The sequence below is a fragment of the Carassius gibelio genome, chromosome A18 (assembly GCF_023724105.1).
Source record: "Carassius gibelio isolate Cgi1373 ecotype wild population from Czech Republic chromosome A18, carGib1.2-hapl.c, whole genome shotgun sequence".
NCBI classification, from domain to species: Eukaryota; Metazoa; Chordata; class Actinopteri; order Cypriniformes; family Cyprinidae; genus Carassius; species Carassius gibelio.
This window is the reverse complement of record NC_068388.1, coordinates 21,467,197-21,611,375: the sequence shown is the minus strand read 5'-3', so window position 1 is coordinate 21,611,375 and position 144,179 is coordinate 21,467,197. Positions and strand designations below refer to the sequence as shown.

At 37.7% G+C, this 144,179-nt stretch overlaps 1 protein-coding gene across 1 annotated transcript; it reads right to left on the bottom strand.

The window, feature by feature from the left end:
- Positions 1–38,515: 38,515 nt before the first annotated feature.
- On the bottom strand, positions 38,516–133,404 carry LOC127933852 (nectin-1). Its single transcript, XM_052530877.1, has 6 exons — positions 132,657–133,404; positions 76,150–76,524; positions 73,752–74,051; positions 72,039–72,156; positions 65,131–65,282; positions 38,516–42,530 (listed from the first exon to the last, which is right to left on the bottom strand). The coding sequence occupies exons 1-6, from the start codon at positions 132,709–132,711 to the stop codon at positions 42,025–42,027; spliced, it is 1,506 nt and encodes a 501-aa protein (XP_052386837.1). The 5' UTR covers positions 132,712–133,404; the 3' UTR covers positions 38,516–42,024.
- Between the last annotated feature and the right edge of the window lie 10,775 nt (positions 133,405–144,179).

The window sequence follows — 144,179 nt, the reverse complement described above, 5'->3', positions numbered from 1 at the left end:
GTGTCTCACCTGCTTGACCATTGACGGCAACATAGCCCAGCAACATGGCTCAAAAAGTTGACCCGTGTATCATCACATTAACAATCTGCCACCATGACTGGCATGCTAATACTAGTCTTAAATGGAAACAGGTTCCTTCAGCTACTGATTCTCTCACTAGCAAATTCTCATTGTTGTCCATGTATCCAAGTTTTCTTGAAAATGTTGAAAAAAGGTTAATTAATTCACCCTTTATCTGAACAGATTTAGCATTGCATCACTTGCTCACCAATGGATCCTCTGCAGTGAATGGGTGCCATTAGACAGCTCATAAAAACAGCTCATAAAAAACATCACAATCTAAACAACTTGAGTGTATCAGTCAACGTCTTGTGAAAAGCTGTGTTTCTAAGAAACAAATCCATCAAGACGTTTTCAACATCAAACAGCTGCTTCTGGATAAAATAGTTAAATAGTATAAAGTCCTCTATACTTAATGTTGCTCTCTCCGGTGAAAAAGAAGTCTTGTCTGAATCAGGATAAAAACATATGCAGATCCAGCACCCTTTAAAAGTAAAAACCATTCAAAATATTTCTTAACAAATATGCTGGTGGATTTTGATGAAAGAAGAGGATGGTATTTTTTCAGTGGGAGAAATCATTATTATGCGTTATGGACTGGTATTTTGTCCAGAAGTGACGATATAAAGTTAAAATGTCTTCAATGTTTGATTTGTTTCTTAAAATCAAGAAGCTTTTCAATTCAAAATATGTTAACCGATGGACTGGAGTTGTGTGGATTACTTCTGGATTATTGAAATGCTTGTAACAGTTGTTTGGATGCTCATTTTTACGTCACCCATTCACTGAAGAAATCCATTAGTGAGCAAATGATAATAATGCTTAATTTCTCCAAGTCTCTTCCAAAGAAAGAAACAAACTCATCTACATATTGGATGGCCTGAGGGTGAATACATTTTCATTGTTGAGTAAACTATTAAGCATTGTTTCGGTCTTCAGATCATTTGAATTTCAGATGCAAATGTACAAATGCAAAATAAGAACAGACTTCACTCTTTTTCTGGCTCTTTTCAATGGATGCACAATCAAATAGCAGGATGCATCTGAAAATGTACTCTACTTGTAGACACACATGCTTCCATCTGCATTTATATGGTGCACATTAGACAAAACAGCTTTTAAAAGATTTTAATACTGCACTATGCACGTCTCAGACAAAGATTACTCTGGCCTGAATTGTTTTCCAATAGCTGAACCTAATGTTTGTCTCCATTTCTTACCACAAAAAACTGAAATAATGGCTTCTCCATACATCACTCCAGAATTCCTAGGCCTTTTTTAAGAGAACAGACTGAAAGTTGAGAAACTTACTCATGCCATCATGGCAATGAAAATAGAATACATCTGCCAATTATAGCCACCTGTTCCTTCCAAAGACTACAGTGATGTGTATGTTATTACAAACTCACACTCCTGGTGCCAAGACACTGATACAACTCCATCAGAAACAGAACCGTTTCAAGAGAGAAAATCATCTGGGTACGGAGAAGACCTGCAAGCAATTTATGCAGAGTAGCATTGCTCCTTTCCTATTTTCCCCTTGTTTTTTTTTTTTGTTTTGTTCTTGTTGTTGGTTTTTTTTTTGCTTTTTTACATGTGGGCCAAATACCACAGGCCCCAATAAGGAAACAGAAATGTGGTTTAATGAAGTTCATAAATCTGTGTTATTTGCTGCCAACTCCAAGCGCCACTTAAAGCGTCTGGAGATCCTTCCCTCCTCGTTCACCCCACTCCCGCCAACCCCATGCTAAATCCACACTCTCATTAAAGTTACATGTTTTCAAGCCTGTCTCCTTCAGAACCACAAGATATTGATGTCATCCTGTTTTCCACTGCCGTTTTCCCACTAGCACTCCATGCAGTAAGACATTCTGACCGTGTCATGCCTCTGACCCTTTCGGTCTCAGCCCTACACACTGCCTCCTGGGAGAGCACCTCTGATTGCCTCTGATAGTTGTTCTTCACTAGTCTGTAGAGGGTAACACTTTATTAAGAACAAATTGCCAACACCTGGTATGTGTTTATTAAGACACACATTATTGGCTTCTGAATCCTCTGGTACGAGAGGAGAAGCACCTGAGGCCATTCAGCCTCTTTGCGGCCCATAAACAAATAAATCTCAATAAATGAATCACCCAGCTGTTATACCTTGTTAAGAGGCAGTAGGGCTTCTAATAATGTCGGAAATGTTTCTTTTACAAGATATTTTTATATGAAGGCATTTATACAGCCTTCTTCTTGTTCCAGTCACACACTGTACAAAGACACACAATAGCAGCGTGTTTCCAATGGTGCTTTGGGGCTTTCTGTTCACAATGAGTAATGCTTTTTTTCCCTACTTTTTTTTTATTTTTTTATTTTTTATTAAATCTGTAATTTAACCTCAAATGCTAATGAAAATCCCATTCCTTTCCACAAAACAGAGGTAGATAAATAATTAGCAGTTGCATGACCACTATAATGTGGGCACACAATCAAAAATAGACCATTATGTCCATTGTTTCCTGTCAGTCCAGTAAGGTCCAGCAGGAGATCTCTGTCTAAAGGTAATCATCCTTCAAATATAATAGATCATTAAAATACCACAAACCGGGCAACCCAAGGCTTTCCAGAAGGCTGGGTACAACTAACTATCTCAAGATGTGTGTACTATTTAAGCCTTAGCATGATGTCCTGGAGAGGAATACCAAGAATGGTTGTACTCTTTATAAAGCCGAGAGTACACAATTTCTTGGTCCTTTGCAATCGGTGATTGAGAGATTATACGGTTGTCCGTTATTATGGCATGTCATGCATTCAAGCCAGGCTTGCCATTAGTGAGTGACCAAGAGGAGTATTATGATTAGCTCTAGTGAACTGAAAAGGACTATTAAAAAGGAGTTGACTTCCTTTGATTGAATCATTTTCAAATTCTTGATACCCATTGCTTTGAAATCAAGAAATCTATTCTTTTTTGAATCAGTTCTCAGCCCTTATTCATTTTCACCATTTGCTACCCACTTGCTTTCTGCTCACCAATCTTTATAGACTATAGATCTATTACATTAAATTATACTTTTTCAACGTCACAAATTGCAACTAGTAATCTGAGTTTCCTACTTGTAAATATGACTTTGCTTGGACATTCAAATTCTCAGGATTCGTAATTATGATATTTCTGACTTGAGGGGCACATATAACAGAATGAGATCATGGGAACGATGGAAGACTGTTGAATGTTGACTGTGTTTTTTAAATCTGCAGAGACATGAAATTGAAAAAAAAAGTTATTGCAAAAAGCAAGCTCTTGCGATAATTTTGCTTATGTTTTACCTTTGAAAAGAATATTTCTTATACTTTCAAATCAACCCAAGATTCATTGCAAAGGTAATTAATTGGTTGGTTTTGAGAATTACACACTAAACAGTCAAAGCTGTGGCAAAATTTATATGCAGTGTGCACATGAACAACTTTTTGTCTGGTCATGAGGATATAAGCAAACCCTGCATTTGTCAGCACATCTAAATTATCACTTTGTGAGGCTGGCGATGGCTGGTTAGATGTCCCTTCTGTGACAGCTGAAATCACACATACATTTCACTCTAATTAAACAGCCGGAGAACATAAAGAACTGTCATGTAGTCAGCTGGAATGAATGTAAATCAATGCATTAAGAATAAACTTTCAGCTTTGAGTTTATTGGGCACAAGAATATTATTAAGAGTTATTAACATATCTACACACATGCTAATTCTGATGAGCATCCCAAAGACTCTCTTTGTGTAGAACTACTTTATCCACTATTAATGCAATGACACCAATGAAAATATTTTCCAAAAAGTCAAAGTAGTTCTGCAATGCAGAAAATCTGTGACATTTACGGTAAAATACCGGAAGCTGCGGTTGCCATAACTTCACCGTTGAAAATATGGTAGCAACATTTTAGGTTTTACAGACTGAACTTAAATTCACAATAAAATACCATATTTCATTAACTGATGTAATATTAATAAACCAGCATATTAAAGTACTAATATCTGTTTTGAACCATTGTAATACTATAGATAGATACTACATATATATATATATATAGATAGATAGATAGATAGATAGATAGATAGATACACAGTGCTATTCACAAAAACACTAAACACCATCATGGTAACACACATGATTAAAATTATTAAAAAAAAAAAAGTAGTGTCATGCAGGGAATTCTGGGAGTGTCAATTTACATTATTTTTTTATTTTACAAATACATTTTCTTTTTCACTTCCAAGAACCGTGATTTTAATAGTATTCTACTGTAAAATGACATTATATGTAGTCAGTTATTCACCATATATACTATGGAAACTTACTGATAACCAATTAACAGGTTTTTACTGTAGCATTTTTACAGTCTTTTACTGTTAAAATCACAATCATTTTTTACAGTTTAGTGTTGTTTTATTCCTGTGGTTTTTTTATTTTATTTTATTATTATTTTTTTTTTTATTGGTTTAATGAATGTCTCAGTTGCTTTTGATTCAATTATTTGAGGTTTCCAATGCTACATATGAAACGTCTTGGTTACGTATGTAACCCTCGTTCCCTGAAGGAGGGAACGGAGACGTTACGAATGGGATCTCGCCCGAGAGCCCAATCACCTTCGAGTGGTACAAAACAAACCAATGGTACACAAAGTACCTTGGTCTGCGGAATTTGCATCACGAGCTCCGCCCCGCAAAGCGGGTATATTCAAGTATTCGCTGAGGAGCGGGCCAGTGACCCGGCCGTTCAGCAGAACAGCGATGTGGCAAGGGGACGTAACGTCCCCTTCGTAACGTCTCCGTTCCCTCCTTCAGGGAACAAGGGTTACATACGTAACCAAGACGTTCCCTTTCAGTCGGTCACGTTCGACGTTACGATGGGGTTCCTTACAAAACGCCACATGGCTGTCTTCCAGCGACCCGTGTGAGTAATAGCACCCTGTCGTGAGGCCAGCACGAGTGAGGGGCTATAGCTCGCACAGAATACACTGGGTAGCATATTCCAGCTGGACATATGCTAGCAGGCTGCCTGCCCGTGGGGAGGACTTACAGAAGGCAGGTATCTACCAAGGTGGTGATACATAAGAACTCTGAGGTACCCAGCCCCCAGGGTGGAAGTTTCAACGACAGAGCTGGCAAGGGGCTTGCCAAGGGAAAGACACATGCTGCGGAGAGACTTACTGTGGACATACACACGTGGGATTACCCAGAAGGGGAATCACGACACATGGAGGCACCTAGTCACACACATGGCTGACCAAGGGGCATGTACGCAAGTGTTGGACATCAACAGTGCTGGAGGAACCCAGGGTTCTGACTGAGGAACTCACCTGAGGGGAATAGCGCACACATCCAGTCCGCAGAGTGGAATGGCACAGCAAGTGGATTGACACCGAGCAGGTCCTTACTGGCCCGAAGGGGCGAGTCCCCGGTAGGACACAGGTTCTACACGGAGATGATAAAATCTCGCGAATGTGTTAGGTGTCGCCCAGCCCGCAGCTCTACAGATGTCTGCTAGCGAGGCGCCATGCGCCAGCGCCCAGGAGGAAGCTACGCTCCTAGTTGAGTGAGCTCTCACCCCTAGGGGGCATGGCAGGTCTCGAGCCTGATAAGTCAGGACAATAGCATCCACTATCCAGTGGGATAACCTCTGCTTGGAGACAGCCTTTCCCTTCTGCTGGCCTCCGTAACATACAAAGAGCTGGTCTGAGGTCCTAAGGCACTGAGTTCTGTCCACGTAGGTGCGGAGTGCACGTACTGGACAGAGCAGCGCCAGGGCTGGGTCTGCCTCCTCCAGGGGCAGCGCTTGCAAGTTCACCAACTGATCCCTAAAAGGAGTGGTGGGAAGTTTGGGCACGTACCCAGGCCGGGGTCTCAAGATAACGTGAGAGTTAGCTGGCCCGAATTCCAGGCACGCTTCGTCAACTGAAAATCCCTGCAGGTCCCCTACCCTCTACACCGAAGCCAAAGCTGTCAGGAGCTCAGTTTTCAAAGATAAAAACTCTCTACTGAGAGCAAGGGTTCGAAGGGAGCTCTCTGCAGTGCTGATAGAACCACTGTGAGGTCCCAAGAGGGGACTTGCTAAGGGCGAGGCGGATTGAGCCTCCTTGCTACTCTCAGGAACCTGATGATCAGATCGTGCCTCCCAAGAGATTTACCTTCAACAGGGTCATGGTGAGCTGAAAGGGCAGCCACAGAGACCTTGAGGGTGGAAGGAGACAGCCTTCATTCCAACCCCTCCTGAAGAAAGGAAAGCACTGACCCAATCGGCATTTCTAGCTGTCCTCACGCCGTGAAGAACACCAAGTGACGAAGAGGTTCCACTTCAAAGCATAGGCATGTCTGGTGGACATGGCTCTAGCTGAAGTGATGGTAGCTAGCACCTGTGGTGGCAAGGTACCTAAACCTTCCGTGACTGTCCAGAACCCACACATGTAGGTTCCACAGATTGGGGCATGGGTGCCAGAGGGTGCCCCGTCTCTGAGAAAGAAGTTCCTTCCTCAGAGGAATTGGCCAGGGAGGGGCTGTCGCGAGGAGTACAAGTTAGGTGAACCAGACGGCCAGGCCAAAAAGGCGCAACCATGAGGACCTGCTCCTCGTCCTCCCTGATCTTGCACAACGTCTGTGCAAGAAGGCTCACTGGGGGAAACGCATACTTACGCAGGCCCAGCGGCCAGCTGTGTGCCAGGGCGTCCGTGCCGAGGGTGCCCTCAGACAGGGAGTAAAACAACTGGCAGTGGGAATTTTCTGGAGAGGCAAACAGGTCTACCTGAGCGTCTCCGAAGTGTTCCCAAATCAGCTGAACCGTCTGGGGGTGGAGTCTCCATTCACCGGGGCGAGACTGCTGCCGTGAGAGCTCGTCAGCTGCACGATTGAGCCTGCCCGGAATGTGAATGGCACGAAGCGACCTCAGATGCTTGTGACTCCACAGGAGGAGATGGCGAGCGAGTTGCGACATGTGGCGGGAGCGTAGATCACCCTGACGGTTGATGTACGCTACGGTCGCAGTGTTGTCCGTACGGACCAGAACGTGCTTGTCCTTCAGCAAGGCCCTGAAGCGAAGCAGAGCAAGACGTACTGCTAGCAACTCGAGGCAATTGACATGCCACTGAAGTCGGGGTCCTGTCCAGGAGCCTGACACAGCATGCCCATTGCACATGGCATCCCCGCCCGTGGCAGAGGCATCTGTTGATACAACAACATCTCTGGACACCGGTTCTAGGGGCACGCCGGCCCGTAGAAACGAGGGGTCCAACCACGGGGTGAAGTATCGGCGGCAGGCTGGACAGATGGTCACTCGGAGCGTGACCTGTTGCCATGCCCATCTCGGGACTCGGTCGTGAAGCCAGTGCTGAAGTGGTCTCATATGGAGTAGCCCGAGCGGTATGACTGCCGCCGCGGATGCCATATGCCTCAGGAGAATCTGAAATAGTTTCAGTGGAACCACTCTCTTGCCCTCGAATTGTCTCAGGCAATTCAGCAGTGACTGCGCACGCTCGTTCGTAAGCTGCGCGAATACGGCGACTGAGTCTATTTCCATACCGAGAAAAGAGATCCTCTGCACAGGGGAGAGTTTGCTCTTTTCCCAGTTGACCTGAAGACCCAGATCAAGGCACGCAGGTCCAGGATTGGCCGTAACCCACCTGACTTCTTGGGTACTATGAAGTATGGGCTATAAAAGCCGGACTTCATGTCGGCTGGAGGGACCGGTTCTATCGCGCCCTTTGCCAGCAGGGTCGCGACCTCCGCGCGCATGACAGGGGCATCTTTGCCCACCATCGTCGCATGGACACCCCGACACCTGGGGGGACCCGGGTGAACTGAATCGTGTAGCTGAGCCTGAGCGTCCGGATGAGCCAGCGGGAAGGCCTGGGGAGCTCTAGCCAGGCTCCCAGGAACCAGAGGTGGGTAGTAACAAGTTACATTTACTTCGTTACATTTACTTGAGTAATTTTTCGGGGTAACTAATACTTTTCGGAGTATATTTAAAGATGGGTACTTTATACTCTTACTTGAGTAAATTTTTTGGGAAAAATCTGTACTTTTACTTCGTTACTGTGGGCGACGCTCCTCTCGTTACTTTATCTTAATGTAATAAATGTTATAAATGCTTCAGTTTATTCCAAACGCGCCGTCTACTTTTCTCTGGGCAATGAGCGATGCCCATTCGCGAATGATTCATTCTTTTGAGTCAACTCTGTTCAAAGGCTTGATAAACCAATTGGCAAACGAGTGAATTGGTTCATGAATCAGTTTGAAGGAGTCGTTCAGTTCCCAGCCGCACGCGCTGAGCGTCTGAAGCGGTTCACTCAGAGTTGTAACGTTTAAGAATATCAGCAGCGTTGAAAACGGGGCTATGGAACTGCACTGAATTGAAAGCAAATCTGCAAAGGCTATTATTTGCTTGCGATGGAGATCCTTATTAGATGAACGCATGTGCTGTCTACTGTTTTAACAGGTAATAACTTGGGCTACATTCGATTACAGTACACAATACCACTGTGACATTAGTTTGTTGTACGTGTGTGACTTATAACAGAGGGGAGTCAAGTTGAATGCAGCTTCCAAAAGACAAAAAATAGCCGTCATTTTAATACAATCACACCGGTGCGAGTATGTTCAGCAAGTCACATAATCAGCTGCTTAATTCAGATCTGTGATCGCTTGCTGGCGCTGAGCCAGAGACAGACGCGTTTTTACATCGCTGCACATTATAACCAATCACACACGATTCTGTTGAGCTTTTGAATGCTTCACTCGCTCACTGACTGAATACCTCTTTCTGGCGAATTATCTCGTCAGAAACAACAAAGTGCAGATGTGTGTACGAATCTATAAGTAAGATATTGATTTCACAGTGTTAACAGTTTCAGTGATTTTAATGGGAGTTTCTGAGAGTGATTGAAATCTAGACCAGGCCATCCTGGGAGACCGGGGAGTTGAGGGGCTGAGCCCGATCAGTCCCCCTCATGTCTGCCAGGTTCAGGCATAGGTGGCGCTCCTGGACCACCAAAGTGGACATCACCTGACCCAAGGAGTGCGCAGTGACCTTCGTCGCCCGGAGAGCGAGGTCGGTAGCAGTGCGCGCCTCCCGCTGCCCGGGAAAGCACGGCCGTTAGCTCGGGATCGGACTCGGACAACGCTGGCACTACCGAGGGAGGCAACGCAGCCGAACCCTCCTCTCCAGAGGACTCAAGCCCGCCTTGTGATGCGGCGATCGACATACGGTCCTCTTCGCGAGCCCCGAATGAGATATCAGGAGCCTGAGAGGGTCCAGCAAACTCATCCGGGAACTCAACCGGCTGTGGCGTATGTGAGGGGGGTGTGGCCCGAGGAGGTTTGGTCATCGGGGAAGCCCACACAGTAACCCTCAGATCACCCTGGCGACCAGCCGAAGTAGCCCTCTCACGAGAAGAGCTAGAACAGGGTGTGGCAGAGGGGACTCTATACCTTTTAAGGTAATCGAGTCTCGATCTCAACGCCGAGATGGTCATGTCCCCGCAATGAGAACATGAGCCATCCACGAACGCAGTCTCAGCGTGCTGGAAGCCCAGACATGTGACACAGCGAACGTGACCGTCACGAAGAGCGATATATCGACCGCACCCAGAAACACACGGGCGAAATTACCTCTTTAAAAAGATGCAAATCATCCCGTATCTCTTTTATGAGAGAAATTGTCTCTTTTAGAGGTGTTGAAGCGCTCAGGGGAACGCGGGAGCTGTCGCAGGAAACCCAGACGAACCGCTGAATCGCGCCGTCACACCAACACCAGCTCTTGCTTGTAAACACTCCGGTGATTGCAGCAAGCGATGTGCTCGGCTCCAAAGCGAAAGCTTGAATGCGAGTTGCTCGCGTTGCTCCTTATATACCCGCTTTGCGGGGCGAATTCCGCAGACCAAGGTACTTTGTGTACAATTGGCTCGTTTTGTACCACTCGAAGGTGATTGGGCTCTCGGGCGAGATCCCATTCGTAACGTCGAACATGACCGACTGAAAGGGAACAGATAATCTACAGTAGGACAAGACGATTTACTAGAATAAAAATATATGAGAGAGCGAGGACCATTTAGAACAACAACAACAAAACAACAACAAAACAGATTAAAACATATTAATTGGCTATTCTCAGACTATTAGTTCTGATGGAAATAAATTGATAATCTTTATTTCAAATTATTATTATTATTATTATTATTTTTTACATTAAGCACTGCAATGCTAATAAGCTAGTTATTTTCTTAACAATACTGCACTGTATATAGCTCCATATCTTGCTGTCAAATAAGACAATATGCAATATGAATGAACTGCACACATGTGGTCAGGGTGTAGCTTATGAATTGTTTGAGTCATGAGGAAAATGCACACAATATAAAGCACATTGGAAGCATGTTCAAGAATTAATTCAGCCAATCAAATGCAGTGAACACCAGCTTACTATGACTATAAGGAGTTTAGGAAAATATTACAGGCAGAATGTTACCTTCATGCACTGTACAATAATAAAAGCAGGTTGTTATAAAGTGTTGTCATAGTAACACCATTCACAAAACCATGAGAAATAATGCAACATCATGTGATGTACAAGTTGTTCCAAGTTGAGACCCATTTCCTGTTCTTCAGAAGCTTTGATGTCTCCTTAATGCTTTCTGTTCCAAGGTCAGGTGTTAGCTTTTACAGTACATGATTGAGGATAATTAAATTAATTCAGTATAATTTGCTTTAGTACTTACTTCATGACGAGCCCCACAAAGCCATCTCTATAGCAATGCTATATTTCTTCGTTAATAAGCAAGACGGGATTATAATGTTATTGGAGGACTACTGGACATTCAAAATACATCCTATAAGTTACTGTCTTGTCCTTCAAAATGTGGATCCCTGTCATTGGATTGCAATCGGATAAGGGGCGATTGCATATCTAGTCTCAGTATGCAAGCCAAAGTTGATGGATAGAATAGACTATGAAAATGATTAAATGAACGTAAACAGGTGGGTGGAAACTGAATGTGTTAGTACTACATGAATGCCTTCCGTCTTAAAGGGACAGTGTTCCTAATTAAGTACCTATCTGTGTCATTAAAGTTAACCAACAAAAGATGTTAAATAACTGTACAAATATTAAGTAAACCCACTGTATCTGAAAAAAAAGAAACAAAAGAAGAGTATAATTTGTATGACTTTTGTATAAATTATATATGTATATAAATCAATGTATACATTTTATATATATTTACTTTTATTCCAAATGTAATCCTTGATTCAATTTGGAATAAAATTTACTTTTATTCCAAACTTAATCCTTGATTCAAATTTCTCATAATCTTAATTGATTTGGTCTAAAAAGAGAAGAATTGATAAATATTTTTGTTTGAAAACCACATATAAAATAGCTACCAAAATAAATGTTTGTAACTGCAGTTTGACTAAAATACAATGACTTTTCAATGACTGAAACTAGAAAAAAACTATGAAAGACTCAAATGACTAAAATTAAAGACTATTAAGCAAAAAAATAAATTAAATAAATAAATAAAAAGGCCTGTCAAAATTAACACTGCATCTATAGTATAAGCTCAAAACAGGAAACCCACAACGCTCAGGTAGATTCTGATTCTCTCTCCCTTTTTATTTGAAAAATTGCTGCTTCTTCTTGCGAGCCAATTGTCTCTACTGTTAGCATCCAGAGGTCAGCACTTTAATTTAACTCCATTTAACTGCTTGCTGTATGAAGACCCAGGTGCTGTGTATGCATATGTGGTGTGTGGGTTTTCAATTTATCTATAAGCTAGGTAATGCAGGTAAAAATGGCACTCACCTCCTACTACAAGCTCAGATAAACAGAACTCAGTAAATTATGAGCTTACGTGGAGGCAGCTGACTTTGTAAATGATATTTCAATTATGTTTGCCCTCTAAATTTCTCCAAATCCTTGCCAGTAGCTGGAATGTATCTATTTGATCTTTTCCTTTTCATACAATTCGCTGCAGCTGCAGTTTCCAGCTGAGATTTACTCTAGTGGTAATAAAACAGCAACTTTTATTCCAAAACGAGTATTATAAATTATGATTATATGGGCAAATTAACAACTTACGTATAAATACCTTTTCACATGGTTCCTTGCACAATACTGTTATCACCTCAAAACAATTTTACTATACTGGAGATAATTTGTGGACTAATGCACTCCTAGCTCCTTATACTGAATGGCTTTTCTGATGTAGTAAACTTGCTTGGAAGCTCACCTGGTACAGGTTATGTATTGGTTAAGTTTAAAGTAGGGTTTAATGGAGGTGGTATGTTTTTATCCTTTTAACGCTACTCACCGGACGTTTGATTTCCAAACGGCTTTGACCAACATGATAAAACATTGTTTCAAATAAACCTGAATGTGCTTTCATTGCAACTGGACATTTCACTTTAAAACTGCGGCCATATGTGTAAGAAGCAATATACTATAATTTAGTAGAGTCCAGCTAAAAAACAGTAGCTGGCTTCTAGTTAGTCCTTGTACATTTTGGTAGATAACCAATAAACCAGCTATGAGTGAGTCAAAATGTATTAATTTATTTAAATTAATTGGTTTTGTAACTGGCGTTTATTTGGTTTTGGAATGACATTGGTTGTTTTAAATATGGCAGAATGTTTATTTTGGGGTGAAATATCCCCTTAATGGTCAAGATGTTTGGAACATAGTAGATAGTCCAAGCATGATTTTTCAGTCCAGTCAGATCCCCACCAGCTGGTAGTCTAGCTATTGACCAGTTAGCATGTTCCAAAACACAGCTACCAATTTTTTCTATCAAAGATAGCTTTACAGTCAATTAAAATATGCATGTGTGGACACACATAAGTTCTTCAGTTCGCATTTTCTAAATCGATCCATGGTGGAAATGAAACAATGTGATGTATTTCATTAAAGTGCCAAAGTGATCATGTGCATTTTTTCCCAACTTTGGCAAAGTTTGATGCACATGACTTCTCCATGTGTCTTTAAGGGATATAGATACCTTAATCGCCAAGAAAGTGCAGACTGTGGTTTATGGTGTAATTTGTTCAGAGAATTCATAGCTGGCAAACCTCAGAGAATGCCTGCCATGAATTCTATTCATAGTAAGAATGTAAGGTCTTTCATCCCCTCCAAAAACACAAGTGAGACAGATAACACACTCTAGACGTCTCATTGATGGTGTGAAACACTAGCGCGCCCTCGTTCCCTTTCTCTCAGCAGCCCTCCCCCAGGCCTAAGAACACTACGCTTGATCCACACCTTTTGTTATTGTTAAGGAAACACTGGAGCATGCTCTCCAATCTAGAATGCATTTCCCCTTGAGCCCTGGCTCTTGTCCACAGCCAAAGATTGCAACCTGAGTGAGTGCAGGGAGACTGTTGAAAAATATAGAAGAATGGCTCTTAAAGTCAAGGCAGGAGAGAGAATGTGAGAAATGGTTTGGCTCTGTGGCAAAAACAAATAAATAAAATAAAAACATGGTGTGGAGTCCAAGAGAGTGCAAAAGACAAAAGAGCAATTGTGCAGCACAGAACACATGGCCAACAAAGTTAAGCAAATGTTCAGCACAGCTGTAGGACCAATAATAGGCACCAGCAATGTTATAATATGCATGCCATCCACATTTGTTGATTAAAACGATAGTTCACCAAAAAACTAGAGGTGTAATACCCATGTCATTACAATCCTGTTATTTTCACTGGAAATCAACCACTTGGGTACCAACAGTGTTTCAGTTCATTGAAAGCACTTGGCATTTTTTTATATGTATCAATGACATGATGCTATATTTTTGTATTGTTCTATGATGAGAATGCTTTTAATTTCTGAATTAAAAATACTTTTGATCTTGATATTCATTATGTGAACATTTACTTGTATTTACAGAAAGTCGTAAGGGAAATATGCAACACAAAATGTGCCTCAGGTGACATTTCTGCAAAATTATACTATGTTGCTTCTCACACATATTGCATCACTTTCAAAATAATGTGTCCAGTGAGTGGCACTAAAATCGTGTTCAGTTGTATCTTAAAAAAAAAAAAAAAAAACCTTAGCATTTACACTGGTAGTTGTATCACGGTAGTTCAGAAGATTTTAATATTTTACTTTGCCTTGTGTCTCACCCAAATGCTACTGCATAAGGAAAGTCATATATATGGAGGAGATTATGCGATGCAAAAACGTCAAAATGTAGTGGTTTGCATAGCATTCACTCTCATTTTGAGATAGAACACAGATAGAACAGCCCACATTAGGGTAATCTAACTATCCCCGGCCAAAGATCAGCCTCGAGCGATTACATGTGATAGTCAGGGTAATAGACTATCAATTCCAGCACATCCTAGATAAAATGGCCAGGTTATTTGAGAGAAATCAGAATTTTTTTTTTTTACCAGGACATATGATGAGGGAACTTAGGTTCACTCAGACGGAGAAAATGGCAGCTTATACTTGGATAAATGAGTTAGCAAAGTCAAATAAAAGCGTCTTTCACTGCTCAATGTCTACCTACACCCATCGTTTATGATGATGTCTAGTATTGGAAACTCTGTTCCTGTCTTATGCTTTTTTGGCAGGTAAAATGAGGCTATTCAATGCATGTCCTAATTTCACTTCACAGTTTGCTGGCGGTGCACTGACTTTAAAGATGGGGAGGTGAAGAAGGTCGGCCTCAGACAACGAGGAGGGGACTCTGTTGTCAGGCTGGGAGGGGGGCTAGATCTGCCTCTGGTAATAAGAATGACAATTCCACATGCATACCGCCTCACCCAGTGCCCAGACCGCAGATTGTTCATTCCATCAACACACTGCTAAGACACACATGGAAATGTCAAAAGTTTAGCCATGGAAGCCGCTCAGTTTCAACACACACTCACACACAAATGAATATACACATATTTTGTGTGCTAGTTGCTATACTTTTTACAGTAGTACAATTACAGTAAATGACAAATGTGTCCTACAAGTCTATAAGACAGCATTTTGATGTAGAATAATAATAATTGTCTCTATTAGTAAAATCGTATTTATTTTGTAGAGGTACATTATTTTGTTATTTTTTACAAATTCTATTTTTTTGTAGTTTATTTTTCTGTTTGCCGATTTTTTTTAATTACTTGTTCTGTGTATTTAGATTATATATATATATATACATGCATATGTATACATGCATCTCAAAAAAATATAATATCATGGAAAAGGTCTTTATTTCTTTGTAATTTAATTAAAAAAAATATTTTAACATTTAAATATTATATTCTAGATTCATTGCACACAAGCTGAAATATAAATTTCTTTTTATTTATTTTTTATTTTTTTATTATTTTTTTGATGGTTACGATTTACAGCTTAGGGAAAATTTTAATTCAGTATCTCAAAAAATTAGAATGATTCAACAAGACATCTGAAAACTCTCAAAGCCAGAGTCATCTTAGTGAAAACTGAAATGTTCACAGAGAGGTCGGCCTGAATGAATGACCCTTACATAAAAGAGTAAGCCATCCAAATGTTCTCATGTGAAAACTGCGGTGTCTGGAATATACAGGCATTTTTCATCAGTGCTTTTTTTATTATGGAGCTGAAATATGGAAATCTCATTAATTACAGTTTAAAATAGACCAATAATTCCAGAGCTGGTCCCAATATTAACAGTAAGAGCTACTTCATGTGTAAATGGCAAAAACACATGAGAAAAACACCCTTTCCAGACGTTAATGTAAATATGCAGAGGAAGTTATGGCAAATCTCAGAGGATGCCAGGTCTGCAGTCATTCTTTAAACACAGAGTCCTGTGACCTGGCTCATGGGTTTGAGAAACCAATGCAGACCATCACACACCTTATGCAAATAAACATGGCCAAATTACTGACTTTCGTCTTGGAATTAAGGAGTTTTTTTTTTTTTTTTTTTTTTCAACAAAGAAGCCATGTAGCGAAAACAGTTAAAACTGTTACTTATGACTTTTTTTTTCTTTCTCATTAAAGAGACCACCACGGAAGAAGAATACACTTTCTCAGTTTATTTTTTAGTGACAGCCGGACAATATTTACATAACGTTTTGACATTTTACTACCAGATTCATTTTAGACACACAGGACATAATGCATAAGCTATATGAAAGTTGAAGTCGAGTGAAAACAAATCCAGGTTTTCTTCAGGAACCAGACAGATGTAAGAAAACTAATACACACACGCATGCAAAAATAGCACAGGGGAGAATACAATCAATCAAACACAAATACACATACACACACTTAAGTAAAGGAAAACTGTGTCTTCTCATGCCTGATGAAGGTGCCACAGTAGAATCCAATCCTGCGGTTAAGCCTTGTCTTCAGTGACAGGGCAGGAAGGCCAAACAAAATAGAACTCTGTGCACCTTACATTTTCCCTGTGTCTGTAAACGCTTAATCTGACAGTGGAAACTGTCCGTGCATCCAACCTTTGAGAACTGATTATCATATACTTCACTTTTAATATTTCCTTCCTCTATGTGCTTATATTAAAGTAAATTAGTCCTGGTATAATAGTCAATGAAAAATGTCATGACATCAGCAATGATTCAGAATTTCATTTTCCAGCTCTTGAATCCACAGACATCCAATTCATATGGAAGGATTCTAATAAGGGAACAAGTGAGATGACCTTCTCTATTACTATTGCTCAGATCCGAACAAAACCCTGAGTGTTAAACTTTCAAGTGATTTTGTGCATGTGTTTTGTTTTTTGCAATATACATGAATGATTGCTTAAATCATGTAGCTTGTTGAGGAAAGGTGTGATTTAACTCTTCCAAATAAAAGGTACAGTTGTTACAGTAAAAAGTCAAAAAAAAAAAAAAAAAGTTAATTGTGAGATATAAAGTCACACTGTTAGAAAAAATGTCAAAATTATGAGAAATGATATTATACTAAATAAATACTGTTCTAAAAATGTTACTAATTGTACTACTAGAAATAGTCACATTGTGCGACAAAGTCGAAGTTTTGAGTAATAAAGGTGCTACTGCAACATATCAAGTCACATTGCAAGATATACATATAGTCACACTCTAATATTTAACATCACAGTTATGAGAAACGAAGAAGCATTTGCAACATACAGTATAAGGTCTTAGTAAATACAAGAATCAAAAGAATCAAAAACTGTGAGATATTGAGACACATTTCGCGATACAGTGGAAATGATTTGCAATTACAAGAAAAAAGTCACAATTGCAAAATATTAAAACACATTGTGAGACAGTCACATTGTGAAAAAATAATCATAATTGAATTCACAGTAACGAGAAACAGCCACATCTGCGACACATAATGTCACATGTAAGATATATATTTGCAATTTCAAGAAACAAAGCTGAAATCGCAGAAACAGAGCCACATTGTGAGATACTGTATAAAGTTAAAATTAAATTCACAATTAAAAGAAACAAAGTCACACTTGTGAAATATTAAGCCACATTGTAAATTATAACAAGGGTGCAACTGCCAGATAGAAAGTCACTTTGCAAGACATAAAGTCAGTTGAATTCGCATTTACAAGAAACAAATTCACTTTTGCGGCATATAAAGTCACTGTGAGATATAAACTCATATTTGCAAGAAACAAGGGTGCAATTACAAGACATAGAGATACACTGCTTAAGATATTAACCCACAAATTATAAATATAAAGTTGCAAATATTAGAAATAAGGTTGCAATTATGCTAAACAAATAAAATGGCTAAAAGCTCGCTTGGGAGACCAGATTTTTTCCACCATTTATTTATTTTTTTTGTCAGCAGGAGATTACATTAAGAAAATATAAAGTTGTAGTTGTTTGATTTAGGCTCTAGGTTTCTTTTTTTTTTTCTTTTTTCATTATTTCCTGAAGTAACCAGTTTTTTTGTTTTGTGTTCATACTCTCTAGGCTCTCAAACATCAAGGGCCCATAGCAGTCAGTAAGACAGTAAATTCTGTCAGCCTGAAATGCAGCAAAAAATAATAATTAATACTTCAAACAATGTGATGTGTTGTTAAATTGAGGGTGTGTGAAGTTTATTCCTGACAGACTGCTTTTTGCACACGCTGGATAATTTAGTGTGTGTGTGTGTGTGTGTGTGTGTGTGTGTGTACGTTTTAATTAAAGTTACATGAGAACTGGGAGTTGAATTCAGAGGAAGCAAGGTGAAAAATTGTCTCGTTTTCTTGTTTTCATTTTGAGGCTGCTTCTTATCTTCCTTTACTGTTGGCCACTGCTGAGGTTATCTCCCAAATTACTCACAGAACTCATTTATTTCTCAAATGAATCGGGCTCTTTGGAGATGGCCCCCCTCCCTACAACTGTGCAATTGTGGCAGCTTTCCTACAAAGTTTGGATGATTCACCAGAAGTGTGACGAAGATCAAAGCTCACATCACACAGTGCGTGCACACAGGTTTTGTCACAAGCCCTAAAGTCAAGCACACAGAGCCATTTAAAACTAACTAGTTGTCACTTTTGGAAACACAATGCTCTTACACTGTTTATATCAGTTTTAGACTTTGATTCTATTTAACTAGTTCCTACTAGAAAAACAAGCTTCAGCTAGCAGCTGTGTTTTGAAAGATGGTAGCCAGTTTCCGGTTGGTCTAAGCTAGTCTTTAACTTGTCCAAGCTGTTAATACCTGAGAATGCAATGTCACAATATATTAATGGAGAAGGAAGCTCTTTGCGGCCAGGTGTTGTAGTTGTGGCATTTGCCACTAGGGGCTAATGGAGGCCTACTAACCAAACATTGACTTGGATACTTGGATAAAGCTAATCAGCCAATCTCTAGTCTCACCTAAACAGAACTGACAGCAGAAAGTCTGGACTCAATAGCAGCTTTCATTGGCCAAGGACTGCCCAGGAGGCCATCCGACCGATATGTAATGCATCTAATTACAGTACAGTTTCTTTAGGGGGCCTGAAAATGTAAAGTCTTTGTCCCAACAATAACAGACTGGCGTGCAGGCAATAAATCATTCTTTCAAGAATGTCATCTTCAGTCGTCAAGAGTCTATGCAGTGAACTTCACATACTTCCTAATCCAGTGTTTAGCTGTTAAGCACTCACTGCCACAGATGTAAATACAATGACTTTCCTCTTCCATGAAGGAGTTTGGTGTCATAATGGCTTTGAAACTCCTGCTGTGCTCATAATTTTGTGCGCCTTGCATCGGACATTAAGCCGGCGGTCAGTAGGTGTGGCGTCTGAGGCTAAGGGTACGTTTACATGACAACAATGTCCTATTTGACTGAGAAGGTTTGCATACAGAGAGCAACGTTGCCATATTCACATGGATTTGTGAAAATAACTATATCGGTAGGCCAGTGGTTGGCGATGTCACTATGTAAAGAAACACTAATACTGCATTCCAATGTGTCTACTTATACTATGCCCTTAAAGTATGTACTTTTTTGGTAAAGAAAAATTACACACTTCTGAGTGTGTAATAGAAGAGTAGGCAAGCTTTGGGACATACAATCACGTCATACAATTGCATCTTTAATAAACCGCTCTGTTGCATAGTTACACGCACTCTGCCACTGTAAACATACTTTCCTTTTAATTCCTACCATAGAAAAGAAGTAGCACATTGATCTGCGAGATGCAGGACTTCAAGTGGAGAACTCTGCTCAGATTTTCTGCGTAATGATGCAATGATAAGTTAACGACCAAACGAATGTTTATAAAAGTTTAGATTGCTGTTGTAGATTAAAAATAACACAGATAACATTAAATAAACATTTTTAACATGTTAAATGTTGATTATTAGTAACTCAAACACCTTTATCTAAACCTTGCACATATCCGCCATGTTTGTAGTTCTTTAACGTTGTTTCATTTGTATTTGTAGTTCTAAACCAAATCATTCATCCACACTCCAAAAATCTGCCTGATGCATTCTTCAAATATTTGCGCATGTCTATAGACTAAACATGTAAAATGCATATGCACATTGTCACCTTTGTAGTTTACACTGAGAGCATAATAGTATAGACTGAAATCTGTTTTAAAAAGTTTGCATTTTTGGGGGCCCCCAAAACACCATTGTCATGTAAAAACATGTAACAGTCAAAACGCATGTAAGGTTTTTTTTTTTTTTTCTTGTTTTTTTTTCCGTTTTTTAGTTGAAAACTGTGTTGCAAAAACACCTTGATAGCTTGGTCCTGGGATAGCAAAATAGTAAAGTGTAGGTAAGTCCATTTTAAAGCCATGCTCTATTCACTATACAGTACTTTTTATTTTTTATTTTTATTTTTTTTTATTTATACAAAACTCCAATGTACAATACATGCAATTCTCTACAGATGTGCTAGTGTTAATTTCAGCGACAAACTGTAGAGAATTACATAAACTGTATATTGGAGTTTTGTAAAAAATAAAAAATAAATAAATAAATACTGTAGGTAGGGGACCATTTTTCCAATGTTTGAAATATTTCCACTTATATTTCATAGAAGAAAAATGTTATAGAGGTTTTGGAACAACATGAAGGTAAGTAAGTGATGGCAGAAGACAAAAGTTCCAAATGAATTCCCGCAAATATCATGTTTAACTTAAGATGTTTTTGTTGATATGAACCACGTACTGTAGTTTACATCTAGGTCAGCATTATTGCAAAAGAGCACTTTCTTTTTCAGATTCTCTCAGAAAGGGTAAAGGAGCAGAAACCGTTCTGCATATTTACAGGCATTTGTGTTCCTCAGAGATGACAGATGAACCAAAACATCTTGAAATGAAGAACATTCACGGCTGGAGAAGTTTCGCCAAATCCTATGCAACTTAAACCAAACACCAAGGAGCATTCTGAGAAGCGAGCCATGTTTATGAAACACAAAAGAAGGATTCTTAAACCTTTTTTGAAAAATCTGAAGGGACACAATGACCATTGAATTATTTCAAGACCTTGTTCTGCCTGATGTTGCTGTATGTCAGGCCTGCATGAAGAAAACCTCGAAACTTGGCAGCATTTGTTTTCTTTTTGCTCCCTCTTTCACTCTCTCTTTCCTCATCCCCATCTGTTTTCAGTTTTCTCGGCATGTGTGACAAACAGCAAAGAAATTTCAAACTCAAGTCTCTCTAACCCCAACTACCCTCTTCCCCAATCCCCCTTCCTCCCTCACTCTTTTCTTTGGCAGGGCGGCTTATGTCTCACATTTAATCATGATCACTTTGCCAGCCTGCAGGGCCCTTAACCAATTGTGAGAGGGGAGAGAAAGAACCCGGGCTAGAGAAGGACGAGAGACTGAAATAGAGAACAATAGTGTAGGGGGCTGGTATCTCTTCAGATTTGGAAGTCTAACCATGTAACCAGCATGTTGCTTGTAAATTAACTGTCAGCAACAAGATATTTCCTTTGTCACCTCTGCAGATATGGGCTGCAGCCAGATTTGAATGGCAGCCATTTGTCACAGTCACATCTGCTGGGAATGATGGGTAAATGGAGTGACCTGAGGTTAAGTGTGCTGGGGTTTATGGTACAGGATCTGTTCAAAGAGGGTAAATGAATATAATCTGGTAAACTAATTAAGCAAATGGGGTTTGTGCAGCTAATAACCCTGTTGGATATATTGCTCTTATGCTTGTTTTAGGACATGGTAGCATGTTTGTTGGTCCAAGTTGGTTAGCAACTGGTCAAAGCAGGTCACTGGTGTTCAGTGAGCGATCATGTTTCTTTTACCACCTTAAATTTGTATGACTAGATGTTAACTGGTTTGTTGTTATTCTGAGAAGTTCTACCTGTTTAGACTAATTATCATTACCATTAGCATGTGATATGAAATATACCTTTTACCCACAATTGGCTGTTTTGGGGGAAGATTTTGCGGAATGGATCTTTGGTAAAAATTCAGCTGGATAAATATTGTAAGTCTAATTTATGTTGGTTTTATATTGTTTAATATGGGTCCAGAAACGTAAACATTTCAAGTTAATATTTTTGTGGGTAAAACCAATCAAATAAAACTAAATAAAAAATAAAAATTGTGGGATAACGATCATGTTCCAACACACCCACACACATACACACCCACAAACACACACACACATATATATAATTTTAATTACTCCAATGCTACCATACTGTCAATACTAACAATACAATTTTTTTTTTTTTTTTTTTAAATGAGCACTACTAAAGCCATAAAAAAGTATTTACAAGGTGGCGAATTCATACAATGTGTTTTATATGGAAACATAAAATAAATAAATAAATTAAAATATAATAATTTACCCCCCCCATTCTGACAATGTATCACAACGCTAGCCTTTTGTCTTCCATGTGTGAGATTCTAGCATATATTAGGTTATCTTGTCACATCAGCTTCAGAGAACAACAAAGCAATCTGTGCATTGGACTGGTTCCTTTAAATTTGCTATCTGGAGCGTGTACATTAGTTAGGCCTTTATATTTCAGGCGCTCTCAAATTCCCCCCAGACAATCACCAAAATCAAGAAATAAACAGAAACAACACACTTGACGTGACAGTACACACTCATGCTTTTGATCTTACTGGAGAAAAAAAGGACATGTCTTGTCACTCTCAGGCTTATAGACCTTCTTCTCTCGTCTTGATGTTCGACGTGCTGCAGACTGTGGCAGATGTTGAATGTGAAATGAGGTAAATTCTTTTAAAGGTCACAGGCACCGCTCACAGGACTGTTTACTGATGAATGTTGAGCTAGTTACCTGCCTTCGAAGCGTAATTCCTCATTTCCATTCAGGAGTATTTGGATGTTAATGTCCTAAACCTCATAGTCATTATCGAGTATAAATACAGTAGATGTATGCGTTTGCTACCAAAATTCCTCTTAAATGAGGCATGTCTATGAATGAATAAACACATTACTCATGTTTGGCTAAGATCTCAGCATTTTTGTGTTTTTATAGCCAGCGTGCTAGCTGAAATGTCATCCCTGACTCTGGCCCTGTGGTGCTGACAAAGCTATTACAGACAGACGGAGCTGATAAATGCAGACACCCAATAGGCTCCATGTTCCCTGACTGCCTCAAACCTTCATTTACACTAAAATGTCGCTAGCTAGAACGAGGAAGCCAGGGCCCATAATAAAGCAATGGGCAGCCAGCTCTGACTGAAACCACAAGGTGAGCTAGAATGTAGGTAGTATTCAGGAAGAATTTCGATGTCCTGGAAACAAGAGCGTGTTGTAAAGAAAGTGTTTAAAGTACCAAGCGAGGATTGAGAGACAACTTGCCTGCAAATTCTGCGCAGAGGCTTTGAAGATGTGGTGCATGATTTCAGAACTATAAAAATGGAGAAACAAATCCCAATAAGGCTCGATGAAAGCATAATCCTTCTGGGAACTGACAAGAGTAAACATTATCAACGATTACCACCCCAATTATTATGCATCCCAGTGCTACAAGCCCAATCTCAAATAGATTCAATTTTATTAAGGGTGAAGGTTAAAGTTAAAGTTAATTTTCTATCTATCCTGTTAGTTGGGTTAATGACATGATTGTCCACTTTAAAAAAAAATAATATTTTAAATATCTAGTTAAAAAATCATGTCAAGTTCACTCAAGGATTAAGGGTTAAATTTGCTCTATGATTCAAACTGAATTCACATGTTTTAATTAATTTATTTATTTTTTAAACCATTTTCAATAAATGTTTAAATGTAAAAGAAAAAATTATTATTATTATTATTATTATTATTATTATTATTATTATTATTATTATTATTATTATTATTGTTGTTGTTGTTGTTGTTAATTTATTTAGACCTATTAATTTTGACCTGTCTATGATATAATTTACAGAGTATTAGTTATCTCAAATTAAAACAATAAATGAATGAACAATGAAACCAAATGAACGAAAAATAAATACATAAATAAAAATATTTGGCTAGTTGCTGGGAAAAAAATAATAGTGTTACAATATCCCTGATGTACCCAAAATAACTTAAACTTAACAAAAATCAATGCATACAATATATAATGAATAATAAAAATATTGAAAAAAATAAAATAAAAATAAATGAAAATATAAATTATAACGGCTTAAAATAATAATAATAATAATAATCATCATAATAATCCTAATCATCATAATTAATTATAATAAAAAGTATTTCAATTATATTAAAATAACACTTTTATGCATGACTAGCTCCAGTTTTTGAATATCAATAATTCATATTATGTGCATAAGGGTACAAATGATGGGATCTGAGGTGCCCAGTAGTGTGAATTTGGTACATGACTACTTGTTTGCCCAAACAATGAATGGTGAGGGGCAATGACATAATCTTAAAACATGTATTTCATACTTCCTGAGAAAAAGTGCAGGACATTGGAGAGGTTTGATTGGTGTGGTTTAGATCTTAAAAACAATACCAGATGGCGCTGGGTTTGAAACCTCAAGTGTTGTGCAGCTGTTGTCCCTTTGGGAGTACCTTACAAATATGCCGCTGTGATCTCCAAAATGCACAGATAGGGGTCCACGCACTTCCATGAACAGATGTGGCTACAACAAACAAAATTAGGAGTCCTCTCCTTACTGCTGAAACCACATCAGATCTCTGCAGCTAATGACAACCAGCTGAGTGCTTAGAATCACTGTTCTGGGATGAAAACAAAATATTATATCCTCGTTACCTAAGCACATTTTAATCATCCAAGCCTTATTCTAAATACAGTTAATCAAACCGCACACTCACTACCTGCAAAAAAACGAACACCTGTCCCTGCAAGCTACTACAAGCCATGCTGACAAAGTCTTATTGTTTCCCTAATTGTTTTGCACAAAAAGTAATTAGACTCTTCTGTATTCATTGCTTTCTTTGGATTTAGGAACATGTAAGTCCATGCAGTCGTAAGCAATCCATACCGTTGTTTATCGTCCATCAAATACAAAGTAGCACCTTCAGCCAGCAACTGACACTGCCAGCAAATTAAGACCTACAACGTTCCTCTCCTCTGATTTCTCTTCAAGCTTCACCAAACCGGGTGCGAAAGCTGTCACGTGTTCCCAAAACTCCAGGCTCCTCATCGATCAATGGCAGCTTCAAGCCAAGCGCCTCTATCTGATTTATCTTGCTCTGTGGCTGGTGGCACGTCACCAAGTATGTTAGAAGAAACAGCCAAAGTACGCTCGTATTGGGCTGCAGTGCTGGGTCTGTTTTCTCCTGAAATAATGAAATAAATTTACTCCAGGTATTGATGGTAGACTGATCGGCCAGCCTTAATTGGAAGCAGTTAGCTTTATATGTTTAAGTTCTGGGAATAGGAAAGGCAGTGATAAAGATTATGAGAAGTAACTTAATTAAAAGCAGCCCACTTGCTCTTGGTCTTCACACGTACAGCGATTGTAGCAACAAAAGACCACAATTAATTTCCGATGAGAGTTGGCTAATGTGATTTGGACATGTCCAGAGATTAAGAAAAATAATAATAAATCAGTGATGAAGAGAAATTAAAGGCATAGTTCATCTAAACATGAAAATTCTGTCATCATTTTCTCCCCTTCATGTCATTCCAAACCTCTTCTGCCGTCTCAATGAGGACATAAATACATAAACAACGTCACCAGAACTGTTCTGAGTCACTTCACAAGCATTTTACCATTTCATCTGAGTAAAACCAGTGTCAGTTTAAAGGTATTACACTTCAAAATAAAAGTTAATTTTTATATATAGGCATTGTGCTAGAAATATTACTATTATGTATGTGATACAGCTACTACTGTTGAAAAAAATAATAAAACTTTTTAAATCACACAAGATTTCTTCCATGTTTTAATTTTAATAGCAAATAGCAAATTTTAATAGCAAATTAATTATTTACCAAAAAATAAAATCTGTTTAAATTTCATTAATTAAAAGACAAATGAAATTTGGGTAAAACTTGTTTACTTTTTTCATAATTATATTACTTGTAGAAAAACTTTAAACACAATTGCATATAAGTATAAAGAATGACATTGGTTTTATTCTTAGTGATAACATTTTTTTTTTTTTTTTTTTTTTTTGTGAATGTGTTTTGCTTTGGTACCGGAATTGGTATTGAGAACCGTGGATTTTCACTGGTATCGGTGCCGAATACTGATTTTGTTTTTATATTATATATTTGTCCACCTTTTCATGAATATGGAAGTTTTGTCAGAGTCATTTCCAGTCTCTGGTGTTTCTTGTCAAATTACCGGATTTTTTGCAACCTTAAACCTGTGGAAATTGTTTTTGAACGCACATAGTTCCATCACTTTACAATGTCACAATGACCGTCTTCTGTCAGTTCATCACTTGTCAGATTTTAATGAGTAGATGACATGAAGCGGCCAATGTTAGGTACACTGAAAACAGATGGGCACTCATACTCTACTACAGCTTCTGATTGGGGTAAAGTTTGATGGGTTTGTCCACAAAATATAGAAGAGCTTTTTAACTTAAGCCTTGCAATCCATGCTAGTTTTTCTCTGTGTTCTCTGTTTGGACTGCTGACTAAAACCACTACGCATACATGATCTAATGTACAGTACAGACCAAAAGTTTGGACACACCTTCTCATTCAAAGAGTTTTCTTTATTTTCATGACTATGAAAATTGTAGAGTCACACTGAAGGCCTCTACAGTCACCGGACCTGAACCCAATCGAGATGGTTTAGGGGTGAGCTGGACCGCAGACAGAAGGCAAAAGGGCCAACAAGTGCTAAGCATCTCTCGGGGAACTCCTTCAAGACTGTTGGAAGACCATTTCAGGTGACTATCTCTTGAAGCTCTTTGAGAGAATGCCAAGAGTGTGCAAAACAGTAATCAAAGCAAAAGGTGGCTACTTTGAAGAACCTAGAGTATGACATACTTTCAGTTGTTTCACACGTTTTTTGATGCCTTCAGTGTGAATCTACGATTTTCATAGTCATGAAAGTAAAGAAAACTCTTTGAATGAGAAGGGGTATCCAAACTTTTGGTCTGTACCTGCTATTGCTATTTATTCTCAAGAATTAGTGATAGGCTTAGATGCATGATATTTTCCTTCACTATTAGGTATCGCATTGGCAACCATTATATGACATTTCCATTCCAGACAGTTAATTTTTAGTATCAATAAAACTAATTCTTTGAAAAATGATGACATTTAATCTGCAATACATGTCATTAGTGACCTTATTTTCAAAAGTTATAGCCAGTTGTGCAGCCCACCAATAACATTAGGGTGCGCGGAAGTAGGAACGCCCATTGCGACCAACAATACAGCCACCCTGTGACCTCCAGCAAAACTAAAACATTATATGTACGTGTAAAAGGGGCCAATACTCTGAGCTCAAGTCTTTGGAGTATTTGGTGACTTTTATCGGCTATATCAAAATCTCCCCTAAAGCATTATTTGATTACACTAGAAGATGATGTGATAAGAAATTCCCTAAAGCATTCTTTGATTACACTAGAAGAAGATGTGATAAGAAATTGCCTATTTAATAGGTTGGATTTATGAGGCTGATATGAGCCATGATAAAAAAATAACATTGCTCTAGGTGTATCTTGCAAATATTTTCATTGGCTCTGTAACTACTCCAAATTAAGAACACAGATTTTGAGTTGATGTAATCAACCATGGCAGAGAAAGTATTTTTTTTTTTTTGTCTGGGTGTTTGTAATCTTAAATTCTTGTTATTCTGTGGCCTAAAAGGTGCACTGTTTCTTAAAGCATTGCTTAAAGATAACTGTGTTTGTGAAACGTAAAGTATATCCAGCAGACCTTCAGTATCATTTAAATCATTTAAATCAACATATGTTAAGAATGCCATTGGTTTGATCTTCTGTACTACTGCACGAAGACTTCCATCATAGTACAAAGATTACATTGACCTTTCTGTATATCAAATGTTCAGTATCTGTATTTTGTCAATTTTAAGGAGCCTCGGCTGAATTCAATACAGAAAAGGTATCTTTGTCCAGCACAATAGTACTTCTGATTGATGGGACTCCTGAAAGAACCGCCAGAATAGAACAGGACCCTCTATTTCAATTCCCCATAGGAGATGAGTTTTGTCAGTTGTCAAAATGGAGAGCAGGAGGGAAAGAGAGGCTGATTTAGTCTTCCTTTCAGATAGACAAGAGCCGCCATAGACCTCAGATAATATATTACAGGCTAATGGTGCAAATCGGCACAATTGCATCAGAGATTGCTCCACGTCCATGAACAGTTCCACCTGAAATCTTTCTTTAAATGTTCTGTGGTTTTGATTGGATTCAGTACTTTGAAAGAGCACATCATTAAAAAGACCTGATAACAGTATTTTCCCCTATTCCATTTGCATGTCCTTCGAATATAGCTCATGCAAAGATAGTTAATAGTTCTGTGGTGAATAAGTTAATTGTCCAGTTCAGCAGCCGAATTTGACGACTGGACATTTTTTATGGCATAGATAAATAAATAAATAAATAAATAAATAAATAAATAAATAAATAAATAAATAAAATAACAGAATTAAATATGACATATTGAGGTAAAACAAAAATAATAATAAATAAATAAGTATTTTCTGGTGAAACTAATAATCTTTCATTAAAAAATCACTTATAGTGTACAAAGTAACAATAATGTTTAAAGTAAGCATACTGTAAAACAAGTTGTAAATAAAGCAAACATTACTGGAATATGTTTAACAAGAAATATTATTTTAGTCTTTCTACTACAATTTTAACATTGAATTCAGTGTGTTACTTGGAGTTTCTTTGTAATTCTTTGTGAAATTTACTATTAAAAATACTCAAGAAGCTTTTAAACAGCAATGTTTGTACTGAAAATGTTGCGTTTTAAAAAATGTTTGCGTACGGACAACAACGTTGTCTAAAATCCCTGTTCGCAATAATCTGAGAAAACAACTAAAATCGCTGTATTGTGTAGTAGTTGTTAATGACAAAGTAACTTGCACATTCCTATATACTGAATTCCAAAAGTAAACCCGTCTTCAAAAGTTCGTATTTTCCCTCCAAAACACTTTTATTTATTTTTATTTTAAGTTTTTTTTATAAAAAATTGTTTCACGTAAATTCCCCCAGAGAGGAAATTTTCTTCTATTTTTTTTCTCAAGTGAATAAGCTACTACTCCATTCCCCCCTACCCCTGCTTGTCCTGTTTAAATGGCTGCAATGTGGACAAGACAAGGTCAAACGTGTGACGGTGCAAGGCTAGTAAGACTAGTTTCCCTTTAATGGAAAACAGTTAAAATTCAAATCCTGATAAGCCTGTTAGCATGCATGCATATCATTAGCCCTTAATCTTAGAACAAAGGTGTGTTAGGACATGCAAAGCTTCGTTAGAAGGGAACAAGACGGTCTAGATTCTGTTCAGAGTGGTTTTCTGTGTTTAACATGGCATGTCAGTACACATGCCTGTCCTCTGGCAGCCTGCCCTGCTCTGCTACCGCCTCCTACAGCTTGTGTTTATCATAAGAAAGAACAGTGGAGATCAAGCCAAAAATATTTCTGCAGCAATATTTTTTAATAGCTTTTCATCACCTATAACATACATTGTAGATATTCCCTACAACAATAATTAAGAAAAAAAAAAGATGGAGCGATAATCAGAGCCAGTCAAAACAGAAATAAAACAACAAAGCTGGAAGTCGTAACAAGATCCACCGCAATCTTTGACCTCTTCTTCTATTGTTTAACACACCTTTAAGTTAAAAGCCGGGCTCAACATTCCTTTAACAAGAGTGGCATTTGTCCTGTGTCACTTACAGATCAGAACAAGGCCGGATCTCTTTTTACTGATGGAGACTGATTGTACTCAGACGTGAATGTCAATAGGAGGCTTTTAGCCGGCTCGGTTCAGCCTTTAAAGCAGTTCAAAACAAATATATCCTCTTCCCTTTGTCACAGTTAATAGCTACAACAGGTCAAAATCCTCATGAATTACCAGGAACACATATTTTCCTGCTTTTGGGGTTTACCAGGGTCTAAGCCAAAAAGCCAAAAATCTGATTTGTGTTTCTCTGCACTTTCCCTCTCCAAGGGACTCCATTAGATGTTTGCCTCCCTGATTGCTTTTATTTGTGCAGCGTAGGCTGGAAAATTACAATCCTGGAAGGATTCTGATCAGACCATATCAATTTAACACAGTCGTAATCCACAAAGAGGAAACATAGTCTCTGTTAAATCTGTTAAACTGGAACATGAATATAGCTCCACACAGATGTTGCAAAGTCTGTCTAAACTTTTGAACACATGTCTGTCACACTGTCAAGTGCAATCACCATACATCATTTAAATACAAATATAGTCTTTCAACAGCCTTGTGTTAATTGAGGTACTCATTTAAGAGTTAGGGTTCATTAATAATAACAACAACAAATATTTATTTATTTATTTATCTATGTAAAATTATATATATATATATATATATATATATATATATATATATATATTCTTTAAAGTTTTAGCTTTTAGTTTTGGATCTGTTTTTAGTAATTTTAATACTACAGTTGATTGCTTCTGTTTCCTTCCTATAATTATTTTCTCAATCATTCAGTATACAAATGTGTTATCAAGAATATTGTCTAAAAAAATGAATACTCAAAGCTTTAACAATTAAACCAATCTTCTACAATGTAATTCATTTAATAAACAACATTTATTATTATTGTTGTTGATGTTGTTAACAACAGAATAAATACTACTAAAACTAATACTAATACTAATACTAATACTAATACTAATACTAATACTGATACTATTACTATTACTACTACTACTACTAATAATAATAACCTGATCATCTAGCTAACATCTATTAGGCTAAATATGAATGATTACTCAAAAGTTTATGTAAAACAATTTTGCTGATGATTATATAAATGTATTTAACTGTTATTCCTGATATAATTTTACAGAAGTAACAAAATTAAGTTTTATCAATATTTCTTAGTTAAAACATATTTTTGATTGAAATGGATAATATATAGTCTGATGGTTGAATATTTGCAAAAAAGAAAAATAATACTATATATATATATATATATATATATATATATATATATATATATATATATATATATATATATATACTGAAAATACATGTAAGGATATAGCATACCATGTATATGAGCTTTATGATAAACATAGTTAATATTTTGCTGTTTTAACACTTAATAATGCAGTATGTACTGTGTCCCCAAGCTGCCAATGGAACAAAGGGACTGGAGTCTGGCAGGGCTGAAGTTTGTTTGCATTTTGCAGGAATCAGCACAGAAGGGCATCCTGACAAATCCACGCAAGGAACTTAATCAGTATTGTAGGCTTGTTGACTCTGCAGGTGAAGAGGGGAGTTTAGACTCTGTCAGCAGTAACTTCACGCCATTCATGTGCAATGGTGCCTACAAATAACTGACCAATATCGGACAGGCCAGGAGGACAGGTAAACATGTATGGGTACAAATAACAACAGGTCGTGAAATAAAGATGTGTGTGAGTGTGTGTGTGTGTGTTTGTTAAAGCAAATAGTGTCACCATTTTCACAGGTTTGCATCATGGGTGCAATGCACTCAAAAATGATGACCGAGAACAAGATTTTTTTTTAACCATGTTGCATCATGACAAATGTTCCAGAGCAAGTTTCTATCTCAGTCATGTCCAAACTACTGTGTTCCAGAGTAATTTTCTGGACAATATACATCTCTAGGCCATATCTAAAATCCCATGAGATAACTTCCTTCCTTCATTTTAATGGCCTGGAAAGGTAATACAGTTCCTTAAGGAGCAGGAGATGGAGCAGGACAGAAGATTCTAGTACCTCGCATTCATGAAGATATTACAGGTTCACTACATTATAAATTATTACAGTAACGTTGCATGACACATGAACGTACAAACAGAAGTCCAAAAATACAATGAAAAGGACATCTGGAGCTCAGCTGTGAGAACAAAATCTCTTTCTTTAGTTCCAGGGTGAAATGCAGTTCATGTTGAAAGCTTGCTCATTTAGGAGTGCACTTTTAAAACATTTAGCACAGAAATGTATTTTTCTAAGGGATCTTTTTGATCCATCGGCATACATGACTAGATCAGCTGACCAGACCGCCAAAACATATTTTCTTATAATGTACAGTGTATAGAAACAATCAATTTGTATTCCTAAGAGCTCGTTCTGCTTAGAATTTAATTGCTCAAAAAGTTTACATTCAAAAAGTATGTGTATAGTGTAGAGAAAAAACCTAAGAGACTCATAATCTATACATTTTGGGGGAAAATCAGTTAAAATGTTGGTTCTGCTAAGCATTTCATTGCTCAAAAACGTTGCATTTAAAAGTCAAACTAAACAGTTTAACAAACAAATAATGTGTTGCATAAGACAAAAAATAAAAAAAGCATTGGGTTGAAGCATATATTTTATTGCACAATAATAGCAACCGCTTGTTTGACTAAGCTTCGCATGAAATGTTTTGGCAGGTAATTGTTTTAAACCTATAAGAAAAATGAGCATGAACTTACTTTTTCTTCATTTATAACCTTAGAAACCGTGTGGAAATTTGAATCTGGTTTGTTTCCAGTCAAAATAATTCAATACTTATCTTTGTTTTACACACATCAGTAAGGTTAATTTCATATGATCTGCATCACAGTGTCATGCTATTTTGAAATCCACTAGAAAAGTCTTGCTCACGTAGAATTATTGCAGTTTAAGAGGTTGATGGGCAGTAAGAAACTGGAAGAATGAACTGCTTTGTATAGGTGTGCCGCATTCAAGACTTCAAGTTACATTGTTGCTCAAGTAAAGCTGTGTTTGCATCCCTGTCATTTTGTGACAGTCAACCCTAAACCTAACCGTTAGTGAGTTGTAAGCAGAACATATGAAAACATACAAATTAGATGTTAAAATCGTCAAAATATTAAATAGTTATGAATTGTTAAGAGACTGCTTTTGGCAGCGTTCAGTTTTATGGATAACAACAAAGAAATGCAGAACATTTATTCTGTATCCACAAGAAGAACTGTGTTTGACAGTGTTTACTTTTTAGTACAATCATTCTGTTTGGTGACTCCACCAGTGCATAAAAGTTTCAAGCCTGCAAGTAACTTGCCAACTCTTTGTGTATCTTGTGTGTGTATTAAAGGTGTGGAATAATTCATAGTGTACATGCTGACAGGGAGCTGCCTAGTGACATAAATGCTCAAAATGTTTTGTTGAATGGAAACTTCTTTTATGTTACATAGTTATATTGTACAGTTTCGTTTCTGCATGTTAAACAAAAGACAAAGAAGTGCAAAAAAAAAAAAAAATGAAAAAAAAAAAAAAAAAAAACAGAGTCTCAGGAGTCATATTGACATGTGCAGACAATTTTCTTTCTTTTGTTCGCTTGCACACAATTGCTTAAATCTCTCAAAACCTGACTCACTTTAGAAACTACCCAGAATGCTTCAGCAGAACAGATGTGTCAGCAGATCCACAGGGGCTCTAGTTTTTAAGTTCTTTTCTCTTGGCAGGCAGTGTTTCATTGAATAGTAATGTCCAGCTCTTTAATGGAGAGTTCACCCCATAATCTAAATTTGCAGTTAATTTAATCAGCCTCTGGCCATCCAGATTTTTAGCTGAAACACTGGTCCTGGTGTTTCAAAAGATGCAAGTCAGTGGCTACCGGCAGATACAGACAACCCAAAATGAATACCCATGGCTCCTGATGATATATTGTGGTCCTATGATGTGAAACAATTGGTCTGTACAAGAAACAGAACATATGTGGTTGCTAGGGTATTTATAAAATTATTACGTGTAATCCATAGCCTCAGACAACAGTGAAATCTGATTCTTTGGTCCAAGTCAGAACTGTTTCATCTGGCTGAATGAGAGAATAATGAATGTAACCAGAATTATAGGATCATATACGCCGGTATTTTGGCTCATTTTGGAGTTGGATTGACTGTCAGGCACATGTGAATATGAGTTTTGTTTGAGTAACTGTTTCAGATGGTTCAGTCTGGATCAACATCACTCTGGATCATTCCCCAATGGCTCTGGATTTCAGGTAATAATGCTGTAAATAATGTTCAGTTCCTTGCACAGACTGATCATTTCACTTCATAAGATATCAACATATTATCAGGAACCACAGGTATTCATTTTTTCTTGCCTGTAAATGTCTGTTTTTGACTCTCAAGTGCCGCTGACTTACGTTTTACAAGTGACAAAAGACCAGCTAAAAATCTTCTTTACTTTTCTACTCAATAAAAAAAAATAAAAAAAATAAAATAAATAATAATAATAATAATAATAATAATAATAAATAATTCACATCTCAGATGACTTGAGTGGGAGTAAATTTGCAAATGTTTATTTTAATTTAATGTGCCATTACTGAAGCACTGATTGGAAGGGTACGCCAGCTCACTTTCATTTCATAGATGCCAAACAATTAATCTCAGAGACTTGATCCACATTTGCTCTAGCAGCTCATTTACAGATTTGTAAGTGAGATGTAAATTAACACATGACTAAAAGGTGGTGCTCTGATGATAGCAATATGGCAAACACATACTCAGATACGAACTCACATACAAACACATACATTCAAAAATAAATTCACATAAATTTGATAAACTTCTATGTGGGTTTACAAAGAGATTAAACTGTTGAAATTGAGAGAATATAGCTACTCACAACAAATCGTATGTAACAGATTTTTTAAAATATTTATTTTATTATTATTATTTTTTTAAAGTGGTTGTCAGGATTTGATAAGGTGTTGTAGGTAGATGGCAGGGTGTTGCTGTGTGGTTGCTAGGGTATTGCTATGCAGCTTCTAAGGTGTAGCGAGTGGTTGCCAGTGTGTTTCTTTGTTGTTGCTAGGGTGATGTAGCTGGTTGCCAGGGTATTTATATGAGGTGTTAGAGTGATTGTTAAGGCAGGGTGGTCGGTGGTTGTCAGGACGTTTCTAGCGTATTGTAGGTGGTTGTCATGATATCTTATACCCGTGTTAGTGTTTGGCAGGACAGGATGGTTGGTGGTTGCCAGGATGTTGATATGATGTTGTAGGTGGTTGTCAGAGTGTTGCTATGTAGTCTATAAGGTGTTGCGGGTGTTTGTCAGTGTGTTGCTATGCGGTTTCTAGAGTGTTGTAGATGGTTGCCAGGGTATTTATATGCAATGTTAGAGTGATTGTTAGGGCAGAGTGGTTGGTGGTTGTCAGGACTTTGATAGGGTGTTGTAGGTGGATTGCAGGGTGTTGTTGTGTGGTTGCTAGGGTATTGCTATGCAGTTTCTAAGGTGTTGCTGGTGGTTGCCAGTGTTTCTTTGTGGTTGCTAGGGTATTTATATGTAGTGTTAGAGCGATTGTTAGGGCAGGGTGGTCTTATACCCATGTTGGTGTTTGGAAGGACAGGGTGGTTAGTGGTCGCCAGGATATTGATATGATTTTGTAGGTGGTTGCCAGGGTGTTGCTATGCAGTCTATAAGGTGTTGTAGGTGTTTGTCAGAGTATTGCTATGCAGTTGCTAGGGTGTTGTAAATGGTTGCGAGGATATTTATATGCAGTGTTAGAGTGATTGTTAGGAGAGGGTGGTTGGTGGTTGTCAGGATGTTGCTAGGGTGTTGTAGGTGGTTGCTAGGGTGTTGTGAGTGGTTGCCATGACACTGTTATGTGGTTTCTAAGGTGTTTCAGATTGTTGTCAGGGTGTTACTATGTGGTTGCTAGGGTATTGTGTGTGGTCATTAAGGCATTTCTTTCCTGTTGCTAGGGTATTTTGTTTAGAAAAAAAAAAAAAAAAAACCTTTAAGATATTTCCACTGTAAGGGAGTAATTGCAGACAGAAATTATTTTTCACACCAATGTGTTCTTACCTGTTTTATGGGTGTTGCCACAGCAAATATATTGTGGTTTTTGAATATGTGAAACTACATGCCGAATAATAAGACTATGTTTCATAACAATTTTTCCCTCTATGGTACAGAATGGCCATATCTCAATTTGTCCCTACATGAAACATGGCATACAAGGAATTAATACTTCTGCATAATCCATGTAGACTGAGACTGTAGCTCAAATACAGTTCTCTTTACCTATATTTATAATGTAAAAGTATTTATTTATATTTTGTGTGAGTTAGGGTGTCTGACAGCATGTGTACATGAGAAGCTGTCAATCCACCGACTTCACAGGAAGAAGCTAATAATGCAACTGGGATATCAGAGAATGACCAGATGTACTGCCTCATAATGTTTAAAAGAGATGTTATCATTTCCTTGATAATTTTCTCTCCAACAACTTAGATAATTTGTTTGATCATTTTTTTTAATGATCTTACTATAAGTTTTTTTTTTGATCATTTTTTTCTTTACAGTAACCTTCTCTTATCATTGTTTCATAATTTTTTTTCCTCATGATAACTTTGTCTACTTATTTAGTTTGATCGTATGTTTTACCATTCATTTGATAATTTAGTCTCAGTCAAGAAAACCACTGAGGTGGAGATGAGAATACAGACATTTAATGACCTTTAATTTGTCTGATTATTTATTTATATTTATTAATGAATTTGTCTTAAATAGCTTTGATCATTTTAATTGATATTTTTATTGATAAGTGCCTCTAATACTTAAAAGATAAAACAAACAAAAAACATGTAACTCAGTATACAGAAATTAATATTATTGTATTTCTTTACTGACTAAACTCTGAACTCATTACTTAATAGTTTGCTCTGGTGTATCGGTTTATCATTAAAACATATGTACACCGTGCTCCTCATAATTTAATTGTAGTCTTATCATAATCTGTCAGCTAAACACACAGTAGTGAATATAGGATGTGTCCAATATGTAAATATGGTAAACTTGAAATTATAATAGAATAAAGTAAAACACTTGTCATTTTCACATAAAAAAAAAAATAAAAAAAAATAAAAAAAAACATGCAAATGTCTTAATTCACCTTTCATTAATATAATCCTGACAAATGATATTTAATATCTGTATAATGACTATGCAGTGCAGTGAATAACAATGCAGAACTAGGGAACTAGGGAACAGCATGATTTTTGGGTGAACTGTTGCTTTAAGCACAATATTTCATATCCAATTCACAATCTTACCATGATTCCGACATACTGTGCTGTTCATGGGAGAGTCTCATGTAGCCAAATTCCCTTTCCCTGCACTGCTGAGTGACACAGCATGGACGTTCACTCTGGAGGGAATGAGGCTGATTCCGTATCATTTAGGCTTATCACGAGTGAATATGCTTTCAAAGGCCCATGGGGCTACAAAGACAGCTTTGAGGAGACGGACAGGGGCAGCTGCTCTCCAGGAACCCTGGCAAGCAAGTCTGCACTCTCTCGTTCCCATCTGCGACTGCGGTTTTCAGGGGTGGTTCAGCTGATCAAGGGCTGAATTTAAAAGCACAGGATGATAGAAAAGTAATCGCCCTTGCTGTGAAAATCACTTCTTCATATTGAAAGGGGAAATATAGTGCTCTAATATAAAAATTTGATTCTAAATACTGTTTTTGGATTTCTAAGTGCAGAAAGTGAATAATTTGCATTGCACAAGAGAACTGTCGCTTTGCATGGTGGGGAGGCCACATCCAGCTGTTCGCGCTATTGGGATTTGGAGCTTTTTAAAAGCCGCGTCAAATTCAAGAGTTACAAGCCATTTAAATTCCTGAAACTAATGCGAGTACAATTTTATGCAGTGTGATCTCACGCTTGCTCGTCGATAGTCATTAATAAGATGTTTGGATAGACAATAAAGCATACAATGTTAACATACTGACAAAATCTAAAACAAAAACCTTTGAGACTGGTGAGAAGTGATAATGCTGGATCGCCACAGACCAAAATCAATACACTTCAATTTAATAATGGAAGGCAATGACAGAAATTTCTCAATAAATAATGGAATCGTTTGAGAAAGAGACTTGGAATTTCAAAAAGGTTTTAAATAATGGTTTATTCTCACAACAATGAGAAAATGTTACTGTTTTTAAAAGGTGGCGTCTTTTATTATATTGTTTTTGATTCTTTACCTGTGATCACTAACACACAGCCTTGTATGGCATATTGCTTTATTATAATAATCAGTACTGTAGTATATATATATATATATATATATATATATATATATATATATATATATATATATATATATATATATATATAAAAAACCAAATTTTGACGTTTTATTTTCACAAAATGTTAACACTTTACTTGCATTTAATATGCTTTCTGTGTATATAAAATCATGACCTCCATAATAGCATGAGTCATATCTGAAATAATGAAATCAATTAAAAGGTCAACAACTATTGTTGAATATTAACACTTTAACATTATTAAATATATTATACTATATTTTTTCAATAAGATGTGTTTGTGGCACTATAGCAGTGTTGCATAATTGTGAAGGGTATAAAGACATCAGATGTAAACATCAACTACACATTTTGAGTAACTGGGACAAAGCAACTTTGAACATTTAAATCATTTAATGTTTTAAAGCAAATACAGTTTACTTCACTGGGTCAACACATGTGAACAATATATATATATTTTTCATACCATTACTGACCTCAGCAGACATACATTCACATGGCTGCATGAAGACAAGATCTTTCTTAGTTTTATGTTTTTTTTGTTTGTTTGTTTGTTTTGTTGCAGTTATGTACAAAGTCATCGTGCTGCATCAGCCCCACATCTCTATACAGAACCCATTAACATATCAAAACGTATCTACCCAAGTCCATGTCAAAGTAGATTATGGCGATAAGCTATACATCTCCAGTCATCTGAGCGGTCTATAATTTGTTTTCTAGTTCATGTTGCAGTCAACGTCCACACTTGAAACTCCATTTCTGTTCCCATAACATACAGTAAACCCAACTCTAGGTTCCAAGGTACATACATTATTTACAGTGGAATGTCAGGCTTTGAAGTGGGCAGTTAGAAAGACATGAGACTCTAAAATGAGAAACATATAAAAGAAGGAATCCAAAGCAATATTGTGTCTGTAGAACAATATTCAAAACCAAAAAAATTAGTTTCTTAGTATGCCCAAGCACTTGTGCAGGCTATTTAATGCTGCTAGAAGCAGCAACAATCAAATATGGGGCATGGAAATAATTTATAGTCAATCAAATTCTTTCATTTGACATTTAAAGCCTTAATAGCATCTGGTAAATGGGTATCTTGTGCTTGGCTTGAGAAAACATAAAAAAAAGAACCTTTAATTAACAAAACCCTGGAAACACAGGGATCCGTGAAAAGAATGAAATAAAGAGAAAGCGATACAAAAATAACTACATATATAATTAACTACTAATTAAAAAAACTTGTGCTTTATCTAAAGTGATGTCAGTCTCTTTAATCACAGCCATGATTAAGTAGCAGGTTTCCAGTTGTGAGCTGGTTAACAAAGTGCTGACGGACCAGCAATGGGCTGCTTTTGTCATCATGGGTTTAAAAAACACGGCAAAAACACAGCTTCTGTAATACCTGGAGTCCAGGTGATGCACTTTCCACCACGCTGGCCAACTTGTGTATATCCATGATGTCTATCATGCAAATGTTGTAAAAAAAAACATTACAGTGAGGGCAGACAAGGCACAATAATAATAATAAAAAAAGAACATAAAAAAAAGAAAAAAGAAAGAAACCAATCTTTACAATATGCAAAGCTTAAAGCAAGAGTAAAACCTAACATCTCACACGTCATAGGCACTGCAATTTGTATAATGTTGCACATTGTTAAGCTAAAATACAAGGTTTTCTAAGCAACAGATGTACAGTTATTCATCATGTGGTCTGCTTTAGGTCAAATCAAGATGTGAATGAAATCTACCATCAAGGTATGTAGCTTAGATGTAAGTGTATTACAAGGACCACAGGGAATCAGTGGCTGCAGTTTGTTTATTATGTGGGTTCTTCTAATGATGGCTTCATCTACCAACTGGAGTGTGGACCTCTCAGCTTTAATGCATGATAACATTTGTAATTCCCTTAGAGAGAAAATGCAAAATAGCCGCCAGATTCCATGAGTTAGTGAGCAACCTCATCTGGAGTTTCCCCATGTTCTCAGGTCCTCCTAGATTGTCTATGATATTTCAGGGGTTCAGTGTAATAATATTTCGTCTTCTATAGAGCCCTGTTTAAGGCAGGCAAGAGAACTGAATATTTAATGGACAAGCAATGGTAAAGTCTACTAAAACATTTTTTTTTTTGAGTCTAGCAAGAGGTAAGGACGCAGGGTGGTTATTTGTCTCTGAAAGTAAAATCTTTTAATGGAAAACTGCCCACCTATTCACAAACACCAAACAACCCTGATGTTAAAAGTGTGAGAAATGCTAAACCAAACAAAGAGCAGTTAAAAAAAACAAACATGCATTAAAAAAAGGCCTGAATGCTCATACATTTTGCAGCCGAACAGGTATGTCAGGATTTTGATGAATATCCATTTTGTTTATTTAAATACATACTAATTTGTAGCAAACATATCTGCTCCTTATAGAGGATCAGGAAGGATTTGGAAAGGAATCCTGGCTTTGCAGCAGATCCTGCGGTTTCAAAGATCCAGCAGTGCATAACAACTGTCGGTGAAGCCCAGTTGCTGCCATGTTTACCTCCGATTCCACTTTGGCTCGAGACTTTTCCGTAGTTTAATTCCCATGACCCATGCTCTTACCGCTACTTATACTTTTGGAAAAACTGCTTCCATCAAAAGGCTCTAAATGCTGGTTGACACAAGCACTATACACCTGTGCTTTAATCTCCCGTGGAACTAAACATTACCGTTGAACCTGTTCATATTTACAAGATCTTGAAAACATTTTGACCACTCCACATCACCAACTCTAAATAACAAACACCCTGTCTTTATAACAACACCACATTACACAGGATTCTCCTTTTGCGTCTTAAGAGTTTCAGAGGAAATGGATTTGGGAAAGCATTGCTATGAAAACACTACACGTGATGGCACATCCGAGGTGGATCTATGGATGGAGACTGACTTGGACTGGCATGGAGATTGAGGGCCGGGTGGGTGGGTGAAGTATATCTGTCTAGGCCCCGTTCTGCATGCTCGACTGCAGTGTGCATATGACTAACGCTGCAGATGTGTTCCTCAGCTCTCAGCAGAGCTGGGTCTTAAAATAAATACTGTTTTTGGAGAGTAGTCAGAAACCACATGCATTTTTGTTCCATTGGATTGTACACTTCAAGGCTATGCCACATTGTCGGACCCCTGGATGTACATTCTGGGTCCTTTAGGAAGTTGGGAGCGGCGTTTGTACCAAGAACCACAGGATTATGATGTTTCCATTAAACACGATAGTGTTAACGCAACCTTTGACCTCACAACGGCACATGTATGAGCAGGAATATTTATTCTACTATTTAGTTCCACATTTTCTGGTAACTCACACTCCATATAAAAACAAGATTATTTAAAAACAGACAAAACTATGATTAATGTAAAAGTAATGGTGATATGCTAAGGAGATAAACAAAAAAAAACAAGACAATATTAAAAAATAATAATAATCATACATCCAGTGTTAGACTTTCACAACATGATCAGCAATATACCCCTTTCCGAAACACTTACAGTCTCTTTTTATACATTTAATACATGTATAATAACAACAAAATGAGACAAAAATGATAATACACCGTAATATGTTCAAGCTACCTGCATGTCCAGCCTTACTGGATGTCGATTGGCATCAGTCACTGAGAAAACCTCTAGCTGTTGTTGCAGGTTCATCTAAAAGCATGTTGATGTAGACGTGTTGATGCTTTTTCTAGAGCTGTTTATTTCGATGGACTCTGATGGGGGCGAAGGTAAATGGGTCAGGGATGGGATGTGCAGATAGGGAAAAACACATGGAGGGAGGGTTCTAGTGATGGAGGTGGATGGATGTGGTTGGATGCAGGAGAGGGCAAAAGGTCGACCTTTTTTCCTTGATGTTGCATGCCACTCTACACATACCACTCTTTCTTTGAAATAACAGAGCCGTCGTTTTGGGAGACCATGTCGTCGGTGATCTCGGGCTCGGGGTCGTACTGGAAGGGGAGAGTCCGTTCATCGTAATCGCGACTTTCGCCTTCATCTACAGTGAAATAGGGTCTCTTCAGATCCTCAGAGTTGCCGTCAAAATCCTGATCGGCGCTCTCGAAACCACCGGGCCCGCTAATTTGAGTTGGTTTCTTTTCATCATCTGAGTCGTCAGGGTACTGCAGGTTCTTGGGCATCGGAGGATGGGCAGGCATGCCGCCGGCCTTGCTGTATCCATTCCCGAATACATGTTTTTTGGTGCTGTAGTCGCCTTTAAAGGTGCGCTGACGCCGCCGCAGGAAGAAGACAAGCAGTGCGATGGCGGCCACCAGCAGGACCACTCCACCGACCGCACCACCGATGGCAGCTCCGGAACTATGCACCGCCTTTGGGATGTCAGGGTCATCAAAACGCGGGGAGTTAGGGAATTCTGGGTAGGAAAACACAGATGCAAGGGAAAGTGTGTCAGTGCTCTGGTGGGAAGGAGGTGCATTTGTGCAGGTGCAAATTTTGATGAGGAAAGGAACATAGGGGAGGAGAAACAAAAAGGAAGAAAGGAAGGAGCCCCCGCCCCAAACCCACAACCACCCACAAAACCAATCCATTACGACGGCTTCATATAGAAAAGCAAAAGCTGCAATTTTTTCTCACATCATGCATTTTATGGAACATAAGGGCAAGCACTCAAACCATATTGTATGCTAGGAAAATGAACAAAATACTTGAAATTTAGGGCTTCTGTACAATAGAACATTGGGACTACTTTCTAATACCCACTTAAGCATGTTGTTTTATGCACATTGGTTGCATCACATTGCATTGGTTTTGAGTGAAAATTTAGAAAAGGACATCATTTTAACCATGGAAGCTTGGGTCAAACTGTTCACTATTGTGACTCATAAGGTATCCCTAGGCCAGGTGTCTCTAACCCAGCTCCTCAAGAGCTAATGTCCTGCAGATTTCAGCTCCAATATCAAACCGACCTGATCAATCGAGGTGTTCACACCAGCTAATCAAGGTATTCAGTGTTACTATATAATCACAGAAAGCTGTGTTGGAGCAGGGTTAGAACTGAAGGCTGCAGGACGGCAGTTTTTCAGGAGCAGGGTTGGAGATACCAGCCCTAGGCATTTTGATGAATTTGGAACTCCATTGTTTTCAGTTGCTTGCCTTATAGATTAAAACGGATTCGACATATATCATAAAGACCAAATTATACTACAATATATAATTAAATGAGAATAAATAATTGAGTTTTAATAGCAGAGATTTCTCAATGGACCTCCTAGTTCAAAATAGATACTGGAGTCTTCCTTTAGGCCTGGTTTCAAAGACAGGGCTTCGGGATAAGCCAGACCATAGTTCAATTAGGACATTTAAGTATCTTTTATAAACTTGCCTTAAGGAAATATATTACTTCCTTGCATCTTGAGACAAAACAATGGCACTGACATAATTTAAGTTCAGTAAGTTGCTCTCAGTTAAAACAGCCCAGACATGCATGATTAAGCCTGGTCTAGTTTAGTGTCCTAATAGTGACACTAAAAATGGGAAAGAGAATGAGTTGAATATTAATAGGTGATTAATGGACCCACCACTTAAGTTTCAGTAGTGTTGTAATAAATGTTAAAATCTTTGGTTGCTTTACTTTTGGAAAGTTTTTAGAAACCAATTGGTTCAAAGTATTCTCCGATGAAGTGTAAACTCTAGTGGATAGGTGCCCTTGATCATTTAAGTTATTTGCTGCAGCACTGCCACAATCAGCACCAATACACTTTTAACAATAGACCAGTAAGCTCTTTAAATCTGAACGACCTCAAATATTATGATTCAACTTGCGTACAGGTGGCTTCCATTTGAAGCTCTAGACCTTGTTGGCTTATATGGAATACATTTTTTTTAAAAGCAAACACTTTTTTTTCTATTAAACCATTCATGCAATGCATGTCTTTCTTTTTACTCAATGAATTAAAGAACGTATAAAGCTGCAGGTGAAATAACCACTGCTTTCGAAAGTTCATAGAGTCTTTCTGATGAGTGATGTGGTTTTTACAGTCATGCTGGAACATGAATCCAGTCGACTGTACACGGTTACAGCTGACACACTGCTTGTGGCTTTGTTTTCGAAGCACACAAAATACATGCATCCAACAGAATACAAGGGACACAGCATGTAATAAGCCCACAGCATTAAGAACTGCAAACAGCAATTAGAGATGAAGAAGTACTTCACACACGTACACACACATACACAAAAGCAAGACATGCAACTTTTTTCAGCATTGGATCATTCACAGTTGCAGGATTAACAGCTTACATGCGGTTTCTAAAGACTTTTCTTTGTGCGGCGCCCCTTATATAACCAAACTCCTCCAAGCACTACAAGAGGTCAGTGCAAAACCCTACCAACACTCAAAATTCGATTCAAAACAATTAACTCTAAAATTAGGTACAGTGCGACGGAGCAACAAACTATGTGTCTTACAATACATTTTATTGGTCGTCACATTCAAAATCCCACCCCAAATCAGAATATTTGATTGGCTCTGATTGCCACAAGATATGAAACCCAACACATCCAACAATGTCTTGTATGAGCTCCTCCAAACAGCCTAGAAATGTGTCTCACACGCTGTGTTAACACAACAGTTGTGCGTAGTTAGCAGCACAATACAACCCCTGACAACAACGGAACAGCAGTCGCTAGACACCATGCATCATATTTCCAGTCTAAAGTCTATGCCATTTGCATGTGCTAATAGTGTATGCCGGTTAAAAAGGTCAGCGGCTGCATTGTGAAGGTTTCTGACTGCCTTATGCGACAGTGACTTATTGAATGTAGGCAGTAATAAGGCGGTCAGGGTGAGCTGCATTTGACATATTCCAGCTACTTAATGAGCTTCCATTCTAGACCTGGCAGAGCACAGTCTGGTACGCACCACACACGCGGTGATGGTCAGATATTTCTCATTGACACACTCAGACAGCTTGTAAAGGATTACAGTCGTAAAAGGCAAAAACCTCTAGAGGTTCAATCCATCTAGTCCTTTAATCTAAGAATATAAAGTTATATGCTAATAGGGAAGGGGAAATGCATAGCATACTTTCAGAAGATACACAAAGAAGTGCACAAATGAAAGCTTTTCTAGCTACACAAACTGAATTTCATGTATTGTTGTGTTTCAAAATATGTGCAATGCTATCACAGTGCTTGTACGATTAAGATTTATTTTATTAATATATTAAAATGTAAAATGTCTTTCTGCTTAATTTCATATGTAATTCAAAATGTTACTTGCCATGATTGTAATAATTTGCAGAATTTACTAGCAGTTCCTGAGAGAAAAATTGTTTCTACACTGATTTATTTGCTTCAAATGGTGCTATAGCAAGTTTTAGCATACATATTCTTCTTCTATAGTCAGTTTTCTTTGTCAAGTGAACTACTGTCATGATAGGAACAGTTTGAAGACAGCCGTGGGAATAAAGTTATTTGAAGTCAGTAAACTCTTAAAATGTTTATAGCCAGACGAATAGCGACACATTAGTTTAAAGGCACAGTGGTTTTTAAGTCAACTCTATCGCCACCTAGAGTGTGGAGGATTGTTACCACCACAGTACTTTTCCACAACATGAACCAATGATTTAGCTACTTTTGTAATTTGCCATCATGACAGTATATTATCTAAATGTTTCGTTCCTGGTTAAATAAAGGTCTACAGATATAATGGGCTTTTAAACTATTTCATTTCCTGTTTTAACTCAATGAAACCATTATTTCAAATTCTCAAACAGCCGTCATTAATGTCAATGCCAAATGTTAAAGCTAGCAGGCTGCTGTTTCTCATATTGGGGGGTCAAAGGACCAGTTTGACTACTGAAGTCTTTCTCTCAAGTTTAATTACTGTGACACTTCACGGCTAAAGCTATTCAACCACAGGAACCCATTAATTTATTCTCAACCTCCCTTTCTCTGTTTCTCTTTCCTCTGCTCTTTCTATTCTAGGTTTAGTCAGTGTCCACACTGTGGTTTGGTCGCCGGTGGTGCGACCACTCTGTCAGCTATCAGCTCTCAAGTATTAATCTGGCCTTTAATGGGATTAGACAAACTGGGGGCTTCATTATTCTGAGAAAGAGAAATCCACATGACTGGGAGAGTTGAAAGGACCAGTCTTCTTCCTCTAATTCGTTCCTCTTTCCTCCAGTGCACCTTTCTGTCAGTATCGCCTCAGCTCTCACTCCATCGCTCTAATTGGTAAACTCGTTTGGTGCCCCTTATTCTTTCCCTGCTGAAGGGGTGTGTTTATACTGCTACTATATTTATGACACCATAACTAGCCGCAACTAGACACAAACTGCAAAATGACCCCAATGAAAAAATACAGCAAATGATTTCAAACTGGATGCCACTATGAAGCCTATAAATACTTGCCACCCATGTTGGGTTTTTGTGAAAACATACAAATACATATGGGAAATGTGGCAGACTAAATCATTATCGATGCAAAATCTCATTAAAATGAAAACTAAGGCATGTTTCATACATTATGTCAGACTAGTTTTATCATCCAGAACACTGTTTTTTGAGTATCACTGAGATGATACATTGAGATTTATAAGTTTTATTAAACTTTATTATCAAGGTTTATTTATTTATTTTCTGGTAAAATTTTTACATTTCCATTTTAATTCTAATAAATGTTTTTATTATTATTATTAGTTTTTATATGACTGTTACACAAAACGAGCTGCATTCAAGATTTATTTTCTCACAAAATGAGTTGTTCTATCAATGTTTAAAAATATATATATATATATTAGGGTAGAGTTTTCTATATTTTTTTTTTTTTTTTTTGCAGTCAAGCACATTTTCCTTAAAGGGATAGTTCACACAAAACTGGAAATTTCCCAGATGACTTCCACTGTATTTTTGGGTGAGCTATCCATTTTGAGGTGTTCTTTTAGTCCCATCTGTATGCTATAGGTCCTTAAAAAGATCTTTAAAAGATTCCATCAGGCTCACAAGAGCTCTTATACAATCAAAGGCATGTAGGCGATAGATGAAGCCCTTGAAGGCTTGATTTGCAAAGCGAATCAATGGCTGTATTCTCCTTACTTCCAAAGTACTTAGGAATGACGGGAATAAAAAGATGTTCCCACACCCCACTTCAAGACTCCATAACTGTCTTTAACTTCCCAATCTAAAATCTCACTTACTGCCCATTCTTGACAAATCTTTTTTTTTTTCAGCTGAACTATGGAAGCTCAATGCTAACTCTATTAATACAGTAAGCATTAGGATAGCAAGCTGTAGCTTAAGAAAATAACTAAAATATACTTACTGTAGGTGCCGTTCATTACCTACATGTACATCCACTACATACATTGTGTGTGGGCCTGTTGTTAATCACACAAGAGTAATCTTATTATTGCAACACTAATAATTCAGCCATCTCTGGCTGCTTTTCTTCATCGGGTGGCAGGGAAGCAGAGCGAGGTGACAGACACGTAGCGTGGTTGCAAGAGCGGCGGTGGGGGATCTAAGACTTCAATGCCATGTCGCCAACGGCTAAACCTGCCAGAAGATAGATAAAACCTCACTCGCAGTGTGTCTCCAACTGCCCTGATACCATTAAAGCTGACAAAAGAAACGGCCTATTAACAACCCTCTGGGAATATGCAGATACTGCCATAACCTTGAGTTGCTATGGACAAACAGACCCCTGTTGAGATTAACTGGTCGAAGAAGCATGAAAAAAAAAAAAAAAATCAATCAAAGCATGTGGTTATATAATGTGTGACACGCAGTGTTGCAGTCTTCCAAATGATTTTCTGTTTGGCTAATCATTAACTGGCTTGCAAATGCTGTGACAACATGTGTTTTTTTTTAATTTATTTTTTTTAACTCTATTTAGTTTACATTTATTTACATTCATTTTCTTCCATAACAGCATGTCCACATGAATGTGTAAAATTTGTTGTCATAATTACTAGCAGAGAAACATGGTCTAGCATATGTTCTCCTACACGACATGTAAATGAAAGCAAACAAATAAAGAAACACTAAGGTTCCATGCTAATAACCAAGCTGACTGGAACAGACATTTATAAAGAACATTTGTTCACAAAACACCATCATACAAAAACATATGTGCAGATTAGAGTTTAAGATCTTTGCCTGAACCCGACGGGACCCGATGGGTTCGGTCGGGTTCGGACTTAATTTGTATCATTTTACGCGGACTCGGGCTTGCGCTCCAGTTTGCGAGGTAAATGAGCAGTCATGTGACGTGTTTCGATTAGCACGAGAAAGATGCGATAATGGATGCTGAGTAGGTGTAACGGAGGCTAGCCTCTGGCGATTAGGTTTTGGTTGCACCAGCAACTTCAGCAAAGTCTGAGGTGTGGAAAAGTTTTGAGCATGTTAATAATGAAAATAATGAGTGAATAATGACGCACCATCAGTGAGCGCAGGAACGCGCTGAAGCCATCTAATTGTAATAATTTAATAATTTAATAATTTCCTCCACAAAATGTAGTTATTGCCAAATATTATCTTAATTTGAAATGTATCTAAAAAAAAATGTTTGAAAAAGACTTGTTTTTATTGATGCGTGAGCACATTTGAATAATGTCGGCCTGTACACGGGTTCAGCTTTTAAAAAGCTGTCAGTCAAAATGTACTTGTTGGACTCGGGCCGAAACCTGTCAGGCTCGGTCCTGTCGGGCCTAACTTTTATGGCCAGATTACAGCTCTAGTGCAAATGTCTTCTGCATCATAATTATTTTATTTTTTTCGGTAATTTGAGCATCAATAGGTTGTTATCAGTGGGTTCCAATCACTGAGCAATTATTTGGAGTTAGAAAAATATAACACGCTGTTGCATTCTCAGTATTGAGACATTTTGCCTCAGATACAGGATTATATGCATTCGCCTCAAAATACAGGTTGTTCTTTACCATGGCACCCAATTGCGCATCTACGTTGAATTTGATTTTTTTTTGTTTTGAATTAACTGTACTCATAATATGTGGAAAGATGCTGATAAATATACATTATCTAAGGTTATTTCTATTCGTAATCACATTGGTATATGAAGTGTTGTAGTCAAATAAGCGTAATTGTGAAGCTGTGCGCTCCTCTAAAGTCTCCGGGTGCTGCACTGCTCTCGCGGTTGACTGCTGCACCTTTGTTCCGACAATATCACGTTATTGACAACCCTTTAGAAAATGTAATCCTTTGTGGATCCTCCTGATCTACTAGTTCATCTTTCTTCATGTTTCTTTGACAAATGGCAGCATCTCAGACTAACGTGCGCTGAACATGAATTAACCATGCCTACATACTTACATGTTGCAGTACACACAAAATAATAATAATAATAATAAATGTAAAAACTGCTACGGTTGACATTTTATACCACAGTAACACTATATACCTACACACCGCCCAGCCCTAATGCTGCCTGAGAGAAAATGTAATTACATGAATTTGGCTCATGTGATGGAAATAACGGTTTGGAGTTTTGTGCATGTGCTGTTGCTGAAACAAATGTAAAAATGATTGGAAAATGTGACTAACGTGGACTTTTCTGTCTATGTTTAGACAGAGCTCAAGTATGGAATTTTCTTTCTGGAATATCAGGACTGTTAATAAACTGCACTAATGAATTGCTATAAATCCCATTATATTTTGAAAGCTGTTGAATGTTGTTGAAATCTGACTATAAAAATGTAATCAATAAATAATACAGTCAATTATATAATTATTCATACACGTGTGTGTTTGTGTTTTCCTCTATCTCTAATGAATGAATTAAATAATGCATTGCTAATAAACTTTTTTTGTTTTGTTAATTTTTGACATTTTTTTAATTTGCCATCATTTATTGTATATAAAAAAATGATGATTTATTTAATCACATAAAACAAGTACTGTAAATAAACCAACTAACAAACTATATTTCAGAATGAATCTAGATCTCGCCTGTTTGCTAGGCGATCGTTGGTTAAAGGTTTGCTGCTGTTTAATGTGTAAGAGCGCTTTTATACAAGCAGCATCACAGAGCAGCAGGCCATTCACATTCATAACCTCCATCACCAGCATGCTCGGATATTTCTACACACCAGAATAAATGTCCAGCGGAGCCAGGGAGACTAGATGAAAAGTGAATAAAAGGATAGGGAAATCGTGAAGCAAAAGATGTGAGCAGAATATGCTGAATGACAAAAAAAAAGGAGAATGGGAAAAAGATAATGACCTAAAAAGAGAGTTAGAGAGGGTCGGTAATGGAGGAGGATGTGTTTAATCAGCAATTCAAGTGAGATCTGGTGAGAAAAGTGAATGAGAGAGAGAGAGAGAGAGAGAGAGAGAGACTGGATTTGCCCACGGTTGTGAAGTCATGGAAATGTAATGCTGCCACAAAGAATAAATCCTCATCAGCAGACTAAACTCAACAAGCAAACTTTCTCTCCAGAGCACCACACAAAAGTCTCATTCTCACTCACTTTCCCTCCATCCTCTTACTAGAATACTATCATTCCGTTCCTTTTCTTCCTTACACAGTTTTCCACTTTCGCCAAATCAAATGGCCTAAAGGTATAAAGGAATATTCTTGGTTCAATACAGGTTAAGCTCTTTTGACATTTTTTGTGATATGCTGCCAATAACCACAGAACATTATTTTGACATGTCCCTGTTTGTCACACTGATAGTTATGCACACATTGTACGATTTTCGTTGTGTGTGTATGTGTGTGTGTGTGTGTTCTGCTGGTGTAGAATGACATGAGAGTGAGAGAATGATCACGTTTTTTTTTTTTTTTTTGGAAAAAGTGTGAACTATCCCTTTGACTGAAAATATCAATTTGAGTCGAACTGACGTCACTCTACTACCTCTTCAGTCAGTTTAATAAAATAACTGCTCTTGAGCCCTTTGTCACTTTAATCAGACTGAATAAGCTTTTTATCTGCACTGTTTGTTCACTTCACTAGTTTGCACTCTATCTGCCATGTGCCTTGCGCTGCTTTATTTAACTTTATTTTTAATTTTATTAAATGTCTTTTTTACATTCCCTTATTGTATAGCTGTATCTTATATTTTATATTTGATCTACATTTTTAGGCTCCATTGTTAGTGTTATCTGTATGCACCAAGGGTCTGAGAGTAACGTAATTTCGATTCTCTGTATGCATGTACTGTACATGTGGAAGAATTGACAATAAGGCAGACTTGACTTGACTTGTGAGTCTGTGTAGAGTGATAACATGAAGGAAAAGTGTTGACATGGAGTGATGATGATGCGTTCAGCGTTCTGACCTGAAGTCGTGCTGGCATCTGCAGCTCACGAGATATTTTCCCCAGAGAGCGGGGTTGGATTTTTAGACATCGTGCCGAAACGCTGGTCTAAACTCATTTAGTAGCGACATCCTCGTATAAAGGGGTGTAACCATCATTTCCGAAGTGTGCTGGACTGAAATGTCAAATGCCATCATAATACTTTTTTTTATTTTTCTCTTATTTCTAACTTTCAATTGAGTAAGAAACAAAATACACTGCTGTACAATAACCCATTATTTGTATTCTTTAATATTTGTACAATATTTTCCTAATGACAATATTGTGAATTGTTTGTATACTACACACACTTTTTTTCCATTTTTGTCAGAATAATGCAGACTAGTTTCTATACATAACAAATCCTATTGCAATTAGCACTTCGGTTTTCACATTATTTATTTTCTGGAGATGACAAACCATATTTTGGTTGCAAACGTGTGTTTAATGTCTTCACGTTTCATCAGTCTAAACGTTTTTCTGAACTGATTTAGCTTACAGCTGCTGATAGCTGGATGCTCTTATCCATATTGGCATGTCATGAGTTATTACATATACGAGTCCGTCTTAGACTTTTCTGCATGACAGTTTTTAGCACTCTGTAATGTTCACATCGCTTCATTCAAGATACGAATAAAATATCATGTCATGCATAGACTATCCTGTCTCTTTGAATTTAAATCTAGATGTGAACACACTTGCCCAAAAAAAGTGTGGGGGACGAATTTACATGTCATTAAATGTGTGTGTATGTGTGTGTGGGGGTGATGGATAGGCATGTCACTTTGTATTTTACAGGGATTCGGCAAAATGGAAATTATGTGCTAAAACAGAAATAAATCAATTTTATTATATTTTTATTTAAATGTTACTAATAATTTTACTTAAAAATGTTTATGATACAGAATATATATATATATATATATATATATATATATATATATATATATATATATATATATATATATATATATATATATATATATATATATATATAATATACCAGACTTTTATAGGATGTAATTTCGACATCCGAAATTTCAGTGCATCCCTATTGTTTTGTTTTCTTGTCAAACATAAACTAAATAACTAAATAATTGTAGTTTGCTAGCCTTCCACCTCTGTTGTTTTTGTGTCTATTTTTTCCCCTGATAATTTTGGTACACTCTATCAAATGAGTGACTCACTGCCGAGGCTCTGACCCTGAGTTACTGTCTGACCCACTTACTCACCCTCCCAGGACTGATGCTCCCAACAGTAATAGACAGTGTGATGATAGGAGGAGGGGAAGGGAGGATGACAGGGGGGCTGATCACTGCCAGAGAAAACTCTGCAGAGACTGTGTGTCCTGCAATGTGACTACTCCATCACAGACAACAAATCTCCTCCCACTGAGAGCAGAAAATGGCTTCCGTGGTAGCAGGGGACGGGCATCATAAATCGCAGAAATGCACTGTGGCTGTCTTCAGCCCTTTCAGAACTGCCTGTGATGCAGCAGAGGTGCTAAGAGGAATAGGAGGATGAACCGGACATGTATAAAACTGAATTGGGAGGAAGGGGGGAAAAAAAGGTAAATTATTTAGTTTAAAATAATTATCACTCAGAAACTTCGAAAAATTATCACTCAGAAATTTTCAAAAAATTTCACAAATAATTGCAATATGGAAGTGTACTCCAATAATCCATTAATTAATTAAAGTTTGAAAAATTGTTTCTTTTTTTATTTTCTTGTATTTTTTTTCCAGTGTAATAAAACATAATGATATGTTATATATATATATATATATATATATATATATATATATATATATATATATATATATATATATATATATATATATACATATAAAAAAAAAAAAAAAAAACATATATGCCTCACGCAAACTTCCTTTTTCAATAAGACAAATGTCAACAAAGTACAGAAAACTGCATTCATCAAGAGACTTCAAAGGACTGGCTGTAGCTGTTTCTCTCTCCTACAAAAAACTCTTTCTCACACTCCCAGCAGAGAAAGAGAGAGAAAAAAAAAAGGAAATATGGAAAGGATTTGCACATGCTAATATCTCATTTGGATAATGAGGCAGAAGCTTAGTTGGAGCTGAAAAGTGGAAGTCACTTCCTGTAGAGAACAGAGCAGGCCTGACTTCACACTCCATCAGTCCAGCACACTCAAAACTCGCCCAGGTGCTCGCCCGCCAAGACTCGCGGGACACGGCAGTGCTTGTCCACGGCTGGAAGGCAAAGACCCCCCGACACGCAGCTTTGAGCTTGCTTTTCAATCGCCTAGACAGCCATGTTGTCCTTGTGCTGAGAGTTTAATGATACACAAAATCCACATGTACGTCCTGCGGAGGGATGAATTATGCAGCAGGCAGCGTGTGGGAGCTCACAGTGTCATATCAGTCCGATTGAGACCGATTCCGCAATGACAAGCAAGACAAACAAATTTCACATCGCTGGAGGGATGTCACACCAAGCAAGACGTTAAAATGCCTCATCAGGATGCTACTCAGAAAGAAGGAGAGGCAGTGAGAGGATGGAATAGAGGGACGGAGACAAGGAAACAAGAAATAAATGGAAGTCAGAAGGAATAAGCAAATCTGAAATGAAAGCCGATATTATTTGTTTGATTAACACACATTCCTGGTCTTATATACCACTCCTTTAGAATATGATTACATGATTTAAAGAGTTGCAAACACATTTACAAAATAAAAAACAAACTATTAGAAAGAACAAATACTTTGAGATATTATGCAAGTAACAATTACGAAAAAGAAAGTAATGAATTGCGTGATATAAAGTAGCAATTGTGAGAAGCAGAATAAAGTTGCAATTATGAGACGTAAGTTATGAGGCAGTTATGAGAAACAGTCCCAGTTCTGAGATAAAAATATTTTTGTATTTAACATTGAAGAATAATTATCACTTTTGGAAGTCAGTCACAAATATGAGTAATAAAGTAACAATTATGATATATGAAGCTGTAATTATGATATATAAAGTCACAATTATGAGAGCTAGTCCCATTTGTGAGATAAAAATCATTATTTGGAGAGAAACAAGTCGAAACTATGAAAAGTTCCATTAAAATTATGAGAGTCAGTCAAAATTGTGAATGATAAAGGAACAATTACAAAATACGAAGCGGGAATTCTGGGATATGAAGTCACAATTATGAGAAATAGTCTATTTGTGCCAACATTTAAAGTCATAACGGTGAGATAAAAACAATTGAGGAATAAAGTTGCATTTGTGAAATAATGTACATTTGTAATTTTAAGATATTAAGTAGGGGTGTGCCGGTTTCAGAATTGGTGATGACGGTTATGACGTGAGTCAAATGTGACGGTTCATAACCACTCTGATCGGTAAAGGCGCAGAGATTTCAGACCTCCATTTATTAAGGAGATCTGTCACAAAACTCATCATCCGCACCAACGTTTTTTGAGCAAATTTCAAAGCCGCACCCGCCCGCCATCCACTGATTGTTTTGCGATGCAATGCTTTGCTGATGCGAGCCGCAAAAAAAAGCCATTGTCTGTTCTAGAAAGGATGCAGCAAAGATATTTAATGCTAATGTATGAAGCATAGGCCTACGCTGAGTTTCATTTACGATGAGATGTGCTCTAGTTCACAGTGCAGTGCAAGTGAACGCGGCGCGCTGGTGCTTCCATGTCACGGTTATCATTGTCTGCTATATTTGCTTTTTATTTATCAAAATACATGCAATTGGTTGATGAAACATTTATTAAAATTAAGATAAAATTTGTACAAAACGAAATTCGTTTTTAAGAAAGGTTTTCTACAAAGCAAAATTTTATGAAGTGGTAAATATCATGTCTGACGATTTACAAAACTTCATTAAGTGGTAAAAACCATGTCTCCCAATATATTGTGCATCTTATGATCCTATCTAAAAAATGAAAATAATTTTTGATAAAAAATGTTTGTAAAAAATATTTTAATGACACGGTTTTGGCGGTTATAGAATTCTAATGACGGTGTTCAACTATAACCGCCGGTCTCACGGTTATATACTAACCGTCACACCCCTAATATTAAGCACTGATTTATGATAAAGATGCAATTCAATTTGATTTATTTTCACCCTGAGGTAGAAATATGTATTTATTAACAACATAAATAGTGACAGCTGACGAGTGCGATGTCCTCCTCATGGGACATAAGAACAGCAGGAATCATAATTCCTCGTGTGTGCGAGCAGCTCTACACTCGCTGGGATTTGTATAATTGGAGCTGTGTATGGCGAATCAGCCCTTTGCTCCGAATCGCAGCGTGAACGGATTTCAAATGAAGCCTGTGTGATGTGAGCGGAGGCTATCGATATATTAAAAGCCCTGAAGTTTTCATGCAAATGAAATGCCTCTCAAATGGTTTCTTATCAATTCATATCCCAAGCTATCTCTTGCCTTTTCTTTGTGTCATGTTTCACTTTTTTTTGCCGTTTTGCTGTCTGCTGCTCTCTTCCTCTTCATCCTTCACAGTTTGCTCCCTTGTCAAGCCTGGGAGGACAGAATATGTGACAGAAGCGAACGAAGAGGAGGGAGACGCCAGACCTTGACTCAGCCACTTACATAAAAGCCAGTAAACACCCCGTCTCTACATTCACCCTCATGCCTCAAGGACTCGTTTACATTTCCATTTTATTCAAACGGATCCCAATATTGGGTCCACTCATGCGTTTCTTCCAGCAACAAGTCTTCCTTTATTTATTTATACTTTTGTTGGTGTGGCTATGGTTTATTCATCTTATTTTCACCTTGTTGTGGGCATTCTTCTAACTTCCCTCAGCCTTTTTTTTTTTTTTTACTCTCCTTCTGGTTCTTCCTCTCATTTTGAGCTTCATTTTCTGGTCGTGGTGTGAGGGATTGCATGCTCAGGCGAGCGTGAACAGTTGTCAGCGGCGTGTAGCGGCACTGAGCTAAGCGGTCTTGGCTTTTTAAACCGAGGGGAGCTAAGTCACCAATGCCACATTAACCCATGTTGTGCAACACGTCTACAAACAGGTGACATCGTGGGCCTTCCTGAAGCGTGTGAGAGATCAGAGCGTCAGTGAATCGTTCTAAATGGATGCGCACCCAGAAATGAAAACTGTCGTGATTTGCTCGCCATTATGCCATTACAAACTAGTGCCCCATCGGTTTCTGCGATGGAAATAGAATTCAAAATAATGTAGAATAACATGGGCTGTGGCACATTTTTAGGGCTATACACTTAATCAAATCGTCATAAGGACTAGTGTTTGTGAATATTAAAGCACAAAAAGGCATTAAGTATGTATGTTCTGAGCATCTCTGTGTGAATGAGTGACACAGTTTTGTCCACTGCAGACAAATTCAAAGGGACTTCACCATTTCACCATTTAATTTGATAAACCTATAGTCAGATAAAAGCACAGAAGGTTTTCAAAGCAACACGTCAAAATAAAAGTTCAGTGTAATTTGATGAAACTTTTGTATAATATATTTGTATTAATCCATAAATCCTGACAAAAATTAAACAACAATTTTTGGAAATAAATAAATAATTAATGAATGAATACACACTTCATAGGGCTCAATTATTGTAAAATTACTCAAAATGTAATTAAACCATTACAATGGAACCCAGACAAATAAAAACACAGAATTTGGGGGAAAAAGAATGGCCCATAAATGCCTTTTTTTGTTAAACTTTTAATAAATCATAATTAAATTATATGGGTTTAATTATTTCAATTAATTTGAGATGTTTTTTAATCACTACAATTTTAATGTTACCATTAAAAAATTATTTTTCTCACATCTTGAGAATAGAAAGGGTCAAAACAGTCATAGTATTATTTATTGAGTAGTTCTGAGGTTTAGATCAACAAAAGAGACAGAGGAAAAGACAGAAAGAGAAGACAGAAATATTTAGAGAAAGCAGATGGAAAGAACCACACACTTGCCCTCTTCTCTTTCTCAGGCACGGTAATGAGATAATTACTGGCCCATCTTACACCACTCATTCTTATTCACTGTCAACACAGATGAGACTGGCGGTCTCCAACACTTCCCACACAAAAACTGAACACACAGTTTGAAAGGACACATACATCTCCTCATTCATTTCTTTAATTACAGGTCCCACGGTTCTTCTGATTAAGGAATCTCTTGAAGGCTGAACGCTTCCTCAAATTTTAGACTTCAAGCAATTTCAATAGACAAAGCTGAAGGAAATGCATGTCATAGGAAGCATACACGTATATAATGCAAATGAGCCTGACCTTGAAAAAAAAAAAAAAAAAAAAAAAAAATTCCAGTGGAAAAGATAACAGATTAGGCATTTTATAGATGGTTGGAATATTTTAGTGTTTATTTTTTTATTTTTTTTTATACATTTAAAGGTCGGGGCAAGTTCTCACCAGTCTAATGCTTTAATTACAATATCTGATATTTTTGTATTACTTCTTACTTTTTCATTTTTCAAAATTCATTATTATTATTAATATTATTATATGTTGCTCAAAACAAGTGTTTGATATTTTTGATCCTACCATTTACACTGCCGTTGCATCACTTGTTTTGTTTTTCATAACTGTTTTATTTACTTTTTTAATCAATATTTCACTGATATTCAGGCAAGTCCTTGTGCATTTTTTGCATACATAAAAGTGAGGGCAAGTTATCAAGAGTGTCAATTATTAATTACATATGTTTGTATGTTACTTTGCGTTTTCACTATTCTTTTTGTGTTTTGTCTGATTTTATTTATTCATTTGTAACCTCATATCCAAAGCAGAAATTAAGTGAAAAACAAAATAAGTTTTTGCATATGATTTTGTTCCTTCACCTTCAATATTTCTAGAGTCTATAGTAAAATATCAAAATTATTTTCCTTATAACTGTACATTACATATAAAATATCTAACTGATTGGCTGCGATTGTCTCACGTTCCTCACACTCGGTGTGTCAAGGAAAACCTGCTTAAGACATGCTTTCCAGGCTATTTAATAGTGTTCACAAAAGGTCAACATGTTCAATGAACAGAATCGTTTTTCCTGAGTAGTAATGCTGGAAATGTTTAACAGCGTGAAACGCTTCAAAGTTTGTGGCTACATTCAACAATAAACCTACAGTGTGTAAAAAAAAAAAGCACAATAACTACCCTACTGATAACCCTTATTGTGACATTAAGGAAACTGCTAGCACTGTAAGGGGGCCTGAAAACGAACCTAGCGTTACCTTGTTTAACACTCCTCATGCATTCAACTTCAGCTATAAAGCACTCACTCCACTTATCTTCAAATCTCCAGAGAGTAAGAGAGCGAGAGATAGATAGCGTGAGATATAAGATGAAAGATTCAGTTCTGAAGAGCTTTGTCAAAGCACTACTGTTAATCTACAGCGCATGAGACAAGCGATCAAACAACTTGACAAATTACAGCTCCTCAGAGCTTTTTGAAAGGGTATCGTCCACTGAAGCAGATTTTTAATCAATATGCTCTGGGGTGGGTCGGGGTACTTGAGATTCAACCCAGTATATCTAGTGGAATCTACTATACCCGGTTTGTAGATTTCCATTCGATTGTGTGCAGCACAACCGCGTCTGACGAGGTGAATTTCAATGGAGCCAGTTGTTTATTACTCCATGTCTGGGCAGCGAATGCAGTCGCTCCATGCATGCAGAGCACAGGTCATATGGAATGCATTAGTGACCACAGGGTTTGGGTAAATGTTCACCAGTACGAAAGACAGCTACTGCATAGTCACTTGTTTTCATGTGTTTTTTATTTGGATGACACCCTTATTTTGCATTCTGCCCTGCTGAATGTTAAGTATAATCCAGTCAGAAGCAGGGCAAATAAAATAAAATAAAATAAAAAAATAAAAAATCTTCCTGGCCTCAGCAAGGCCTGTCCATAGCTGTTTGGGAGAAGAGAGATTGCGTTTGAAGTTTATGAAGCATCAGCACACGCTTTCACTGAGCCTTCCAGTGCCTAATGCCAATTCAATTCCAGAGGAAAACCACAGAAAGAGAGAGAGCCAGAGGGACTATATGAAGGCACTATTCATTTTAATGCAATATTACTCATAGTCTGTGTCTTTTTGTTGAAAATAAATCTTAAATTGAGTGAATATTTTCTTTATTGATTTCACTCTGACTCACGTGGCATATTTTTACAGTAAAAAAATAAATAAATAAAAATTAAAAAATAAGAAAGAAAAAGATTAAAGTTATGTGCAACAATTTTGCAAATGTTTAACTATAGTGTATAAAAATATCTTGATTTAAACATAATGTTTAATTCCTCTAGCAAAAATACAGTAAAAATTCATAATATGAAATACTACTACAATTTAAACAAAATTTTTATTTATATTTCAGCATCCATTACTCCAGGTTGTATTTTCATATGATTTGGTAAATTATTTCTTATTATTATCAATGTTGAGACAATGACACAACATGATTTAAAATTATATTTTTCATTATTCCATTAAATTCATCAAAGAATCCTGAAGGGGAAAAAAATAAAAAATAAAAAAAAATAATAATAATAATAATAATAACTTAAAAAAGATTATAAGAAGAAGAAGAAGCAATCAAGTTAGAGATTGTCAATAATTAAAGGTGGCATAGAATGCACTGCTCATGTGGAGAGACTGTTTTTTTGGAGTTATAAAACAATGAGTGAGTGGATTTTACCATTATAGGCTGGTTGTTTTCACACTGTGGAAACACTACTGTGTTCAAACACCTTACAAAAGTGATTTTTGCATTCTATGGTACCTTTAAACACCAAAGCAGAATGTTTTCTTGGGGTTATCTTATGGTTTCTTATTAGAATGGTTTCTGAAGGATCATATGAGACTGAAGACAGGATTAATGACTGAAAACTCAGCTTTGCATCACAGGAATAAATTACATTTAAAATATATTGACATATAAAACTGTTATTTTAAATTGTAATAATAGCTCACAATATGACTTTTCTACGTTCTGACGTTTATGACTGTATTTTTCATCATAAATGAATCCTGGGTGAACATACTTCTTAAAACATTTGTCCAGCAGTGTAGATATTAATGCATTAACTTATATTTAAGATATATTCAATATTATTAAAAATAAATAAAAAATAAACATTACTTAATTACATTAATTTTAAAGATATTTTTCCATTCAAATTAATTGTATTGTCATTATGACAGATTTTTCATCTTATCTTTAATTAATATTGCTAAAAACAATGAAAAACGAAACGACGTCAGAACATTTTTGACAGCAATTTTTGCTGACTGGATTAACACTGGTAAAAAGAGGGAAAAAGCATGTTGATCACACGCAAAAGAAACACAAAGCATGAATGAGAAAGAGAGCGCAGCTGTTGAAGAGCTGAGATTCTCTCTCTTTGAGATCTCAACAGCTTCATCTTCACAATCGTAATTCCACACAGTCCTGCAGCTGTTGCAAGCTTCTGCAAAGGCGTGCCAGCCTCGCCATGTGCTTCAGACACAAACTCTCCTTCTCCCAGGTGGAGGCAGGCAAACAATGGACAACCGCTTATGCAGTTCACAAGAAACTGCGGCGGAGATGTGTTGCTCGGCGTAAGCTGCGCCCCTCTGGCACACACTCTCTCTTTGCCATTCCTTCAATGCTGCAATACTGGAGAAGTTGGTCATGTGGAGGCTTAAGTTCTTGCACTTTTTCATTGGCGATGTGAGTGGAACTAAATGAGCGCAGAACACTGTTTTACAGTGTTTTAGTGGGCTGCTTTTTGCCAGTGATATAATTCCACTCTTACTGTGAGAATGAGGCTGTAATAGCCCATATGTGCTCTTCAGTGGAGACGTTTCCCTCTAGCAATGATAAGGACAGATGGAAAAGCCTTAGTACCATCTCGTTTGGCAATGCAGACTGTGGCACCAAATTACAGGGGCTGTAGAGCTGCAGCAGTTTACAGACAGTCAAGGAGGGTTCGCATTGTATCCTGGACTGACCGCGATTGAATTATGCCATCTCACTTTAAAGTCAACTGCTTGCAACCCATTTTACTTTTGCAACCTGAGTTAAGATATTCAACAATAAAAATTAGTAGGGCATAACTTGGTTTTACCCATCGGGCATGAGTGAAATGGTTGTTGCACACCAGAATGGAACCAGATGGTTGGAGGATCAAAAAGTAAGAGAGATTCAAAACTTTAGCCAAAAATAATGATGAATCAAGCACAATAAGATCTGGAAGGTGTATTAAGAATTATTATTATTATCTCATATTGAATGCAGAACACCCCAGGTCAACACACACACACACACACACACACACACACACACATAAACATGCAGACACACATACATACTTAACAAGTTAACTGAAAACATTAAGTAATGCAAACTTTTTTTGCATTACATGTTTTCTGAAATGTTATGTTTAAATATGCAAATAAGCCATTATCTTATTACATATGCTCTAATGTTCTTATATTTTCAGAACAAAAATATGAACATTGGATAAAGACAGGTTTTTTTTGTTGACATGTTAGAGTAAAATGCATATTAGAGACATATTAAGAGTGAAACAATCATAAACATTTTTAGGACTGAAGAAACAAGCAGAATAAGACCAGGAATGTGAATTAGGAAAGTAAATAGGGTTCATTTTGAATTCATGTAGATTTTAAGGACTCCAGTCCTCAATGCACTGTGCGTAGGCCGAACATCTCAGTCTCGGTTATTAATGAAATACTCACAGGAATGTGAATGAGATTAATATGGAGTCGTAAAGGGAGAACAGCTGCTGCCATGTAAGTTGTGACTACAAATAAAACTATAATGAACTCATAAAACAGGCATGATGAAACTGAAAGATTCAACACTGCAGATGAACAGAGCGTATAGGATATTTAAATCCGCAGTGTGTCCTAAGACACTGTAAGGCAAAACTACTGTACATTCCCCAAACACATTGTTCATTTTTCAGTCAGCCAGGTAGCCTCGAACTCACGCCACTGGTTGAGCCAGAAGTTGACGTGTTGGACACCAGTGTTTACACTGACTACAAAAATATGACCTATGTTTGTTTTGCGAAAAATTACATGCATATGAAACACATCACACCAACAATATCTCTTCATAAGTTTTTATACTTTTCTGATACTTCAATATCTGTGAGCTCTCCCACAAACATAGAGAGAGAGAGACAGAGGTTCAACGACCTCCGGATGGAATGATCCATCAAATGATAGACATTGTCCTAGAGGGGGGATCTATCATCAAATGGGCACATGCAATGCGGAAACAATCCCCAGGCATTGCCAAACAGAGGTCGGAAAGAACAAATAAGGCTTTCAGTGCATGCTCTGCTGGTGACCTTTGGAGGGCGAGAAGGAGAGAGGAGACGGACAACTTTATGAGAATAATCTCACATGCATGCTCAGAAGAGATCTCAACGATATCTCAAAATTGTCCATGATTTCCCATTCTATAAAATAGCAGATATCTCAATATGAACTAAAACAAAACTAATAATAATTGTAATAATATTTTAGCTGCCTGTATACTAACAAAATTCGTTTTCTACTTCCAAAAATGTGGTTTCTTTTTCCTTCAAAATGCATTTTTGCAGTACCATATCATATAAGACAATTTGAAGCTTAAAATCAAGGAGGGGAAAAACATTCAGGGGCTCAAGCAAAAACATGCAAGTTGATATAGTTTCTGATATGGCCAAAAAATAAGATACAATTCTGATATAAGATATATAGCAGACTATGTACATAAAATGCATACTAATATCAGCTGTCACTCTATATCTCCCAATAATATATCTTAGTAAGATGGTATTTTAATGCTTAGTTTTATGATCAAAGCTCTGTCTTTTTGTATACTTATTGTAAACAATGAAGTATGTTGCCTCAGTGCTTGTCTTGAAATATTACTGACAAAATGAAAGTTTTAAAAATAAGAAAATATTTTACAGCAAAAGACATGTGTACCATGACCTTAAGTGAGATTTTTGGATTATACTAACAGTATGTCTGTGTGTGTATATATATATATATAATGTGCTGCAAAGTAGCAAAGTTCTATAAACTCATATTGTGACCTATTGCTGAACTCTCACCATTCCCTGCATTGCCATTTGAAAACGATCCAAAGCAGAGGAGCTCTATACATATCAGCGGCAGAAATTTCCTGCCTGCAGAATATTTTTACCACTCCTCATTCAGTATCAGCCTTCCATTAATGGTTTGCCCATCCCTGCGGAGTGTATCATCAAAACCTGCCACGGAATGAGATGACATCCGCGTCACATCACCAGAAACGCCAGCCGAGACGCGATGGGATGAGGAAGGTCTGAAAGTTTACACGCAAACACACCCACCCACACAAACTAATGCAATGACGGAGAAAAGCCGAGCTGTCGGCTCCAGCATGCAAAGCTCTGCAAGTTAGAAGCTCCCCGTTGAAGTAAAGATTGAGGCGTACAGGCTTTTATCAGAACAAAACTGCAGAAGCCTCCAGACTCTTCAAATATTGGACCAAATTTGGGGTTCTGCTCAGCAATCTAGAGCAGAATCACCTCCTTTCATTACTGTCATTTGTTTTTAATGTATTGCAAAGCTTGAAAAGTGAAGTACATGTCTTTGATATGACAATTAGAGTGAAGGCAGAGGAACGGCTCCAGTTTGGCTCTGTTTTCGTTTGTAGTTCTTGTTTTCACCTAAATAAAGGCGGAGAAGACGGTGAAGATGTGGGAGGTGAAAGTAGCTTGGAGAAATGTGAGTTTGTTGCAAAGTGCCTGTGATCAATACTAAAGAGGCAGCAAAACTGTGATGTTATTTTGGGGAGAAAATGACAGGACGCTTTATTCTGAATCTCGGCATCTGTCTGCGTGTGAGTGAATATTGTGGCTGCTGGCAGCATAGCCTGATGTGTGACGTGACTGTGAGAAATTAAAGAAAAGGAAATGACAGCAGTTTCTTCTTCTTTACCACCAGGTTGTACAGATAGGTAGGAGGACAACTTCCATAACTTAGATCTACATTATATAAATATAAAATTAATTAAATATATCAATTGCTATTTCTTTTTTTTTTCTTCTTTTTTTATATTTTTGAAATGATCTGTGATGTATTTATTTCATTGACAGTCCTGGCTGTAATAATAAAACAAATGAATATACTTTATGGAGAATATACATTTATTAAATATATATTTTTTTTAAATTGAAAATGTTATAAAAAAAAGTATAATATTATAAAATTATAAAATATAAATATTAATATACTTTTCTGGAGAAAAACAAGAACAAATAACTTTGTTAAAAAAAAAAAAAGTTTGCTTGTTTGTTTGCTTATTCGTCCATTCTTACTTATTTTTAAAATGTATTTATTCGTCAGCGATCATCAGTGCTTCGTCGCATCAGAAATAAAAAAAACAAACAAAAAAAAAAAAAACCTTGGCTTAAGTGTTTAAATACTTTTTGTAGCCACCGTATCTGTGTTTGACGAAGAGTGTTCGTTGAAATTGTAAATTAGATTGCAAAATAAAGGATTTTCTTTTCACAGCTCTTTTTACTGCTCAACTCCTATAAAACTCACATTTCTGGAGCTACAATCACCTGATCGCCTGGGCCCAGGTTAAAGCTCGCCCACTACCAACACACGCACACAGTATGTCAGATAAACATCCAAAACTTACCCGTCACGTTGACCTCTACGAGTCCAGAGCGTGTGCCAATGCTATTGGTTGCATCGCAGACGTATGTACCGCCAAACTCATAGGTCACCGGGCCTTTGAAGAACAGGGTGTTGTTCTTGATTTCAATGTTGTTGGGAAGGGATCCATTCAACCTGAGAAAAACAGACAGATAACATTTTTATTTATTTTTTCTGTTGACCCGTATGGAAACTGGGTGGGAGAAAACACCGGATCAGAAGATCAACTGTTACTATGAGGACTGATTCAATCTATTGTGTTTAAGCAAACCAAACATACCAAGCATACTTCAAGAACTGCACATCTCAAACCAACAGACGTGAAGGGTGGTACAACATAACGACTGAACAGGCCCTTACAGACCTGAATGTTGCCCCAGGAAAGAAGGAGTGATTTGAAATGGTGAAAACATATGTATGTTGTTATGCTGCCACTCTTTCAGTTCTGGGCTGCTGCGCCTGAAGTTGGATCCCAAGAAAAATGTGGAGTCTGACTTACTATGCAGCTCCTCTCACACTGTAACTGTACTGTCCTAATTCTGGACTCTTCGTGGTTCAGCTGCCCTGCGAGTCTAGACCTGCCCCGTTCCTCTAAAGTTGTAAGAAGAACAAATGTTCTTGTGGCAGATGTTCTCTTTGCTTCTCATCAGAGATCAGTATAACGATGCCCCCCCAGCCACCAGACAACCTCAGATCATCTTGTTCCTACTTAACAAGTTCCTTTCCTTCCATCTCAATGACGCCCGATCTGCCATATCTTTCAGGGACTGGTTGATTGGCGGTGTTCTTTATAAGAACCTTTCAAACCTTCAAACGGTAGTGTTCTCAAAGCAAGAGATATAAACAGTCCATTCGCTAGTACACTATAGCATCCAAACAATAAAACACACCATTTATTCAGGTCAACAAAGGGTGAGAGTAGAAAGCATAGTAGAAATAAGGTCAAGTCTCAGTCAGAGCAAAACAGAACACGCATAAACATTGTGAACAATAAGATGAATTATAATAAGCCTAGTTTTGATCCTATTTGGATGAGTCTCAACGCATTACACACAACTGTCAATGAACATTATTTAAATTCTATATTAATGTGACGTAAATAGCATATTGCTACATTGATTTAATTTTCATATTACCCAATTTGTAATATTCAGACTTGCCAAATTTGATATTCCGTATTTCTTCACTTGATTGTGGTGGCATAAAGTAAATAGAACTAAAACAGCATCAATATTAGCCACCTTCAGGCATTTCTATTATAAATACTGACAATGTTTTACATGTTTTAAAATGTTTGCAAACATATCATAAAATGAAATAATTGGCTTAAGTATGTCTAAATATATGAACAACATTCTAAAATGTAATTCTTAAAGTGCACGCAGTATGAAGTTATGCTAAAAAACAATAGTATACCGTACTTCATGGATGAATTGTTAATTGTGTCTTTTATCACTTTATAAATGGTGTCATTGGGTATGATGCAAAGCAGAGCAATGACTAATAAAAGTTCAGTTACAAAGCATATAACCCTCACCAAACACACACCACTATTGTTTTTCCAAATGTGTGTGTGCTTTCTGTTTTCTTTCTAAACTGTTCCTGTAATATTCATAACCTGTTTGAGGACAGGGCCTGTGAGACAGATTTCAGCCCCAAAACGCAGAAGGTATAATGTGTTTCCCTAAATGCTGACTGCTGGAAAGAAATCTGATAAGATCCAGCAGATAGAAGACGGGAGGAGAGATAGCTAAGGAAATATGTCACAACGAACTTTCTGAAGATAAACTCTGAGTCTGAGTGTTTGTGACTGTTCTGCTCGCTTTATGACATATTTATGGTAAGAATCTCTCTGGCATGTTTTGATATCTGGGAAATTAACGCAAATCTGAAACTGAAAGTGTGTGTGTAGGTGTGTGAGAGAGAATGTGTTTGAGTACTCACATCATATTTCAATGTGAAATCTGAAATAGGAGTTATATTTCGTATAGCCGCGCTTAGCCAGACTTTGAGTTTCGGCATAAAGTCTGGCCCAAATAGTTGCTTATTTCAGCCAAGAATCACCCACTGTCTGTATGACACTTAAAGCGATCAGTCGCAGTCCACAGTTTCATTAAAGGAAAGCTCATCTTAAATAGTTGTATGATAGTTACAAAAAGCCAGCCAATCAGATTAGAGCTTCCCAGATCAAAACAGGACTTTCCAATTTTGTGCGATTTGCATCAAACGGTTACAGAACAGACTGGCTGCTTTAAGGATAAAACTGTGAACGGGAAATTGAGATTGACTTGTTGCAAAGATTCAATGATCTTAAAGTATCATAACATATTTCAGAATGAAATGGAATATTTCATTGAGAATATTTAATTAGACTTGTTGCGAAGTTGAATCGACTTCCGTATTTTAACAGTATTTATGAATGAAATGCAATATTGAATGAGACAAAATAGAACAGGGTTTGGTTTCAGTGCACCTCCTTGCCATTTCTAGTTCACAGCAGACTGATGGCAAACTTGAATGCTGAAGTGTGTAATGTTTTATGTTAAAATGCTTTCTTGTAAGTAAAAAAAAAAAGAAAAAAAAAGACGTGCATATTCCAAAAATCCGAAGGCTCAGATTCAGGACAAAAAAATAAGAACAATATGAACAAAGGTCAGTGCCTGACGAAGACTTGATGGTCGAAACGTTGTACCAATAAATTCCTTGGGAGCAGCCTTATCAGTGTGCACACTGTTTTTTGTTTTGTTAAAATACTTTCTTGTAACCTTGTATACAGAGAAAATATTCTGTACTGAAAAAAGAAACATTGTGACACTTTCAAAACATTACTATGTTTCTTTAAGAATCCAGCTAGCCTGACATAGCAACAGAGCCTCAACCAATAGCGTGGGTTTGGGGCGTGACTATGCATTTTTATTTATTTTTTTCATTTGGTGGAGATGATGGTTCTGAAATTACAGAAGTCACACAAACTCTGTGTTCTTCCCTGTGCATTTTCAGAAGGGCATTTGTGTAATATTTATGCATAACGTAAAATAGTCAGCGCTTATACCGCGTAAAAGACTTGAGTGAACTGCAGCTAGTGCTTGTGTGTGTGCATCCATAGTTGTCCAGGATTGAAATGTTCTGCAACAGCGTGGTGATGACCTCCAGTGTAGCGCCCAGGGGACCCTTCAGAACACATTTGGTGTCCGCTCTCCACTGCTGCTGTGGCCGTCCCCTCTTATCTGTCACGCCGGCGCCCGTGTCTTTCCCTATCACTGTCTTCTCCTCCACCCCGCTCTGTAATCACACCATTCTCCTCTATCTTACCTTTTTCTCCCATGGTTTATCCTCTCGCTTTTCTAGCAACGCCTACTCTTTGAATTTAATAAAAATATTCTTGCTATTTTTATGGGCATTTGCAAATTTCTTCTATCCGCTTTAGAAAGTGAGTTAAATCATAAGTGTGTTTCTGTTCATGGTATAGTGTTATTTTTGTAATCTGAATCCTATCCATTCATCATTGATACTATTATAGTTTTTAATTATTATTTTTCCCCCGATTTCATTTTGATTTTAGTTAAAGGTTAAGTAATTGTGTTGTGTTTTTGTCATATAGTTTATATAAACAGATTTTTTTTTTAGTACATTAACTAACATTAAATGAAAATAAGAAATTATGAATTTTGCGACTAGCATAAATGAAATCAGTTAACATTTCCTAATATGCCATTTTATTTCAGTTAAAATGATTTCAAGTGTTTTTTTTTTTCCTTTTAATGGTTTTAGATAGTTCGCCCAAAACTGAAAACAGCAGAAAATGTTGAAGACAACATCAACAACAACAACAACAACAACAATAATAATAATAATAATAATAAACACAAACAAACAAACAAACAAACAGACAGACAGACGGACAAACAGACAAACAGACAAACAAACAAACAAACAAACAAGAAATGTCTGTAACCAAACTGTTGACAGCAGGAAATGACTTCCACTGAATTTGTTTCAAAACTATTTGGTTTCAACAGAAGAAAGAAACTCGTTTACCCACAGGATGAGTAAATGATGACAGAATTTTGATTTTTGGGTGATCTCTTTAACTATAATAACTCCGACATGATATGATTCACATCAATGAGACACAGTTTGACATGGGGTGGGCTACTTTAATCCAGGCCAGTAAATAGCAACCTAACAACCATCACTCGGAAATCTTTAGTAATGGCATAGCAACCAATAACACCAGCACCCCACACCTTGCTGACAACTTTACTACCAACAAGCACCAAACCAGAACATTCCTGTTCTCACTTTCTGGTACCTCATCTCTTCCCTTCTCAATCCCCATGTTCCTCATTTCAACCCGTTCTTTTCTTCTCTTTCATTCTACTTCCAGTCTCAGTATATCAATTACTAATAAAAAAATTCCTCAAGAAGACCTTAGCTCCATCCATTAGACCCTCTTCACAGAGTTAGCTGGTGTATACGTGTCCTTTGATACCCTGAATAGCCCAGAATGCTCAGCGTTTCCTCTCTCTCTCTCTCTCTCTCTCTCTCTCTCTCTCTCTCTTTCTTTCTTACTCTCTCTCTCGTCCTTTCTCATTAAAACCCACCCCAGTCCACAGAGGCAGTGCACCCTGGGCATTGCCAGCTATTAATCCACCACAGCTGAAGACCGGTGACATGTTTTCCTTTCCCAGCTTTCGCTGCCTAATTACTGAACAAATTACCACATTTATCTCTCAGTTTTTTGTTGTTGTTGTGCTGCATAATTCCTTCATTTTTAACTGTAACACACAACTTGCTCATCCACTGTGTCCAACAATGTTGTTGGTGTCGTTATTGTTCGCATTTACATACACATACGTTCATGGGAATTTGCTGAGTGATGAATGATGGGATATTTCGCTGTGCTAATTGGCATATAAGTGTGGCGCATGCGGCAATGCCAAGGCACTGAATTATAAAGCTGCACAAGGGAGTTCAAGCAGAAGGTTACATGGGTCATCTTGGAGTGGACCTGACCCTAGGGCGCAGGAACAATCTGGAACAACACATTAGAAACCTTATCAGCTTGTCTCATGAATATTAATTAGTTGATGTAATCAGTGATAGGTTTATAGGTCAGGCCAATTAATCGGCATCAGCTTGCTGTGTCCACTTGGCCAAAGTGTGTAAGCTCTTAAACCTGCCAACTAACTAACTAACTATTTTCATGTATGTATGTATGTTTTTGGTTGTTTGTTATTAAGATAATTCTGAGTTACTGAGGTCTCTGAAATAAGGTTTAACTTGGACTTTTTTTCTGTACATAATTATATTGTAGTATGCATAAAGTATTATTAAAATCATATTGTGATTGTTATCCTAATTATAAATTATTATTGTTATTGTTATTTAGTGCTGTCAAATGATTAATCACATCCAAAATAAAGGTTTTTGTTTACATAATATATGCATGTGTAGTGTGTGTATTTATTATGTATATATAAATACACAAACATACATTCAAATATTTAAAAATGTATTATATATATATATATATATATATATATATATATATATATATATATATATATATATATATATATATATATATATATATAGTAGTAATAATGTAATATGTGTGAGTGTGTATAATTATTAATACAACTTGATTAATGAGTCTGGTTAAAATGATTAATGAGTCGAGAATGGTTTCTACGCTCATGACCTCACACAAACACCAGCATTGTCCACAGAAAGGTTTATAAAACAGACCTGAGACTGTCTTGTCAACATATTCATTTGGTAGGCAAAGCAATGATGTCATTTTTTGCCACCATACTTTGCATCCAAACCCGTAGCACCAGTACAACAATAGCATCACAAGACCCATACTGACAAACAAAACTCAGTCTCACTGTATATCTCTTTCACTGTTCTTTAAAACCAGTATATTGGTAAGGTAAACATTCAGAATGACACAAAGCAAAGCTTATTTTCTCATGTTTGATCATGTTTGAAGGTTTATCAATGGCTCGGTGAGTTCTGAATAGAGCCATTGTAAACGGCTTTACTTATCTTGATTGAGGGCTAACCACCAATGAATGAAGAAGTAGTTTACGGAAGGAAATTATTCTCTTATCAGTCATAACACATCTATGCTGTCATGTATTATTACAGTAAACTGGATATTTCAGAGAGACCTCTTCAAACATCAGTTATCTTTTATTTAGTTTAATGATGCCAATATACACAACCAGTCAAACGTTTGGACTCACTGATCCTCGTGATCTTGAAAACCTTAAAAACCTTTTGATCTAAAGGTTTATGAGTAAATTGTTTGACATTAGTCTTGTAAACAAATATAAATTATGCATTTCTTAAAATAAATAAAAAAATAACAAAATTGTTTGGATGAATTGGATAGTAAAGGAAATCAGGCGTTCAGCATACCTGATTTTGAAGACTGTACCATTATTTCAAAATATGTAAAAAAAAAAAAAAAAAAAAAAAAAAATATATATATATATATATATATATTTTTTTTTTTTAATTTATTTATTTATTTTTTTTTTTTTTACTAGAATTTTATCTTTTCTCTCTTAAAAGCAAGGGCCACAATGGAAATTAGTTACTGCAACTTTATTGTGTTATCCTTGACAAGAAAGTTTTTGGGTCAAATAAACTTAACAAAACAAAACTAAACAAAAATCAAAAAATAAAATAAAACAGCAAGAACTATTTAAAATCTAACATTGATTTATTTTGTTACTTGCAAACAAACAATTTGGCTTTTTATTTATCCTCTTTATGTCACTCAAATAAATTACTCATTCATCTCATTAAATTAATAAGCTGAGACAACAAACGGATTATATGTAATGTGGATTAGTATCGCAGGCGAGAATAACTCACAGTTTCCACTGGTAGACGGTGACGGCTGGGTTGGCGTCTGCATTGCATGTCAGCTTTACGTCTTCGCGATTCAGGAACCAGTTCCCATCAAATCCCTCGATTTTTACCTCTGGCTCATCTATATAAAAGTAAAAAAAAAATGTCTTCAGGCAGGGGCTCAGATGGCTTTTCTGGGTCACATGACTTGACGATGGGTGCTTGTCGTAATACTGATTAATGGTCTAGGCTCATTGCTGAAAGGTCAAGAGTTTATTTCTTAAGCGATTGGGAGAAGAACCAACAAGTGAAGGGTTACTGAGACTTCAACCACCACTGTGCCCTTTAGCTACCCACTTAGCCACAAGCTGCTCTAGGGCAACTATTCCAGAAATTAGCCTAATTGGATAAGAACCTCTGCTAAATGCCAAATTTCAATTCATTACAGCACAATTTTTCTATTAATAATGGTATTAAAATGCACTGCATACTGGATGGTACAGGTCAGCAATTTCTCTGTCTCTTCAGATTTATTCTTAATTGCTTTCATGAGCATGTATAAGGCCGAGCAAATTCAATTTGGAGATGTTATACCAAAGGGTAACTTGATTAACAAAACACTGAAAGTAAATGGAGAATCAGGACGAGTGATTCTCTGTGAACTTACCGCTGCTCTAAACACAGCGTTTCACACAAACAAGTAAGAACTAAATACTCTATGGTGAAGAGTGGGAGAATGGGTGGATTTCCTCTATCAGTGTGCTGTATGGGGGCTGCTATACTGCTCTAAACGGCCCTAAACAATAGCTGATAACAACAGCGGCTGACAAAGGCCAGTGACACATCTCTTCCTGCTCCAAACCTCCTCCGCAGAACTTGCGTAACAGTACAGCAGAAATGCTAATTAACATCGTATTACATTTGTATGTTTTGTTCAAACATTCTTTGACATTCCAGTGGGGTTTACATAAATATGTCACTATATAAATAAAAACAAACAAACAAATAAATATTTGTAATAACTGTTTACTATTTTAATATATTTTTAAATGTTTTTTTATATATAAAAACAAACAAATAAATATTTCCGTAATTGTTTACTATTTTAATATAACTGTTTACTATTTTAATATATTTTTAAATGTTTTTTTTATATATAAAAACAAACAAATAAATATCTCCGTAATTGTTTACTATTTTAATATATTTTAAATGTTTTCCATAAAAACAAACAAACAAATACAAATTTTAAATAATTGTTTACTATTTTAATATTTTCAAATGTTATTTATTCCTGTGGTGGCAAAGCTTTTTAAGCAGTCTTTAGTGTTACATTTTACATTAAAATGATTCTTATATGCTGATTTGGTGCTCAGTTTTTAATAACGGTTCTTGATATCAATGTTGTTTTTGCTGCTTAATATTTTTTTGTAGAAATCGTCCTACTTTTTTTTTTTTTTCATGATTCTTTAATGAGTAGAAATTTCAATAATTCAACAGCCTTTATTTAAAAATATATATATATAAAAAAAAAAAATTATATATATATATATATATATATATATATATATATATATATATATATATATATATATATATATATATATATATATATATCCTGTACTTTCCTGTCTTTTATGATTTTATGAATACATATCCCTAATAAAATGGTGAACATAATAACATGTTATCTCTTGTTTTAATGTTGCCGTTTGAAAGACACAAAGAAACACTTACACTGAACATTGAGTATGACGCTGTCAATAAAGCGGTCTGTATGGTAGGTGACGATGCAGGTCAGCTTTTGACGGTGGGTCTCGCGGCTGGGCAACAAGATGTAGTTGCTTTGCACGGTCACGGTGCCGTTTGGATTGCGCGTTTCCTGAAACGTGGCTTCACCCTTCAGAGTGGTGTCCCATTTGATGACGCTGGGAGGTTTGCCGTTAGCCGACATGCAGCTGGCAACAGGTATCTTGTGCTTCGGCGTCCTTGCCACGATGGTAGATGAAGTCAAGGTCATCTGGGTCACTGGCCGTGCTGGAAGAAAGAGGTAAACAGTAAAAATACAAGAAAAGAAACACTGTAATATACTAAAGTACTGTGTGAACAGGAGCAGCAAAGATCCCTTTTAGAAGTTGAGTACAAAAAAGAAAAAAATCATCAATTATCACTGATCCAGTACTAATCTCACTGTTCTGAAAAGTCTTTTTTTTTCCGTCAGTATAAATGAAGCAGTTCACTAATTTATTTTCCCCCTAACCCGTGTTCAAAGCAAAAGCATCAGTCAAGCACTCAAACAGATGTAGAAACCACTCGTTTCTTGCAGTGCCCAAAGTCCTCCAATCTCGATCCTTTATGGGCTGCCAATTAGCAATTAACTGGGCCGCATCAAAAGAGAAGATGTGTGTTTATGTGAGTGCATGTCAAAGAGTGCTGATAGCAGGACTGAGGTTTGTGTCGAGGGTTGATATGACATGAAGAGGCTCTTTGAAAGCACTGAGCTGGTTATCTCCGTTCAGGTTGCTGGCATTCTCAGAGGACACATGTGAACGTGAGATACAAAATGGGCTTGGGAGTTTATAAGCCACACTAGTAAAAAAAAAAAAAAAAAATCTGTACTTGAGCCAAGCAGCTCCCTTTGCTGGCTTAATGGAAAACATATCAACACTTCATTTCTAATTAGATCTGCAATCAGTGGGAGCATAACCCACCTCTCTAACGAGATACTCCTCTCTCGCGATCCAACACACACACAAACACTCACACACACACACACGCACATGCACATACATCCTGTTGCTCTTCTTAACCTATACAGCTAATAGCTTAAACTGAAATACACATCAACAGTAAATATAACAGAAATGACAAAACACACAATAAAATTGCTAAAACTATAACACAAATATAAAAATAAAGCATTCAAAATATTAACAAAAAATATAATAGTATATGAGTGAAACTACAATATTTATATAATTACAATGAATACTATATTATATACATTATTTAACAACACGTGTGTTTACTTTGTGTTTAATAGTTAAATGACATGCAGGTATGCAAATAAATAATGGCATATTTATTAGAAAGTGTTCTTTATTTCTTTCTTGTACAGTTTTTTTTTTTTTTTTTTTTCACAAATTATAAGATTTTTATCAACAGACACACCCCATTTTAGAAAACCCTGATCTATTGTATAGCTACAGATCTGGATATGTACTAATTTTACAGTGTTAATGTTTTTTTTTTTTTTTTTTTTTTTTTTGATATAAAACACCATACATTTTTGTTGTCAAATATTAGCTTGGACATTCTGCTTAAACTCTGATTTTGTGTGTCAAGGAAGTACGAAAATAATACATGTTGGATTCCTATTATAAAATGATAGCTTATCTTCACCTGTGTGTGTAGCGAAAACATGTGTGAATATACAATATTATATCTGCAGGTCGAGGCTAGGGTGTAGCTCTTTCTGTTGTGGTGAGCGCTGATCAATATATTTCAAGGGTAGTGAAGGTTTTAACCAAGCACATCACAGACCTGGAGTGGTCAAGGACAAAGATGATTTTTCTGAAGGGCTTAAAGGGTTATGAATAAAATATTGCTGAAACAACATCCATTTACGCCTTACTATCTGCTAACCATGACGACAGCTTTAATCAAAAATCTCGCACCATGTCAGTGCTAAGAGTGCGGAGAATATTCGAGAAAATGAAACCTTTTTCTGTGCTGTCCTCTATGGTGTTCTATGTGTGCAGAGAACTTGAAGCTCAGGGCGAACTAGTGTTGTGGAACTGTACTTATTATTATTATTCTTTTTCAACTGTTCGTAATTTACTGTTTATTTATTACATTCAATGCAATTTTTTGTATAACAATCTTAAATTAAGTTAACCATTTAATGCGAATAACTATGCAGAGCTATTCTTACACAAATTATTTGTGAATGAGGCCCACTGTCACGTTAATTTGACAATTTCAGAATTATTTTATGAATGACATACACAGAAATGTGTTCTGCTCATGTTTCATGAAAGTGGCTCTTTGATGCTCTGTTTGTGAATGCATTCTTTTCACAAGAGAACAGAAATATGTACTAAATATGTCTCAGCTGCTAGTATGGTGGTCTTACCAAAGACGGTGAGGTTGACCATATTCTCCCTGTTGCCTGCTGGGAAGGTGGTGTACTCGCAGATGTAGGCTGCCTCATCAGAGAGCCGGAGGTTGCTGAAGACAATGGTGGTATCCTCAAGAGTAGAGGGGGACCTCTGGCGCACAGCAGGATGCTTGAAGCTCACACGGTCTTTGAAAGGGGGCAGCACTGATACTCCCAAGTCTGGGTTAGCGGTGGCGACGTTTTGTTTGGTGCCATTTATCAGCTTTTGCCAGGTGACCTGAGAGATCTTCACTGGTGGCTTACCGTTGATGAAGACACATCGCAGTTCGACCGTGTCACCCACAAATCCGGACTTAATGGGGTCCGTCTGCACTGACTGCCCATTACCCGCTGCAGAAAGACAAGAAGAGGGACATTACAAACAAGTCAACCAATCTGTACTGAGAATGATACTTTGGTAATTGACCAATATTAAAACCATTTTTCGACAGTCACCAACTTAATGTGGAAATCATGCATAATTACACAAAACTAACCCTAAACCGAACCCTAACCCTATAGTAAGTATATTTATTTAAATATTATTACATAGTACTGTGTTATTACAATGTAACAACTTCACCTTAATTTTTGCTATGAACAAACCATTAACTATGATTTTGCCTCAAACTCCAAATTTGCTGCTTATTAATAGTTAGTAATGTAGTTGTTAAGTTTAGGTTTGGGGTAGGATTAAGAATGTAGAATATGGTCATGCAGAATACGTGTTTTATGAGTATTAATAAACAACCTATATGTTAATAATAGACATGCTAATAAGCAATTAGGTAATAGTGAGAGTTGGCCACTAAAATAAAGTGTTACCTTTTTTAATTATTAATTAATCTCTCCATGTGTTTTTTGGTGTTTATTTCGCATATGCATCACAAAAACTATCACCCTAACAGAAGTCATAACAGCTCATTGACTCGACTCTGGCTTTCATGCTACAGTCGAGTGCGCCAAAACAGAAAGCATCCCAATTCAACAAGAGTACTTCAAACGCCACCTTAGTCAACAAACAGAACTAATTACAAGCATGGCAATGGTGTTTACAGGCAGCATTAGGTCTTGAAGAGCTTCGGATGTAGACTTTCCCTGCATGTGTAATGATGGTGTATCCCCCCTGACTCTGATCCTGACTGCCAACCCTCCCACACCACTCCATCCTAATTATTTCTCATTGGTAAACATCTCGATAACAGCTTCAAGCACCTATTAATGGAAACAATGTGGGATCCAGTCTAAGTGTGCCCACAATGATGGCACTTGAATTAAGCTACAATAAACCAGGCAGGCAATTAGTAGTAAACGAATGGGTTTTCTATTTTTCCCCTGCCACAGCTTTCAGGAGCTCAAAGGTATCTGTCATGTAGAAGGTGAATCCATTTCCCCCAGTTAAAACAATAGGGGTTTTATCTCTCAACCCTGAAAACTGCATACCCTACAGTCAAATGCGTCTTGTTTTGGCAGACCCTTGGCCTTTTGTCTCCCTGGTGACCTTCTTTTACCCCCTCCAGCTGAGAATGATGTGTCAACACTCGAACCCCTCCTTCTCACCCCTTCCTTTTCTCTAAAGTCTCTCTTTCTTGCACGTGCTATTACACATACTTTTGTTTAACTACCCCCTTTACTTCACCTCCTGCCTTTCATTCATATTTTCTTTGTCTTCACTTCCTTAGCACCTGACCAGACCACCGGCTCCTCTTACATTTCAACCCTGCTTATGCTTCCTCAGAAGGGCTATGATTTCAAGAGCAATTTCAGTTCCGGTTTAGCTCTAGATAGGCCATTCATAACAGAAGCTTTCCTGACCCATGAATAAATCTGAGGCAAACGTGTCCCTTGAGGTTCCATGAGTTCTGTTGTCTTTAACAAACCTGTCGTAAGAGACCCCAAGTCCATATATTTCTCCTCGCCTTTAGGTGCTGTGCTGTCTTGTTGACCTTGCTTCCTGCACAAACTACACCACATACCTTCACCTCCCTATTTCCCCCTCTCTCTCTCTCTCTCTCTCTCTCGCTTATTTATGACTGGTAAAACAGGTAATTACCTCCTACAGAGAGACCTTTGCAAAGAGGAAGTAACTCTAAAGTTATGTGCTTAATCACGCCACTCATAAAAGTAGGAAATACTGCAGGGGAAAACAAAACTGAATGAAACAGTGGGTAATTTGATCAAATGGTATGCCATTTGCATCCCTCATGTAAATAGTTGTAAAACTTTGCTATAATAATGACATTATCAACCTTTTTTAGAAGTGAACTTTCAAACACAACTTAAACTTGTGTACTTCATCATATATATTTTGTTCATTTGTCATCTTAAAATGTGTTTGTATAGTAAATAACAGATCATTAAAAAGTGGATGTTTGTCAGTGTCAGTAAACAGTAATTTACTTTCTAAAAAGAATGTTGTAGTTCCGTGACCTGAGTACCTTTAAAGATACAAATTTTAGATCAAGTGTTTTTTACACATTATTTGTTTGATAGAAAGTTTAATATAATATAAAATCATACAATCCAATGCTATATCATGGCCATTTTGTACATATTTTACGAGGTGGCTTATTCGTATGAATTTGTACGACCTCACTCGTATGATTTTATACGATTTGTCTAAACCCCAGTGACGGTTAGGGTTAGGGGCGGGGTTAGGTGTAGGTCATTCGTACAAATTCATACGAATTGTGCAACTCGTAAAATACGTACGATTTGTCAACAATCGTATGAATTTGTACGAGTGTGGTCGTACGAATTCGTACGAATAAGCCACCTTGTTAAAAATTTAAGAATTGCAGTGAGATCGGGTTGTACAATCATATAAAAATAATTTTAAATGTAATAGTTTTTAAACTGTAAATGGTACCAGTTTCATGGAACGGCCCATATAAGTCTGAATGTTGACAGAGAAAATATTGAAATGGTACTTTTTGAAAATGAGACAATGATGGACAATTTTGAAGAGTTTAAGGTGAACTGCTGATTGGGGATCTGATATGAGTATTTGTAAGCCATTCTAAGAATAGCTGAAATACTGGTTTAAGCTGAGGCTTGAGGGTGACATTAGTCATGAGAGTTCAACATGTATGGGCAAGTGTTTAAATGCTACATTCAGGACTAACAGGCATTTGAAAGATAATCTGGGAAAAGTTCAATTTGAGAAAACTGATTAGTCTAAAAGTAAACTAGATCTCATGACCAGCGTGGTTGAAAGTAGCCACACATTTAGAGAGAAAGTGAGAGAGGGAGGAAAAACATGCACTGTTCATTCAATTCACATATAAATATGTCTTGTCTGTGTGTGTGTTTTGCAATTGTATGTAAGTAAAAAAAAAAAAAAGTTGCTAATGCACAAACCTGTAAGCAAGACACTCAAGATTTCAGAGAATGCATAGTAGTGACTTTGAATAGAAAGAAATAATCTCTCATCACAGATGGATCTTTCTTCTTTATCATGCAGTGTTAAACTAGAAGTTTCAGGTTCGTTTCGTAAGAACATGAAAATGAAATAATTTTGCCATGAATTCAGCTGTGTTCACCGCCTATACAAAGTAGATATTTACACTTTTTTTCAGAGTGAAGCCCATGCAAAAGTTGTCATGACAATGGTGTAACTGGTGTTTATTTACTGGTCCAAGTCATAAGAGACCCTCTAACCCTAAGTATGAGAATCAACTGAGATGCTATCCTTATCCAACATCACTTATAAACGAGGGAATCAGCTGGTGATGTGTTTTTTTTTTGTTGTTTTTTTTTTTTTTTACTAATGCACGCCAAACCCTTCATTTATAATTTACCCAGGCATGTACCAATGATACATTTTGACCCGAGTGTGCAGACCCATCAGCCGGCACTGTGAAATCACAGATTGATTGACTAATTGAGTTTGACAGAAAGACAGCTGGCAACCTTTGCACAGATACCTTGGGGAACACCTGTGTCCTTGTACCCCTTGATTTGACCCTGATTCCACTGGCATTTGCTACCGTGACAGGGTTGAAACAGATGAAATGTCTTGTGAAGTACCAGTTTGATTTACAGCTTGCCAACATCAGTTAGAAAAACAATCCAATCTAGGGGGAAAGCATCTGAAATATGGGCCTAGTTCACTTCAGCTTCATGAAGATGTTGTTAGTAGAGGAATAGGAGAAGTAGCAGAGAGACTATATTCTGCTAACTCCCTCCTCTGAGTCATCCACTTAGACCACCACAAATAAAGATCAGTCTACACTTTTGAGGGAGTTGTGAGAGAGGGGTAATTATACGGCTCCAGACCCCACATCCTCACACTGAGGGACCCAAAGCTTCTGGGCCCCTTGACCCCATTTCCACCGTCTCTTCCTCCACCTCGGGTCTGAAGGGGTCTACCAAAGAAAGTGGGAGATAGAGAGTAATTATAGCCGGCACTGTTGATATGAACAATTGAGGTCAATAAGAGAGACCACTTACTAGAGAATATAAGCACTTCTGTACACAATAAAAGAAGTTGCTACGAAACAGGAGCGAGGGCAAACAGACTAGGAGAGGGCATTGTCTCTGGCACAATGGTGCCCCCGAAAGCACAACAAAAAAAAGTTGACTAAGACGATAATTTGCAGACAACTGAATAACGATGCAAGTGAAGTAACACACCACAGAACAAATCCCTAGATCTTAAAGTATTCAGTGGATCTGACAAACACACTCAAGGGAGGTGTTCAGACAACATGGACTCTGGAATCTTTTTCCATGTCTCTTCGCTGGACTACATGCAGAAGCTCATAATGTGGAGGGAAGTAATTGCATAGATTTGACTGTGAGGCATGTATGAGCAAGTCAGAAGAGGCCAGAACCTTTCACAATCACCATTTTTCAAGGTGTATTAAAAAATCTAATTTAGTCACGTTTCATCCGCCCATCATGTCTCAGAGAAAGAGCATCAAACAAGCCCAATGTATGTGTGATTACTCCTCCAACTTTCAGTAATCTGGCAAGACTGTGAGCATGTAGGTGGAAGTCAAGAATGAATGTGGTTTTCCTACTGGAGGGTCTACTCAGAGGCAGGCTTTGTTTTGCTAGCCTGACCGCTGACTAGGAGCCTCCGGAAAAATGAAATATTTAAAATACACACTAAGCCTAATGTGCCCTGAGCAAATTCATAAAGCCTTCTTTACGCGTTAACCACACAGTAGGTGGCACACACACCTCAGATGAAATATTCTCCGAACCTACAGGTGTCAGTGGTGAGCAAATATCAGCGTAACCAGTTAAAAAGCAGCAGTAGGAAGCATCTTGCCAAACTTTACATGCACCTACCCAGGTAAAAAGAAAGTTCACTGGTAGTTGGTCAAATGGTCATGAGGTTGAAGGGGGCCTTCGAATATTGTCTTGGATAACGGGGGGCCTTCAAGTCAAAAAGGTTCAGAACCACTGTCTTAGTGTATAAAAGGTAACTGCTGTTGTTTGCAGGCCTACTTCTCCTATTCATTTTCACACGTGGACCGTTAGGCTGGGTGCAACTAGGACGCCTCTTGTAAGACGTAGCATCCATGTGGAGGCACACTCCAAACAGAGCTACCATTCTCCAGGGTGGCAGCCTGACCGGATCTGCATCTCTCCCTGGGCACGAGGCACAACACTGGACCTGCTTCAGGCTTCCCAGAAAAAAAAAAAAAAATGATGGCAATCGGCCCATCTTATTAAGAAAACCATAGAGAGGCTTGTTTAGAGAGTCTACAAAATACACCCCATTGTGTGTTGGTAATCTAATAGCAATCCAGGTCCTTCAGTTAGGAAAAAAGAAGAGCTCAGCTTCGGTGAGGACACTAACATGTTTATGTGCTAGCGAGTGATGATACGGCGCCTGCCAGCACATCCCGCTCAAGCTGTGGGCGCATTACAATGCTGTATCAAGTTAGCATCTAAAAACAGAGAAGAGACTGTGACGGTGGAGTTCAAGAGTAACTCTACAATCAGTGAGGAGAATGTGATGAATCCTACAGCCGGCTTTGCACGTACGTGTGTTTGTTTTTGAGTGTGTGCGCATTTCTGCAGACGTGCTGGGATGTTGAGTGCTGCCTCTACTTCTAAACATGGCTATTTGATTCCTGTTTTACCAGCTACCCTCATCTACTGTGTCAGCTTTAGCTAATATTTACCTTCAGCAAAAACCTGCTGCAACATATGGTCAGCGCTCCGGCTTTCACCTGCGGTCTGCTCTCGCCACTTTCTCCATTAACACTCAAACCTTACACACGTTTCCCATGAAAGTCTATTTAGCTGATAGACCATCTACCATCTGGTTGATTGAGGTGGTGTGTTTACCTGAACCAACCTGCTATACAGGAAGATTACGTTATTCTGTTTGTCAAACAGTTTAGTACATGTCACTAGACCGATTAACAGATTAACAGTTTAAAGAGGAATCAAGCTATTTTTTGAAAACTGGATGGGAAATTTTGCAACACTCAGAAAGGGGGTTAATATCTTAACAGGAACTTAAACACAATAAATAAATAAATAAATAAATAAATAAATAATATAACTACTTGTATTGACCAAAAAATGCAAAAAGTTTAACTAAATTGAAAATGAAAACAGGAAATAAACAAACCTGATTAAACAAATTATTAAACATGTAATTGTATCTAAATTATCCTAAAATAACATTGATTAATAAAATGCCGTCAATATGCAAAATAGAAATAAAGCAATTATTATTCAAGTTATGGCTGGTAACCAATGCAATGCTAATATTAAAATTCTATAATACCTTTTCTACTTTTTTTTCCTTCTATATATGACTTGATATGATCATGATTATAATATGATTGTGTCATTAAAATTATAAATCCACATGTGAATTTAGGCAGCACAACAATATAACTATAGCATGAAAGCTCTTACATTATTAACATTAAGTTAGCTGTAGATATCATACAATGTAAATATTAAATTAAATTAAAAGGTTTTACAGGCCAATTTGAGCTAAAGAGGATACATTTTTTTTGGTCAAATTTTAGTGGTGATGTGCCATATGGTTTTTTTATTTTTTTATTTTTTTTATTATTATTAAGCGTAGGCTTAGCAAACAGCTTTAGGCCTTTACTCGTTCAAGCAGATAAAAAGCTGCTCTTGCATAAAAAAAAAAAAAAAAAAAAAAAAAAAACGGCCAGGGTATTATCAAGATGACCGCCAAGTTGAATGACTTGCTTAAAAAGACGCTGCCCTCATCTAAAGATGGCACTGATTATACAACCATATGTTGCTTTCTTCCATATCTGAGTATGCAGTCAACCCCACATGGCATGAGTCCAATGCGATGTAGAAAGGAGCGTACAGGCCCACGCTGCTTCTCCCCAGAGAGTGGTTTGAAGGCGTCGAGAAAATGTCAAGGGGATGTATCAGCATACCTGTGTTCTGCTCTCTTTCTTCTCCATCACTCTTTTTTACACACTGATTCATCTTTCACAGCTCGGCCTGCCAGCTCTTCCACTACATTTTTATATACACAGTCCAACAGCAGGATAGATGATGTAATACAAATGCATACAGACTTTGAATCTGTTATTTGGCAGGCATATTGCACTCTTTATAAAGGTCAAAGGATGCAGCACAAACTTTAAATGTTTGTTGCATCATGCAAACAAAATCAGATTTTTTTTTCTTCTTTATACTAGGATCTTGTTGGAAAAGATTGCTGAATATTTTTTTTTACAGATAAATGTATTATCAAAAAATAATTTCTAGTAATTTTTATTAGGGATGGCATGGTTCGCTTGAAAAAAACAAAACAAAAACGCACTGTTCGGTTCACCACACACGGTTCAGCACGTGCTGGGACCGCGGTTCAACTTAAATCTGACAAAACATCTGTAATATCATCTGTTATATGGTTTGCTATAAATAGCGCATATATATATATATATATATATATATATATATATATATATATATATATATATATATATATATATATATATATATATATATATATATATATTAAAAAACGGGGTTCAGCTAAGAATTGTTTCTGTTGTTGCATGCACATTCTGGCTTCCCAGACATTCCATCAACAGCGATGAGAGAAAAACAAATATATAAATAAAAAAAATACAAAACCCTGGACTCTTAATAATTTGGAATGAACCATAATTCATTTATTTTCAGGATTCTTTGATGAAGAAAAAAACATTTTTTTTTTTTAATAAAACATTTTGTAACATTGTAAATGTATTTACTTTACTTTTGCACAATTGAATCTGTATATGCTGAAAAAAAAATAGCCATCAAAAACTTTTAGAATGGATAATAATGCTTTGTTAATGATCATGTGACACTGATGTCAGGAGTAATGGAATGTTTAAAATGAGGACATTTCAGTTTTGATATCTCAATATTAAAATTACATTTTTAATTTTAAAATATTAAAACATTAAAATAGAAAACAGTAATTATAATTGTATTAACATTACACAGTATCAATGTTTTTTACTGTAGTTTTGATCAAAGAAACGCAGCCTTGGTGAACAGACTTCCCGTCTCTTTATGGAATCTCACTGATTCCAAACTTTTGAACTTTACTCTAAAGAAAACATATAAAATGTAGTTTTGTCTTGCTAGAGGTTCAAAACAGTAACTACAAAGTATAAACAGACAGATAAAAGACTTGAGACAAGGTCGTGCTCACTGACGTTTTCTTTCTGTCCCTCTCGAAACGTGAACAAGGACACTGTCATAGTTTCGGTTGGGCTGAGATAAAAACAATATATATCTGTCTGTACTTGCCCTAACTGCTGATGACATCATCCTGATACGAGATACCAGGCCACCTGTCAGAGTCTGAGGAAGCGTGGGGCTGTTAGGTCAACAGAACTTAACATTGTTAATGATTACAAAAGCCAGCAAAAGGACTACACAGAAACGGCCCTGCTTGTTTGCAAAAGAGAGACAGAAACTAGGCATCAGAGACACAAAGATAAGGAAAAAAAGCTCAGCTGGAACCATTACATAAATGCATGCATAAATGCATAAGGGAGTTTTACACAGAATGGTATTCAGCTAAATTATTGATGTCCCCATTCACTAAAAAGCTTTTTATGCGGTACACAGGAAAGAGAGACAGCCTCCTTTACTATGTGTATTTATGCTGTTTGGAGTATGTATATGTCTGCGAGTGGATCTTTCTGCATGTGTGCGCTTGGATGTGTTTAATGTGCTGGTGTGTGCACAAGGATAGGTTTGTTTACAAAAGGACAACGGCGAGCCAGCTTCTAACAACATAAACATCAATAAACGGCTTTAACAAACTGAGATGCTTTAACAAATCATGGTCTCCTGTGGATATCAACACAAAAGTGGCCAGCATATCTTAGCGGGTGATTTACAACAAACGTAACCCAAAAAAATATATATATAATAATAACGCCAAATGTGGAGTACTTTAGAAATAATGACCAAAACATAATTAATCTTTTATCACACAAATTGCTAGATAAATACACCCATGAGCGATAATTGATCAGAGTTGGCAATTTTTGAATAATGCAGTGATATCCTCCAGCATGAAATCAATAACAGCCGTTAGATGTCTTCATGTTGAAAATATCTAATCGATAAATAACGTGGCCATGGCCATTACTGGTGGGCCATGAGTAATGAATTACACCTGAGACGGCCTTTGTTTGTCTGCGGGTTACAGGTGGTGGTGTAAAGGGGATCGGAGTCTAATTAAAGTGAATCTGAGGAAAGACAGAGAAAAATAACTGCAAAAGGGTAAGAACAGTTTATATAATTTAAGAAAATCAGGTTCAGGGTACTGAACAAATCATTGCGTTATATTAAACTTTGACAAACAGATTTGAACTGTGTACAAGGTATACTGTAGGCAATTAAATACTACTATACAAATTGCTCAAAATATATATTAACTCTAGCATAAAATAATAATAATTGCTGTATTTCACCAAACACACTCAACATGACTGAATCATTTCACAGAGAAAAGTGTCATGCAACAGAGTGCAATGCAACACAAACACACATATAAGAAAATCATTGTCAGGTGCAACGTCATGTCTGTATCTGTGTATTTTGAGTGACAGCTTGGATGTGTTTTGTGTCTGCTGCTGAACCGATGGCCTCAGTGTACCTTGGGCTACACATACTCAGCACATCTTGCAGAAAAAAGTATTTCAAGTTCAGCTGAAAGCGGCGCTGGGGGAATATGCTAAAGACGGCCATGCATAACAAATTCTGTCCCTGTCCATCATCATCAATAGGCAAAATTTCAGTCTGGAAAAGTTCAAATCCAAAGTGGAGGTAAGTATAATGATTGAATTGATTACACGGATGAGCGATTTAAATGCTATGCATGAACGAGCATGATGCAACATTTTAAAGTTGAGTATGTATGCAAAAATCACCTGAAAATAATTGCTCTAAAATTCTGGTATTGACATTGGACACTCTTCACTAAAGCTTCCTTATACCTTAACCTATGATTAGCTTTCCAAACTCTAAGGTCTAACAGTAGCAAAACCCCCTGACGGGAGGGCTAATCTACATAAAAACAAAAATGAAAAACAGATAATCAATATTTGACGCGAAGTGCTGCTGAAATCCTCAAGTACCCCCTCCTGCATCTCTCTGATGAAAGAGTTTTACTAAGATTTCTTAGAGGGAAGTCATGTTGAGAGATTCATCCATTTTTAACGCTTTGTATAAAAATATGAAATGTCCATCTGACATCAAAGGGCATAGTTTATCATCAGGGTTTGAGCAAGCCAGTATTGTGGAAACAGGTCAGCTGGAGAGTTGGGCAGCTTTAGTCTACCCCCCTCAATCGAGAGCAGATTGATCTATTAACATGTCCGGTTGGGAATTCACACTCCCACTGGAGGGGGTAGTGAGAGAGTCTGGACCACTCACAATTAACACATATATTTAGTATGCAACCAGCCAGTGCCATCATCTGTTATCTGGTGCTAGATGAGATAATGGAGATTCATAACTAAAAGAATATTGGGGATATGGAAGCCACAGCTACAACTAAGAGGCAAAGACAACTTCTTAAAAATAAAAATCACAGTTTCATATTGCATTTACAATATTTTTGAGTTTCAATGGGGTTTAGAACTCTTGATTCATTAGTTAGGGTTAAGCACTTTTCTCGGTCAAGGCAGAGTAGGTTACACAAGCAAATATATTTAAATAACATGTAATGTATAGCAAATGTATAAATAAATATATAAATATGTAATATATAAACAGGAACAGGTCATTGCATTGGTCAGCAATGCTGAGAAAGCATGATCAGAAAATAATTTATATCTCTAACCTTCCATTTGTCAGACACCTTTGCTTGTGAAATGAACTAGCAATGGCTGAACGCAAACAGAGCATTTTTTTACTATGGCCAGGGGAACCGGAAATTGTGGCTTTTACAGGATGTTGCCTCCACACCACTAGGTGTCAATATAAGTCCCAAATGGCTTCCATATTGACCGTCGCAACATAAAATTACTCATATGTCTTTTCCATTAGAATAGATCATGTTCTGGAGCCAGAGCTTTTTCTCGGCCAGTTCCTGTGTAGGCGAACTGGAACCTGTCACGAACCGGTAGCATATTTCTACCAACTTGAGAAATGAACTGTTGGTGCTTTTCCACTGTCTGGTACAACTCGGCTCAGTAAGGCTCAGTATGGTACAGAACAGCACAGCACGGCTCAGTTCGTTTTTTTTTGTTTTTGTTTCCACTGCGGTTCAGTTCCGCTTTAGAGTGTGTGGGATTCACATGTTGTTACAGTTGTGCCGCATCTACTGCCACAACTCTTGAAAAACTTTTTCATTCTGCATCGCCCCATCAAGCTCTTGCTGGATCCGGTCCTTGGCTATCAACGAGAGGAACGACTGTATTTCCTCAAAAGACAATGAAAAAGACACTTTTTGTTTGTTAAAAAAGATGCGTTCATTCAAAACAGTTGCGTTGGATCCTTCCCTGGCTGTGCTGATTTAAATCTAGCGTTTCTGTTGTGTTTGTGTCGCAAGGTCAGAGATGCAGGTAGTGACGATTCTCTCCAGCCAATTCATGATCAGAGTTTACACATCATGTTTTGGTAATGGTACCGTGCCATGCAGTGGAAAAGCACCATATGACACTGCTATGTTTTGGTTACCTGACTATAACGAGCCTAAAAACAAACTTTGCAAAACCCCTGGAACCTGGAGCCCACTTTCATGTGGTAGAAATGCATAGAATGGTTCAAGAATTGGCACTGGCCTAGAACCCGTACCTGAATCATATCGGTGGAAAGCGCTAGCAGAGCATTAAACTAAAAAGAGCAAAGAAGGGGAGAAAAGTAAAGAGGGTGATGTATAAATCTCCAAGACTCCAAGAGTATGGGGCTGTGCTATTTTCATGACCAAGACCGCAATGGATCTTTCCAATGGCTCTTTGGGAGCGTTCCATTCTCCACACACAACCCACGGAATGCTCACCACATCTCTTGTGCTTCTTTAGACTCCAGTGCATGTGCTACCCAGCTGGGTAGAGGGACATCAAGTCCCCCTCCTCCAACTTTTCACCACACACCACATTTTAGAGATTTTCCCATGCACACACACACACACACACACACACACACACACACACACACACAGGTACAAACTTAATGCATAGTGTGTCCAGAGCACACCACGCCTTGGTCCAAGATCCAGTTTCCACTTTCCCTAAAACAGTACTATAAAATTTCGATGTGACTTGTTCCAATCACGGAAGCTTTCCAGAAGGCTGTCAGATTATCTCAGTGAGTCTGGAGGTTGTTATTCCAGGTCGCACATCAAAGAGCAGAGGAAACCCAATCCAAATGACACATCATCTATCATAACGCATGTCCTTCCGTCAATAACCTCCCTTGCCAACAAAACCCGGCAGTCTGCAGTGCGATGTGTGGAACTCCATTTTTTTCTTCATTTAAAAACTCCTCAAATCGCTTTGCAGTCATCAAGCCAACAACAGCACAGCAGCACAGAGCTATTGTAGCATCCTGACAGCATCTAAGCAGAAACAAGAACATTAAACTTCTAAAAATGCAGAACGAGAGATTTCTCAGAAGTGAAGGGCGCTGATTGCACATATGAAGAGTTAAACATGCAGGCACTTTTGGCTTTCAATTAAATGAAAAGTATCTGGCTACGAGATGAAGTCGAGGACCACAAAACCACAGGTTGAGGAGAGGGTGAAATGCCTGAAAAAAGTAAAGGGGTGGAATGAGTTACAGTGTTCCCCACAAGACCTCAGAAGTCCAATGCTTTATATTGACTTGAAGGCCACAGAGTACAAGAACCCACCAGAGGATCCTTCTACAAAGAATGTTAACATATGTGCTTTAGCATATAGTGTTTTGAAAGTCAGTGCGTTTGAGGGAAGGAAAATAGCATGGCTAGTTCCTCTTACGTCACTGTAAAAAGCAGGCCTGAAGTAATTGCCCTGATTCTCTGAAAGCAACAGGGTGGGTGGGCTCATAAAAGAGGGTCTTATCTGGGTATGGAAATCAAAGGTTTTTGAGAAGCAGATTCTTTTCTTTTCAACAAATCTAGATTGCAGCAGAACAACACTAAGGCAAATCAAACAGCACGCTTCATTTTAAGTCTGGCTTTAGGATGCAGGGGTGTCAGTGGGAAAAAAGATGAAATGGTTCTCTGTTGATAAAGGGTGTGCAATTAGTTAGAAGATTTAACTAAGGCTATAGGTAATAGTGAAGTTCAGGACAGTTTTAAATGCATTGACAATGCTTTTAATGGTTCTCTTCATTAATAGCCATAAAAGCTACAATAGAATTACCTGCTGTTTCAAAGATGTATTTAAACTCTAAAGCGTGTCAGTCCAAACTATGAATTCAAACATCCCCATAGGTCTACCAAGCCAAGGTGAGAAAATCTCCTGTGAAAAGAATCTGCTTTTCGCCTAATACCCTTTTTGATAAAGAAAGAATGGGTAAATATATAAATAAGTCTGGCTGACATATCACAATAGTGTATTACTATTGATCAGAGACCCTGAAGCGAGTGAGAAAAGGGACTCAAAGGGAGATTCAACAACTCAATTAGGTTGGATTGAAATTACTGTCACTCACTGAACCTTGCAAGTGGAGGAGCACTGCTTGAAAGAACTCAAAATCAGGAATAGTCATGGCAAATCTGCAGCTTAAGGAAAGAACACGAACTTGCTAGCAGCAAAGGATTAAATTCATATTCATTTCCTCTCATAGAACAAACTGTATTCCGGTGGAAATGACTCACATGCCCCAGATGATTCCACTGGAGCAACAAGACATTGAATTTCTATAGATTTTTTCAAACACCCAAATTTTTGCATATAATGGTGACTCATTTCAAATGCTTCCAAGACGTGACACCCACCTGTAGAATGAAGCAACAGCCTGCTTCTGCCAATGCAATCAATGCACATTTGCTATTAAGTGTAGAGAAAAATGGAAAATGCACCATTTATTTTTTCCTTTTTTTTTTTTTTTTGCGTAAACGTGCAGTTTTTGACTGAACTGTGGAGTGAAACTGATATGTGCATTTATATCCAAGAGAATATAGAGGTCGTTTGACACAGAAGATAGAACAGTTTCTTTAAATATCATTCATTTATTTTGAAATTAATCTTTAATTACACATCCACATATAACAATGATTAAGATTTATTTGGTCACTGTATCACCACTTTTTTTTTAGCATTTTGAGCCATGTGTGTGTTTGTGTTTTTTTTGTTTCGTTTTGTTTTTTTGTGAAAAAAAGTGAAGACCTTGCCATTCCGTCTAGCTACTTCTTGAATACAAGAGTGCTGTGTGAACATCCTTGGTAGGATAGTTAATCAACAAAATGAACATTTTGTCATTTCCTCATCCTCATGTTGTTCCAAACCTGTATGAGTTTCTTTCTTCTGCTGAACAGAATAGGAGATATTTTGAAGAATGTTGGCAACAAAAAGTATAGGGGAAAAGGCCATGGTATATGTAAATGGCAAGCAGCAACTGTTTGGATCGGAATTTTCCTTCTAGTTGGTTAGCAGATCAGAAGGCTAAATGACTACTCAATTTTAAAAACATAGAGTTTTGTTCCATTACTGATTTATTTTATTATACTTTTTTTTCTCACAAAAGTAAGGAAATAGCCCCCTATTCTCCTTTTTAACCATTTTGTCAAAGTGCCAACGCTATGCATGGCCTTTCCCCTCCCCTCCCTCGATCTCTCCATCACTGTCATGCTTTGAAAGGATTGACGTGCTCTCAGACAGAGCTGATTAAAAGCTTTAAGGTCAGAGAAGTGGGACAGCTATTGAGTGAACACCTGTCTGTCCATACACTCACTGCCAACCCAGTGCAACGCCAGGTGTGATCTTCATCACAGCATGATCAGAGACTCTAATAAAGCAGCCCTGCCACCCCCCAACACCGCACACATGCTCATGGGTGAATGCCCTACCTGTCTTGGCCAAAACACCATCACTGAATGCCAAACAAGTCCATCTTTTTAAAGCTGCAGGAAACAATTTGCTAAGCCCCGGAAGCACAAAATAATTCAGACAGAGTAAGGGTTTCTTTTAAAAATCTCTAAAAGATGAGTATGCTCAGTTTGACATTGTTGAAAAACTTCCTGGCTCAAGGTTTCTCTGCAGTCAGCCAAACCCAAAGCTGTCCTGAAGTGCACTTTTAAGACAATTCTCCGACTGTTTGCCACTAGTCCGAATACAGCAGCATTGTATTTTCTGTGCTATCTCTAGGAAGAAAGACGCAGTTGCTCAGTCCTTCAAGAAAAACAGCGCTGCCTGAACCGAACAAGATACAGCTTGTCCGTCATGATTTTGCTCACAGTAGCTGAGGAAAACTTAATTTGCCCGAAAGCAATTTCTGTGACATCGGCAGCGTTTGTTTCAAGGCATGCATATGCTGCAGATGGGTGTGTGACGCAACATCTCAAGCAGTGGCAGCAGTACTTAAAGTGCTATTCTGAAAATAGATTTTATGTCACTCAGAGGCCCATGAAGTTACTGGAATTTCAATTTGAGAAAACCCTTATCAATTGAAATATTTTTTTTTACCTGAAAAAAAGGTAAAAATACAATCTCAAGGATAAGCAATTCATTAGAAGTGCATGTGCTGCAAGTTCCACCAAGGTGACCGCCTGATTGCTTTTACAATCCAATGTTATAATCAACATACTGCAATAGAAGTGTTCAATGAAGCCATGGTTACAATTGTGAATGTGTTGGTGGGATTGTTTTTTAAATCTATGAAAAGCAAAACGTCTTAAAATAACTTCTTAATGACTGTTTTCTGCTTTGAAAGGTTGTGCCAAAGGATTACTGGTCATTAGAGCCGACTTTTCAGGCTCTCTTCCCAAAAAGTAGCAGGCATTACAGTTTGCTGGGCATACATGTTCTTTCATAAGGTCTTACACTGCTTTTCTGTCAATTTTTTTTTTTTTTTTTATTGGGAGATTAAAACTGCAGGGCATTTTTAAAATAAATGTTAGAACCATACATTTACATTGAATAAATTGTCTCGTATACAGCTTTTTTCACCCTTTTCACTTGTCGAAAAAGTAAGTCTAATGGCTGAAATAATAGCACATCTCTCAACGAGGCATGTTTCAGGTATCATTCATGTAGTACAAACATGCGGAAGTTCAATATGTGGTGTTATAGTCATGTTCAATTTCCTAACCTTAAATGAGCATTAGTGATGCTTGCCTTTGCAATATATTTTAGAAAGAAACTCCTAAGCATCAGAAATACTACTTTAACCTCCCCAGAACCTGCCTGAAAACTCATTTTCCTCCTCCAAAGCCATTATGCACCTTCATCTTAGTTTGAACACATAATACTCCTCTGCACAATGGGAATGGTGTACTGTGACCTTAAAGATATTCTCAGAACCGATAGGTGGTTTGTGGATACTCTGTCAGGCTTGGCGCACATCGTTTTACTGTCGGGTGCAGGAGTATCTCCTGTTTTGCAAGTTAAGAAATCCTCTCCCTTCCAGTACAGTGGCTGGCTTAACCTGTCTAGCCTGATATGACTCTAAAAAACCCCGGAAAACCGTTGATTGCTTGACCTTGGTTAAGTTTCCCACAATGATGAAAGCAAGCATTTGAAAAAGATAAAAAAAAAAAAGGCACTCAATGTTCCTTTTGCAAAACTGGCACACAAAATGTGGGTCACATTAAATGTCAGAAAAAAAGAGTTGAGTACACATTTAATGTAATTTTAATGTCAAAAAACAGCCTCATTCTAAGACAATAACTTTCTCTTTTTTTCCGTTTATGCAGTAGTGAGTAGTAACTGAATGTTATCTTTTGAGTTTAATGCCATATTGATGACCTCAAGGATGACAAATATGTGCCAAAAAAGAAAAAAAAAGAAACATTTGAAAAAATACAACCCTCACTGTAAAAAAAAACAAAAAAAAAACACATCAACATATTTTCCAGCTAACAAAACGTTGAGTCTCAAAAAATTAGAAATGCAGTTTTCTTGAAACAATATAAAAATCCTTGTCAGACCAACAGAAATGAACATAAAAACCTTTGTCAGACCCCAAAGGTTTTCCCAATTAGTCAAACAGTTGTCTGAACAAAGAATTTTATATTGCTGAAATGTTAAGGCTTTGAGAGTTCCCAGCATGCATTGCTGCATGAATACATTATGTAGATGCTGTTACGAAGTTACTGTTCTGCTGTTCGCTGGCTTCATTTAAACTTTTTCATTGATGTTTTGTGATTATTGTTAGTTGTGCAATGATTTAAAGACCTCATCTTTTTTACATTTGGTGACTGCCACCATTCTTGAGGTTTGCTTGTCAAGTATTGAGGCCTAGAGTATCTTCAATTGATTAAATCTATATCCTGGATATCAAAGTCTTGTGTGATGCTTTATAAACAAAGACAAATAATACATTTACTCAGCAACAATACTTGTTGTTTCAGGAAACAGGAACAGGAAATCATCATTGCCTGAACGCAGTTGGTTGGCTGAGCGCATTATTGTTACTTAGAAGAACTATGAAAGAATTGTTAAGACAACTCAAAAGTCATACTACATCAAGTTGAATTATTTTTTTATTTTTTTTTATGATTTCTCAAGTTTATTTTTTACAGTGCTCTAGCAGAAAATTAAAGGTGAAACTCAAAACACTGTATGCATACATTCCTGTAAAAAAAATTTCTACTTTTGTAAGTCAAAGACATATCTAAAAGCAGACACGGGCAAACCCATCCTCACATAAACACTCTCTGTTTCACGTGTGGTCATTATAAAGGTTCTTGTTCAACAAATCTGACATCTGGTTTGCTTTCGCATCCTATTATCTAGAGCTGCAAGGTATGTATCTGTACTTGGTGGAGTGTAAGAATGTTTGTAAGAATGTAAGAATGTTTGTTTTAGTTTTGGAAGGACTCAACTCATGGGTATGAGATGAGTGAATCTGTTCCCATAACTGTCACATTTGTTTAACCATATTTATTCTAGCACAGCATGGCATGGGTGTTTACACAAACTTAACTTGCGAGTCAGTTCCCTTTGCGTTTATTTCATGAAGCCATTTAAAACATCTACACCAAACTCTTTCTGGAGTTTAAGTTTCTGGAGGGCCACTGTCCTGCCGAGTTAAGCTTTAACCCTAATTAAACGCATCTGATCCAGCTAATCATGTCATTCAGGATTGTTTCTAAACTACAGGGATGTTCATTGGAGCAATGTTGGAAATAAACTCTGGAACTGCAGGACCTCAGTTTGGCACCCCTGGTTTACACCATCACTGGAAAATAGCTTCAAACGGTAACATTTGGGCATTTGGCAAATTGTATCCAAACTGGCTGGAATTTAAAGTATGCTTTTTATAAACCCATGCATTCCCAGTGACTCGAACCCATGACCTTGGCATCGTATCATTTGAGCTACTCAATTCTTTCGGCAAACAAATTCTGCCCAGAAATTTTCCAAATGTAAACATACTGCACAAGCACAATGATAATTAAGACTGCCCCAAAAATAACCGTTTACGCCTCTTTAGGGAAACAAGGATTGAATTCCAGTTAATATCCTGGTTGTATTCCCAGAAAAGGCAACTATTTTAGTTATCAACAATGAAAGTAAGAATTTTCATATTTAGCAAAAGCGTCCACACAAATTGCTTAATTTTTTGTATTATAATACTACAGCTTTAAAGATTAAATATGCGGGCAGCACAACAAAAACAGTACTGATGAATATGTATGAGCGCTTCCAATCCGTGCACCCGATTCGCTCAGACGAAGTCAAGTGAACCCTATAGTGACCTACTTAAAATCATGCCAGATGACAAGGCCATCTCATGCTTTTTCATCTTGCAGTCAAGTGAGGCAGAAAGCCCTATGCTTCACCGTATTTTAAACAGGCCTCCTTATCAACGCGGTGTGGGCAGTCCTCGAGCGGCACAGGGTTTGGTTGATTAGCCCTGTGAAAGGCAGGGTGACTCTACCCTCCTACACTCGACCGTACTGCAGCCACCACTTCTGTTGTTAATGGTGTGTCCCACCCCTGCAGCGCAAGTCTCGAACAGTTGGACTCTTCTGCTTCCCACCATGCGGCTCGCAGCACTCTGCTTGGCCAGTGGACCGTGACAAGTCCGGGGCTCCAAGGTTGTTTGTGATACAGACCAGCCAAGCCTACAAGGCAAAGGTGACACTTAAACCCGCCACCCAGCCCGACCAGATGGCAGCTGTTTCTTTAATCAACAAAGGTGTCTATAGATGGAACTTGGCATACACACCTAAGAAGAACCTGTTAAGCATTCAGAAGTAATGCACTGCAGGTGTGCCAGGAAGTCGGTGTGAGCAGAGGCGAAACGAAGCGTCACGACAAGCAGGGACATGACTTTTCTATAACACCCAAAGGCTCACAACCGGCGACGTGCTCTGATCTTACACTTCTCATTAATTGTCTCACAAATGACTTATATGTTTTTCTCAAGACTTGGGAACAGCTGACAAACCACAGGGAGGCTGGCCATTGAGAAATCTTATGAGTTAGCGGTGAAACGAGCTTTAACCTACAATTTGCGAGTGAGTCAAGACATGCTCATCTGTTGAATAGAGCTGACGAAATTCTACACTGAAGTTTGTGTCAGTTCTAGCTTTTCTTGCAATCATTTCTCAGTGTATGACTCGAATACCCAATCCACAATACCCAGGCCGCTTTCTTCTAGGCCGCCAGGGGGAAATGTCACCCACAAAGCTATTGCTCCTCAACAGGATCACTCAATATGGTGTCCACTACGTTGGGGTCTACATCATACAACACAAAAGCAAAAATGATAAAAACACCCATTCAATATGCGGGATGATTCAGCAATACTTTCTTATCACTACATAATAGTTGGAAAACAACTGGTGAATAATGTAAAAATGTGGTTATTCTTAAGAGTCCATAAGCCAAACCACCACAAGGCTAACTGGACCAGACAAAAGGTCATGAGATTGCATGGTAATTTGCAATTTAAAGTGTTCCTTAATGTTGGCTGCTTTATAACATGAACATTCAACGTGAAATCAAATCCAAATCCATTTATTTAAAGAATACATTCCTAATGTTATTCATGTAATGTAACCATCCTCTGAAATCATTGTCGTTATTGGCTCTATTTCTAATTGGACTTTACAATAGTTAATAAAGTAAAAACATTGACAGCTAAAATTAATAGATTTTAGAATATACATTACCCTTAAGATCCGCAAAATGCTCTCGACATTGAACTTGACTGGTAGTGTAACAACTACAAACTTGCATTTTTAGTTTTGCTAAGACTCATTTAAACATGTGATGTATAAAATCAAATCTCTTTCATTTTTGTCTTGCTGATTCCTATTTCCCTTTAGAAAGTCAGAAAGTAAAATGTGTTGTTAACGTCTTTTCACATTGAGTTTAACTGTCTATTATACAAATTTTCTGAAATTACTACTCTGTTTTATTGCCAGTTCAAGTGAATAGAGAATTGCATGTTAGATTTTTAGAGTATACTTAGATTTTGAGACAAAAACAACCTGCAGCACTGACGTTGTGTGCTATTTGGATATCAGAATGACCTTTCGATGGAACAGTGGACACAAATGCAAGGTTGAGCAGTTTTGCTCTATTTTGTTCAAAGTGCAGCACTTTCTGATCTCTTTCTGAGATGTTTTAATGCCAGTTGAGTCGCCAAAGGCCAGAGGACATCTGCATTAATATTAACATAAGACCTGAGAGCCTGTGTGTGAGGATGCTTTTTACACTCCTTCAAAGACTGACAACACTCTCACTCGATGACCTTCAAGTTGCAGTCTCCCAAGCTGAGGAGAGGAGAAAGAGAGGGAAAAAGAGAAAGGAAGGAGGGGAAGGCACAGGGCACAAAAAGAGAGGGAATGACATGAAGCATGCTCAGCATGCTGGGGGGCAGTCTGGTCTAAAAATGTATTTAAATCATTTCAACCAATACTTTGATATACATATAAAATAGGATATATTTATACACCAAAGATTGATACAAAAATAGGCTTAAAAGTACTATGGCCGAGAAACAAACGTTTTAGCTATATAGCTGAACTCAAGCATCTAACAGGATGACAAATGACTACAGAGGAAAGTGCAGACATTTAAACAAAGGAAAACAAGAATTAGACAGACCCCCTTACTTTCATATCATAAATAAATAAATAAAAGAATGAAAAAAAAAAAAAAAAAAACTACTATTGCATTTTTGCATAAATAAGCAGCAGTAATATAACACTATTACAGACAGTTAGTCAATGCAAAAACAAAACGGCTTCAAAAGCTACGCCACACACCATTGTCCACTGGGATTTGGCAGACTGATGTATCATATTGTGCAAATGTGACACTCTGAAAATTGATCCAAGAAAAAAAGCACGGACTGGGCTATTCTCATCCATTCCGAGCATTCATGAGAAGTATAAGCACACAACGCTCACGTGTGCACCAATATGTGTGCAGTCCCATGATGCCTGGCTTTGTGCACGTCTCACATGACATGCTGCCTTTGCGTGTGCAATATTGTCTTGACAGCAAAGGAAGACGACGGAAGAGAGAGAGGGGGGGATAGATAGAAACTGCAAAACCCAGTCAAAAAGAGAAGAGGAAGTGCTGAGCTTGTTATGCCAAATGGTGTAATGGGAGAGACTGAAGCGTGCAGAGCATCACGTTTTCATCCAAGCAGCCGCACACAGTTTAGAAGAGCTTTATGGATGCAAAACAGCAGAACATATCCTCAAGGAAAGGCACTCTATTTTTAGATTGTGATGGACACAGTTAAGAATAATTTAATTAGTTTAATTAGGAATTGTGGTGCGTGACCAAACCAATGCGGTCTCCCGCTATTTGTTCTCAGGTTAAATGTCACAATCACTCCTTCCACCCTGATGTTTAAAGTTAAGTTACCTGTTCATTTGACATGTTCACATAATGACAGCAAACCAGCTCCATTTGAGTTCAATACTTACGTTTTCGCGAAATACAGGCTGAAAATGGACCTTCATTCATGGCTGCAATTCAACAGCCCACCATTCTACCTTTCCAGTACATGGTGACAAATACAGCCATCCATAATCCTACTGTTTCGTATTAAATAGGGCTACATGACATTGAGAAGCAAGTTGGGACAGGGAAAAGAAATAAAAATGTCAACTGGATTCCCAGCAGATGGAAATATGACTCAAAATGCAATCGCACAAGCAGGGGACAGCTTCTCAAGAGCAAAGCCATGGGTATCAACAACGTAGTGTTGTAAAACCACCAGGGAACGTTATTTTTAAGCTCAGTATGGATAAATTAGAAATGTTGTGCGTGAAAACAACTTGTTGTTTCTTTTCCAAGCCCATTAACTTCTATTGTGCGGTAAAACAACATACCAGACAGAAAAGTAATTACAAAGAGTCAGGTGTCGATCTACATTGGCAACTAATACACTTCCCAAGCCCGTCATGCTTATATATGCACCCCGTTACTAGAGACACCTGCATCCAAACTCTGCGTTGCAGACTCCCAGATGCAAGCGCCAGATGTACCCCGAGCCGAGCCAGCTTGCTGGGGAAAAAAGATGGGAAAAAGGAGTTGAAAATAGCCTAGAGAATCACAACATAGTTATAAAAAACAAAACAGCAGACACAATGAGAAAACCTGCTAAGACATCCCCAAAGAACCACGGATATAGACGGGATTGCTCGGCTGAATCGAACAGGGATTTGACTGCCCAGTGCATTTGGTTTGTAATTAATTCACTTCCCTTTGCTGGAAGTAAATGGAAGGATTCACAGAGGACCTGTAGACACAGGATGCAGTAATATTAATGGGCCTATGCTGAGAGGACGGATGCGTTTTTTTTATTTTTTATTGTAGGAATCAAGGACCTTGGCAAAATTTGTAGGACTTTGGCAAGGGGAAGGTCTGAACGGAAAACAGGCAGGTGGGGGAAACAATTGAACGTGTCACCAGATACTCTCAGACCTGATGCCGAGGAAACGACAAGGGAAAATAATGGTGTGTAGGAGGAGAGCAAGAGGAAACCGTACTCTCCTGCCCTCAGGAGTGAGGTTAACCGAAGAGTGCGATGACAAAACAGTCAACAAGTTTTGAAATTGGCTTCTCTTGCATAGGTAGAGAACCATGAATCCAGTCTTGCGAAATCTGCCCACGCCAGCAAAGTCTCACCTGAGGACCAGTTAAACCGCTTCCCTGACTTTAACGTCCTAGACAACTGTAATGACTCAACCTAACGGATGCTGTTTGTTGAAAGATCTCTGTGCTCTTTTTTTTTTTTCCCACAGTCTCACACCCGGAAGATGGGAGTGGCCGTTTTGCCACAGAGTTGGTCATGTAGTTGTCCTCCCTGTAATTGTCTACACATTGGCGAGACCGCAACATCGCCAATATGAGAAGGTTACAAACCCAGCAGAACCAAAGCCAGAAAAAAGCCTCTGTGATTCACATCAAGTGTGTCACTCAAGCGCTGTGGCTGATAGGCGTCCGCTCTTAGACATTGTGTAATATGGGCAAGAGAATACAGTTAATCTAAGGGGACAAATCACAACATCAAAGGACATGCGCAACTGAGGACAAAGGCATTTGAGATGTGCTTGTCCCTGGGTGTATTTGATAGAGATTTTTTTTTTACAAATATGAAATGGTAATAGGCTATAAGTTACACTGAGTATAAGATGGTATACAAAGGTAATTTGATGTATACCATGGTAAGGGCAGGACAAAATGACAGAATTTATTCTGCGACGGCAGAAAAACATATAACACATGCGGGGGGCATGATGACACATGTTGTATTTGGAAATGTACCATGGTAATATTATGTCCAAAACATGCCATTACCATGGTACTATTTTTAGGTGCTTCCTAAAAATGGAGTTCGTTTACAAGTACAGAGATGAATGTGAGTTTACAAATAATGCTCAACGGAAAAACGGTGCATTTCCTGTTTAAAACATTCCCGTTTTATTTCCATCCCTTTCTGTGCTTGTTATTATCCTCTGCACACAGCAGTGTTGTAGCTGTTGGCTGCGGGCCAGTTAAATGCAGGGTGCCTCTGTTAAACGCATCTCAATCTCTGAACCCGGATTGCACTCCGCTGATCAGGAAATGATGGTGTGGTCTCTACGATTTCCACAGAATACAAAAACTCACGCACAAATCACAGCCACTGAAGAGAGCAGGATGAGTACGTGACGCTGAACAATAGCTTGGTTTGGGTGGCACAACTGGAATGATTGGTGTTTTGGGTGCATTTTAGAAGCATAGCCGTAGGGGTGTTTCAATTCAGCTGAAGCCGCAAGAACAGACTTGTCACAGTACACATCTTCATCTCAAATAAAGCAGAGAAAGACCGAGTGATCGCACAATAAATGCATGTTGTGATAATTTATTTAATCTCTCTGATGACATTCGCTCGAAACACAACTTTAGGAGGAGCGGTAGAAAACGCTGTTTGAACATGTTCAGCACTCCTCCAATTAAAATAAAACTCAAACTTTGTTTATATTCTTGAACACATTGTAGAAGTACTAATTATTTTTCCTCTCCATTCAGATTTTCCTTCATAAAAATGATCATCGGGGGGTTGTAACTACATAAAATCTGAGAAAATAAATGGGATAATGGGGTGCACTGATGGCTTCTCGTGTTAACTGTAATCGCTCATCGAAATCCCACGTGCAAAAAGAGCACTGACACTTATCATTGATTCCTCTGCCTCAGAAACCGAGTTTAGGATCTACATGCCTGGATCCATCATTTCCAATTAGGCCATTTTACTGTGAGGCCACACATAAATGCAAATGACCCATTTTCTCATTATCAGCCACTCTGTAAATCACTAGCATATTACCGCCCTTGCCAATTTGCTGGATCAAAACAGCAAAGGTAGGATGGTGATTTTTTTAAAACACAGCCATTTATGTTGAGCCAAGCTTTGGTTACATAAAAGCAATTGTGTAAGATCCTTTTTTCTACCATTAGTCGCGATATCCTTCATAGTTAACTTCACTGCATTTCAGTAATCTCCATTATTTTAAAAAGGGGTCTCTTTTATGCCTTAAACCCTGCAATGACATTCATATTAAACCCTTTGTGTGGTGTCTTCATGGACAAATGAACGTTCAAAGACATTGTGTTCCATCAAGTACAATCAAGTCTTACAATTTAGTTTAAAGATAGTCCTCACCACATGTAACGTTACATAATTACATAAGCATCCACAAAAGATGTTTACACACCATCATCTATATATACATTTTCCCCATCAAAGTACTTTGTTGTCTGGCCTCTCATTCCATTGCCTTTGCAACAGCTTTGCATATGTTTTCATTACATTCATGCAAAGTTGTATTGTGATCTCAAAAGATGTAAATATCTGCACTATTTTGGCTACATCTAACTGTTAAGATTTAAGTGGTATGCCTTTCTCATTTGAAAAGTGTATGATTGTAAAAAGTAATGCATACATGATTGTAAAAAGTAATGCATGTACAATCAATTGACAATAGAATAAAATATTCAATATTATCAGTAAACTGTCACAAGTCAATTTCTAGCCACAACCTTTAGACTCTAATGTGCTAAAAAGTTAAATTTGCTATTATTATTATTATTATTATTATTATTATTATTATTATTATTGGCATAAATTAAATAAATTGGTTATCATGATATCAGGTTGATTTCTGAGACCAATTTGGTACACTGGTAAGAATCATTTGTATAGATGGAAAACAGTACTGGTGAACTAACACAACCTTTTGGAGAAAGAGGGCAGAAAACCATACATTCATAAATCCCAATTAGGAAAAGAAAAGTGGGGCTGGGGTGAGGTCAAGCCTTCTGTTTGCACCAATGAGGATCTCATCAGCATTGTAACCCCACTCTCTGGGAAAACGCATCAACGACATCTCTCTGCCGTCAACCCAAATTAGAGTTTAATGACCACAGTGTTGCCCATTGACTATTGTTTGCCACGACAGATCCATCCCCTACCCGCAACCATCTGTAGCACCTTCATAATGTTTATCATCCTTCTCTAAACAGCCCATTTTCCCATAATCACACTCTCTCACTTATACAACCACTCGTGATTGCCCCCCTCCTCATGCATGTTTCCCCTCCACTGAGATCGCATTGTTTCTCGGCCTTGACCTCCGTGCCCCAAAAGCCTTTGCACTTGTTGTTATTGTTTCCTATACTTGGCCTTATTCACAAACACTGGGCTCATCATGGCCAGGCTGAGCATCAGTGTGGCATTATAGCCTGGCATTCTTCATCTAATTGCCCTGAGCTGGATTTCCCAGCAAGCCTTGCACCCAATCAGCAGCCACATCCAGCAGTGCTGATTGCATGCCCGGGGGAGGCTGGATGCAGCTCTCGATTGGGAATCAGACACCATGGGGGATAGACGGATGGAGGGCGGGATTGTGGGATAGGAGGATGGATCAGGGCGTCTGTTTGTTGTCATTAACAAGAGGACAGCCAACAGCAGGGGAAAGGGAAGAGGATGAGATGAGTTGAGATGGAGGTTAGGCTACAGAGCCAATTATTTTCACCTCTTCGGTTGGCCTCTGCCAGCAAACATGTAATCTTAAATGCTCTTACTGATCCCAGGGCAACTTGTGGAAAGAAATAGTGAGAGACCTAATAGATGAGATCAAATAGAAAGCACTTATGCAAGAGAGTCTTTCTCGAAGAGAGTCTTTCTCCATAATGCCACCTCTATACTCACTTCCTCTAGCACCCTATTCAAGTGCACATACCTTACCAAACGTTTTAACCGGCCAATAACTTTGCATGCTACAGGTGAAATATAGAATGAGGAATGAAGATGTTGGAAAGGCATCAATGTTAGTGCTTTTGCCACATTCCTCCCTCTCTCTTTATATGTGTCTTTCATTACTGGTTTGCTTGCAAGGTTTCCACATCTTTCATTAATTCATTTCCATGACTTATCAATGTGCATGTGGTTAATGTATTACTATTTTGTATGAGAATATACATTGAGTAATTGCAAGTCAATTAAATATTTTAAAACCAGATGACAGGGTAATTTGATATAGACAATGATGCTAAATGTTTTTCATATTCACTTACAATGGTATTTACATAGAACTTCAAAGAACATGGTATTACATTGGTAGGTATCAATGAAACAAGGCATTTTTAAAAGCTAAGTTATACCACGCACTTGTCCGAAAACACATGATAACACCTTGGTAAATAAAATAAAAAAAATACATATAAAACACTTTGAAACCAGTATAATGTCATAGCATGTGCCCACAAGTCTAGTTTTATTTTGCGGTTGTTGAAAAAAGGGCAGAAGGGACTGAGTGTGTGTTGGATCAACGAGCCGCTGCAAGTAAGACACAATGTATCAGTTTGTGTACTGGGAGGTGTTTCTGTGTCGCAGTCATTCCAGGTGAACTCAGAAGGGAGGCTGACTGTGATGGGCTGAGACATTGTGTGCTGAGGAGATGGAAAACTGCCAGAAAGTATGAGACAAGTCTGCCCTACAAAAACAAAAGACCTTAACTTACAAGAGTGTGGAACAAAAATGACTTTAAAGATTTGTATTTGTCCAGCTAAATGAATTATAGGTAGGATACTGGAAATCTGGCAATTAGATGTTTTAGTAATGAAAATTATCAACATGATAAACAATCTTGAGCTCAAACTTGATTACTGGTTAAGTAAAAAAAATAAAAAATAAAAAAATAAAAAAAAACAAGGCAAGTTATCTAGCCTTTGCTTGTTTACAGTGCTTTGTTATACGGAGCCGTTTGGAACACCAACATCTATCTAATCTGTTTGTCTAACTAAGTGCGTCAGTATAATGAAGTGCGTCAGTAAGTTACTGTGCTGGCCTTCATACATCTGTCACTGAAGCACAGCTAAAAAAAAGTACCATAACTCAATATGAACATTCCAAAACAGTCAAAGACCTCCTTCATCATGGTCATGTCCCAAAAATATCAGTAACTAATTTTTGACCAAAAAATAAAGGTTACTGCCTTTTGTGTTTGCATGGCAGACGTTTGCACTCACTTATGCTGGGAAGCGTCTGTGTGTGGGTGTGAACTTTACAGTGAAGGAGGAACCTAATCTCTGCGATAGCAGATCAGAACTGCTGTTCCTGCTCAGACCTTGAGCACAGGAACCTCTTAACAATCCCACTCCAACCTCTATGCAAGCTTGATGGCCTCGCAGTGCAGTAAGTAAAATAGAGAGACTACATGGATAAGACATGACGCAGAACTTCACTTTATGGAGCCAGGAAGAGGAGTCTTTGAAGTTGGTTCTCTTGTTGAGGACCTGAGATAGAAAAATAGAGGCTGAATTGCCTTATGCTTTTATGATTCTGGGATAGGGTTTGTAAACAGGACTTGAGATACATCCACTTGCCAGAGCTAATGCACTTTACTCCATATGAATGAAAAGAGCATTGCATTGTATGAAATATAAGTGGTTTGCTCTTTCATATACTGTGGGAATTGTATTGATAGTTCATTACCCATGTTGTTTGAGTGCCCACGGCATTCTGAGAGCAAAACACCTTGATCTATGAAAGCACATGAAAAAAAGCGGAGCATCTCAGACAGATTGCCAGATGAGAATGTAAAAGTATAAAGTTTGAAGGAGACTTCTAACAGCCTTCCTTTCCCAGCAGCCTCTGATGAGTTTTTCCTTTCTTGTGCTCCCTGACTCTTTCCCTGTCATACAATGAAGAAATGAAATAAGCTGAGCGACATCAAGTCATGCTCCTTTATTTGCTGACCTTCGCGTTTAGAAGTCCAAGCTCCCTAGTGACTGTCTCACCCCTGTGCCATGCTGGCCTTCCTTTCCCATGGTGCTCTAGCATTGTGTGTTAGCTTGTCTTTGTTCAAACACTCAGCACCACTCCTTTTAAATGTTAACGCAAACCAAACGGTGGCAGGGAGCAGTAAAAGTCATTAGCCTACACGCTGAATAGAGCCGTGTGCTGTGGAATTAAGGTTAAAAAGGTTTTCTCATGTAAATGAGGTGACAATGCCCCCAAGATGTGTTTAAACCCCAGCTGTAAAACCCTAATTCCCCAAACACATTAGCATTTGCTCCATAGGGACACGGGCTAAACATAGAAAGCTTAAAAATGAAAGATACAACCTTATTAATTTATGGTCCCTTTGACAGAGCAGTAAAACTAAGCTTTGTATTCCCATGTTGTGATGGATGATTAGATGACAAATAAGACAGACTGACAAGAATGTCCTGGAAAAAATAAATAACGCTAATAGCTAAATAGCTAGCGTTTTTCTTTTCTATCCATGTTAGAATGATCAGAATGTGAATTACAATGAACCGACACCCCTAATTAAGGTTTGAACCTGACCAAAGAAGTCAAAACAAAAGATCTGAAGGGGTCATAAAAAGCACCTATTCAAATCAGCCCTAAATCTACATAATTCATAAAGAAAGTTTAACATAACATTTCAGCAACAAGTTCAAAGTTGGATTACAAGTTAGTGCTTGTGTATTTTTACCAGACGTGAAATAAGTGCTTGTGAACAGAAATCTGAGATGTTAACCTCAGCAACAGTACGTTCCTCAAAAGCAAAACACAAGTACTCTGATTATTGCTTTATTATAGATTTTACACATCACAAAAATAATTTCCTTTCCTTGCCTAAAAATATGGTTGGTGTTCAGTTGGCTGACTGTGCTATGAAGGACAAAAGATAATTTGGGTTGTGTCAGATGAATTTCAACAGATTTCTAAGAGAATAAGAGAAATAACTTTTCCGAACTAACAGTTGAACCCAGTGAAAGTCACTGTATAAATCACATAGGACACATTAGCATTAATACTTGGCCGAGGAACATTTTATTTATGTATTTTAATCTCATACTGTGAAAGTGACTGAATATCAGATGTGAGCTTCCAAGCCTCCATCTAAATAAGTTCTTTTTGTTGCTGTCTTATTTATGTGCTTCAGTTTTGTTGCTAAAAATACTACTTTCCCAACATTTCTAAATATGTTAGGCAGTCTGATATTCCAACGTCATTATCAAAATTGAAGCAATGTGCTAAGTAGTTCATAATTGTTAGCTTTGGTCATTATATGCTAGTGTACTTTTTACATATGCAGTTTATATTTCATACTCAGAGACATAACCATTTTTTCAATCAAATGCTCTCTACAATGAAACTTTGCATGACACCATTTTCCTCCGACTAGAAAATAGCAAGTGGCTAACCATGTTTATGACTGAGACATAATTAAACTCTACAGTTTTTAAGATACCTTCAATATGCATTTTTCAATGTCATATTTCAACTGAATAATAAGTGAACACTGGAAAGAAAACTACACTAGGCCAGCCATTTCGTAAGGACATTAAAAAGCATCAAACTGGGTAAGCAGCACCTGTGAAGCTGAAGGCATGCATGTGGAAGACCATAAGTCCCAGAGCTAAAAGTGACAGTTTTATTGGAGCATTAAATTGTTTTGTTCTGGAAAATGAGAAATGCAACCTGGGAAAAACCCCGACTATTTAAAGTAAAGCAAACTAGAGTTACATGTTTAAATGCTATTGTTTCATTGCATTCTTTGTGAAAAATTTTCCAGGCACAATAATAGAACGAAATATCTAAGCCTTTCCCTCTAATAAAATATTTCCAAGCTAGCAAAAAGACAAACACCAGAGCAACCATTTTGATACATACTTCCATATTAGCAAACCAAAAAGCAAAGCCAGAAGAAGCAAAGCTAGAGACATGAACCGTGCAACCTTTTCATAGACATTAGCCGTTTCTGAGGCTCATTTTAAAGAGCAAACATTTAAAATCCTGACATTACCACTGCAGTGTTAACTAAGACTAGCACGCCTGCCTGATTGATAAACACAGAAGATCCTTTGTTGTGTTACTCCCTTATTCGTGTCCTAACCTTAACCACTGGCTTTCTGTCATATCCAATGGCATGAGTCAACGTGTGCTAAAACAAAATGTCCACCCCCACACCCTCTCTCCGTATCCAGAGTGGAGGGTGCTTGTGTTCAGTAGTTGAGAATGCTGTCAGGCCCTGTGAGTCTTCCAGTCCTGCTGCGTCACACTCAGTTAACATCTGCGGCTCCCTATCGTGCTGAATGTCTCTCTTGAACGTGCCACAGCACACGCAGCTCCTGAACGAGGATGAAATACCATAAGACAACGTCCTATATGATGGATTGCACCATGCACGTGAGGCTGTGTTAGCACGCACAAACGAAAACTCTGTGATTGATCGGATTCTATATATGTACCATCCATCCATGCAAAATAAAAACGTTGCAGAGAAGGAATTCTGGGTAGTGCACTGAGGCTATATCAGCTGTACTGGCAGAGGCTTGAGACTCAGAAACCGTAACGCTCTGTGTAATTGCAGGTTCACATGTAAGCCACGCAGTGTAGTTATGTAATTAGTCATACGCAAATACACCAAATAATCTTGATTATGAGAATTAAATCATGGAATGATATGCAGAAATTAAGTAAATGTACATTTAGTGAATTACATGAGCGACTTGTACATGAACACTCATCACGCCTGGCATTAAGCAGAACTCTTTACATGTGTTTCCTGTCTACTAAACCTTAACTTGCTCGCTGAAAGATATTTATACACATTATTTTAGCGCAAACATTTGCATCTTATTCATCACCCAACTGCAATCTAGTTTAGCCAGGCTCGCATTTTCATAATTATCTTTTTTTCAGTAAAAATGTGTTCATTATAGATTGCACCTTGTTCACAAAAACATGTTTTTTGCATGGTGCAATTGGCATTTCACTATTAGCATCTGCTTTTGTCATTTTATTTAACAGAATCACATTTCATTGTCATGCAGCTTTCAAACGCTCCTGTGTAAGTGCTTGAACACACATGCTGTGTTGAGTGCGTGAACACATTGGCCAATCAGAGGTGTTTGAGAATCCATACAACAGTGCTCAAAATGCTAGTGGTAAATGCTGGTATTGTCACATTTTTAACATTTCAGTACCGGTTGGTACCAACATCTATAATTTTGGCAACACTACTGAAAACCGCATGCAAAATCATTATTTCTTATCGAATTTCCCTCTCAGTCTTCGCATCTCCCTTTGTGGAACTTCACATGGAGCTTTAGCACCCATGGGGGACGCGTGAGGGACGTTAGGGGGTGATATGTCAGCCCCAAGGGTTCTAAGACGAATGGCACCATGCCATTCTGCACGAAACAGAGCCTGAAGCATACACAGCTCAGCATCACTATCATCATCAACATTGTCATCTTCAAAAACAACATCCTTCTCGAAAAGCCCCTTACATGCGTTGCAATTGCTCTCCACATGCATTATAGACAGCAGGGTTCACCCGCATGAGGTGGAAGATTACAGCAATAGATGGAAAAGTAATGAACTATGACAGCTATGGTCTGATAAGCTGTCGGATTAGAGGTACGATGAGAATTATGTGCAGGGTACTGTTGTAATGGCAGTACGGTGTGTAATGCATTCTGCTATATATATATATATATATATATATATATATATATATATTATATATTAGTGCTGGACAATTTTTTTTTTTTTTTTTTACGTGATTAATTCGCATTAGTGTCATTTTTTTATGCACAAAAAAAGAGACCTGCCCAGCACAGCAGAGTGCGGCCCGGGACAACATTTGAAGGGTCTACATATCAGTTACATGTAGATCAGTGAGTGTGAACGCTAACCGCGCCAGAGTGCAGATGATACATACTGCATGATTGCGTGAATATTTCTGAGTGTTAAAAGCAATAGATTATATTGTGAGAGGGACGTGTGTTACCGCGTACCATTTAGGTTCTCTTTATGAAAACTAAAGGGAAAAAAGGAACCTCTAGAACTTATGGATGGGGCTGCTTGAGGAAAAACTCAATGCATCTCAAGTGCAACTTTGACCTTGACAAAATACATCAGGTAATATCTTATCACATACATGCCACCAAATACAAGCCATACCTTTCCCTGATGCAGGAAGCAGCGGCGACAAAATGAAAACACTATCTCTAGAGATGCTGCATCATTTTAATCCATTCCCACTGACTGACGGCTCCACAAACTAAAGGAAAACTCAATTTGGAGATGAAGAATCACATAAAAACATATTCTGAGAGCTCTTCACGGAGGTAGAATCTGCGACAGGCTCGCGTTTAATAATCCTGACCGCAAAAAAGTTTTCATACTGTGTTGAGGAGCACAAAAAACAATTCAAAATCAATTATGACAAAAATAAGTGAAGTTCTGGAAGCTTTTCTGTTTAGTTCACTTCCAGAAATGAATTTAGAGAAAGTGTCAAATGCCCCCTACATGCCAAGTGGTCATCTCCACACCTGCCAGTGCTAAGAAAAGACCCTTAAGTGGAAAGGATGCGCTCACACTTTTGGCCCCATTGCTGACTTTTACTTCAAGTCCTGATCTAGTCAAGTGACAGAGGTTGGTCCAGTTAATGCAACACTCGGGAGCTGTGAACCAACTGGAAATCCCACTAGAATGGAGATGAAGTCAGGAAAGTGTAACTACCGTATGGTCAAGACATAGAACAACCTTTGACCAAATGTAAGGGGTCGTAGTCAAATGAAGGGGTCACCAATGGCTTATCTAAACACATGTAAGGCAGCTTGCAGTGGGGTGCAAAACCTATTAACCTTTATGTTGACTTAGGAGCAATGTGCTTTTGTCATTACCACTGTCCATGTGCTCTGCTTGTCCTCTTCTCCCTGTTTCTTACCATATTGAAGCACAGCGACCCGGTGCTCCACGCTTAGTGTGAAAAATAACTGTGGGGGTGTGGGCAATGAAGTAAAGTAATGAATTGTGGCAGCTCCTTCCCAGGGATGAAAATATTAAACCCTTCCTTTTTTTTCACCCTTTCCTCTCCCCTGGCCGCTCAGAGGACCTCTCCGAATAGGATATTCAAGTAAATCAATCAATTAGGTTTATGTGCCGAGTTCAGTCTGAGCATGGCAGCTGGGGGGAGTGGCCTAAATCTGAGGCAGCGAGGGGATGGGCGATGTGCTTCTGTCGAGCACGTACTCATGTGCACAAAGGGGTCAACACGTGACCCCCCTCCAGCACACAGAGCATCCCTTCTGTGATGCTTCCGGGCTGGACACACAGCACCATCTGAGTTGGGTGTACGGCATTCAAAATTGATACGCACCGAGCTGCAACCGAGGACAAAGCGCAGCCCAAGTGGCTAAATATACATCATGTGCTGTCACACTCTAGAGTACTGAACCAAAACAAACCGAGGCAGAGTAAACCAGATCGACTGCAGTCACAGTCGCATTTGAAATATCCAAGCGCGGGCATGAGAACTTTATACAATTCTGTCCACCGGGTAGACGAATTTTCTCTGTGATGATTAGGGCATACAATTTGAAATCATGCAGCATTTCATTTCTAAACGTCTGGCAAGGGAAAAGAAAGAGCAACAAGAGAGATCTTTCATCTTCATCTTTAGAGGAAACATTTCCTTTTGTCCTGTGCGAACTTTCACCCTTTTTTGCGGTTTATTCAGTGGCTTAATCTTTCCCAGGAACCAGTTGCATGTAATCAGCCTTTGCAAGTCATTGTGGCATTGATATACAGCCAGGGGACTCTCACTGCAACATTTCCCTATAAATATAAACCGAAAATCCACTTTTTCATGTCAGGTGTGGAATACAAAATGGCAATTGCAGACACTGTTAAAAATATATATCTACTAAATAAAGCAGTCCGTAAAAAAGATGGCAGCCAGTTCTGGAAGCAAAGCATCTCAGCAGACAAGTCAAATGACCAGACATTTGGCAAAGCGAAACCAAACGAGGACCATATATAGCAAGATTACGTCTCAAAAAGATCAAAATAAGATAAGATGATATAAGTCCAAAATGCCTGAAAGTGTTACAGCAGCTAGGGATGCATTGATCCGATACTCAGGATCATTATCGGCTCCTGTCCTATCTATCACATGTTTCTGCCTTTATTACTATGCTATACATTTAAAGGAAATGAATTTTAGATTTATATATAAATATATAAACTTGTTTTTTCATTAATGTATTTTACAAAAATACAAAGAACAATGTGTAACATTTTACCAGACTTTAGACAATTAGAAATCTGGTAAATCTACAATTTAGAAATATTTCATTAGATTTTATACAATTATTGTGCACTCTTGATTTTTTCTAGAGTATTTTTAGCTGCTATCCACTAACCTAGTTTATAATAGTATTTTTGCATAGATTGTGATTAATTTTCATTTTATGTAGTAGATTGTGTTTAACACACAAAAGAGTGACGATCAGGTCAACACAGAGAAGTATAGAAATTCTACATTGAATTAAAAAGAAAAACTGCGCTGGTATCGGATTCGATCGTTATCGGCAGATACTCAGAATTGTCGGTATCGGATCGGATCAGTTCTGAATTTTTTTTTGTCTTTTTGCATCTCTAAAAGCAGCATTATGGATTTAGACCAAAATGGCTTTGATCCTGATTTTACTTGTTTATGCAGAGATATGATTCTCAAATCCAGCATTTGAATAGACTCTTCTATAGTCGTTATCTCCAATTTGCAAACACATAAAGAAAATAAGAGGTAACAAAAGTGTTTGAGGCACTATCATACCCCAAACAGAGCTCGAAATGCCTTTAATTCAAATATAAAGTGGCATTTAATGACAGTTTATCTGTTTTCCTAGCAGCTGGGCGGGCTTTTCACTGCAGAATGAAATTGCTATCTGTTGGATAAAGCCGAATCCTACTCTGGAAGAGGATGGCAAAACCTTCTTTGTTATGGTAGATAAATAGTGCAGCTGGCATATACTGAATGCTGCTTTTCTCACTTTCTATTTCCATTCATTTTTTAATGAATAATCATTTGATAAATTCACCTAAAAAGGCTGGAAAAATATTTTCAATAATAAAGTGAGAATTGTAGAATCAAGATCACTGCCAGAAGTTGTCGAAATGTGGAATAAAATGTCATTGATAACTTTCTTTTATTATTATTATTCCACCTGCTCTAAGGTCACAAAGTGAGTAGCTTTTCTCCAAATTAATTTATTTTAACTTTTTTTTTTTTTTTCTGCTGTTCAATTCACTTTTTGATAATAGCAGGTTCTAACAACAAAACAGAGAACTGTCTGAAGCCATTTCTACAGATAATGTAACAGACACTCACAAAGATGGATGGCATAAGTTGTATTGTATTGACATTGTACTGAAAGGAAACCAAATACAGCTCTTCATTTAGGTGAAATAAAAGCCTCAAGGGACAGTTCAATCTCCTATGATATGTAGCGTAGTTGCAATTTTGCAATTCCTCTCGATTTGTAACACTTCTAGTGCTTCCTTCCATTCGCACCTTTGCATATGCAAAGAACAGCAACACGCTTATGGCAAAGAATAATGCTGCGTTATTCTCCTGTACTTATCAAGCTCTCAGTTTACACAGACACGTACGCACACGTTCAAGTCACAGTGTGGGTGATGATCTGTCATTTATCAAGAAATCTGACAAACACAGTGTTTTTGTCAAGAAACCACTCTTATCATAAAGCGCTGACCATGTATCCTGGCTCCACTGCTGATATCTGATTAATCTGTGTGGTAAGAGTGGGCTGTCATGACTGGCGTGGGGCTTCTTGAATGATGGATTTTCCAGTCTAGATGCGTGAAAAGCAGTTGTAGATGTCAAGACTCCCCTGACACACACTCAGTGCTGATCAATCTCCCATTTCACAGCTCCAGGGCTGCCCCCGCCCATCAGCATCAATCCAGCACAAGTAAATATAGTGAGTGGCTTAATGCATCTCCATTCTGGTCCCATGGGACCTCCCAGGCCAGAGAAAAAGATAGGGAGGCAGTTTTCATACATTACAAAAACTAAAAGATCTCACAGAGGACTTTAGCTGTATGATATTTGGCCATTTTGAGAGACTGGCATCAGCAAATGACTAGCTCAGCCAATTACAACAAAAAAATAATAATAAAATAAAATCAATATCAACTCAAAAACATTTTTTATCAGATTCTTCTAAGATCAAATGATCCACATTAGTATAACTCAATAATTTTACAATATATCAACAAGCGACGTTGTTTCTCATTTTGTTTCCACTAGGGAATTTCCATAGAAACGTCTGAAACCCAATTGATACTTAAACACTTAATCGAGAACTTCATAAAGTATCTTGAGCTGCGACAAAGTAAACATTGATCAATTAAATGTTCCTCTCATGCGGTTAAGGAGAATGCATTAGACAAATCCCAACCCTTGTACACCCACACTTACTCACTCATCCAGTCGCACAGACACACACAAACATTGTATTAAATCAGGATCACACAACTGCAGAGTCAGCAAATTCTCCAGAGTACCACATAAATTAGACCAACGTTTCAACATGGCCCCAAATCAACAAGCAATCAAGACCTGGGCAATGGGCCGGCGGTTGCAACTCTCTCAATCTCTCCTTCAGCTTTGAAATCATTACAGATAGCAGGCTCAGCGAAACACTGCTGAAATGTGTACAACAAGAAGTTCCATTGCAGTGAGTTTTAAAAGTCCAAACAAACATGTGCACACACATACACTAGCATTTTAAGTGACCTATGCTGACCGTTGTGACACCCGCTTGAACGGACTGTGCTCACTTCCCTCTGCCTGTGTCCAGACAACAGTTTGATTAATCCCAGAGAGAGAACTTTAATCCTGACCCCCATATACAGTACAGACCAAAAGTTTGGACACACCTTCTCATTCAAAGAGTTTTCTTTATTTTCATGTGACGATGAGTCACACTGAAGGCATCAAGGGCTATTTGAGCAAGAAGGAGAGTGATGGGGTGCTGCGCCAGATGACCTGGCCTCCACAGTCACTGGACCTGAACCCAATCCAGATGGTTTAGGGGTAAGCTGGACCACAGACAGAAGGCAAAAGGGCCAACAAGTGCTAAGCATCTCTCGGGGAACTCCTTCAAGACTGTTGGAAGACCATTTCAGGTGACTACCTCTTGAAGCTCATCAAGAGAATGCCAAGAGTGTGCAAAGCAGTAATCAAAGCAAAAGGTGGCTACTTTGAAGAACCTAGAATATGACATACTTTCAGTTGTTTCACACTTTTTTGTTATGTATATAATTCCACATGTGTTAATTCATAGTTTTGATGCCTTCAGTGTGAATCTACCATTTTCATAGTCATGAGAAGGTGTGTCCAAACTTTTGGTCTGTACTGTATTCCCCCCACCCACCCCCAACACACACACCCACTGATACCCTTGGGCAGAAACATCTTGAATTGTTGTGCTACGCAGGTGGAATAACACACAAAATGAACACACCTGGTTCTGGCACTTAATGTACTCAAAAACTATAAGCTCAATACATATACAAAGTGCAATGCACATGTAAAAACTGAATTCCATCTTGTAATGCCAAGTTCATTTGCATTCATGAGAACAAGTAGAATGGTGCCTAATCATACAACCGATAAAAAAAAAAAAACATGTGATTTAATCGCCATAAATGTTCCGCAACAAAATATTATCAGAGGTCTTGTTAGCATTCACATAAAAAAGCACCATGGAGATGCTCCACCATCACCAGGATCAAATATTGTTACCTCCCTTGTGGGAAACTGACAAAACTGTCTTGTTTCCTCTGGCAGACTCTGTTCGTACCTGCTCTCTTAGTGAACAATGAGAGCGAAGGGTTATATGGTGCCAACAATCTTTGGCTGATATATACGGTGACTGACGTTAAAGACAGGGTGCTTTGACAGGCCCTGTAGGTAGTAGGAAGGAAGAATTAGGAATGTTATATAACCCGATAGTAAACATTGCCGATTTCAAGCATTGTTCAGAAAAACAGGAAGAAATGCTCTGGAAGCTTGATCAGTAGTCCGCATACAACGTGAATAGTCAATAAGGAGATCAGTTGTCTTTTACGTAGATTCCAACTCCCATAATACAGGAAGAAAGAAAACATGGAGACTAAATGTACTAAATGGTGTAAAAATACAACAAGGGCACACATATTGATTTAAGTGCGACTCAAATCCATCATCTAAAGCTCAGCATTTCATTTAATGCATCCAAGATTCCGTGAGGAAGACGTGCTTCCAGGAAGACAGCCATCATTACTTGCAGGGGATTCGCATGAACACGAGCCACGCGCACAACTGAGCGCACACAGTTGTTGAGCGTGCAAATGGCATAGATCAAAAGCTGAAAGCAGCTGAAAGTGAGAAAAGCAAGCAACGGGAGAGTCACTGGAGAATGTTTCAAATATCTCATGGCAGCAGGGGACATGAGGCTAATACTTTCCTGCTGCTCCGGCACGTCACTGGCAGGTGTGGCAACTGACTTGCAGGGAAGATTAATCTGCGGGGAGAGTATTAACAGAGAGTGTTGTATTTAACACCTCACTCCAGTGATGCATGTCACTGAGAGGCAATTAAAGAAAAAAAGCAATACAAAAACAGAAAGGCATCTTCATACAAGGGACCGACTTAATCTCCACGGACCCAGTTCAGATGATCTCATTAAACCTCGAACAAGACTACAAACAAGCAATCAGTATCACTGACCCTTAATAAATACATCACATGGTTGAGAAATCACTGCCTTTCAATTCGGGATTGTATATGAAATGAAGAACTATTTATGATGTGGTTGGTAAAAGTATAAGCTGCCTTGATGAGGCTGACAAAAAATGCCTCTGTGTGGTGGGTCAACCTAATGTCTTCCTTTATGCAGGAATTACATATTTTGCAGCGATTGTGGATTAGAGAAGTAAACCCTGATGTTTGATCTATGCGGTCAAAGATCATGGGCAGGAATGATTAATACTTATGTTCTGCAATGAATATGGTTAGAAAAGTGGAACAACATGACACAGCACGTCTCCAATGATTTCTTAACAATATTTTTCTTTTTTTTTAAACCTTTTAAACCTGAATGTTTAAAAATCGGATTACGGAAATTATTAAATTGGTATTTGAACATCACTAATAATCAGGTTTAGACTTCACACTTTGTCTTGTTACTATTCATTATTTTCACTCTTCATTAATGTATGTTATATGTTTATGCTTGTAGTTATATGTTATTAGTTTTGGATAGCAAGTAATTTAAAAGTGTTGTTACTCACTTAACCAAATTACCAAACAGCATAGCTTTTCCAGGAATAACAAGCTATATATTTTTTTTTTCATTTAGTTTTATCCACCAATCATTTTGAACAAACAAACTGATTTATTTGAATGTGTTGGTTTGTTTAGATGTTTAACATCGACAGATATCATCATCCTCGTTGCTCTGTGAAAAATACAGGTAAATAACTGAGTACTTCAATAATTAAGTACTTCGGGAAATGCATAGCTTGACTACAGTTGAACTTTAAACTTTGAGTAGCTTCTAACTAGTGTGGTTCACATTTTACCCATCCATTTAAGCTACAGGACCACGGCTGTGTTTATTTACGTGAATACTAATGTGCTAATGGCTATCAGCAGTAGAGGATGGTTATGCACGTCCGTCGGCCAATTCCAGGCATGGCACTGTTGTGGCACAGTTCCGGTGCCCCAATAATTGCTGCATACTCCACACCCCTGACTCCTATTTCCCTGTTGGTCAGTGCCGTCACAAATCCGAAAAGCCTCTGAGCAACTCCATGGTGACTGGCCCTGGGTGAACAGATGGCCTCAGTTTGCTGAGCAGCAATTAAAGAGAGGAAAAGTGCAGAACAGAGCGAGGGAGAGAGAGGGAGAAAGTGGGTCAGGATCAAGGGGAGCATGTCGTGCTCTACTCTGCTGCACGTCCACAGTACAAACACACGTACACATGCGCACTTACATACTCATAAACAGATTGACGTGTGTGTCTGTGCACACACAGACCCATGCATCACTGCATCCGTCATTCTTTGAGCTCTCCATTCCCTTAACAAAAACAAATGCCATATCCATCCCCCTCTCATCGCGGATGCACAGCAGGAACACCGTGCAGGGCTTAAAAGCTTTAGATCCTACTGGAGAAAAAAGCACTGACAACTCATTCCCCCCCAAAATATAGAGAGGATCTATCGATAACATCCAAAGTCAGGAGCCATTGTGAAGAGAATAACGCTATCAAATCCCAGCCAATTGGATTAACCCTTTTCACTTTTTCCCCGCCCCCTACATCTTAACTCCACATGATTACCTTCACAAGAGCAGCATCACATATCGCTAAAACATGTGGCAGAATGAACTTTAAGGGGCTTTGTGGCTCAAAGAACCCAGATGAGAAACAAGGGGAAAAAGATTGTCTTTTGACCCAAACAATGTTCGTACGTGTCAAGGGACTTCTGGTTGGATGAAGAACTGTTTACAGAAAATTTATATAATTTTTCCCCCATGTTGTTAAATTTTTTTCTCTTTCACTAAGCATGAACTGCAGTCAACCCTGGAAAGGGCGTTCATTAAGAGGTATAACACTCCCCTAGCATCCCTAGTACATTCCCTACAGATCATGCTTATAGATCAGCCCTCCCCCCATCTTCCATGAATTAACCAAGGAAACATTTAACTTTACGTCATTTTACAGCACCTTGGCAGCATGGATGGCTCACATCCAAGATTTTTGTGTTTTTTTTTTTTTTTCTTGAAGACATAGACAATATAGGGCACCTTTTTATTCCTTAAGTTTCATCATGAGATTCGATTTGCCCTTTCCTGAGCACAGTATATAGGCTCCTAGCAGAAATTCTGGACCAAATAGCAGTTCGGCCCATCAACTGTGGGTAGACAAACAACAGCAGTGAGAGAACAAATTAATTATTTGGATTTGGAGAAAGGCAAACGGTGGCAGCACCAAAGCTCTCCATGGCAAGAAAAACTTTGCCTCTTACACCTTTTAACCTCCACAGAGTCTGCTGGAATAATAGAAGCAGAAGCCACACTTCTGTAGGCATCACAGGGTGCTACATTGTCTCTGGTTATGGGCATGTTATTGGGAGGTTGATTATTTAGCTTGTATGAGAAAATGCCCCTCCTTCTCCCTAGCCAGATATTACTTTTGGCACAGACTGAAGCACAACAAGGACTTGGCTTCCAACATTAACTGGCTCTGCAGCTTTTTGTGGCTTCCATACTGGCTGATGCCACAGCTAAACCAACCGTGCAACGCCTCAAGAAATGAGCCAGAGATTAACCTCCCATTCAGCTCTCCTGGCACAGTGGCTCTCAGGAGGTGTGAAAGGGAGGGGTGAGGGTGGATCCTCTGTGAGAATGAGGTGAAAGGGTTCTGGAGGTGGGAGAGTATTGTGTCTTTGGCTTATCCTTAGGCAGATGAACCATACCTAGAGGATCTGCTCTGTCAATCCTCTACCTGTGTAGATGCATGCATGAATTTAGCGTCTTTGTCACCACAATGTCAGAGTTTGTTTCCATGACTTTCATGCAGAGTCATGGCACCTGGAACTGGTTGCAGGAACAACCCCCACAGAGCAAACTGGTGTAAAGTGCCTTGCTAATGAGCACAAAGGTTATAGTGCGTGGTCATCCTCGCAAGGAGATTGATCCAGCAACCTTATGGGTTATCAGTAATGACTACAACCATGACAATTACATTTCACCTTTTGTTTACCCGATTTATCATACATAGGCCATCCCAATGCTCGGAAATGTACATATACTGCACATTTAACCACACACTTACAATGTGGATTATCAATTTTATGAACAAACATGAGTCATTGAGATTCTAGCAATATGATGAAGGCACCTGTCTTTCACTTGGCGCCATTAACTACATCACACATTTACCTTTCAGGGCTTTTAATGTCAATGCACACTGCTGTCGGAGACCCTGGGGACATGCACTATTATTGTGAGAGAAAGGAACCACACCCTGTTACAGGTGGCACCCATGTGATTTAATCACAGGTGAGGCAGCAGGCTTTATAATGCACCCAGGGACAAAGAGTCACCCCTGGGCCAAGAGTAAGAACTGCCTGGGGCAAATTACTGTGTTGGGGCAATGACTTATGCAGTGGAACATATCGGGAGTCTTTTCCATTAGTGTGGCCATCACAATGCCTGAAGAGAATATTCTTCCCTCATTTTTTTTTAACACTTCTCTCAATTCTTTCTCAGCCTGTGTCTGTCCCTTCTCTACCACAAGAAAGGATGGAATCTATAAGGTTTTCTCTCTCTCTTTCTCTTTGTATATATTTATTTTTTACACATCCCTCAATTAAACTCACAGTTTTTGTTCCAATGAGCTGCCTTTGTGGACAGCATTTAGAGTCATCATAGGAGCACTTTACGTAAGCCCCTTTCACACTGCACGTCGGACCCGGCAAATTGCCGGAACATTGCCAGGTCGCCTTCTGTGTGAAAGCAAACACATTCCGGGATTGATTCCGGCATTGAACCCGGGTCGGGGACCTAGTAACATTGCCGATTCAATCCCGGGACGAGCGCTGTGTGAACAAAAGCCAGATCTAATGCCGTGTCGAAGTGATGACGCGCATTATTGCGCGACTCTTTTACCGGCTGTTTTGAAGGAAGATCAACATTCCCGATGAAAAAATATGTGCTAACTCTAATGAAGCAGAGATCAGTTAGTTCCTCACTTTCCGCGCTGACGCCGAGATCGTTTGCTTGCTTCAGTGAAAGTATAACGTGCCTAACGTTTTCGACTCGTCCATGACACGTCACGCCCTGATGTCACATGTCGTTACGGGATCTTTACGGGTTGTGTGTGAAAGCACGCACATATCCCGGGTCATCACTGGCAGTGTGAATGTGCTAAATCTAGCGACCCGAGAAAAATTCGTGCAGTTACTTTACCCATGTATTTGCCGGAATGGCAGTGTGAAAGGGGCTATAAAGGGTTTTAATTGTATGACTTAAAAAAAAAAAAAAATCAATCAAAACAAGTTTATTGCAGAGCTACACTGACACCTATACTAAACACCACACATACACAATAAGGTGAAATGTGATGTGAACCCACTAATCACAAACATGTGAAACACAGAAAGTGCTAGAATGGTGGCAGATGTGTGGGTGCGTTTGGGACAAAATTTTCCCTCTTCAAATGAAGCAGTGACATGGAGCTGTGCAGCCATGCCTGAAACTGGTGATTCAATATCAGACTGCATTAGTTACTCTGGCATCAGTGCTTGCCAGGCCAGCACTGGATCAATGCCAAAACAGCAAGCCATCTCTCAGTTTGTCTTCTTCTTTCACTCTGCAACTATATCTCTACCTGTCAAGCCAATCCGAACAATTCCAGCTTGAATGAAAAGTTTACTCCAATTCTAAGTAATGCAAAAAGACAGCCTTCCAATAAACAAGGATATGTATCTTTGGTCATAGCAGATGTAGGCGAGAAAATTCCCTCACCTCCAAATTTTACAACTCAATCAGTAGCTGGTTTGGGATTTCAGAGCAGTTGGAGATAACTGAGAAGGTATTGATCTTATGTAGTTCTATCCAAGCGTTCGCCTGAGTCAGAGTCTTAGCGGGACACAGCAGACACACACTGCCAAGCAGGATAACTAAAGCCTGTTTTATTTTTTTTATTTTTTCTAAAGCAGACCCATTTCCCCTCCCTTTCTTATTACAACTATATTGTTGCTTTAAACATTGATGTGCACTCTTAACGAGTATGCAGCCTGGAATATTAAAAAAGCATCTATCAAAACTCATCAAACAAAGGGAAACATTTCATCCAACAAACACACTCTCGTTCTGTCTCTCTGCCCATCTGTGCAATTCATAAATTGAAAAGAGCTTCACAAGATACTGTTAATATAATTACTGTTTCATGCATATGTCGCTATTTTAAAACCTCTTAAAACATGGTTCATCAGATTGATTTATAATGCATTACTGTTTTGAATCTTACTGCAATTTAAGCATTTTTTCGATTCAAAAGTACCTTTCATTTAATGCACACCGCATGAAAAGCATTAGACTGAATCTAGATACAGATATTAGATCTGCTTAGCAACTCCAGTCCTTGTCTTCCCTTCATCCAATCTTTTGTTTGCCAATTACACACACACACACACAAACATACACGCTCACACATGCATCCAATACAAGATATGTAGACTTACAGTCCCCTTGGAGAAAGAACAGGCAGGAAAACTGCGGTCATTTTCACAGAATTCCTCCTCTCTATTCCCCCGACTGATGCTTTTGCGCAGGCCAGTAATCACCAGTGCATGTCTTTTTTAATAGACGCACATTAGCCCAGCTGCCTGTAGTAAATTGACTTGTTCAGTCTGAGGGGCCTGTGTGTGCGCATATTGTGTGAGAATCTGATCTACTTTATTTCAGAGCCATACACAAGATTTTTAACGGAAGGCCTGGAATTATCCGATCGCTCAATCCCAGATCAGTGCTCGGACTAACCTCCCCATTTCTCTAGCGTGACACCATTACCCCAGCTGGATGCCTCTCAGCAGAGCCCTCACTGGTTTATCTCATATGGAGCCTGTGAAGTGGAAGACTTGATAACGACTCAACATAAACCCTTACACAGGCATTAGATTGACAGCTATAAAGCTCTCCTACACTCCCAAGACATATATTTATTATAGGGAAGCAGTGGTACCAAAATCTGTCCAGTACAGATAAATATAAAATGATAAAATGTTTATAAACCTTTACAAATGCCCTTTGTAAACCTTCACGTAAACTTTATTATAAAAGTTACATTAAAACATATATAGTAATAAATTATAATACTAAATTAGTTTGACTATATTTATGATATGTCAAATAAATACACGTAAATCATATTTGTGTACCCTGATTTGCCTTTTGTTCAAACTGAACAACATTCAAAACCAAATTCTGATCTACAATATCATGTTTCAATTAAAATCTAAATATTACAAGGAACATTAGCAATGATGGATCACTTTTCAGTTCTTTTGGCACAGAAAAAGAGAATTCTGTTAGCAGTAATATTATCTGCTTCTAATTTTGGCCTAATCAGACAGATTATAAAAAATGCTGCTATAATCACTTGTCATATCTGGCATCCCTAATTTATTATACACATATATAACCTAAAATCATTTTAAGTGATAATGTTGATCTAATTTAAGTTTTTTTTTTTTTTTTTTTTTTTTTTTTTTCATGCATCTGTGGCTTCATGTTAGCAGCATGACTAAAATACATGGACGACAAGTGTATGCTATTCTTTTATTTATTTAGAAGTTAACAGCAGTGGACGCAGTGGTCTAGATTAGTCATTTACTAGCCATGGGCGGCCTGACACCACATACCATCAAATCTTGAGAAGTCCATGATTTTGAGCAAATTTCAGACTTTCATGTAGAGAGAGAGAGAGAGAGAGAGAGAGAGAGAGAGAGAGAGAGATGATAGCGACAGACAGAACAGAGAGAGAAATGGAGGGATAATCGAGGCCGACCTCTGAGATGATTCTATTTAAATGAGGAATCCTCTCAGATTCTGAACAGGGAATAAACTGAAAATTCTAATTCAATACCTTAATTTGAAATGAAACATAATGTTGAACTGAAAATATGAAAAAAAAGATACAAATAAATTAATAAAGACATTGAAAAAAAATTGTTACATAATGTATTAAAAATAATCTTCTAGTGGTCTAATATATCCTGCATTTCAGAGAATAAATAGCCATAATTAATCAAAAATAACTCGTGAATACTGGACTAATGAAATTCCTTTTGAGTGACTGTTAATTCAACTGTAATTCCATTTCCTGTCATTCTAATTCATTATCCTGTGGCCAATTTGATTCAAATTCCTACTCATAAATTGAAAGGGAGCCAATTCAGGAAATTCTGCAAGGAAAAGAAGAGAAAATAAGTGGAGTCAACAGAAGGAGGGGGGGAAACACTGCAGCAATACAGCTGAAGTATCTGTTCAGTGAGTGGAAAACCAAGGGTGGGAGGATGGGTGGGCTTAACTATTTAATCTCTAAATCGAGATGAGAATCGCTAAATCAGATTAATAACAAATCAGAAAAGCACAAGCAAGATTGGCTACCATTTTATTGATTTCCTTTTCCATTATTCGGCTGATTCAGGCATTTCGACTCAAAACAGAATAGGATTTCCAAGGGTTTGAAGCAGAAAATTGCAGCTGAACTCTGCAGATAAAACAAGAACACCATTTGGAAGCATGGGAGGGAGAGGTTTGTGTGATCAGGGACCTGGAAAACAAGTATGTGTACCAGTTGGGGTCGCAGGTGCACGCAGACAAATATGTTCGGCACTGAGACGTTACATACACACTCACACGAAGGACGTTGAGGCTAAAGGTCCCCGCGCAGAGTCACTTTCAGGTCAACATGACGCTAAAAACCCATTCCAATTAACACACTTCACGGACCTACTTAAAGACCCTCCACAAACAAAGAAAAAGAGGAAGCGCTTGTGTGCATGTGTGTTAATTTAGCACTTACTCTGTTTTTAGTGCTATTTGCGCAGTCAGTTGTGAGGTTCAGAAACACTCCACTCCATTATTTAGATCAGGAGTTCTCACTCATGTTTAATTCACCATTGAGCGGCTACGTCACATCTAGACAGATCCGCACAACACCGCCTAAATGTGCACTATAGATTCAGCCAAAAAACAATGGTGGAAGTCCTGAGGATGCAATATATTTGCATTACAAAATGGAACCGCTCTTTAAGTAAAACCATTTATATATCACCAAGACAGTTCTCAGGGAAAATTCTGGGTAAAAACGTCAGTGATGTTTTGTTTTGTTTCGGTTGTTGTTGTTTTGCACACACAAAATATGAAAATCACCAGGCAAACAGCTTGCACATGGCAGTTTCCCAACTAGCAGGCTGATTGTAAACGGAGGATTCAGCAGACTATGATAGTCTGGCATACTTTACTACAATGCTTAGTCTGAGTCTTTCAAATGCCACAAGTGAATAAATATGGAAGCCCATCTCCATTAGAGAATAATGGAATAAATTATTATTATTATTTAAATAAATTCATTAAATTCATAAAATTAAAAAAAAAAGCAATTCTGTGTTTCTATCTCACAAATCTTTTGAAATTAAATTCTCACATTGAATTTTTTTTTTCTTGAATCCTGAGAAGAAGAAAAAAAAAAAAAAAAAAAAAACCTTTAGAACTTCAAAATATACACTTAAAGAGTTGCAGGATATGAATTCATAATTCTGAGATAAAAAGTTAGCATTTATTTATTTAAATTCAGCAGCGGACAAATATACATTTTTTAAAATTACTGACAAGGGATAAACATAATTGAGAATCAACAATGGATAGCCTAAATTATTTAGACTAGATATTACATTCACAGAATGTATAATTAAAATTCAGTCTATTTTGTCTAAAGGTCAGATTTATTTCTTGTTTTACATATTAACAAGCTAAAATTTTAACCCCACAGTAACACAAAATACACTTACATTGAACTAATTGAACTCATTCAGGGTTTTTATTTTATTTTATTTATTTTTTTTGTTAAAAAATGTACACATCAGTTTACATAATTACAAATAGCATTTATTTAATATTTAATAATATATAAAATATCAATTCAAAAATCAAAATTTCCCACTGTGCAAAACACTGGAGTTCCAACCAGCATTTCAAAAGCTGCTTTAACAATCTGCAGGGGTTGCTAGCAGCGAGGTAAATTCACCATAGTAATATTATTTGGCTGTCACTCTCACTGTTCTTCCTTAGCTCTGGGCGGCTTTCCATGCATCACCCCAGTACCAAATAAACCCAGCTACTCCAGGGGAATTGGATGGAGCTCTCATCCGCATGCTAATGTTTAACCATCCAACCCAAATGTCTGTATAATCACTTTCACAGCAGAACTCCATCCGGTGAGCAGCCCCCGCCAAACACAGTGCCATGTGTCATTGTCAGACAGTAATGACTAACTCTCTCCAAGGAGGACAGACAAACAGACAGAGAGACATGCAATAAAAGACCTTCCTGTGACCTCTTGGGGTTAAGCAGCACTTACTGAGGTTCGGCTGATGATTTCTGCAGGTTTTTCACCCTTACAAGCTCCATGACTCTTTGAGAGACACCTGCTTCTGATCAACATCGTCTTTTATGACCCTGCTTCATCTGGCTTTTAGTATTCAAAAGATCCACTTCAAATAAGAACACATCCCCATCTGGCAATTACAGGCGCATGCAACAAGCCAGTCAGCTCAAAGACATGAAACCGTAGACCATTTGGGTCAATTTCATTGTGAATGAGCCAACTGTAAACATCTGAAAACAGCTAATCAAGAAAAGTGTTTCTGGCCATAGTGAACAAAGCAATCAAATGTTTCATTTTGTATACAACAAAACTGAAAATGAGAGCAACTACTTGAATTAAATCCTGGATATCAGAACCTCCGCAGCTAATGTTTCACAAGGTAAGCACCAATAAGCAACAAGCCCAGTGAGTAAACAGAACCAAAGGTGTCGGAAAGCAAAATTATTCAAATTCTGCATAAATCAAGTTTGCATGGTGCCAAGTTATTACTTGGATTACATTTCAGAGCTAGAAATTCACATTCTGAATAATTGCATTTCTGTGGTTGATGCTCATCCATCATTGAAAAAGTATTCATTCCCCCCAAAATGTTTAATCCAACTAAGATGAGGATTTGGAGTTGAGGAAATCGCTTTAACCAGCCTGAAACGAAATGATCTATATGAGGGAATATACCGCACAGACCTGTCCCAGTCTCCCTCGTCCCCAGAACGCACAATACACAGCGCAAACAACTAAACAGCAAAGGGAAAGGAAGTGATGCGGAAGGCAGCATAGGTGAAATTAGCATGCCGTCAAACCAAGCACATGCATTTCTGGGTTCCTCAGACAAGAAGCTTTTAGTGTTGGATACACAGTGAGTGTATATATATATATATATATATATATATATATCTATATATATATATATATATATATATATATATATCTATATATATATATATATATATATATATATATATATATATATATATATATATATTTTTTTTTTTTTTTAAATTTAATTTAATTTATTTTTTTTGCTTTGAAAGTTAAAATCAGTCATTTCCAACTTCAAGGTTTGTGTGATGCCTTGGACAATGGAGTTTACCATCGGGATGAGAGATGATAATCATGACCAATTTCGCCGGTCTTGCCTTGATCTACCAATAATGACAGAAATCTAGTTTTGGGAAACAGGGTGTTGCACACAGCACTTTTTTTTTTTTTTTATCATTTTCAGCTCTTCAAATCTAAAACAGCTCTTTTCCAGTGTATCTGAAGAACTCAAAAGTATTGCCACTGACAAACAGTCATTTCCTCCTATAAAACATCCCCTTTGCGACCATATTCTCATTACGATGGAGGACCGGTGACAAGTACCCATCGACACAACTATAACACAGAACTGCAAGCAAAGCCAACTAATGCGACGTATTTTGAGTGATGTTTTTATTGTGATCTCCTACATTTGTGCAGACTATGTATTCTGCTCACTGAGGCCGAGTGGATTGAGTATGCTGCTGCTGTTTTGAGCACCGCTAGGACTACAGTTCATGTTAATAGCTTTCTACACTGGTAATTTCTGGTCAGACCCCATAGATCACTGCTGCATGATGATGAGGGGTACATGATAACCTGCTCTCTCACCTGTAAATCACTGGAGTAATTAAAAGCTATATTTACCCAGATAGCAATACAAGTGGCTCTGTTCCAAAACTAATGTCTCATAGGAAGCTGCTTTCTAAAGCAGCGTATGAACTGAAATTGACCCTAAAAAGTGAATGATCGGGACATCTCTGCATAAAAGTGCGTGGGAGATTGAACGTACAACTGAGTTTGAGCTTTAGAATGCTGCCATTCTAACAATGGGATACCTTAATAATAAACTGCAAAAAACTGGGGTAAAATAGTCTACTGAACATTTTTAAGTGATTTTTCAATCATGAATTCATTTTATGCATATCTACACATTGTCATATGAAATACAATCACAGTTTGCATAAAACATATGAAATCAGGGCTACTGGGAGAAATAAAAACCATTCTCTTAGTAAAATAATAAATAAATAGAAAGTCATTTAAATGCATGACTAAACTCTAGTTCAATGAATGGGCACACTGACAGATGAAATCAATGAACAGAAAGTGGCTTTTTAATGCACCTCACTGTTAAACCCCATCAAAGGAAAATGGTTATATGTGTTAAACGACATCAAAGTGTGACTGCAACTGCTCAAAATCAGGTCCCTTCGCTTAAACCGTTTCAGTTCACACTTATGTAATATATTCTGATGTGAACGGAAAATGGCTTAAAACAGTATGGGAATCATGTTATAGCAAGTAACCTAATGCTAAAGTAATGGACGTTTTACTTGGGAATAAAACAGATTTCCAACACATTTGCAAATACAATTGAGAGGTGTTTAACCATCTGTCTGAATTCACCCTAGTTTCTCATGGGTGGAACATGGAACATCATGGTTTTACATCCACCCACACCCACACCCACACCCACACACACACACACACACACACAAAGCTGTCTGCCATTCAAGACATCTATTGTTGGGGTCAAAACAGCTTGTATGTCACTTAGGCCTTCAAAGAAGCCTGACATTAATAGGTTCATCTTTTGACCTCAAAGTGAATGACTGAATTCCTGTCGTTGCACATAAAGAAAACGGTAAAGCCATTTAATGTGCAAGAGAGCCGAGCTTTTGCAGCAAACAACGTTTATTTTCCCCTCACTGAACTCTTTTACGAATTTGTAATCTTCCTTGCGCACACCCGTGAAGGACCCCGGGCAATCTGATATTACTCATCGCAGCAATTTACAAAGTGTTGGCAAAACTCACAAATTAAAAATGCCACTCAAATATGGCTTTCATAGTCAATGGGATAATCAAAACATGCAAGGGGGGGAATATCACAAGATGTTCTTCTTCTCTCTCTTGATTGAACCACTTCAAACGAAATTCAAACATGATTCCTCCAGCCAAGAAAATAATCCTGATCTTTTACATGAACCACAGGATCATCTCTACACAAATCAGGCAAGACTTTGTGATCAAAGAGCAGAACGCACAGAATCAGCTGTCATGCTCTGTGGAAATGAGACTCATGGGTAACAAGGCCAACCGGGTATTTGTTCCATTCTGTGACGTTCTGTTTTTTAAAATATAAAAGTTGACCTAAAATCAGAATTGACACTATTCACTTATCATACTATTCAATTTCTAACATGTCAGCACATTATTTTACTGAAAAGAAGAATAAAGAAATTACTGTTCTTCTTTTACTGGCATTAAAAAAAAAAAAAAAATAAATAACTGAATCAGTTCTTGATCAGCAAATCTACATCTGATTGATGTGTTGAAACCTGCCATTTGTATTTGCACCAATCATGAATTGAATTTCATGAAAACAATTCATAAATAATGCATAATCTATAGTGTACATATTTTATATATAAATTTAACTAATATACCACCTTTTATATTGTACATGCAATAGCTGAAAGTGCTTTACAAAAAGCATTTTTGGCCTTTAGCCATTTTTCTACCCTCGGATTAACTCGAATGATTGTGACATGCACTCACAAACCACTTTCCTGGGTATTTCACCTTGAACCAGCCCTCTTAGTAAAATTGATGTTTGTGGTGGGTTCAAATAATTAAGGTTTAGATCAGAGCCCCGCCGTGAAGTGCTCCCAGGCCAAACCATGATGAATGCTTATTCCTGAAGCGTTAAAAAGTTTTCCATTCTGCAAATAGAAAATTCTTGCTAAAAAGGTATCACAGGAGGAAATAATGATTTATGAATCAATGATGGTTCACCAAACACTGGAGGTTAGAAGGAATTATCCGTACGGCAGCTGTTTCACTCTAAAGGGAGAGCTGTAAGTTAGGTAATCACTATCAAACGGCACAGTCCGTTCCATTACGCTTCTCTTTAATCTAGAAGAGAACCATCACATTAAACTGGAAGAGCACAAGTATCACTAAATTATGTCAGGATCTTCATTTTGTTGGGTAAACAGTCCTTTAAAAAAGACTTGCGAGTTCATAAAGTGTCAATCTTTTGATTGATCTGGCCTAGTGCTGAGCCATTCCAGGCATTATCAATAGATCAGCACACCCAATGGATTACTCAGGCTGCATTACAACCAACATATTGCAAATTGCCCTATTAATGGATTAGTCTGGCGGGTTCCAACTTGGCAAAAAGGGGGGCGTGAATCTCAAAGCAGATAACATTATAAATTACGACACTTCTGCCTACGCTTTTCAATGGAAGAGCCGTGGGCATCGAATCACAACAAGCAGAACCGCATCCACATAATTCATTACAGTTCATTAGTTTATTCGACTTTGAAGCAGCATTAAGCATTCAGCTGTACGTGTAGCTTAACGTGTTTGCGAACGCAGAAGGAGGGCAGCCCTGCCAGCTCTGACATGTACATGTGCACGTAGAGTTGATTTATGCTGAGTGATTGCTTTGCTTCAAAAGGAGAAACAATAACCAGATGCCTTCTAAGACACCCATTCCAGCTGTTAATTGCATGGCAAGTGTCTAGTAAACACTGCACAGAGGTGAACAAAGGGGTATGTGTTCAGTACGCCCGGGTTGTGTATATCATTTAGATTTGCAAGGTGTCTTGTCAACAGGGCATGCTGGGGTTTGTTTGCCCAAGGATCTTGTCTGAACGGATCTTTGCAACTTTTTGTATGCTCCTATTTATTGCCCTGGGATTTTATTCTGTATGACTCTGAAGTCTTTAATTATAGCCTGGGAAGAAATGAATAGTTCTATGCATGTCATCAATGTGAAGAAGGTTCAATGGTTTGCTCTGTTAGGTTAACAGTCATTGGTTATGGTGGGAAATGCAAGCCAGATAATTCTTTCTGAAGTCATCCCTGACCCACAGGAACAAATACTCAAACTGGCTGACTCGTTTAATACTGTGTGCTACCATCGACAATTTCGCTCGGGCAAAATTCCAGATCTAGATCCTGTATCATCTTCCCATGCGCGTTTAGATCACATGACAAAAGTCTACAGGAACTGAATCTGAAAGCAGCCTTAGAGACACACGAACATTTGGCAACCATGTGGTCCTGTTTCTGGAGTCACGCCAAAGGCAACATGTTCAAGCTAAGATATTTGCAACTGTACAAGGTGCCCTATATTACACAAAGCTTAGCGATAAAATCATCTCCTTATGGTAAGGGTGAGGAATCCAGTGAGCCTTGCGCAACTTTTTAGCAAAGCATTATATTACTTCAAAGAGCAGCAGTACACTGAGAAGCAAAATCTCATTGCTTTTCAATGTTTTAATCAAGTCTCAGGCTCGTCTCCATCACGTAAGAGTGAAAAATGGAGATGATGATACAGGGAAGATTTTCCCAGTGAAGGGAGGTTCAAGGGTTATAACATAAGCCTTTCACTCAACTGACCCCAAACAGCTGTTTTGACTGGCTTAGCTTCTTCTATAGAGCCACTGGGGGCCGGTCAGAGATGCAGCCAATACATCAGATGGTTTGTTTACAACATTAGAGGTCAGCAGTGCAGTATTGATTAGAAAATATACTCTCAAGAGCAGTTTATTAAAAGACACCTAACACTGGCCAGGGACTCTGGGGAACGAAAATGAATTGAATAATCTTGCTGATAAAGGAACAGGATGATTTTAAAAGGGAAACTGTGTGTTACAGTCGGGTTTTGTGTCATTCCATGTGATGCATTTGTTTTTTCGCAGGAAAGAAAATTCAGGCAGAGGGGATGAACGAGGAAGGGTAGCTTCTCTGATCATCACAGAGGAGTCGCACACATATCATTCACGAACAAAGCAAGAGCTTTAATCTGACAGCCGAGTGAAAGTCCACTAATTGTAACCCATTGTTGACTAAATCAATACCTGCTGCACCTTAGAACAGTATGAACCATACTACTTGACAACACTAATTGATTATAAAAATTAAATAAAAAAACTAGAATGTTGTGCCATTGAGTCAAAAAAAAAAAGAAAAGAGCTGTGCAGATAACATAAATGTTAAAATATGTTTTCGTTGACAACTTCACACAATGATTTCTGTCATTGCTATTCAATTTTTAACTTGAGTTTATTTTTATTTTTTTTCAGTGTTCGACCAATGAAGACAAATAAAGGTGAAATAAACTGTTTCCCCTAAATATGGATATACCCAAGCAACGCTGATTTACTAACTATATAAGAAATAATAATAAAATATTATTTTATTAAATTCCAGACAGTAGCTAAATAAATAACCGTCACGTCAGTTACTTTATTTATTTATTTATTTTCAAATAGTAAACACCTGTCACAAAATGTTTAATATAATAATAAAAGCCGCAAGTATTTCATTATCAATTTGTAAGGTGAAAGATTCATCGCTGCGGGTGACATGATCCGTCTCCATCCACTCATTTGACATCATGCGTCAAATGATACCGACAAAGACAGACAGACAGACAGACAGTCACTTGTATGTGTAATATCCTTTATTTCTTGAAAACTAATTTACTCATCTTCTTCATCTCTTATAGGCTGTTACATGAGCGCTCCAATAATTCACAACTAACCAGCAGCACACATATTCAAGCGCAGCATCACTATCGCCATCTGCCTGCATCTTAAGCTTTCATGCGTTCACTTCGAGTTCATTTATCTTAATTATGGAAAAACTGTATAATCAGAGGGTTTAGGTTAACTTTACACAGTTATGAACCATTCATAGATCGTTTGTGTTTTTCAGAGTAGCCAGAACTGATGAATGATACAAGCGCATATTTGACTTACGGAACATCCTTCAATGGAGCTCATGGACTTACCTGGAGCGTTTAACGCGACCAGCAGGACTATCCAAAAAGTCGCCAACATCATCATCACGCTTCACGCCTCGTGCCAAATATCCGATCTGATATCGCGATCTGCAAACAGCGATCCGGTGATTCATGCAACTTCAACACAATCCACTTCTGTCCACCCTTCACTTTACGACAGAAAGTCAGCTGTTATACTAAAACTGCATTCAGCGCAACGTCTGCAGAAGAGTTTAGAGCAGGCAGCAACTGAGATCAAATCCAAAGCACGAATAAGATGCTCATCGACTCTCTGATTCTGCAGATGAAAAGTCCGCTCGACGAGGCGGATAAGAAGCAGATAAGTTCAGGGATCCCGCATCCCAAGCGTTGAATCCAGTGCGGCTGTTCAACCCTGTGCCCTGAATAACGCGGCGTTTAATGCATCCGATCCGTTTGCTCCACAATACAAGTATGTATAATAAGATTCTCTGTACTTTTTTGCGCAGTAGTAACCAGAATATGTCCTAGAAGTCCCAACGGTCCCGGTCTGTTTCCTCAGTTTGGGAGTCTGGGGATTAACAGATTATTTTTGCTGAGTGCTGAAGATGTTTCAACGGACATGGAATCCGTTCCGAGTAATTTTTTCCCCCCGAGAAAAAGGACAGATTTTCCAGAATACGGCAATAATGCCGTGGTTTGGCGTACTTAGGGCACTGCTGCCACAACCTGAACTGTTCTAGTGTAGCTGATCCTAGCGCGAGGAGAGATCCGAATCATGGTGACGTTAGAAAAGGGCGGGGCTTCTACGATCTTGAGGCGCGAGTGGGAGGATTTAGTCTATTGTTTAGTGATGGGATTTATGGCTCTTTGAGGGGATCCGGATCTTCGCGATCCGTTCCTTTCAAAGAGCCGTTCAAAAGAATGGCTCTTTTGGCTCTTTTTAAATATTTAGTCAGTTTTAAGAAGCCAGCTTGGGAGCATCTCAGTTTATCCTGGAAATAATCACTGGGAGGTATTATGAGGTGAGATTTGTAGTCAAATAATTAAAGCTCAGATATCACACACCAATATCTGAGTTTGAATTATTCTGAAATATTGATTATTACCTCATTTCTCATGTGTCGACTATATTCCATAGGGTTGCACAAATCCCTCTGCTTAGACAGTGACATCATTATTTTGATTTACCTTTAGTACAAAGTGTGTGTGTGTGTGTGTGTGTAAAACTACGTTGACTTATGTTATTCATACAATACCTACTCACAAATAAACATAAAAAACAAAGCCGGCTGCAATGAATTTCTGTGCAAAACAGCTTTTACTACAAACACTTCCACACAAGAACATTGTTATCACACAAGAACATTTTGATAGAAAACTAATTTTTTTTTTAAGTAGATAAAATTAGAATAAATAAAATGGAAATGTCTACATACTACATACTATTACTACTGTAAACTTTGCAAATAGGACATCAGCCCCTTCAAGTCAATGAACAATAACAAAGTGGGCTGCAATGAATGTCTGTGGAAAACAGCTTTTAGTGAAACATTTCTATACAAGTACAGTATCACAAAAGAACATTTTTAATGATTTTAAAATAAGTTTTAAATGAACACAAAATGCAATGTAAATGCATGCACAACTAATAACTAATATCATCACGCTATAAAGGGTTGGCCTGCGCTGGGTGCGCCCCTCCCCCTATAACTGTTCTGTCTCCTGGCGGAGCTCATTTGAATGAACACGCATAGGAAAAAAGAACGATAGAAAGAACGGCTCCTCTCCAGTCGCGACTCGGCTCCCATCGTTCATGTTTATGAGCCGTTCAAAAGAATCGGTTCGTTCGCGAACGTCACAACTCTACTATTGTTGCCATGTTCGCTTATAATAAGCGGGTCTGTGTTTGTTTTAGCTTTTAAGTATGGTAAACTGCAGTATTTGTCGATAATTTCCAGAACACAAGTTTCTGAGGTTTGCTGGTACCCCAAATAGCAGCTTTCAAATATACCCACTGACTGTTTTAATCCCCTTCGATAGGAGGAGCCCGATTCGACTACCAATCTCAGAGTCAAATATTTGCAGATGTGTTAAAGCTGCAGTAGGTAAATTTTGTAAAAATATATTTTTTACAGAATTGTTAAACCTGTCATTTTGTCCTGACAGTAGAATATGAGACAGATAATCTGTGAAAAAATCAAGCTCCTCTGGCTCCTCCCAGTGCTCCTATTGCCATTTGCAGAAAGCCATCCGCTCCCGGTAAGAAACAACCAATCAGAGGTCCGGTCCGTAACTTTGTTTGTGTTCAAAATGTAGAAAAATGTATATATTAAGCGAGTACACCATGAATCCGTTTTCCAAACCGTGTTTTTAGCTTGTCCTGAATCACTAGGGTACATCTATAAAAAGTGTTTATATTCGGACTATTTTAGATTGCTTCGGGGGTACCGAGGCGGAGTAACCCAGTACCTTTGTGATTCTTCATAGACATAAACAGAGAGAAGTAGTTCCGGCTACAATGTTCTTCTGCAGGACGCAAGCAGTTCTGTTTATTAACCGCTAGAGCGTCAAAAGTTCCCTACCGCAGCTTTAAGTTCATGCCATTTTGGCTAAAAGGCGGTGCTCAAATATCTGATTTCACACAGAACTACTTTCAGTAATAACTTTTCTACAGGCTATTATGATAAACTCATTCAGAGCTACAAAGACACATCAATGAATTCCAGGCATTTTGTGCAGATAGCCTAGTCACAATGTTAATTAATGTTATGTTATATAAATAACGAAACATATAGAAAATAAACGATGAATTAAATACCTTTGTTTAAAAATTTGCTGTCAAATACTTCACTGCTCATAAGCACGTGCAGCTCAAAACAAAAATGCAGGACATTAATAACTACTTTCATATGTATAAAGTTATAATGAGAGCACTATTATGTATATATATATATATATATATATATATATATATATATATATATATATATATATATATATATACATTGTTGTGAATTCTTCAAGTTATCCTGATGTTAACGGTTAACTACATTTTAAATCAAAACAATTTATTTATTTATTTATTTGTATCTACAAGGTGTCCGTTACAAATTTTTCCTGTGTCAGTAATTATGACTGTCGATTGTCTGACTCGACTCTAGGTTAATGTGTTTTGCCCCTCACCCCCAAACATTTGATTCTACTATCAGTCGACTATCGATAAGATTTGAACATTGAGATTCGACTAAGAAAATCTTAGTCGGGGATAGCCCTACTTTCTAGCCGTCCCTCTGTTACAAATGTAATAAATAAATAAATAAATATACGAAATAAAGCAATTCTCGTTGATCCGTTACACACACACAAACACACACACACACACACACACACACACACACACACACACACACACACACACACACACACATACACACACACACACACACACACACACACACTAAACTTCTCAGTTTGGGTTTCCGAGTGAGATCTGGTAACACTGATTGAGTCGCCTTGCAAACTTAACTCAGAGTTGGATTAAATTCACATCCAAGATGAAAAATGTATGTGTAAAACGATATTTTGCTCATAAAACCGGTAGGTATCAACATGATATTGTTTTTTGTGCAGTAAAGGGCTGATAAGAACAACTTTATTTTTTAATCCCCCTGCTCCCTACCTCCAAACATTTTATTTACAACTCAAACAAAGACTTGTCAACTTTGATGCGTTGGCGGTCGTAACGCTAAGCTTTGCAGTCAGCGCTTTGCTTACCAAATCAATTAATATTTAATCTACCTTCATCATTTATTAACAGTCGTAACTCTTTCCATTTCCTAAATTGATTTCAGGTTTGACAGTCAGTGTGACACAATATGGGGTGATTGAGAAGGTGGAAGTAGTAAAACACTCCCCTCTGCTGGTCACCGTCTCATGAGTTCCTCTGGGTAGCCCAGACTGGGCAATAGACAGCAGATTGGGAGTTAACCTTTACTGAACCGTTTACAGAACTACAGCATCAGCTTACTTCACGTGAGGGCAAGATTCTTCTCACTGAAATATATAATTGTTGCCAGATTTTGGAAGAACTCAATAGATTTTTTTTTTTCTTAGATATATTATTATTATTGTCAGTTTTACAGTTTGCATCTCCCATGTAAATAACATTGAATGACCATTCAATAAGAAAAAAAAAAAAAAAAAAAAAAAAAAAAAAACGTGAGGAAAAGAGAAATAAACTGCACAGTCAGTAAAGGCATAATAAAAAAAATCCAATAAAATAAATAAATGTGCCCAACATGGCAACACTGAAAGCTATTCAAACCACATAGTGTTTGGCAAAATGACCTAATCGTACATCACAATAATGGTTTGCCTCCATCGAGTTAAAAATAAATAAATAAATAAATAAAAGTGAATTTTATTTGTAAAAAAAAAAAAAAATTACTGGAAAATCACAAAAAGTATAAAATTATGTGCAATAATAATAAAAATTCATTAGAAATGATAAAGATAGTTATGATAGACTCTAAATTGTATTGATCTGACTCTAAATTCTGAGTGAATACTCATGCCACATTTGAAGCTGTGTTAAAAAGAAATGATACACGTGACTGCATGTGCGATGAATTATAATTGAATGTGGCAAGTTATGATTTAACACATCTTTAATAACAACTTCTCCTTTATCTTGAACTGTCTGAAAACCATCCAGCTCTGTATATCTGTATTATTCATTGTTTCTTTGTCACTATCATGTGTAAATAATGTAAAGCAGTCCTGCCCACTGATAGCTACACAAATATATCAACAGCAGTATAAATTATGCAGCAAAATATCTACCATCTGACACTATTCTACCATTGCACAGTATGCAGTATATATCATCATAGCACCCAGCCTTACTGCCAGAGTCACAATAAACTTGAAATGAAAACGTGCTAGTAACAGATGCAGTTTTCATGTGATGAATTGAAGCAAATTCTTAAAAAGAAAAAAAGCTGTCAAATATTGTACTCCGTATTTTAATTTAAATGCACACACAAGATTGAGTTTCCCATGCGCTGTGGGTGGGAGTTTCTTTCAACAATTTACAAATTAGGATGATTGATTTTATTCATCAAAACATCCATTCTGAAGTGTTGATGGAACAACACAGTTTCGTTTATAGGATCTGGTGTTTGATGCATGGAGGTGTTTTTACTCATAAAAAATTAGAGCCCCAAAACAACCAGAACACTCGAACTTCATGCTCTGTTCTCTACATAAATTAAAATTAATAAATTAAACCTAAACCGATCCACTTCTTCCATTACACCACTCGACCCATGAAACAAACACATGACTCGTAAAGTTTACCCACTGCATGAGTTAAACCCTTTATTGTTTGTTTCTCCAATAAACAGACACTCCTTTCTCCCTTTCTCCTCCCATTTATTTTTTGCCACAAATACAAATGTGCTAGTTTAGACACACACAAGCATGCAGTTTAGCCATCCATTGTGTAGTTGCGTGAGGTTGTATGTACACATCTCATGCCCATGGGAGATGAAGAACAATCACAAATACACAATATTTCTTACAGTTTGTTCCACGACAATATCAGCAATCACAGCTGTGCACGGAACAATTTTCCGCAGCAGAATGGGATCACTTGCACATATGAGTCTCTTTAATCATTTAATGGTTATTGAACAGGCCACCTTGTCAATATTGTGTGCACCGATGTATATGTGTCAGAATTACAGAAGCTTTACACTTCAAAGAACCTCATTTATTAGCATCAACACTAATGACCACGCTATCGGAAATGACTCAACCCATGACTGATTTAATGATTATGGAGTAAGGCTGTATGCAAATATGCATACTTCCCCACTATATTGCAAAAAACAGTATGTGAAAAGATTAATATGTCAGAATTTGCAGTATGCGAAACAATGACTTCTAGCAAGATTACAGTGGACATACATTAAAGACTCTTTCCCATGAGGCCATGGGAGAGGTGTTCATATTAATTCACATAACAAATGATTGATACTATATAGAACATACGTTTTTAATAGTCACTAAGTACTTATTCCAAAGAATGCAATTCGCAATTCCACCCCCCCCCCCCCCCCCCAAAAAAAAAAAGGTGGACTAGAACTCAGAAGTAAATAAGAAATCTGATTCTGCAGGATAAAGTAAATTGCATAGAAGACGAATATTAATCATAATGCATAAAAAAGTTTAAATTTAGAATGCAATGATAGTGCTTCATCCAACAAACAAAAGCACTGCAAGGATGTTACAGTTTTCACTCACAGCGCTTTGAGTCATTTTGCGCATCCCAAGAGCGGAATGATGTATGGTGTATCTGGACTGTGTCAGGATCTGAGCGATTTCCAGGAAGTTAGCGAATAAAAGAATGTGTTTCCACTTTGGATGTCACCGTTAAATTGATTTCTCTGGGACACAGCAACAGTGTTAGGACGTGTTTATCATGACCAACAATGCTGTGTTGTAGATATGCAGCTCGGGCAGCAGTTGAAACCCAATACATATGACAGAATTTGTAATTGACATTTAATACAAACAATATGATACTCAGGTTCAGAAATCCAGAATGAGGAAACATGCCTGTCGTCGAGTAGAGCTGTGTTACATTCTTGTACCTACAAATCTCATATTTCAAATGAGACTGCATTGCATTATTAAAAAATAACAATTACAAATAACATAAGGCTATATGTTCTATCATTTTAATAATATTTTAAGATCAGTTTAACATGGCCATTTCCTGCCTTTTTTGACCAGCCTTGCTCACTGTTTATGCATTGGTGTTAGTATGTAACATTTACAGGTTTAACAAGATACTATTCAATTTACTGAATATTGCTGAATAAAGTTTTGAATGCACGTTTCTCACAAAACAAAATAATATGCATTCTGAAGATTTTGATTACAGTGCACAAAGAAATTGGATTACTTTTAAAATAATAGAAAATGGATCAATTTATGTGGCATTTTCTGTCAGCATATTAAGAAAAACAATTTTTATTTGAAGGTTTTTAAGGGTAATACTGTTTACATTATCTCAGATTACAATTGATTGATTCCATGAATTCAGTATTAAGAAATAAAGGATTCTTAAATGTGTAAATCTTTAAATTAGTTTGTACATAAAAACGCTATATCTTGTCTATCGGCATGGTATCAGTTTCTTCTTTGCTCCACCATGGTTTTTTCACCACATGAGAGAATGGACATGTGACATGAGAGCGTAAGAACATGAGAGTTGGCAGCCCTGCATGTGTTAATAGAATAGAATGGCATGTATTATAGTCTACGCAAAAGTAAGTGCATTTACATGCTGTAGAAACAAATGTTATTACTGAGATCATGTTATTTTGGAACATAGAATTAAAAAGGCATGTATCTTAATCTTATAAGACCATGTAAATATCCTTTTTTTCTTTGCATATGAGTAACAACAAAGCCCATACTTCAAGAGCAGCCTCTTTGCATCTGCATCACATCATAACAAGTTCACAAAACAGGTTTACAAGCTGAACAAACTGTCAATAGTATCTTCTTCTGCTGCTGGTGGTGGTGTTTTGGAATAATATATCAAACATATTTACTCATTATCACTTCACCAAAAGACATATCTATGTGGAAAATTATGTAGTTTTTGTTAATGTTAGATATCTGTAGAACAGAATCTCTCTCTCTCTCTCTCTCTCTCTCTCTCTCTCTCTCTCTCTCTCTCTCTCTCTCTCTCTCCTGTGATGTGATTAGTTTTTCTATGTCTGTCAGTTTCATTGGTCTTTTTAAAACTTGCTTCATCGACCTTGAGCTGGAAAAGCAATACATAAATAAAACTCATGTTTTATAATACATTCACCTCTATGAAGTAGTTTGTGCTTTGGAAGAAAAAGGAATTGGATCACATTTAAAGACTGAAAAACCGGGGGCTTGGTGATTCTCACACAATATATTCAATATGAAACTGCTTATAGAATATGAACAATTATTGGTGAGCACAACTTGCATTTTGTAGAGCACAAACTGCACAGTCCAATTTACATGCAATTAACTACTATTAGCATCTTAAAAAAGATTCATTCAAAAAAAAGACATAATCTCAAAGGTTACCAGTTTGAATCTGTCTGATTAATCCTTCACTGAACTCTCCAGTTAGCTCTACAGTTACAGCCAGAACAATTATTATTATTATTATTATTGTTATTATTATTGCCGTTCTCTTTGTTTCTTCTGCTGTTAGAACAATCAAATCTAACATTATGCACCAGTTGTTGACGTCAATAACTCTACAATAAACTACATTTTTTTTATTCTTTCCCTCTGTGAAATGAGCACTATTTTATATTTTAACAAACAGCAGGCAAGACAAGCTTGTAGATGACTTGTTTGGTTGTTGTGCGTCTGATGATCACTGTAATTTTCTTCAACAATAACTAGTTTGATGTCAGTGGGCTCTTACGTGTACATATTGATGTCAATTTTTAAAAGGAAAAACAGGCTTCTGAACTGAAATGTCGCACTGAAGATGTAAACACATGCTGTCCATTGTACAATTCTCAGTGGGTCCCACTGAAGCTTACCCACATTAAGATAACAGTGTTAAGGAAACATGCCAACTGCTTATTATTAATTAAACTTGAATGCGTGTACAGGTACACAAAAGCATATTCTGAGTTGGTCTGACTATCTAGCCATGACAGGAGAAGTCAGTGCCATCTGCCCGCTCAACTACCCACCATCTGGGATGCATTTGCCTTCCAGTCTGTGCTATCACTTCATTGGGTGTTTATCAGTGCCGCAGCTCATGCAGCTTCCCACCGTTGGGACTCTGTAGGGGGGAAACTCACGTAACTGTCGGGTCAACGCTTTGACAGTCTCCTGTGATTACAGGTGAGACAACAGACAGCACATCAGCACCACATCGTCAGCTAATACAGACCCACTTGACAGAAGCTTTCAGCACTCAGTTAAAATTAATAACATTTGACAAGTAACTACATTCAAAATAAATGCAAAGATTATGCAAATACTGCATGAATTTGTTATTGCATATCCTTTGAACAAAGACCAGTAAGTGGTGGAGGTGCTCTGTTATTTGGCAATGTTCTATCAGTCACCTTAAAAAAAAAAAAAAATAATAATAATAATAATAATAAATATTATGATACCCTGTTTATGATGATAATGGGGGGAAATGGTGTAGGATTTACTTTAAAACTATCTTCGCTCAGAAATTGCTAGTAAATTTAACAAATAATTGCAAAGAAATGGCATGCAACACATTGAAGTAAATGTGACATTTTTTTTAATCGAAAGACTGAAATAGTATTATGTTGTACAATCTATCTATCTTTGTTTTGGTTACAACTTTGAAAAATCTTTCATATTTAGATATCTCACAAATATGGCATTTAGGGCACCATGGGCCTTCAGGCATATTGTGCATAAAGCGTTAGGGCCCTCTAGCACATGCCAACCTAGGGCACCCTGGCCCTGAAGCACATAGAGTAAAGGGTGAGCGGAAGAGCAGGGCCTCCAGGCCCTTTCACACAAAATGTTCCAGGTCAACGCAGATTAAGATTGTTAAATTAGTAATGCATGTGCATTTAAAGCCTCAGTCAGGACATTCACGTATGGAGTATCTTTTTTAAAGCAAAGGACAAAATAATACAATTTCTGTGAAAAAATTTTGGAGGAAGGTGAGGTCGGGTAATTTAGTTGTTCGCAACACCAACAGAATGCAGTCTGAAGCTGCTCTGTCTGATTTCCCTGAAGCCAACCAATCCTATTACGTAGACAAAACAAAACCAAAAGGTGACATTTAAGGGCACAATACACTCAAGGAGTAATTTTTTTTTTTGTTCTTCGTTGAGGGATATAAATAAATTAGAAATACCTAATTTGGAGATAAATTCCATGTCAAAAAATAAGTGGAGTCTAGAGCACATCTAGTGGTCGTTCGAAGGTCAAAATGGAGTGAATTTTTCGTGCAACTTAACTTTGGCGAGCTGTTTCAAACTCTTGAAAGAAACTCTAAAATGAACTTTGCTTTTGTCCTGATTTCATTCAAAATGATATCAAACCAATTCATTATTCAATTTCTCTTGAAGTATATCAGGGCCTTTACTTGTCAAACTTCAAAGATGAGCACCTAAAGCCAAGAGATCATGGTACAACACAGCCCTTGGACACATCTTCGCAATTCATGCAATCACAGTGAACAATAGGACCACCCCTCTACATGGCAGCAGACCAATTTAAAACTTGATGCCATGTGTCAAAATACTTGTACACACTCCTAAAATTAAAATACAGTACATACTGTGTGGCACATGCTTTATGTTTGGTCTGGGTTTGTATTTTGTTTTGTTCGAAATTAGCGCCTCCGATTAATTAATTTTGTCTTTGTTCTTGTAAAGCCCAATCTGTCTCAGCAGCTCACAAACACTCCGGCTTCCTGCTGTGCACATGAATATATTAATGAAAATGCAGAAAAAGCCCTGAAATGACTGATAGAGAAGCACGAGCTCTTGAACAAGGCTCGTAATTTTGGGAGAAACCTGTTTGCTTAGACAGTTTTATGAGACTAGAGTGGTTTATCCCCAGAATGACCGATTCAAAATCTTACCCTGAAAATCTTCGGCTGAACATTAATTTCCTTACTTCAAAAGGATCCGTTGTTAACATCCTGTTCTGTCACCATTCATTCGCTACTATTTTTTTTCAGAACCTCAGTGTTGTTGTTTTTTTAAATTGCAGAATTGCATACCTTGGAACATTCAGTTGCAGCTTCTGTTTCCACTGCAGTGGATTTTGTTGGGACTTATTTTATTTGACTGGTAACAGCCCTATACTGTCTGTAACACAACATCAGAAGAAGGAACCCTCACCCGAGTACTGACTGTCTACCACTCCCTCAGTTTTCTGATAAAAATAAAAAATAAACATTGAAAGTGATGCTTACATTTAATTCATGATGGGCAGGCCCTTTATTAAAGCAAAATTGCCCTGGAAAAATTAAGGGGGCAGATATCAAAAAGTAAAGTAAGTGTAAGTGCTCAAGAAAGTGATAGAACACTGGAGAGAATTTTGCCAATAAATTACATTCACATCACAAATAAATAAATAAAATAAAAATAAAAATAAATAAAATACAAAATAAAAACAAGGTTTTTGGACGAGTGAATGGCCCATTTATTTTTCCAAAGGACAAGCACATGTCAAGGCTGAATGCTGAGCCCTGATGTGTGAAATAAACTCTATAGACTCATATAAAATACCATTCAGACTGAACTGGAAAGTCAGCAAATTCTGCTGCTATAAGACTGGATGTCATACGCTCAGTCTACTGGCAGTGTCAGTCAACTATAGCAAAGTGATATCACTGCTCAAAGCCAGCAGTTTCAAAGTGATTCCCCAGACTGTTTGGTCTATGGAGTTTGGTGCTTGGTAGTGTGGAACAACAGAGAATTGCAGCACAACATAGCCAGAGGCAAAATTTTGCTCTGTACTCACAGGAGC

What these genes read in the sequence shown, in the direction of transcription:
- LOC127933852 (XM_052530877.1), bottom strand. Translation starts at nt 132,711, where the DNA reads ATGATGATGTTGGCGACTTTTTGGATAGTCCTGCTGGTCGCGTTAAAC. An exon ending in GGTCAACCTCACCGTCTTTG is followed by an intron (nt 74,052 to 76,149) that starts GTAAGACCACCA and finishes TCTTTCTTCCAG; the next exon opens with CACGGCCAGTGACCCAGATG. An exon ending in CGTAGAGGTCAACGTGACGG is followed by an intron (nt 42,531 to 65,130) that starts GTAAGTTTTGGA and finishes TTTCCTACCCAG; the next exon opens with AATTCCCTAACTCCCCGCGT.